The sequence below is a fragment of the Pseudophryne corroboree genome, chromosome 7, assembly GCF_028390025.1.
Source record: "Pseudophryne corroboree isolate aPseCor3 chromosome 7, aPseCor3.hap2, whole genome shotgun sequence".
Taxonomy (NCBI): domain Eukaryota; kingdom Metazoa; phylum Chordata; class Amphibia; order Anura; family Myobatrachidae; genus Pseudophryne; species Pseudophryne corroboree.
Window position 1 is genome coordinate 332691472 of NC_086450.1, and position 144179 is coordinate 332835650.

The window sequence follows — 144179 nt, forward strand, 5'->3', positions numbered from 1 at the left end:
CACTGATGTTTAAAATAGAGTCAGTGCATGGCGAAGGCTTGCAATAACAATATAGGTGCATGGCAGTATGGATAGTGTTATGGTTTGCATTACTTCCTCACAACACTGAGGTCATGGGTTCGATTTCCACCATGGTCTAACTTTGTGGAGTTTGATATTCTCCCCATGCATATGTGTGCACTATATAAATAACTGGTAATAATTAATAAACAATGGCTTCATTGGGAAGGTGCGTGGTCACAGAATAGTACCAATTCACATTGTACCACACAGTAGAGCCCCTTATACATGTTTGGCCACACAATAGATCATCTTATACACATTACACTATGATTGAGCCCCTTATACACATTACAACATGGTAGAGCCATTATGGAAGTAGCTGTATTTAACTATTTACTTGTTTAATTCAAATAAATTAAAAACACTATACAGCATATGCCCAAACTGACCTGAACTCACAACCCCCAATTCCTCAATGAAAATAAAGCCCCAAATGTGACCCCCCACAAACCTGATAAACGTCCTAATCGCTGAATAAAAATAATTCCCCCAAACTGCCCCCCCCCCCCGATCTGATAATCTCCCAATGCCTCAATGAAAATTATACCCTAAAACTGCCAGCCCAGACCTGATAATCCCACTATGTTCAATGAAAATAATGTCCCACAGTTGCCTGAGGGGCAGAGAAAGATGTGCCGCAGCAGCCTGAGGGGCAGAGAGAGCTGCATCACAGCAGCCTAACGGGCAGAAAGAGGTGCTGCAGCAGCCTGACAGAGTGTGGTGCTGCAGCTTCTAATGCAGAGAGAGGTGCTAGAGCAGAGAGAGGTGCTGCAGCATCAATTTGGATAAAAGTGCTGCAGTAGTCAGGACAGAGAGAGGTGCTACATCAGCCGTAGCAGAGAGAAGTTCTGCAGAAGCTGGGGCAGAAAGAGGTGTTGCAGCAGCTAAGGCAGAGAGAGCTGCTGCAGCATCTGAAGTAGAGACATGTGCTACAGCTTCCAGAAAAGAGAGGTGCCGCAGCAGCAGGGGCAGAGAGTGGTGCTGCAGGACAGAAGTAACCCGGCTGCACAGCTACAAGCAGACAGTGAGACATGTAAAGATAGCGAGCAGAGCTCCGGCATGTGCTGGCTGTCAGTGTCTCCTGTTGTCGCCTCTGGCCTGCCCTGTTACCTACATAACTCTGAGTCAGTGCACGCCTCCTCTACTACTCCTCCTCCTGCTCAGTGGCTCTCGGGAAGAGGCGTGGCAGGCGGCAGCACGCCCTCTATCTTGTTCAGCGCCCGGAGCTTGTGCTCCACCGGAACCACCCTCACTACACCCCTGCTGTCCTCACCTCATCCTTTCCTTGGTTCGTTCTCCTTTCCTCGTCTACTCCTCCTGTTGAAGACTCCCAGCCTCCTCCTGTTCCCAGCTCCCCTCCATCTCTATACATGGAATCCCACCTCCTCCTTCTGTTTCTACCTACTTCTCCTGTCCCCAGCTCCCCACCTCCTTATGTAAATGGCTCTACCTCTCACACATCAAGAAGATGAGTAGCCATAAGGAACTTCAGCCCCCATCCAGCTCACACAGAATATAGGGCAGAATAATTCACAGCTCAAAGCAAATAATTAATTGAGCATTTTTGATCAAAGATAAGAGAAAAAAAACATTTTGGTATATTTTTGAAATGCAATTTTTTTATTTACAGTTTATTACACTAAAATACTGTGATTTGGAGGCCTATTTATGAAGATGGGTTTCTGCATAATTTTATGTGTCTATGTAAGAACAGATTTCACAGAGATCTCCTGCAAAAGGCTAACTGACACCGCAGACCACAGCCCCTATCACTGTCAATGGGGACTACAGACTGACCCCTATGTACCAAACTCCAAAAAGTTTAGTCCCGTTTGCTTACATCATCCTGAGATAGCTTGAAGCTCTTTATGCCTACGGAGGCATTCTCACAGGAGAGGGTTCTTATGATCCCTTTCCCATAGCTTCCGCCTGGCTCCAGAAAGTAACACTGTGTGCATGTGCAGTGTCAGATTCTCAGGCAGAGTCTTTCAAAGATTCCAGGATGGTTAGGATGTAACTTGCAGGGACAGTGATTATTGTTACCACTGTCCCTATGAGGTATATTTACTTCAGGGAGACTCCCAGAAATAGTAGCAATCCGTCTCAGTGGCGGAAGTATGTCCCAGTCGCACAGAGGTAAGATAAAGGTTGGTCCCCCCATATATGTGTGTGTATATATATATATATATATATATATATATACACTGCTCAAAAAAATAAAGGGAGCACTAAAATAACACATCCTAGATCTGAATGAATGAAATATTCTTATTAAATACTTTGTTCTTTACATAGTTGAATGTGCTGACAACAAAATCACACAAAAATGATCAATGGAAATCAAATTTATTAACCCATAGAGGTCTGGATTTGGAGTCACACTCAAAATTAAAGTGGAAAAACACACTACAGGCTGATCCAACTTTGATGTAATGTCCTTAAAACAAGTCAAAATGAGGCTCAGTAGTGTGTGTGGCCTGTATGACCTCCCTACAACGCCTGGGCATGCTCCTGATGAGGTGGTGGATGGTCTCCTGAGGGATCTCCTCCCAGACCTGGACTAAAGCATCCGCCAACTCCTGGACAGTCTGTGGTGCAACGTGGCGTTGGTGGATGGAGCGAGACATGATGTCCCAGATGGGCTCAATTAGATTCAGGTCTGGGGAACGGGCGGGCCAGTCCATAGCATCAATGCCTTCGTCTTGCAGGAACTGCTGACACACTCCAGCCACATGAGGTCTAGCATTGTCTTGCATTAGGAGGAACCCAGGGCCAACCGCACCAGCATATGGTCTCACAAGGGGTCTGAGGATCTCATCTCGGTACCTAATGGCAGTCAGGCTGCCTCTGGTGAGCACATGGGGGGCTGTGCGGCCCCCCAAAGAAATGCCACCCCACACCATTACTGACCCACTGCCAAACCGGTCATGCTGGAGTATGTTGCAGGCAGCAGTACGTTCTCCTTGGCGTCTCCAGACTCTGTCACGTCTGTCACATGTGCTCAGTGAGAACCTGCTTTCATCTGTGAAGAGCACAGTGCGCCAGTGGCGAATTTGCCAATCTTGGTGTTCTCTGGCAAATGCCAAACGTCCTGCACGGTGTTGGGCTGTAAGCACAACCCCCACCTGTGGACGTCGGGCCCTCATACCACCCTCATTGAGGCTGTTTCTGATCGTTTGAGTAGACACATGCACATTTGTGGCTTGCTGGAGGTCATTTTGCAGGGCTCTGGCAGTGCTCCTCCTGTTCCTCCTTGCACAAAGGCGGAGGTAGCGGTCCTGCTGCTGGGTTGTTGCCCTCCTACGGCCTCCTCCATATCTCCTGATGTACTGGCCTGTCTCCTGGTAGCGCCTCCATGCTCTGGACACTACGCTGACAGACACAGCAAACCTTCTTGCCACAGCTCGCATTGATGTGCCATCCTGGATGAGCTGCACTACCTGAACCACTTGTGTGGGTTGTAGACTCCGTCTCATGCTACCACTAGAGTGAAAGCACCGCCAGCTTTCAAAAGTGACCAAAACATCAGCAAGAAAGCATAGGAGCTGAGAAGTGGTCTGTGGTCACCACCTGCAGAACAACTCCTTTATTGGGGGTGTCTTGCTAATTGCCTATAATTTCCACCTGTTGTCTATTCCATTTGCACAACAGCATGTGAAATTGATTGTCAATCAGTGCTGCTTCCTAAGTGGACAGTTTGATTTCACAGAAGTGGGATTGACTTGGAGTTACATTGTGTTCCCTTTATTTTTTTGAGCAGTGTACACACACACACACACACACACACACACACACACACACACACACACACACACACACACACATTATTTAGCAATAAATAAAAAGAAATGAGCCCTAGATTTACATTTTTAAAATAGTTTCACAAATATAACATACTTGTGACTGGCAGGCTGTGGTAAGGCTCCTTAGTTCTGCAGTAATCACACACTCAGTGCAGCTGCAATGCTCATGGCAGGCAGCCTCCAGTCACTCCTCACAGACAGCTCTATGTCCTCCACCTCCAGTCCCTCCTCCCACTTTCCAATCCCCCCCATTCAGTGCACAACTAACCAGAGTCTTGTCAGGCAGCTGCCGGCTGCAGCGGCACCGACTTGAAGGGTGACTAGTGATGTCATCATCACCCTTCTTTGTCCTGATAATGCTGCAGCGGCTCTCCTGCTAGCACAGATCTTTGTTCACTGCCGCTAGTTTCACCCCTCCCGGCAGCTCTATCTCTCCATGGCTGCAACTGCCTGCAGGGACTCCAGTCCCCAATGGCATCCATGAGGAGTAGTGCCTCCTTCAGGGCAGGACCCCGGCAGCAGCCGACTCCATTGCCTCCCAGAGTTCTGCCTCTGATCTGCCTGACTCCCAATATAGTCCAGCAATCTCCCTGATTGCACCTAACCCATTCTGTAGCTGTTATATTCTTGGGGAAAATAAGGAAATCAGAGATATATACATTCAAATGGGACCATCTGTGCCATGTCCCTGCATTGGTTACAAGGCATAATACTCCCTACGGCTACATGCATTTCAAATCAGATTTTACATGGCCACTATATGGAACCATCAACAAGCAGATCGTGCTTACTGCTTTGGGGCTCATTTATATTTGGATATACAGTAAGTCCTTTCTAACACGTCTCTCAGATGTAGCAGTACATGTCCACTTTAACATCACACTTATCTCCCTGAAATGCTTTTTCAAAAGTAGGCTAGTATGACATAAAGTAGCAGAGATAATCATGTAAATAATTGGGGAGGTAAGTATTTTACAGGTAAGATAGGTGTGCATCATTGAAAAAGTTGAGAATAGGATAGGTGGTGGTCAAGCATGTTAGAAGCATGTTAGAAGTGCTGGCCACAACAGGGTGGGTGGTAGGGTTCTGCATTAAACAAATGCTTTATTCCAAGAATGACTCATTAGAAAAAAAAAAAAAATAATAATAATAATAATAATAATAATAATAATTCTGGTAACATACTGTATCTGGGGATGGTGTTACCAGAAAAGGGAGTGCCTCTTAGGTACTCCCAAAGGGGTTACTTTAAGGATTGGCTGCCACTAATGGATCAGTGCTTTGTGCATGCCCCCAGGCTAAAATTTGCCAGCCAGTCCCTGGCCCTACCCATAGAGAGAAGTATATTGCATTGAATAATATGTCAGGGGTAAATGTATTATACTCAATGTATCGTGCGGGTATAACGATTCCTGCTTCGCCTTTTTACCGAGGAGTGCTGAGATGTATTAACATCTCGGATGCCGAAGTGGGGGAGTTAAAGCCCCCCCTCCGGCGATGACTGTATTACCCAACAGAGCGCATCAGCCTAGTATTGATGCGCCGTCTCTCTACCCCGGCCGGCTCACTGGGCATGCGCAAAATCTCACTACTATTATGAGCTCTCCTCTGCAGCCCAAAGCCAGCAACCTCCGCAGCCATGCGGCGGCTGCTGTCTTCGGGCTGCAGCCGACAGTGCTGTCCCTGTTGTGGTGAATGGGCAATGACACCTGCAGTTGTTGAAATTGATTGCTGCAGGTTTCGGAATGGTAAGTGCATCTGACCGTTCATACATTGCCCTGCATATCGACATGCTATCTTACACATAGAAGCGCCGATATAGACTACACTTTTTTGCAGTCACATAACGTGCGCTGATACCACTTCTCCCCTGTATCGGCAGTTCATACATCAACCCCAGAAATCTATACTGAAATACATTACTATATTCCAACTGCATTATAAAGTATTTTTGGACATAAAAGGGTTTATTTATGAAGCGTTGGGTTGCAAACCCTGGATTGTCTGATTGTGATTATGCATAACATTTACAAGGGCAATGATTTTACACGGCTAGGTCTTCCTAGGAAAAGCATTGGCCTTTTTAAATATTGGTCATAAACAAGATCAGAAGCTCTGGGTAACCCCAAGGTTTGTTTTCATTTCAAAAAGCTACAAAAATGGATACTTAATTCCATTTGAAAAGGCCATTGATGAAATTTAGCTGTTATTTTTGAGTTTAATAGACTGGACCAAAAAAGAGCATATACAGTAGGATCATAACTGATCAATACATTGTGCAGCACAATTCATAAGAATTGGAAGCTGAAAGAAATCCTGTAATGACCATGTGTCATGCTTTGTGGCATTACAGCCCAAATAGTCCATGCTGGGCATTTATATCTGTAAATATTAACAATTTAGTAACACAGTTCTTTACAAGTTGAGGTAATATATTGCAGGAAACAGGGTCGGACTGGCCCTCAGGGGCACAGGGGAAACCCCTGGTGGGCCCCACTGCCTATGGGCCCACCTTCTCCTCTACGCATCAACTTCCTGATTACCCACTTGAATTACACATAGACATATGTGTAATTCAAGTGGGTAATCAGGAAGCATGCATGCACTAGCAGTATTTACAATATATATTCATCAAGGGGCTCATGCACTCTGTAATGGCTAGCCAAAATCTCTGGGGTGGCTGACCACACCCCTAAACATGAGCCCCTACTACTGCATTTCCCCGATGGGCTCTTCATGCCCCAGTCCGACACTGGCAGGAACTGCTGTGCATCCTGGTGACTGTGATAAGGACTGTTGGGGAGAGGTATCTAATCTTCAAGAGAGATAAAGTGTTGATATTGCCCAAAGCATCCAATCTGCTTATAGATAACATTTATCTAGCACAGTCTATAAAATGACAGTTTGAAGCTGATTACTTGGAATGGGCAACTTAAACTTTTTTACTCTTGAATGTTTTATACATCTCCCCCGTGTCATGATTTTAACACATTGGCCCAGATTTATCAAGCCTTGGAGAGTGATTATTGCATGGTGATAAAGTACCAACCAATCAGCTCCTGTCATTATTCAAACACAGCCTGTAACATGGCAGTTAGGAGCTGATTGGTTGGTACTTTATCACTGTGCAATTTATCACACTCCAAGGCTTGATAAATCTGACCCATATATAACATGTAAACAAACATTGCTTTTCCACGTCTTTGGCAGGTGTCTTGATCCAAAAAAAGCACATAAAGATGTTATGTTTCCACAAAAGCATCGCCCCTCACATCTGGGCCAAGGTTCAGATAAGCAGGTGTTTTTGTGGTGACAAGAATGTCAGCTCCTTCCTCTACTGCCGGCAAAGGAAACAAGTAGTCAGATAAAGCCTGGTCAGAGATATTGTTATACATTGGAACTACATGTTCTTCATTTTCCGCCACTGGTATTTTTATTTCATCACACAAAGCTACATCTCCACCTTTTAAATTGTTTTCAGAGTTATTCTTAATCTTGTCACCGCCTTCACAAAAGGAATCTGGAAAGACAGTACACATGATAAGTTTAAGAAATCTTTATTCTAAAGATAAATAGTAATAACTCAAACCTACTCCCAAGTGTCAGCAAGGGGATTTGTAAGAAAGATAAGGTGGACAGAGACAAAGTACCAGCCAATCAGCTCCTAGCCGCAGTGTAACAGGCTGTTTTCCCTATGTACTAAACCTTGGAGAGTGATAAAGTGGACGGAGATAAAGTACCAACCAATCAGCTCCTAGCTGCCATGTTACAGATTGGGTTTGAAAAAAGACAACTAAGAGCTGGTTGGCTGGTACATAGGGGTCACAGCCTGTTACATGGTAGTTAGGAGCTGATTGGCTGCTACTTTATCTCCGTCCACTTTATCTCTCTCCAAGACTTTTTAAATAGACCCCATATATAGGGATGCCAGCACTTTCATTTTCACTGAACCGTTAGGAACTGGGTTTTTTTTTTCTTTTTTTTTCAGATATAAGTTTTAGTGAAAAAGGAAAACTGAACATGAGAATTTGGTGAAATGCTCTCTGCAAACTACCCACAGCCCATTCCCATAGAGTATATTGTAATGTTCTGCTCTTGATTCTCCTCACTTATCGAACAGTAACAGTGCCATATATGCCCCCAGTGCCAGATATTCCCCCCCAGTGCCATATATGCCCCCAGTGCCAGATATTCCCCCCCAGTGCCATATATGCCCCAGTGCCAGATATCCCCCCCCTCCAGTGCCAGATATTCCCCGCCAGTGCCATATATGCCCCCAGTGCCAGATATTCCCCCCCAGTGCCATATATGCCCCAGTGCCAGATATTCCCCCCCAGTGCCAGATATTCCCCCCAGTGCCATATATGCCCCAGTGCCAGATATCCCCCCCCCCCAGTGCCAGATATTCCCCCAGTGCCAGATATTCCCCCAGTGCCAGATATTCCCCCCCAGTGCCAGATATGCCCCCAGTGCCAGATATTCCCCCCCAGTGCCATATATGCCCCCAGTGCCAGATATTCCCCCCCAGTGCCATATATGCCCCAGTGCCAGATATCCCCCCCCCCCCAGTGCCAGATATTCCCCCCAGTGCCATATATGCCCCAGTGCCAGATATCCCCCCCCCCCAGTGCCATATATGCCCCCAGTGCCATATATGCCCCCAGTGCCAGATATTCCCCCCAGTGCCATATATGCCCCCCGTGCCATATATGCCCCCAGTGCCAGATATCCCCCCCCCCAGTGCCATATATGCCCCCAGTGCCAGATATTCCCCCCCAGTGCCATATATGCCGAAGTGCCAGATATCCCCCCCCCCAGTGCCAGATATGCCCCCAGTGCCAGATATTCCCCCCAGTGCCAGAAATGCCCCAGTGCCAGATATTCCCCCCCCGTGCCATATATGCCCCCAGTGCCAGATATTTACCCCCCCGTCGCTTTTTGGAGGGACACGGAGGGCACAGCTCGTCTCTCCTGTGTCCCTCCTGCTGCATCATCTCCGGCGGCCGCGGGTCTAATAGGGGGAAGTGCCGGTTCGTGAGCCAATTAGAGCTCACGGACGGCACTTCCCCCTATTAGACCCGCGGCCGCCGGAGATGATGCAGCAGGAGGGACACAGGGAGGCGCGCTGTGTGCCCTCCGTGTCCCTCCAACAAGCGGCGGAGGGAAGGAGACTGCAGACTGACATGCGGACGCTCGTCCGCATGTCAGTCTGCTGTAAATCAGTGGCGCCCCCGCAGCCCCTCGCCCCCAAGCCACCGCGAGGACTGCGGGGGCAGTAGTTACGCCACTGCCTCCATATTAAAATAGGCCCAACATCATGAATTCATGATGATTACCTGCCACCAGCTGGCCTAACGGTTGACAATGAACAATAAGTGTTAAAAGTTTTTTCTATCTCTAACATACTGTATTTAGGGAGGCATCCGGCAGAGGCCACACCCACACAGCACTGTCACACCCACATGGTACTGGCCACACCAACATACCGGCTGTCAAGATCCCGGCATTCAAGAAACCGACGCCATAATCCCGACAGCTGATATTTAATGAGGCCCGAAATCCCGACACCTGTCCGGTGTCACGATCCGGGTATCTGGACGCCATTTCTTACCCATCAGATGTCTCCTAAGGCTGGCTCAGCGCTCCAGGACCGGATCCCATCTGTTATCCTAATGTTCACATTCCTGCATCCTCTCCTGTCTCTCTGAGACGCTGTCACAGTAACGCCTTATTACATCTGGCATGGCGTCTCCCGCGGCCTCCGCCGCCGTCCCTGAGCTTCTGCATGCAGAGTGTCAGAGTGGCGATTACGTCAGCCGCGGCCTCCGCTGTGTCCGCGTGGTCGGATGTGCACTTGTCAGCCTGGCGTCTCCTGTCTCCAGTGGCCGGCGCCGCCATTACTGTTTTCATTACCACATGGATTACAAACCAAACTTCCCTCCAAGTGTCTGCATGGGCGCAGCCATCTTGGATTCTGTCAGCTGATCATTTCCTCCAATCTGTTGTCAGTATTGTTAATCTGCATAATTGCCTAGCCAATCCCTTCCTTGCTGCAGGTATAAATACACTGTGCCTGAGCAAGGAAGGCGTCAGTGCTTTGGTTGTCAAACCTAGTTCCTGTTTGTCTCTCTCCTGTGATTGTCTTCCAGGTTCCAGCTCCTGTCTCAAGACTTCCACCATAGAGACCCGCACCAGCATTCCACCTGCGGTGTAGCCTGACTCTCCAATCCATTGTGGATTCATCTGTTTCCAGCTACAACATTACCTGCTTCCAGCTCAGCTTCCAGCAGAGTACAGCTTTCCTTAAAGGGCCGGTGTCCTTTCTACACTTTACCACTCTCCACCGGTATTATTATTTCTCCGCTCTCAAGTTCTACATTTCAGTTCATATTTCATCGCTCCCAAGTTCATTTATTATTTAACTGGTTCCAGCCAGTATCCACTCCGTGCTAACAACAGTCTGGTTCCAGCCAGTATCCACAGCAGCTGTTTTATCTTCAGCAACCCAGCTTTTCCTGGAACACCAGCTGGCACAATCCTGGGTTATCTCCATTGCTACAGTCGGGCCTGGTAAGGACTTTCCATCTAGAAGATCATAAGAACTATCTCACACTACCAGTGCCCTGTGGCTCCTGCCATCCTGTAGTACCCAGGAACTGTATTTATTCTTTGCTGACTTTTACGTTTTCTTTTACTGCTGCTGTGTTGCGGAGTTGTCATAATAAACATCATTGACTTTTATCCAAGTTGTCGTGGTCACGCCTTCGGGCAGTTATTATTCATGTTACTTACATGTCCAGGGGTCTGATACAACCTCCCAGGTTCCGGTACATCTCAGCCCCTACAACTGAGGCTGCCTCCCGTCAGCTCAGGCCCTCAGTTGTGACAGTAAGCACTGACCTAATGAATCCAGCCGGAGACCAGGATCAAGCGGCCAGGCCTATGCAAGAACTGGCAGCCCGACTAGAACATCAGGAGGCTGCACAGGGCCACATCATCCGCTGTCTCCAGGATCTCTCTACTCGGCTGGATGGGATTCAGACAACTCTCCGTGGATCAGGCGCGTCTGGTGCGTCAACCACAGTGACTCCAGCTATAACCCCACCCACCTTACCCATTTCTGCTCCACGTCTTCATCTTCCAACGCCAGCAAAATTTGACGGATCTCCAAGATTCTGCAGGGGATTTCTCAACCAGTGTGAGATTCAGTTTGAGCTACAACCTGGCAATTTTCCCAGTGACCGTACAAAAATTACCTACATTATTTCTCTTCTCAGTGGCTCAGCCCTTGATTGGGCATCACCGTTATGGGAGAGGTCCGACACCCTGCTATCTTCCTACACTGCCTTCGTGTCAACATTCAGGCGCATCTTCGACGAGCCAGGCCGGGTAACCTCAGCTTCATCCGAGATTCTCCGTTTACGCCAGGGGTCACGTACTGTAGGACAATATCTGATACAGTTCCAGATCCTGGCATCCGAACTGGCATGGAACGACGAGGCCCTGTATGCTGCATTCTGGCATGGCTTATCTGAGCGTATTAAAGATGAGTTAGCTACCAGAGACTTACCTTCTAAGTTAGATGAGCTAATCTCACTCTGCACGAAAGTTGATTTACGTTTCAGAGAGAGAGCAACTGAGCGTGGAAGATCATCTGCTCCAAAATCTTCTGCTCCTCCTCCTCGTCAACTGTCACCATCTAAAGATGAGCCCATGCAACTTGGCCATTCCCGTTTAACTCCTGCTGAGCGCCGAAGACGTCTCTCCGAGTTTCTCTGTCTCTATTGTGCAGCTCCGTCTCACACCATTAATGCCTGTCCCAAACGTCCGGGAAACTCCAAATCCTAGCTCGCCAAGGAGAGGGCCGGCTAGGAGTAATGATCTCCTCTCCATCTCCTCAAGATTGTAATCTCCCAGTCTCGCTTCAAGTTGCTCAACGTTATCGGAACGTCATTGCCCTCCTTGATTCCGGAGCAGCTGGGAACTTTATTACCGAAGCCTATGTTAAACGGTGGTCCCTACCCACCGAGAGACTTTCTTCGTCCATTTCTTTAACTGCCGTGGATGGCAGCAAAATTTTTGATGCAGTTATTTCTTTAAGGACTCTACCAGTTCGTCTGAGAGTGGGAGTTCTTCATTCCGAACTTATTTCTTTTTTAGTGATTCCAAGAGCCACACATCCTGTGGTCCTGGGCCTTCCATGGCTCCGTCTTCACAATCCTACAATTGATTGGACGACTACGCAAATCCTGGCATGGGGTTCCTCCTGTGCTGAGACATGTTTGTTTAAAGTATTGCCTGTCTGTTCTTCCTCCCCCAGGTCGTCTGATGTTCCACCTCCTCCATATCAAGATTTCACGGATGTGTTCAGTAAAGCTTCTGCTGATATCCTTCCTCCTCATAGAGAATGGGACTGTCCGATTGATCTCGTTCCAGGGAAGGTTCCACCTCGAGGCCGAACTTATCCGTTGTCTCTGCCTGAGACGCATTCTATGGAGGAATATATTAAAGAGAACCTAGCAAAGGGGTTCATTCGACCTTCTTCTTCTCCAGCCGGCGCAGGCTTCTTTTTTGTAAAAAAGAAAGATGGTGGTCTGCGGCCGTGCATCGACTACAGAGGTTTGAACGACATTACCATCAAGAACCGTTATCCTTTACCCCTGATTACTGAGCTCTTTGACAGAGTTAGCGGAGCTACCATCTTTACAAAGCTGGACTTGCGAGGTGCATACAATCTCATCCGGATCCGTGAGGGTGACGAGTGGAAGACCGCCTTTAACACCCGTGACGGACATTATGAGTACCTCGTCATGCCCTTCGGATTGAGCAATGCTCCAGCTGTCTTCCAGCATTTTGTCAATGAGATCTTCAGAGACATTCTATACCGTCATGTCGTGGTCTATCTAGACGATATCCTCATTTTTGCCAACGATTTAGAGGAACATCGTTTTTGGGTTAAAGAGGTTCTGTCCCGTCTCCGTGTCAATCATCTCTATTGCAAATTAGAAAAATGCGTCTTTGAAGTCAAGTCCATTCCGTTTCTAGGGTACATTGTGTCCGGTTCCGGACTAGAGATGGATCCTGAGAAACTACAAGCAATCCAAAATTGGCCGGTACCCTTAACCCTCAAAGGGGTCCAGAGGTTCTTAGGGTTCGCCAACTATTACCGAAAGTTTATACGAGACTTTTCCACCATTGTGGCGCCTATTACTGCTTTCACTAAGAAGGGTGCTAACCCGTCCAAGTGGTCTGAAGAAGCCATGCGAGCATTTCATCTTTTAAAACAAAGGTTCATCTCTGCGCCTGTTCTGAAACAGCCTGACATCGACTCTCCTTTCATCTTAGAGGTGGATGCCTCCTCCGTTGGAGTAGGAGCGGTGTTATCTCAGAGGGCTAAAGATGGCCATTTACACCCTTGCAGTTTCTTCTCCCGGAAGTTCTCCCCAGCTGAGCGCAACTATGCCATTGGCGACCAGGAGTTGCTAGCCATCAAGCTCGCTCTAGAAGAGTGGAGGTATCTGTTGGAGGGAGCTTCTCATTCAATCACCATACTTACAGACCACAAGAACCTTTTATACCTGAAGGGCGCACAATGTCTCAACCCTCGTCAGGCCAGATGGGCACTTTTCTTTTCCAGGTTCGACTTTAAACTCCAGTTCTGTCCGGGCTCTCAGAATCGCAAGGCCGATGCCCTTTCCCGCTCATGGGAGCAAGAAAATGAGTCAGAGTCTTCAGACAAGCATCCTATTATAAATCCGTTGGCATTCTCCACGGTAGGGATGGACTCTACGCCCCCATCAGGGAAAAGTTTTGTGAAGCCGATGCTAAGGAAGAAGCTCATGCATTGGGCCCATGCTTCCCGTTTTGCCGGACATACAGGTATCCAAAAAACCCTGGAGTTTATCTCTAGGTCCTATTGGTGGCCAACTCTGAAAAAGGACGTCTTGGAGTTTATTGCATCTTGCCCAAAGTGTGCCCAACATAAAGTATCCCGCCAGTCGCCTGCGGGGCAACTGGTTCCACTATCCGTTCCCCGTCGACCATGGACCCACTTGTCGATGGATTTCATTACAGACTTACCCATGTGTAACAAGTTCAATACCATCTGGGTGGTAGTTGACCGGTTCACCAAGATGGCACACTTCATTCCTCTCACCGGTCTTCCGTCAGCTTCCAAGTTGGCTCAAGTATTCATACAAGAGATCTTCCGACTCCACGGTCTTCCTGAAGAAATTATCTCAGATCGAGGAGTTCAATTCACAGCCAAATTCTGGCGAAGTTTATGTCAAGTCCTCCAAGTCAAGCTAAAGTTTTCCACGGCTTACCATCCTCAGACCAATGGTCAAACCGAGAGGGTGAATCAGGACTTGGAGGCCTTCCTCCGCATCTATGTGTCCTCCTCTCAAGATGACTGGGTTCAATTACTTCCCTGGGCCGAGTTCTGTCATAACAACCAGTATCATTCTTCATCTGCTCTCAAGGTGGGTGAACGGGTATGGTTATCCACGAAGAATTTGAGGTTAAGAGTTCCCAGTATGAAGTTTGCACCTCGCTATATCGGTCCTTTCAAGATTGAACAAGTCATCAATCCTGTTGCTTACAGACTCCAGTTGCCTCCCTTCTTAAAAATACCCAGGACATTCCATGTTTCCCTGTTGAAACCGCTGATCTTGAATCGGTTTCATTCCTCACTTCCTCCAACTCCGAAAGTCCAAACTCAATGAGGCGTTGAGTATGAAGTGGCCAAGATCCTGGACTCACGTCACCGTTACGGTCAACTACAATATCTTATTGACTGGAAGGGTTATGGTCCTGAGGAACGTTCATGGACCAATGCTTCTGATGTCCATGCTCCTGCCTTGGTCCGGAGATTCCATTCCAAGTTTCCTCAAAAGCCAAAGAAGTGTCCTGGGGCCACTCCTAAAGGGGGGGGTGCTGTCACGATCCGGGTATCTGGACGCCATTTCTTACCCATCAGATGTCTCCTAAGGCTGGCTCAGCGCTCCAGGACCGGATCCCATCTGTTATCCTAATGTTCACATTCCTGCATCCTCTCCTGTCTCTCTGAGACGCTGTCACAGTAACGCCTTATTACATCTGGCATGGCGTCTCCCGCGGCCTCCGCCGCCGTCCCTGAGCTTCTGCATGCAGAGTGTCAGAGTGGCGATTACGTCAGCCGCGGCCTCCGCTGTGTCCGCGTGGTCGGATGTGCACTTGTCAGCCTGGCGTCTCCTGTCTCCAGTGGCCGGCGCCGCCATTACTGTTTTCATTACCACATGGATTACAAACCAAACTTCCCTCCAAGTGTCTGCATGGGCGCAGCCATCTTGGATTCTGTCAGCTGATCATTTCCTCCAATCTGTTGTCAGTATTGTTAATCTGCATAATTGCCTAGCCAATCCCTTCCTTGCTGCAGGTATAAATACACTGTGCCTGAGCAAGGAAGGCGTCAGTGCTTTGGTTGTCAAACCTAGTTCCTGTTTGTCTCTCTCCTGTGATTGTCTTCCAGGTTCCAGCTCCTGTCTCAAGACTTCCACCATAGAGACCCGCACCAGCATTCCACCTGCGGTGTAGCCTGACTCTCCAATCCATTGTGGATTCATCTGTTTCCAGCTACAACATTACCTGCTTCCAGCTCAGCTTCCAGCAGAGTACAGCTTTCCTTAAAGGGCCGGTGTCCTTTCTACACTTTACCACTCTCCACCGGTATTATTATTTCTCCGCTCTCAAGTTCTACATTTCAGTTCATATTTCATCGCTCCCAAGTTCATTTATTATTTAACTGGTTCCAGCCAGTATCCACTCCGTGATAACAACAGTCTGGTTCCAGCCAGTATCCACAGCAGCTGTTTTATCTTCAGCAACCCAGCTTTTCCTGGAACACCAGCTGGCACAATCCTGGGTTATCTCCATTGCTACAGTCGGGCCTGGTAAGGACTTTCCATCTAGAAGATCATAAGAACTATCTCACACTACCAGTGCCCTGTGGCTCCTGCCATCCTGTAGTACCCAGGAACTGTATTTATTCTTTGCTGACTTTTACGTTTTCTTTTACTGCTGCTGTGTTGCGGAGTTGTCATAATAAACATCATTGACTTTTATCCAAGTTGTCGTGGTCACGCCTTCGGGCAGTTATTATTCATGTTACTTACATGTCCAGGGGTCTGATACAACCTTCCAGGTTCCGGTACATCTCAGCCCCTACAACTGAGGCTGCCTCCCGTCAGCTCAGGCCCTCAGTTGTGACATCCGGTATTCCCACTCTGTTGTTGGGTCCATGCCCCCAACCGAGTGGGCACATAACCTGTCTCCGGGCCCGATGCCTGCGAGAGGACTCGCTGCCTCACTGCTGGGATTCCGGCAGCCGGGATGCCGCTGTTAGTATAGTGACAGCCAGCATCCAGTCTGCCAGGATATCATATGTATCCCGTTCAGTGGAACTGGAAACCAGTGCTGCTATATCCATCCAGATGTGGAAATAGCAATAGGAGAGCAGCTGCTGTTCTGCATAAGGAAGCCTTTACCAATGGCCACTGCTGGACATACTCAGCCATAAATAGGAAGAAAACGTAATTTCATCTGTCTTTCTAATAAATATTCATGAATACGCATGTTGTGTGCACAAGGCTTTAGAATGGACGGGCATACTCAGCAAGTAGAAATAGGTAAAGGTAACGAGAAGAGATAAAAACAATAGTATAAAAGATGGTAAAAACGAAAATACATTTTGGAATACAAAACCAGAAGTGCTTAGTGTTTGTTACCACACGTGTGTATCTCTACATAAGATATGGCATTTAGTGTGTTTTTCTTTCATTTATTTTAAACCATTAAAAGTAAAAGTACTTTATAATCCCATTACAGGGGATGTAGGAGTTCATGGATAATATTTCCCTGTAGACAATCGTCAAAAAAATAAAAAATTACTTGCCCAGCAAACCAGAAACAGTTGCCAAAAGTAATGTCTTCTTAAGTTATACAATAAACTCATTAATACATATATTCAATATATTGTCATTTTTTTAAGTTAATGTTCAGCTTGAGCAAATGTTACCCATGTTTGTGACAGAAGTAATAGATATGAAATACCTTGAGATGGCAACTCTGGAATGTACACCCCATATAATTAACATGTTACGGTAGTGTAATTATACATCACATATAATCGGTGGACTGTGAAAGGTAGTCTCTTGGGTTGTGTGTCTGCAGAACAGAAGTAATGCTTATGCAAATATTGACAGATTTATCATATGAGAAAATCCCAGAGCTTTCGTTTTGAGTTCCCTCAATATACATAGCACTGTTTTCTTTGCTTGCAAAATGTTCTGCCTAATTCTGTGGATTACCTCCTCAGACAAGAGCAATTAAACCTACTATATTTACTAATAAGAACTAACATGTTTTTTGCCCTGTGAAATGATGTGTATGCGTTTGTATTTTATTCTCACCAACACCTGACTGCTGGTATTAAGGCTGCATAGGAGGATGGTCGGCCTGATTCAGAGTTGTAGACTAAGTTGCACATGCATCTACTGTAAGTTGCACTGTGCATGCGTCAAGGTACATTACAGTAGTCGCACGCTGTGGATCTTTACTCACAGTGTGATTAACAGGGGACATTTGGGGGAGGTAAGCGGGAGTGGCAGCAAAACATAGGTGTGTTGCGACCATTTTTGGGGAATGTCTAAGCCTGCGCCTGTGATCTCGTGTGCAGTAACAATGGCTCCGGCGTCTCATTTCCTGCAGCCATGCAGCACGACCATAGGGCTAACAAGAACCAATCGACTGATCTGCAAGTGACGCATATATTTGGCACAATGCCTGAAACATGTTAGCCAAAGTAGCAACTGATATTCAACACCTGCTTTGCCTAGGAATTGCTAACAATGCCTAATGTACGAGAGGCAACGTGGGAAATTATGTCAGTCGCCCCCTTGTTTTGTCTTGTGAGATATTATTTAGTTTTTTGATCATTTACAGTTTTATTTTGTGGCAACAAATGGTCACTGAGTGCACTGGTGGGTTTGGGTGTTGGAGAGGGGGCGCAGCACTCTCTGGCCCGATATCTGTGTATGTCGTGCACGGCAACTAATCACCATTGCGCATTTCTGGGGGTGTTTCCACATCATAAAGGGTCATGGGCACAGCATAAGCGGGGAGTGACTACTCCTCCCTGAAATCCCAGTCCCTAACAGAGACCCGGGTAATTGCAATTTACCCCTCCCCGCTCAGCACCACTGGCAGCAATAAGGAGTGTTTGACATTTCTAAAACTCATTTTTTTCAGAGTTATAATCGTAGCCACTTAGTTTTGTAGGATAGGGGTGCTTTAAAAAAATTATCTTATTTAAAACGTAATTCACTTACAGTTAGATCTAAAACTCTAGTTAGTGTTTGGGGGAGGGGGGTTAAAAAAACAACATTCACATTGCATTTTTTTCCTTTTAGAATTGTAGGCAATTAGCCATTATACCTAGGCAACGTAGGTAAGTCTCAGTTACAAAAAAGCAAAAAAACTGAAGATTATGGGGCTAATTCAGAGTTGCACTTAATGTGGTCCTATGCATGCTTGAAAAGAAATGTCTTGTATCAGAGTTGGCTGTATCTATGCGGCTGCCCCACCCCATCCATCTGCTTATGCAATTAGCGGTGATCACTTAATCATGGTACAGCTGATATAAATACAACTCTGAATGACGGATACCTCGGCTATCTTTAAAACATATACTTATATATAATATACACGTTACCTCCATGTAGCTTCTGTTTTCTTTTCAGCATAATAGTTATAACTACTATAGTTGGTATTATTAGAGAAAACAAAGCAAACAGCATCCAATAAATGTAAGTTGTGTCATTAGTGGTCACCGGACTACTAGTACCTGAAAGAGAGAGAAAAACCTTTATTACATGAGTCAGTTGCTATTGTGTTACATGATTAAGTTTATATTTATCTAGTGCCATATTATGGCATAGTCGTCAAACTAAATAGCAACATGGAAAGTAAGTTGGCTATATGATTCAATCACACAGCAATGTTGGTTTGGAACTGTCGGGATCAGTGGATTGTTTAAGCGTTCAAAGAAAATAAATGTAAGTTTGATTGAATGGTAAAGAGCATAGGTGTATTTATAAAGGATGCATGATTTGTGGTGCACACTAGCCCATGGGTCCAGAGTGGCCCCACACCTTGCACCCTACACCCAGAGTATACATACCTTGTGCCGGCAAGCGAGTCCCTCCTCCTCTGTAGCGCCATTTTCCCAATGACATCTTCAGAAAGATGGTGCAGTGCAGTGAAAGCAGATATTCTATCACTGTACCAGAGCCATTGCTCTCTTGTGCGTATGAGCCATCTTTCTGAATGGAAGATGGCGCCGCGGAGGACTGGAGACCTGCTTGTCAACACACAGTAAGAAGCGGAGAGGCTAGGGGGCCCACTGCTCAGAGCATTAAAGTGCCCCTGGTGTAGAGGGGTGGTAATCAGAAGGAACGCACTATGGAAGTGGAGTAGTGGCCCAGGAATTTGTTATACATGTCTAATGAATTGGACGTTTGGGGAATGTGTGCTATCAGTATTCTGGAAGCTAGAGGGTAGAGGCAAACATGGTCCACTCTACTCCCATTTGCCTCTGGATTGGGAAAATAGTGTCATATGATGATTAAGAAGACACCATTGAGATTTTAGATGTTGCCCTTCATTAGGGGCTGCTCATTAAAGAGAACCAGTCACAAGATTGAATTATTAATGGGAATAGAACATTTGTATTTATCCATTGATTATACTGTCAATTTCAGGTAAATATCTACATCAACTACAGTTATAATTTCCTCGCCCTGTGTAACAGGTAAATATGAATGTACATGTGCTGAAAACCCCAATTAAAGACATTTTGGAATAATCCAAAATGCTTCAATGTTTCTAATTACCTTTTGTTTCATGTGTAATCAAAACACTTGTTGGCAGGACCTGTGAGTATTTTGGTGTCTCTAAAAAATGAAATAATAATAGTAAAGTAAAACTCTAACATACACTACTGTATTACACATGGCAGCAAGAGCTTTGCAGTCTGGACCCTACACAATGAGTTTTCAAAAGTCTATTACAGTATATATTATAGCCAGTGGCGGAACTAGCGAGCGGTGGGCCCAGGTGCGACAAAATGCTTTGGGCCCCCCCTCATCTAGTCCAAATCCACCCCCTCACCCCTGGAGAGGATCTGGTGAGGGGGACCTGCTCAGGGCCAGGGAAATGGATACCTAGCAACAGTGCCGTAACTAGACATTTTAGCACTGTGTGCAAGAAACGGCATCGGAGCCCCCCTATTTAAAACAGGGTCAGTGCGCGCCGTAGGTGAGCGCAAAAAATATAGGTGCGTGGCTTCATGGGGAAGGGGTGTGGCCACAAAATAAAACCAATTCATATAACGGTGCACAGTAGTCTCCATTATTCAAATTACGCCGCACAGTAACACCACTACACCAGGTAGAGCCCCTTTTACACATTACGGCGGACAGAGTGCCCTTTTTACACGTTACGGCAGACAGCATCCCCTTTTTACACATTACGGCAGACAGAGTCCACCTTTTACACATTACGGCAGACAGCGTCCCGTTTTTACACATTACGGCAAACACCGTCCCCTTTTTTACACATTACAGCAGATAGCGTCCCCTTTTTATACATTACGGCAGACAATGTCCCGTTTTTACACATTACGGCAGACAGCGTCCTCTTTTTACACATTATGGCAGACAACATCTCCTTTTTACACATTACGGCAGTCAGCGTCCAGTTTTTACACATTACGGCAGACAGCGTCCCCTTTTTACACATTACGGCAGACAGCATCCTGTTTTACACATTATGGCAGACAGCGTCCCCTTTTTACACATTACGGCAGACAGAGTCCCCTTTTTTACACATTACGGCAGGCAGCGTCCCTTTTTTACACATTACGGCAGACAGAGTCCACCTTTTACACATTACAGCAGACAGCATCCCGTTTTTACACATTACGGCAGACACTGTCCCCTTTTTTACACAATACGGCAGACAGCGTCCCCTTTTTACACATTACGGCAGACAGCGTCCCATTTTTACACATTACGGCAAACAGGGTCCCCTTTATACACATTACGGCAGACAGAGTCCCTTTTTTACACATTATGGCAGACAGCGCCCCCTTTTACACATTACGGCAGACAGTGATCCCATTTTACACATTACGGCAGATAGAGTACACCTTTTACACATTACGGCAGACAGTGTCCCTTTTTTACACATTACGACAGACACTGTCCCCTTTTAGACACATTACGGCAGACAGCGTCCCCTTTTTACACATTACGGCAGACAGCGTCCCCTTTTTACACATTACGGAAGACAGAGTTCCCTTTTTTACACATTACGGCAGACAGCGTCCCGTTTTTACACATTACGGCAGACAGCGTCCCCTTTTTACACATTACGGCAGACAGAGTCCACCTTTTACACATTACGGCAGACAGCATCCCGTTTTTACACATTACGTCAGACACTGTCCCCTTTTTTACACATTACAGTAGACAGCGTCCCCTTTTTACACATTACGGCAGACAGCGTCCCGTTTTTACACATTACGGCAGACAGTGTCCCCTTTTAACACATAACAGCAGACAGCATCCCCTTTTTACACTTTGTGGCAGACAGCGTCCCCTTTTTACACATTACGGCAGACAGAGTCCCCTTTTTACACATTATGGCAGACAGCGTCCCCTTTTTACACATTAAGGCAGACAGACAGAATAGATAGATAGATAGATAGATAGATAGATAGACAGAAAGATAGAAAGAATAGATTATACTTACTGTCTCCACTGGCAGTCAGGCTCCTCGGTGCAGTCAGTCACTGTCAGGCAGCCGCAGATCCCGGGCAGGGGAGAAGAAGAAGGAGGGAGGGGGAGGAGGGAGCCGCAGCAGCGCAATGTAATTGGTGGAGGCGCTGCTGCAGCTGTCCCCCTCCTTTCACATAGGCACTGCTTGCACTGGCGGTAGTTCCGCCACTGATTATAGCCATTGGCTTCCACCTTTTATTTTATGAAGCGTAAAGGACTTCCAAAATCCAATTTGCCTTTTAGAAGAATGACTGATACATTTATATGTAAAAGTTCCCACATCTTTATTGTACAGAAATGAAAATGTATGTAATGTGGAAGTTTTCATTTCTGCTATCATTTTAGACAGAAAGAGTTCCAGTGCCACCACCTGTGTTCTTCAGCAGTCTAAAGGAGAGTGCTGTTAAATGGCAAGCATTGTTTTGATTTTAAAGGAAGACACAGGTAATTAAGTGCTAGGTGAAATAAAATTAATTAATCTATCAAACCACAGCTGCTAAAATGGGGTACTACCTAACTACGGAATAACATACGGGACTGGAAAACTAGTAGTACTGATTGAATTGGTGTTATATATTATCTATTATTATCTATTTTATAATGTGCTGAAATGTCTGTCCCCAACCTGCGCAGTGAGCCAGAGGGAGGTGCACGCCCCCCCTCCTCACATGCTCACAGCTCATAGGGCCTGATTCATTAAGGATTGCAAATTCAAAGCTGCTTGCAGCAGCTTTGCATCTGCAGTCCTTAGCAATGCAAATGCAGGAGGATCGCATATAAGAGGAACATTGCAAACATCGGCACGATGTTCATTTGCGACAGCAGGCTGAGTAAGCATCAGTTTACTCAGCTTTGCCGTCGCTGAAGGGACTGCAAGGCCAAGGACACTGCGTACACGATGCAGCCTTTGGCCTCACCACGCACAGAAAATGGGGGCAACGCGCCCTCTTTTTCCCGAACGCCGGCCACCCCCGTCCCTCCACGTGAACACCTCTGCCTGTTAATTACACCATCGGGAAACTGCGCATTGGATTGCTGAAGCGATCCTTTATGAATAAGGCCCATAGTTCACTGGCATAAGGGCACCAGGGATATACAGTACCAACAGAAACCAGTGCTGGATAAAAGTGAACTCATTTAATATACTGCTTCATGTATCAGTTAAAAGATATGAAATAACACAATATAAAACATAAAATAATAATAATAATAATAATAATAATATTTATATAGCACTTTTCTCCTAATAGGACTCAAAGTGTTACATTTGCCTTTACAGCACAAAATACAAAACAAGCATTAACAGAAGATATTAGTGAAATGCTTGAGTAAATAGGTAAGTGCCGAGTCTGTTTTTGAAGAATTCTAGAGTGGGGGCCTCTCAAATTGTGTGGGGAAGAGAGTTCCATAGAGTCAGAGCCACAAAGCTGAAAGCTTGACTCCCAGATGAATTCAGGGAGATTCTAGGTACTGTTAATAGTCCTTCATCTACAGATCGCAGTAATCGAGTGGGATAGTAAAAGATCAGAAGCTGCTTCAAGTACCTTGGGCCCTGGTCACGTAGGGCTTTGAAAGTGAGCAAGCCAATCTTGAAAACGATTCACCATCTTACAGTCATCCAGTGAAATGAGAAGAGAATGGGTGTTAGGTGGCTGGTTTATAACTTAGCAGCAGCATTTTGTACCATCTGCAAGCTGTGCAATTCTTTTGCTGGGAGACCCAGGTAGAGGGCATTGCAGTAGTCTAGGCGTGATGATACAAGTGCATGCAGGGCTGCCAAAAGTAATCCTGGACCCCAGTACAACAACTTTCTGGGCCCCCGCAAACCCTCTCTCCCCCCCCCCAAAAAAAGGGGGGGGGTGACCACAGCATGCTGGGAGCATGGCCACACCTTTTTGGGGGGGTGTCTAGCACACATGATTCACCCGCTCACAGGAGCAAGGCATGCCTTCCAGCCAGGGCAGTGGAGAGCCTGGCTGGGCCCAGGTACATTTAAAGGGGCATGGCCTAATCACAGGAATGCACCCTTAGAAAAATACAGATTTTTTTTAGCAGCGTGTGCTAGGCTGGGAAGAAAACCTTCAACTACTGCTTACAGGTAAGGTGTGGGGGGACCTGGGCCCCCACTGGGCCCCTCCATCAGACTTGGGCCAAGGTAATTTGTACCCTCTCTCGGCTCCACTGAGTGCATGTATGACTTTAGGCAGACATTCTGAATGAATTAAGTGCTTGATTCTGGCTATGTTCTTCAGATGAAAGAATGAGGATGTGATTGTGGCTGATACCTGGGTGGAAATTTACTAAAGGTTGATTTTGGATGATTTGCAGGGGGTTTTATATGCTAATTTGCTAAGGATTCATTTGCATATTCCAAATTGCGGCAATTCACCATTGGGATCATTGGAAAATGAAAATTTGCTAAAAATTGTTTTAGTCAAATCCCTCTACTTCACACCAGAATGGCAGAATCATGATTAAAACACACCTTAATGCACTTTTGAGTGTGTTTACGTGGAACAACCATAAAAAGCACCACCCAAATCACACAAAAAATGCACCTCAGTGCAACAAGTGCATATTTGATAAAAGCATGCACAGATCAGTGAGGTCTGTGCATGCTTCATTCTGTGAAAGTAAAGAAAGTGAAAAAAAAATGTAACAAAATGATGTGGGGTCCCCCCCCCCATAAGCATAACCAGCACCATGCTTTCTGGAGCCGGCCCTGGTTTTGAAAATTCTTAGGGAAAAAAGCGTAGGGATCACCTGTATTTTTTCACAACCAGCACTGGACTCTTCAGCTGGTCCTGGTTCTGGAAATATGGTAAAAAAAAAAAAAAAATGAATGGGGTCCCCTGTATTTCTATCAACTAGCACCAGACTCTTTCTAGCGGGGATATAATGCCACAACCAGGGGACACGTTTATATTGATCCCCAAGGTCAAAGCATTCATTATTTCCAACTAGTCAGCCATAGCTGGGGATTTGGAGTGGGGATGCCCCCCAATAAATCCCTCCCAGGGCACCAAGGACAGGGCCGAAGCTCGGGGTTATGCTCGGCACCCGTGGGCTTTGGGTGTCGAGTTCATGGCTTTAAAGTGTAAAAATTAGAGTTAATATTGCCTTTTACAGTAGAACTACAGGCCCCAGCAAGCCTCTCCACATGCTGGTACTTGGAGAACCACAAGCATTGAAGGACCTGTTGGTACCTGTAGTCCCACCTGTAAAATAAATATTAAAATAAACACAGTACACATACTGTAGTAAGTACAACATTAATAAAGCATACATGCACACTCACATACATACTCACACATACTTACCTACATCCCCGTTGCCCTTCACGTCCTCTTCTCCAGTAGAAATCCTTGTAACCTGTAAAAAAAACCAAATGGTTTTCCTCAGAGGTTCACCTGAGCCCCTGAGGAAAACCAACGGTGATTGGTTGAAATGGCCGTTGGGCCACTACTGCTGACACAAGAAACATCGATGGCCTTCTGTTGCCAATAAATACTACTAAATGTGAGTGGGTGGGGTTTTTTTTAAGAAGTGAGTGTTATATTTCTGGGTATCCATTCAGATGGTCAACTCATTAGGTTGACCACTATTGGTCAACATTGACATGGTCGACATGGACATATGGTTGACACATGAAAATGGTCGACATATGAAAAGGTCGACATGGCTTTTTAAAAAAACTTAGATTTTTTACTTTTTCATACTTTACCGTCCACTTGGACTACGATTTGGAAGAAAGCCATGCAAGGGGACGCAGTACACTAATTGGGGTTACGGAAAAAAATTACACAAAAAACAGTTAAAAAATCCATGTTGACCTTTTCATGTGTCGACCATTTGTCCATGTTGACCGTGTCAGTGTCGACCAATAGTGGTCGACCTAATGACTGTCGACCTTAACATTGTCGATCATACATACCGGAACCATATTTCTGGACCTGGCATCACTATCTCATCACTATTTCACTATTTAATGTGTGCTGTCTCGTACTTTTCAAATACTGTGTGTGTGTATATATATATATATATATATATATATATATATAGTATCCAAATAATCCGGCACTCTTACTAATATCCAACTACCTGGGTGCCATTGTCTGATATTGTATACATGGTAGAGTCCGAACAATCAAATGCTCCAGACAGGCACGGCACTCCAGGACTAGATGTAAAGATATTTAATGTTCGTTTTGTTGCCAGCACCAGCATTACCTGATGAAGGGCCTTGCATGGCCCGAAATGCTGCATTGTAATATGCTTGTGCTTTGAAGCTGGACCATTAAATATCTTTACATCTAGTCCTGGAGTGCCGTGCCTGTCTGGAGCATTTGATTGTTCGGACTCTACCATATATATGTGTGTGTGTGTGTGTGTGTGTGTGTGTGTGTGTGTGTGTGTGTGTGTGTGTGTATAAAAATATGTGACCTGCTTACTTTCTTATTGCAAGGACACTATGACAGTACTTAACCTGATAGAACATCAAAAAGGGGTAGTAGCCTATAAGAAATACCTTGGGGAAGACATAACCATGCCAGTCACCCACAAAGAGTTCATCTGCGATCTTATGTTATTTATTCTCAAACATAACTATTTTATATTTTGAGAACATTTTTATCTTCAGACGTATGGAACAGCCATGGGGACTATGTTTGCACCAAGTTTCGCTAACCTTTTTATAGGCTGTTCGGAGAAGCCTCACATCTATACCCTTTAAGAATAACATTGTTTTTTATAAACGTTATATCGATTACATTTTAATTATCTGGGAAGGAACAACTGATTCTTTTAATTAATTTTTAATATACATTGTGGACAATGATATGAATCTTGTTTTTACATCAAATACCAGCACTGAATCCATAGAGTTCCTAGACTTGGTACTCACAAGTTCGGGAGGGGAGGTGATTACCAAGAATTTTATCAGAAAAGAGACAAGATAGCTACATGCATTACAAGATTAATCATTTAAAGAAATGAAAAAAATAACATTCCCTATTCACAATTCCACCGAATCAAGAAGAACTGCAGGGATCCAGAAGACTGTGATCAACAACTACAGGTGTACACAGATAGATTTGAAGAAAAAAAGATACCCCACCAAAGTTCTGAATGAAGCCCTTAACAAAACCAGACAACTGGATAGACGGGAGCTGCTGAACTATAGAGAAAAGAGGAAAAATGAAGAGCAAATCAAATTCATCACTACTTACAGCAGACATGACCACATCATTAGGAAGTCCCTTCAGGATCACTGGGAGATCCTATGAATGGACCCGGTGTTGATAGACCTTCTCCCAAAACAACCACATATACTGTAGTATTTAAGAATGCCACAAACCTCAAAGACCTTCTAGCCCCAAGCATGTCAAGGACCATCTCAGATCAGTCAGCTTCCTTACCAAGATGCTCAGGATGCTACAAATGTGGAAGATGTAATATCTGCAAGTTTCTGTACCCTTCCAGGAAGACTTTCTATAACACTGACCTAACCAAAGAATTAATGATCAAGCAATTCATAAACTCTAACATGCCATCAGTTATTTATCTTTTCGAATGTCCCTTTAAATTAAAGTATGTGGGTAAAACAAAGAGACCTCGGAGAACATGGAGGAGATCTTTCCAATCTACTATCCAGGAAAGAGATATCCTGGATATACGAACTACACCTCAATGGATTTAATGAAAGTTACGAAATTGCTCCATTTTTATAACTTCCACTTTACTATACACATTACCTGTAATGTTATTCCTATCATCCCTGATGATCACTCCAGATTGCACCATACAAGGCACTACGGCCTTACTACACTGGTTATGCCTAATCTCGTACGATCTTGGAAGCTAAGCAGTGCTGGGCCTGGTTAGTACTTGCATGGGAGACCTCCTGGGAATGCTGTAGAATACCTTGAGGAGACTTTTTGGAGTTTTTATCACATATACGTATATATTTATATATATATACATTTAATCGAAAAATATACTAGCGAGTATACTATATCTATATGTATATATATACTCCAACATAATAATATAAAATTGAATAGCTACTGCTATACACTTTAATATAATTATATACATACTACCTTTCATTATCTGTGACTTTTATTCTAATAGGGTTGCTAGACAATCCCTATCAAATAAACTCTGTATCTTGTCTTTAAAAAGCTGTGGCTATTGTTATTATTCTAACAATGTGCCACTTGTGTATTACATATATCATTGGAAGCCTGCTTTGCAACACAGATGACCGGTCCAGGATGTTTGGTGATGATCTGGAGTAATATGAACTAATTGCCCCCGCTGTGGACTCCACCAAAATGGCCACTAACACATGTACTTTAAAGCATTATTGGTGAACTGCACCCATTTTTTTTAAATGTATTTTATTTTTTTACAATATATCTTGGTCTACTTATATATTATACTGACCTGACCTTTTTAACACTCTGCCACTAGCCAAATTAACATTTTGAACACATGTGACATGCAGGAAGTGATGTTATAATTATCTTACTGATTGATCTGGGTATATATAAGGATTCTGTCCCTCTCACACCAACACACCCTTGATGAAGTCTATCTGACAAAACACGTTGGGCCTTCCCAGAATTAGAGATGAGCGGGTTCGGTTTTACTCGGTTTTACTCGGATTTACTCGGTTCTCAAAATGGCATCTTATTGGCTCACGGATGTCACGTGTTTTGGATAGCCAATAGGAAAAATCCGGATAAAACTGAACTGGCGTTAATTCTGGCGTTAAATCCGAACCCGCTCATCTCTACCCAGAATGCACCTCTCTAAAAAGATAAGCATCTTAATTTTCTTTAAAAACAAAGTGTTCTTCTTTTCTTTCTTTTTTTTTTTTTTTTTACAAAGGTTTTTTTTCTTCTTTCCGCCTTTTTTGCTATTACAATGTAATTAACTTTTAACTAACTTTAAAAGTGTCACCTTTTATTGATTGTTTGTCTAGGACAGGGGTGGGGCACCTTTTTCTACCAAGGAACATTTGGATATTTATTAAATCCTTCGGGGGTCATACAAAAATTATTAACTTACAAATTACCCTGCCCCCCAGTAGTTATACCCCTTAGTGGATGTGGCCAATTAAAATGGGATGTGATACACATATGCCCCCAATAGTGCAGTGCCAGATACACATATGCCAGTGCAGTGCCAGATACACAAATGCCCCCACAGTGCCAGATACACAAATGCCCCCACAGTGCCAGATACACAAATGCCCCCACAGTGCCAGATACACAAATGCCCCCAGCAGTGCCATATATGCCCCCACAGTGCCAGATACACAAATGCATCCACAGTGCCAGATACACAAATGCCCCCAGCAGTGCCATATATGCCCCCACAGTGCCAGATACACAAATGCATCCACAGTGCCAGATACACAAATGCCCCCAGCAGTGCCATATATGCCCCCACAGTGGCAGATACACAAATGCCCCCACAGTGCCAGATACACAAATGCCCCCCCACCCCACTGTGCTGCTCACCGCTGTCAGGGACCAGGCAGAGAAGAGAGCGCGGCTATGTCGGGCGACGGTGGCGGCGTGTAGGACCTCAAAACAGCTGCCGGTTTGTGAGCCAATCAGAGCTCGCAGACCGGCAGCGGCGGCTCCTGATTGGCTCATGAACTGACGGCTGGTTTGAGATCCTACCGCCCGCAGCCGCCGGACATAGCTGTGCTCTCCTCCCTGCCCTGACAGCTGAGACACGCCGCCTCCGGACCAGAGCCGGATTAAGAGGGGGGCCCCGGGGGTAAGTACCCCAGGCCCCCCTTTTTAAAAGGGCCCCCCGCTGCCGCCACAGATCCGATCTCTAGTCCGATCTGCGGTGCTGCGCTCCCGGGAGCTGGCGCGGCGGCTCCACATGCTGGGCACCTGAGCTATGGCTGTCCCACTCCCTCGGCGGCTCAATACTGCACTAAAATGGGCGCCGCACGCAGGGAGTTTGTACAGGAAGGACAGCTGAGCGATGGCTCAGCTGTCCAATTATCTGTGGAGCAGCAGCCTGTGGCTCAGCCATTGGCTGGGCAAGCAGGCTGCAGGGAGCAGGGAGGACAGCGTGTGGAGCCAGCCTGCGCCCAGCCAGCACCCCTATACATAGATGGTGACCTACCAGCATCAGAGCAATAGTAAGAGCTGTGTTAGGTTCTGGGTTATTATATATGTATATATATGTATATATATATATACATATATATATACATATATATACTGTATATATATATCTATATATATATATACACACACATATATATATATATATATACATATATATATATATATATATATATATACACACATATATATATATATATATATATATATATACATACATACATATTTATACACACAGTATCCGGAGGTGCGGCACTCCTGGTGGCTTGGAAAATGACTTTTATTCCGTCATTTTCATCAGGTATGGAAATGACGGAATAAAAGTCTTTGAAACATTGTCTTCACATGCTGCTATACAGACTTTTTTCTCCAAGCCTCACCTCCGGATACTGTATGTAATATATTGTGAGGGCACCCGATGCATTTGACTGTTTATTGGGAGAGCCGGGCAATATGGACACACATATATATATATATATATATATATATATATATATATATATATATACAGTGGTCGAAGTGGAAATTTTGAAGTGGGGGTATGCAAAAGTCAAGGATGTAATTATGCGCTCGCGCTCCAGAAAAGGGGGCGTGGTCACCCCAAAAGGGGGTGTGATCACAAAAAAGGGGGCGTACCCCGTGTAGTAGAACCCCTTATACTATCTAGTACTGGTGCCCCTTTCATTTTATAGCACGCTGTACGAGACGGAATTCACCTTGTAGCACACTGAATGAGCCGAAATTCACATTGTAGCACACTGAATGAAACGAAATTCACCTTGTAGCACACTGAATGAGCTGAAATTCACCTTGTAGCACACTGAATGAGCCGAAATTCACCTTGTAGCACACTGAATGAGCCGACATTCACATTGTAGCACACTGAATGAGCCAACATTCACCTTGTAGCACACTGAATGAGCCGAAATTCACATTATAGCACACTGAATGAGCCGAAATTCACATTGTAGCACACTGAATGAGCCGAAATTCACATTGTAGCACACTGAATGAGCCGAAATTCACATTGTAGCACACTGAATGAGCCGAAATTCACATTGTAGCACACTGAATGAGCCGAAATTCACATTGTAGCACACTGAATGAGCCGAAATTCACATTGTAGCACACTGAATGAGCTGAAATTGTGACAGCAGGGACAGCCAGAGTGACGACAGCGAGAGAGACAGTAACGACAGCGAGAGAGACAGTGACGACAGCGAGAGAGAGAGTGATGACAGTGAGAGAGTGACGACAGGGAGAGTGACGACAGGGAGAGAGAGAGTGATGACAGGGAGAGAGAAGGGGACGACAGGGAGAGAGACAGGGACGACAGAGAGTGTGACGACAGGGAGGAGAGTGACAACAGGGAGAGTGGCGACAGTGACGACGGGGAGAGTGGCGACAGTGACGACAGGGAGAGTGGCGACAGTGACGACAGGGAGAGTGGCGACAGTGACGACAGGGAGAGTGGCGACAGTGACGACAGGGAGAGTGGCGACAGTGACGACAGGGAGTGACAATAGGGAGAGACAGTGACGACAGGGAGAGGGAGGACAGGGAGAGTGACAACAGTGGCGACAGGGAGAGTGACGACAGGGAGAGTGACGACAGTGATGACAGGGAGAGTGATGACAGTGATGACAGGGAGAGTGACGACAGTGATGACAGGGAGAGTGACGACAGTGACGACAGGGAGAGTGACGACAGGGAGAGTGATGACAGTGACGACGGGGACTGTGACAACAGTAACAGCAGGGAGAGAGGTGACAGCAGGGGAACATTACCTAATTTGTTGCTGGCAGCAGTGATCGGTGGGGTGCTGGCGACGTCGGGCGGCTAGTGGCTGGCGTCAGGCGGCCGGTGGCTCGTGGCTGGCGGCGGCCGGCTGGTGAGCGGGGGCGGCTGGTGAGCGGCAGCAGCGGGTGGCTGGTGAGCGGGAGTGGCGGCCGGCTGATGAGCGGCTCTACACAGCCGCCGGCTGCCGCGCAGGGACAGGGAGCACCATGTGCAGCAGGATGGCCACTTCCCTCGCCTCCTGCTACACTTTCATGGGCTCATTTCCGGGTCAGTGGAAGAAGTGGCGGTATACCATACCGCCGTATACCGCCCCACTTCGACCACTGTATATATATATATATATATATATATATATATATATGTGTGTGCCCTCCAAATTGGTAGCAACATTTGCAAAGAGACAAGGCGGCACTCAGAGTCTTTGAAGCAATTCACAAAGGTGTATTAAACACTCATCTTATTCACCAACGTTTCCGGGCTTCCTGTGCTGCCCTGCCACCACCCTTATACCTTCTCTGCGCCTACGCCTCCTCCGCACCATGCCGGCCACAGCCTCCTCATCCACCGCACTGCAGACCACAGCATCCTCAGCACCGCCGCTGCTAAATACTGTAGGTAATCTTACCCTGCTGCCTTTCTATCTCCCTAGTCCCTACTGTATGCCCTTGCTGTCCCTCTCTCTGTCACTCTCTCTGTCCCTATGTCCCTGCTGTCACTTTCTCTGTCACTCTCCCTGTTTCTGCTGTCATTCTCTCTGTCCCTATGTCCCTGCTGTCACTCTCCCTGTCCCTCTGTCACTCTCCATGTCCCTATGTCCCTGCTGTCACTTTCCCTGATTTTTTCATCATTCTATGTGGCATAATGTGAATTTCGGCTCATACCGTGTGCTATTATGTGAATTTTGGTTCATACCGTGTGCTATAATGTGAATTTCGGCTCATACCGTGTGCTATTATGTGAATTTTGGTTCATACCGTGTGCTATAATGTGAATTTCGGCTCATTCTGTGTGCTATAATTGTGAATTTCGACTCATACCGTGTGGTATATTGTTCATTTTGTCTCATACTGTGTGCTATAATGTGAATTTCGGCTCATACCGTGTGCTAAAATGTGAATTTCGGCTCATTCTGTGTTCAACGTAACTTGTGTTACAGTGGTGATGATGATGATGATGATGATGATTATCATCACTAATGAACTGCTTGATATTGACTGATGGCAGATGCACCACTAATGCTGATAAATGATATATTAGTGTTTTACGTTTTATTAATGCCTAATAGGGAATGCATAGTTTGCAAGCAAAATAGATGGTTAAAAACATGGGCATAAATGTATGTGCGCATTATGAGAGGTGTATGGCTCAATGTACAATATGCACTATGTTTACATGAGTGTTTTGCATGAATTACACTCATCATAGGGTATATTTACTAAAGGTCACCGTATGGTCAATTTTGCAAATCGGAGATTTACTAGAGGCAAATATTGGCCAAAAATCATCTGAAAAGCGACTTGCGGTCTGAACTGATCATTGGAAAAATATTGATGCTTTCTCATTGAACACAATGCAAACTGGAGATTAATTTACAGCAAAATCGACCGAAAATCGACCAAACAACACACTAATAAATGATAGGTGTTTTTCACTTCTAAAACACATTCTGTTGCCTAAACCTTCAATGTGATGCCTATAAAAGTAGAAATGGATGTGGATGTGGATCACTGTGGCTGGAATGTGGATCACTGTGGCTGGAATGTGGATCACTGTGGCTTTAGGAATTATAGACCTCATTCAGAGATGGAAGCAATGCACATCGCTGCTGCGTCTTTGAATTTTCCACCTCCAAATGGTGACAGGCTACGGTTTAGGGGGCACTGTGGGCAACAATGCAGGGCCCATAATTTATTAATTATGAAAATAATACAAAGAAGATACTTATGACACATACTGTATTCTGTGTCATAAGTATCTTCTAAATATTATGGCAATCATAAATACCTTTGTAACTTAATGTCTGCGGCACCGAGAGCGGTGCCTCACGCTGGCCATTGTATATGGCCGGAAGCAGGGGGCGGGTAGGGGGCGGGACCAAGCAGAGGGCTGTAAAAGCCCATTAAAAAATCCACAGGAAGCGGCACCTGTACAATTGCCTCGCAGGGACGTGCTTTCAGATTCAGCACTGACAGTATCCGACTGTCACTGCCAGTGCTGCACTGGGGAACATCGGAAAGGAAGTGCATAGCAGTGTCAGCGTGCGGATGAGCCAGCGCCTGGTAGGTGGACGAGTCTCTCTCTCTCTCTCTCCTCCGGTGGATCACTTCAGTAGCAGAGTTTGTAAGTATAATTTCCATTTTAACAGATACCCCTATTGGAATCTACATGGACAAGTGGACGTGATCAGCGTGGGATATAGGTAAGTAATCTCTCTCTCATTTTTACAGGTACCTCTATTGGATTCTACATGGACAAGTGGACGTGATCGGCGTGGGATGTAGGTAAGTATGTGTGAGTGTGTAAGTGTGTTTTAATACATTTTTACTTTCAAGGTGTGTGTGTTGTGTTTTTATTTGGGTATTTTTTGTTGTTGTAGAACTACAGGTACCAGCGGGCCCGTATTTCCTCACATGCTGGTACTTGAGGTTCTCCAAGTACCAGCAAGCAGGGGAGGCTTGCTGGGCCTTGTAGTTCCACAACAAAATACAATATTCTTTTTTTTTTTTTACACACTTATCAGCCCGGCACCCACTGCCCAGGGGTGCTGGGGACAGCCTCGGGCTTCACCCCTGCCCTTGGGTGCCTAGAGGGGGGAACCCTTGATTTAAGGGGTCCCCACTCCTCCAGGGAACCCCGGCCAGGGGTGACTAGTTGGGGGGGTAATGCCACGGCCGCAGGGACCTACATAAATGTGTCCCCCAGCTGTGGCATTATCTCCCTGGCTAGTGGAGCCCGGTGCTGGTTTTAAAAATACGGGGGACCTCTACATCTTTTGTCCCCCATATTTTTGGAACCAAGACCAGAGTAAGAGCCCGGTGTTGGTTGTCTAAATATGGCGAACCCCTGTCCAATTTTTTCCCCAGTATTTAAACAACCAGGACCGGCTCAAAGAGCCTGAGGCTGGTTATACTTAGGAGGGGGGACCTCACCATTCAGAACCTTCTCCATTAAGATAATGGAAGTCCTGGACAACAAAATTGCACTCATGTCCTCCTCCCACTCCCTTCCCAGTCCCAAACTCTAATTTTTATTTTTATTTTCTATAAAAATGTACAATATATCAAAAGTATGATGAGCAGGCAGGCAGCGGGCATTGGCGGCAACGGACTGAGATGCAAATTAGTGGCGGAGGGCTGGGTCAGTTGATGATGGGGGAGATTGTAAGCCATTGGCGGTGGCAGCGGGCATTGGCTCAGAGGCAGTAGCGGGCATTGCCTCGGCGGCGGTAGGGGTCATCAGTAGGATTCGGCGGACATTATGGCTGTAGTGCCTCACCAGCCACTGCCCTCACCGCACACCACTGCTGCACATGCACAGAACGGATCATGCACATGCACAGAATGGGTCCTGCACATGCACAAAACGGGTTCTGCACATGTACAAAACGGATACCTGCAAATGCGCAGAACGGATCCGGCACATGCACAGAATGGATCCAGCACATGCATAGAACGGGTTCTGCACATGCACAGAATGGATCCTGCACATGCACAAAATAACGGGTCCCGCACATGCACGAAAGGGGTCTTGCATATTCACAGAACGGATCCGGCACATGCACAGAACGGGTCCTGCACAAGCACAGAACGGATTCGGTACATGCACAGAATGGGTCCTGCAGATGCACAGTATAGATCCTGTAAATGTGCAGATACCCCACCATCAGAGATGTATGCAAACCATTGCAGGTGCCCCACAATCAGAGATGTATGCAAACCATTGCAGGTGCCCCACAATCAGAGATGTATGCAAACCATTGCAGGTGCCCCACAATCAGAGATGTATGCAAACCATCGCAGGTGCCCCACAATCAGAGATGTATGCAAACCATTGCAGGTGCCCCACAATCAGAGATGTATGTAAACCGTCACAGGTGCCCCACCATCAGAAATGTATGCAAACCATCGCTGGTGCCCCACCATCAGAGATGTGTGTAAACCATCGCAGGTGGCCCACCATCAGAGATGTATGCAAACCATCGCAGGTGGCCCACCAACAGAGATGTATGCAAACCATCGCAGGTGGCCCACCATCAGAGACGTATGCAAACCAATGCAGGCTACTCACAATTTGATATGTACACAAACCAGAATTAGAGGAACCACGGAATCTTCTTGCATGTGGTATGTGTTGTCCAACAGAAAATCAGCAGGAAGTGGTAGTCAACTTTCGATCGATTTTTGACAAATTTTTATATATATATTTTCAGATGATTTGGAATGAAACTAACAAAAAATGACTGACTTTAGAATTAAAAAAGAAAAGTAAATCGGTCAACACCGACATCAGTTTTAAAATTAGAGATGTGCGGGTTCGGATTTATTCGGATTTACCTGGATCGCAAAATGGCATTTCATTGGCTCTCGGTTGCCACCATAGGCGTGCGCAGCTTATTTTATTAGGGGGTGCACCGCAGGAGGGGTGTGCCTAACACCGCCTTATGGGCATGTCTATCACTGCCCAGAGACATGTTTAGCACTATTTTACATTCTTTCAGTAAAATCACATGGCTTAATCTAATTTTTCCCTAGTTAGTTCCTAATAATAACGTAGATATAATACAGCAGCCGGTACTGACTGTCTGCTACGGCATAACCCTGAGTCCTAGCTGCACCCTATCGCTGCTTACACTTCCCCAACCTATCCCTGAACCAGTGACGGAACTAGAGAGTGGTGGGCCTAGGTGCATATGCATTCCCTCCTCACCCCTTGCACCCCCAAGCACCTACACCCTAATTTTGAGTGAGACATTCTGAAAAGTATGGGAGATGTAGGGAGCTGAACATTTAAGTTTTAATGTAACACAAGTACAGTTTAAAATATACACATGCCATCAGAGCCACATCTGCCTCTTTCTATGCCATCACACTCTTCCTCCGCAGGACACCAGTATTTGTCATACATGTCCCCATGCTCACAAGCTACTGACAGTAGTGCCCCTTACTCCCATGTATGAGACGAAATTCATATTATGACACATGGTATGAGCCAAAATTCACATTATGCCACACGATATGAGTCGAAATTCATATTATGCCACACGGTATAAGCCAAATTCACATTATGCCCAGAGCCAGCCCTAATCAATTTGATGCCCTAGGCAGATTTTGGCTGGTGCCCCTAGCACCGCCACTACAGATGTAGCCAGCCCCATCTTTGCCGCAGTGCGTAACCACGGGCATATGCATCGCGGCAAGCTGCACTGAACGCTGTGTTGCAAATAGTTGCAGCCAGCATTTGCTCCATAGAAGCCTATGGCATGTGCGTGAATATACACGCGTACATCATAGACTAAGGTACACTAGTCACGCCATCCATGCCGCAATGATGGATGAGCATGGCAACATCTGTAGTTCCACCTCTGACCCAGCATAGCACCCATCATCCAGCACGACCATGAAGCCTTACCCCGCTGGAGTAGACAGTGGTAGAAGTAAATGACTGCAGGTCAGGTGGCACCTCGACCACCGAGAGAGAAAGGGGGAGATAGAGAGATTCCCCCCAGAAGAGGGGGCGGGGGGGAGATCGGCAGAGAAAAGGAGGCAGAAAGAGAGGGGGTAAGATGCGGAGAAGGAGAGAGACAGAGGGGCCTATTTATCAAAAAATATTTGTGGCTATGTCCCCGAAAAACACGCGCTTTCAGAAATTAGCCCCAAATATAAGGTTTCCCTGGTATGTATAAAGAAGGGATTGCAGCAGGTATCAGAGATACCTGCTGCGATCCCTCCATTTCCGCCCGCAGCCGCATCAACCATAGGTTTCTATGGGGGGTGCAATGCTGCACAATGTATCCCGATATTGTTCCCCGCAGCTACTGCAATATTTGACTGCAATAGCCCATTGTATCCTATGGGCTACAGATCAGGGGAAAGTAGATCCGGCTGGGTTCCCCGAGAACCTTCCGCCAGAAATGCCTCAGTGCATCGCATATTGCAATAGGATCCTGGGTGGTAAGATCCCACCCAGATCACATTCAATATGTAATCCATGACAAATGGGCCCCATAGAGAGAGAGAGTAAGGGGGAGAGAGAGGAGAGAGACATATAGAGGGGGGGGGGGGGGTGGAGGGAGAGAGAGGGAAAGGTAGAGAGGGAGAAGGAGGAAAATATAGGGCGAGAGGGGGACGAGAGAGGGGGAGGGAAAGATAGGGAGAGAGAGAGAGAGGTTTCATGAGAATGGAAATATAGTAAAAATACACTGATACTTACCACACTGTGTTTCCGCATGGGTAGGGAGGGTGCCTGCGGCTGCTTTGTGCTTCTTCTGTCATGCTGCGGTTCTAGTCACACCTGTTCCAGCCAGGAATAGTGTTCCTACTGCTCCTCATGGATCATGGGGGTCATTCCGACCTGTTCGCACGCTGCACTTTTTCGCAGCCGCGCTAACGGGTCAGAACTGCACGCGTCGCTGCCTGGCGACGGCCGTCGCCGGGCAGCGATGAGAAAAACGAAGAAAGCGTTCACAGCGGCGAACGCAAGAAGATTGACAGGAAGAGGACGGCTGGAGGCGTCCACTGACCGTTTTCAGGGAGTGTCCGTCCGAACGCAGGCGTGCCCAGCCGTTTCCAGGGAGGGATCCTGACGTCAGCTCCGTCCTGGATGATCGCAGCGGGTGAGTAAGTCCAGAGCTGTGAAGAGACGGCAAAAACTTTTGTTTGTGCAGCTCACTGCACATGCGTTTGCAGCCCTGCACAGCGATTCCAACCCCCCCCCCCCCCCCCCCCCTATAGGCGGTGATTACCTGATCGCAGCAGTGCAAACAGTAGCCTGTTGCATTCAGGTCGGAATGACCCCCCATGTACGCTATAGCAGAGATAAAACAGGGGGTGGGGTCAGAACCTCGGGGCCCCTCAGAACCTTGGGTGTACTCTTTGCCCCATGTTGCCGAGTCTGCTGACACACACACCTACACAAACACCTCTTACCGGGCTCCATGGGATGGCTGCTGACAGAGATCCACCTGCACCAGCAAGAGAAGGCAGGGCTGCAAGTGCACATACTGTAGATAGCCGGGCCCAGGGAAAGTTGGGGGTGTGGCCTAATCGCGGACCCCCGTGGCCACGCCCACTTTTAGAAAACTCCATCCAAATCAGCAGGAACTGCCCGGCCGGTTGAGGAGGAGCATGGAACCTCAGCGCAGAAACTCACAGCTGAGATAAGCTGAGCTGGCCCTATGCTGGCCAACGGCTCAGCATGCTGTATATCCTCTTGCCCTGCCTGCTGCCGCCGCAGCAGAGGGGGGAAGTCACACAGCCACTCCAGGGCCGAAACTAGGATTTCTGTCACCCGGGGCAAGGTAGTCATTTGACACCCCCCCCCCCCCCGCAAAAAATAAATAAAATTATTTTACAATAAATAAATAAAAATAATAAAATAAAAAATAAATAAATAAATAAATGAATAAAAATATTATATATATATATATATATATATATATATATATATATATATCTTTCAGAACTTTTTAACCTGAAAAACTGCCTTTTCTAACATAAATTCCATATCCAGGAAAAAGTGTCCCCATTTTACACAGTACGCTGGCACAGGTCCCCATTTTACACAGTACGCTGGCACAGGTCCCCATTTTACACATTACGCTGGCACAGGTCCCCATTTTACACAGTACGCAGGCACAGGTCCCCATTTTAAACATTACGGCAGGTGGTGGGGAGAGGGAGGGAGAGAGAGAGAGAGAGAGAGGAAGGGAGAGGGGCTGACTTACATTTGAAGCGGTTCTCGCCGCTCTTCAGCCGCCTCTCCCTCCTCGTCTGCGCGGCTCCGGGCTCCCCCTTCAGTTCTCCCTCCTCCGGCGGGGTTTCATTGAATGACGCGTTTGCGCCGTGACGTCACGACGCAATCGCGTCATTCCGCGAAACCCCGCCCCCCGAGCTGGGCACTCGGGAGAAGGGGGTTTAAAAGTGCCGCGGCGGTGTTTGGGGGTCTCGGCGCCCCCTCCAATCCGGCGCCCAGGTCGCCTGCCCCCCTAGCCCCCCCCTAGTTTCGGCCCTGGCCACTCCACTGTGCTGCAGCTGGCGTGGCGTGTGCGGGTGCCGCACATTAGGGGGTGCCTGTGCGCACCAGGCACCTCCCGTGCGCACGCCTATGGTTGCCACATGTTTTAGTTAGCCAATAAGAAAAATCTGGATAAATCTGAACTCGCATTAATTCTGGCATTAAGAACCGAGTAAATCCGAAACCACACATCTCTATTTAAAAAACATCTTGAAATCAACTGTTTCGTAAATATGGAATTTTGACCCTGAACCATTCTGTCGACATTGATAAAATTTTAAATCGATAAAAAATTGACCTTTAGAAAATGTACCCTCTGCTGACCAACTCTGCATTAGCCCTTAGTTCTAATAAGGGGAAGATGTATCAAGCAATGATAGGCAACTTGATGCGCTTTGCAGGCCGCAATGGTTGGCCCTTTAACCTCCAAAAGGACTGCACATTACTCTTACTTTCAATAGCAACAGAGCCGGCCTTAGGTATAGGCAAACTAGGCAATTGCCTAGGGCATCTGGTATGCCTAGGGGCACAAGCAGCTTCTGCTGATTAAAATGATATGCGGCATGCCTATATTGTGTGTGTAGCATTTCGTATGCAGATACAGCCGCAGTCACACACAGAATATAGGCATGCCGCATATCATTTTAATCAGGAGAATCTGCTTGTGCATCCTAGCCACATAGCAATGCAAATAAGATGCATTTTCATCAAACACAGGCACCCGATGTTAGCAGAGCTACCAGTTGACTCGCGCCAGGCATCTCCTGCTGCATGGTGTAAGATTTAGGTATCCAAGCAGAGGCAGAGGTCCCAGTGTTAGCGGCTGTGTGAGTGCTGTGTGTGTGAGTGGGTTGGTTGTGCAATAGTGTTCAGCATATGTGTGAGGGTCATTATGCGTTTCATCTGTATAATGCATTAATAATGTGCAGCAAATGTGTATAGAAAGGGCACTACTGTGTGGTCTAATGTAAATAAAGAGCAATATGGTATGGTGTAATGTGAATAAGGAGCAATATGGTGTGGTGTAATGAGAATAAAGAGCAATATGGTGTGGTGTAATGTGAATAAGGAGCAATTCAGTATGATGTTATGTGAATCAGGGGAACTACTGTGATTAGTAGTGTATATAAGGTAAAGTGGTACTACTGTGTGATGTAATGTGAATAAGGGACACTATTGCATGATAAATTGTGAATAAAGTTGCAGTACTGTGTGGCATAATTTGAATTGGGGGTACTATTGTGTGGCCATGCCCCTTCCCAGCAAGAACACATACCTTTTTGGGCTGTGTGCTGAATGTGCGCACTGTTCTTATTTAAATGACAGGGGGTAGGGAAACCAAAATAAGGACTGGTATAGGTGAGGGGTGATTGTGCTGGGAAAGGGATGCAGGGTCAGAGGCGGAACTAGCGTTGGTGCTAGGGGGCACCAGCCAAAATCTTGCCTAGGGCATCATATTGGGTAGGGCCGGCTCTGAATAGCAATAACTATAGAAAGTGACATCTAACTGTAATAACATATCAACAGGCCTTTCATACAAGTTTTACAAGTTATAGCAAACAATGGGGGAGATCTATCAAAGTTTGGAGAGAGATAAAGTACCTAACAATCAGCTCATGGCTGTCATTTTTCAAATACCATCTGTAATATGACAGCAGCAGCTGATTGGCAAGTACGTTATCTCTTTCTCTACTTTATCTCTCTCCAAGTTTTGATAAATCAATCAGCTTTTAGCAAGCATTTATAAAGTATATGCTATTAAATGATAGTTACAAGCTGATTGGTTGCTATGGGTAACTTCTACACTTGTCCACATCTACGCTCTTTAAAAGACTTGATGCATGTCCCGCTAAGTCGTACATTTAACATTGCTGCCATGGATTCAGTAAATGATTCTTTAAGAAATCTTGTAGATCTAAGGCCATGATGACATAAAACAAGTAGAACAGAGTTCCAGCTTACTGTGTCACTTCTGTATGAGGGGAAATAAACTTGTAATATCACTATTTAACATTTTTTTTTATTTAAATAGAGTAATTTTTATTCAACAGCATATTAAAGATACAGACATTTCAGTATACACTGGTAAGCACAGTTGGAATAACACGATATTCTGAGTCATACTTTTTTTCCAATGGTATACATATATGAATGACATTCCCCGTATTACTATTCCCGTGCAGTCTTCCCGCAATATACATATTTTCTGAAGTCTGTAAACAGGTCATGATTCACATACTTAACATTTTAAATATTTTTTCCCCACACCTTTATTGTAATTACCCCGTCTAGTAGGCCGTATATAGCCCACAACCCCACTACCCCCGAACAGAACCCTCTGAAACAAACTCAAGCCTAGTCAAGCTAAGGTGTGTATGGTGTGGTGTGGCAGCTAGATAGTTAAACAACTGCGTTAAAGGGGAGATAAAGGCTCGGCCCAGCGCCCTAGGGCCCAAATAGCGTTCCGCAGCGAGAGTCGGTACCCTCTAAATTTGAAGGGCAAGGGAGGAGTATGTGGAAGTGATCCAGGGAGACCATATCTTCTCGTATTTGGTAAGGGCATTATATTTCATATATACATAACGTTCTTTTAATAGGGTATCGTTTACCAAACTGTTGAAAGCAGGTATCGTGGGAGGACGCGGGGCCATCCATGTCCGCGCGATACACACCTTTGCAAGAGCGCACACACTGCGGGCATACATGCTTTCCCATCGGGACCCAGAGGCAGAGTCGCCCACCCCCAAAATACAAAATCTCGGAGTCAGCAAACCTCTCGGTATCCCCGTATGTTCCAGAATCGACCCGACCCCAGCCCAGAACACCTGCAGCAACGGGCATTCCCATGTGAGGTGCCAGAATGTGCCTCCGGCAGCCCCGCACTTGGGACAAACATCAGCGCTATCAGACCTGAATCTGGCCAGCCTCATGTATGATCTATGCAGAATGAAAAGCTGTATCTGCTGAAACCGCAGCGATTTGGTGACCTGGCTCGGATTGCCCAGAGCGCCCTCCCAGTCTTCTCCGTCTATGGGACCCAAGTCACACTCCCAGTTCTCCCGAAGATTCGAGAGCGGGTCTGCATGTATTGTTTGAAGAAGGTACGAGTAGGTGAAGGAGATCACCTTGACTCGACCCAGTGAATGTAGAAATGTTTTTATGGGGAAGGGGAGGAGCGCCGGGGGGGAATCTCCGAACTGCGCCTGCAAGGCGTGCCTGAGCTGTAAAAATCTGTAAAAGTGAGAGTTCGGGAGTCCAAACTCCTCCTTTAATTGCTGAAATGATTTCAATGAACCGTCACTATATAACTGGGACAGTGAGACTATCGAATATGGAGCCCACACCTCCCCGCCCTCTAGAGACCTCAGTTCACTAAGCAATGTGGAGTGCCATAGGGGAGTATCCGGGTCCATACCCTCGTACCCAAGCAGGCCCTTCAATGCTAGCCATATCTTCATAGCCTGAAAGACAATAGGAGGTGAGAATCTAGAAGGGTTTCCCCACACCAGGACCTATGCCGGGGAAAGATCCGGGTAATAGCACCGAAGGAACGCCCGACCCAGTCCAGCCCCCTCCCTTCCTTGAAGCCACATACCGATATGTGATAGCTGAGCAGCATAGTAATACAGTTGGAAGTGGGGCAAGGCCAGGCCGCCGTCCCTTTTTTGTCTGGTGAGGGTGGTTAATTTTATTCTAGATCTTTTATTGGCCCATATCAAGGACGTCAGGACACTATTTAATTTCCTGAAGAAGGCTGGAAAGATGTATACAGGGGACTGCAAGAGAACATACAATAGTTTAGGCAAAACTACCATTTTAATGAGGCCGACCCTGCACGTCATTGTCAGTTGTAGCTTACACCAAGCTCTCGATTTGCGCACTACTGTCTGTACAAGAGGGTCAAGGTTTAAGGGCACAAAGTCTGATGGGTCGTTGGTAATTAGAATCCCGAGGTACTTAAACTGGACTGTCCAACACAGCGGCAGGGATATTTTCGGAACCTGGGGGAGGGAGCCTATGATGGGCATAATAAATGATTTGGACCAGTTTATGCGGAGACCCGAATACCCACCGAAGGTCTCAATGACCCGCAACACAGTGGGCATCTCCACCGCGTAGTCTCGAAGGAATAACAGCAAGTCATCCGCATAAAGGGCTATTTTATCGGTGCAGGAACCCGTATCCATTCCCCCAATGTCCGGGTGCGACCTGATCAAGCAAGCCAGGGGCTCTATGGCTATGGCAAACAGGGCAGGAGAGAGGGGCATCCCTGTCTGGTGCCCCGTGTCAAAGGGAAGGAGGAGGAAATGTAGCCATTCACCAGGACCCTGGCGCGTGGATTCTGGTATAGCAATTTGATCCATTGAATAAAGTTTGGGCCAAAGCCCATGTTCCTCATGACTCCCCACAGGTAAGGCCACTCAACGCTGTCAAATGCCTTGGCTGCATCCAGTGAGACCACAGCCGCGTCCGAGGGGAAGTCATGAGGAGCCTTCAAAATGGTGTACAGCCTGCGCAAATTAATGGATGTGGATTTCCCAGGCATGAAGCCGGTTTGATCCGGATGAATTATAGATTCAATTACTAGGTTGAGCCGGACCGCAAGAATTTTCGCCAGGATCTTGGCATCAGTGGGGATAAGGGAGATCGGCCTGTAGGACTCCAACAGCTTGGGGTCCTTACCAGGTTTTGGAAGCATTATGAGAATCGCCTCGGACATTGAGGGAGGAAGGCTGTTAGCGGCAAACATTTCAACGTACGTGTCAAGCAGCTGAGGACCAAAGAACTCAATGTAATGTTTATATAGTTCCGTGGGAATACCGTCACTACCCGGGGAGTTACCACTAGGAGACACCTCCACCGCCGACGTCACCTCCTCCAGGGTCAGAGGCGCGTCCAAGGCGTCCCTAGCCTCAGGGGAGAGTTTAGAAAGGGGAATATTTGTCAGGTACAGGTCTAAGTCCTCCATGGAACATGTCAGTCGACTATCATATACCTCCCTAAAGTAACTGAGGAACATCTGTGCGATGTCAGGGGTGGTATCTACCGTGGAGCCGTCGGAGTCAAGCAGCTGCGCTATCGTGGTCCCAGGTCGGTCATAATGCACTAAGTGGGCCAGCAAACTACCTGGTCTGTCCGCCTGCATATAGATGTTAGTGGCCCTAAACAAGAGGGAACGTGCATTTTTGTCTGAAAGGTGAGCCAGCCAGGCCTCCTGAGCCACCAGCCAGCGGGCTTTCAGCGCAGGGGTACCCTCAGTCAGGTATCGCATCTCCAGATCCCTACACTCAGTCTCAAGCTGTCTTTCCGTCGCCCTGCGAGCCACCTTGCAGGCAGCAATTTTGCCAATCAATGTACCTCGCAAATACGCTTTGAATGCATCCCAAACAACCGGGGCCGGGGCCGATCCCGCATTATCCGCAAAAAATCCCTCCCATGTGGGCGCTAAATCCGGGCAATCGCCCAGCTGGGCCAGCCAAGATGTCTGCAGCCGCCAATATGACTGTCCCCTCTGACAGTCCCCATCTATTGACAGCACCAGGGGCGAATGATCGGACACCCTCCGTGCTTCGTAACGGAGATCCGTCACACCAGGCAGAAGCCCAGGCGAGACCAGGGCCAGGTCGATTCTGGAAAAAGAGCCATGTGTACCCGAATAACAGGAGTATTGCCGAAGATTAGGATTCCGAATCCTCCAGGCGTCTACCCACTGCATACTATCTAGAAAATCTGCGAATTTAGATCCAGATGAAATTAAGCCGCCCCCCGTCCCTTGATCTCGAGGAGCCCTCCATCTGTCCAAAGAGGCATCCAACACAGTGTTGAAGTCCCCCAGGCAGATGACAGGGGTGTGGGGGGAGGAGGCAACAAATGAGGCGGCCTTTTGCAGGACAACATATGAAAACGGGGGGGGAACATACACAGACAATAGGAAAAAATTACGTGAGAACAGTTTACATTCTATGAACACGTATCTACCGTGTGGATCTGTATTTACCCTGATCATCTCAAACTGTACAGTCTTCTTTATCATTACCGACACCCCTCGGGAATAAGAGGAGTGTGAGGAATGATATGCCCACCCCACCCAAGGCCTGCGGAGCGACAACAGCCTATTTCCCTCCAAATGGGTTTCGCTTAGACAAATGATATCCGGGCCATATTTCTTGATCATTTTAAATACTAAGGATCGCTTTACTTTGTTGTTGATGCCCCGGACATTCCACGCCAAGATTTTTAAGGGAGGCATGTCGGCCAAGTCATCAACAGGGGCGCAACACTCCTAGCAACCGCCCATCCACCCGGCGCTCCGCTCACGTAATCATGTCGTCCGCAGGCCCCGGACCCCGAGCCGAACCCCTGAAAACAGTGCGACCCCACCACACTCTCTGAATAACAAGTATATAGGCTTCGTAAATTCAAAACATATAACAGAAAAACTTCTGAGAGGCCAACAGCGGCCCCCAAACATCCCCCCACCCCGTATACCTCCCCGAACTGTGGCATACCCATATCCCTAACCAAACTTTAGCCCTGGAGATCCCAAAGCCTACGGCAACACTGTACTAGGCGTACAGATCAAAACAACCCCAATACCAAAACCTTTATGCGTTTATACATTTATAACACTTCTCAGCAAAGTCCAGAACCACTAAACGAGAGGAAGCTCCCTGGACTTATACTTGCGGAATGTAGGCCCATAGAGGAGGGCGACCCGATGTCAGTCTGGAGCCAGCTGGCGGGCCCCCGGAGCATATCTGTCCAACCAGGAAGCCGCTTCCCTGGGCGAGCTGAAGAATTTGGTCTCCCCGTCCGCCACCACACGCAACCTGGAGGGAAACAGCATCGAGTAGGATAGGTTCAGGTCACGAAGGCGTCGCTTTATGGGAAGAAACTGGGCCCGGTCTTTTTGAACGTCCGCTGCAAAGTCCGGAAATGCCGACACCCGGATTCCATTCCGGATCAGGGGGCCCTTCACGCGTCCCAGGCGCAGGACAGAGTCCCGGTCCTTGTAGTGCAGGAATTTTGCTATAAAAGTTCGTGGTGGGGCGCCTGGGGGTAAAGGCCGGAAGGGCACGCGGTGAGCCCGCTCCACTGCAAACTGAGAGGTAAAGGATTCAGCACCGTATGCCTCTTTTAGCCAGGACTCCAAGAAATCTTCGGGGTGTGCCCCCTCTTCCTTTTCGGGGAGGCCCACGAACCTCACGTTATTTCTGCGGAGTCTGCCCTCCATGTCCAGGAGTTTGGTTTGCAACGTCGTGACTTGTTGTGTAACTGCAGACACCGATCGTTGTAAAGGACCGCTGAGGTCTTCCAAGTTGGAGACCCTTGTCTCAGTTTCGCCCACCCTCTCCCGCACTCGCTGGACGTCCTGTCGCAGCAGTGACAGATCACACTGCACCTTCTCCATCTTGTCCGACAGACGTTGTTCACTGGCCGCTATGGCCTCCAGGACCTGCTGGATGGAAGGAGCAGATGGCTGTGTATTCGCCCCCGAGTCGGCCCCAGCCGATGGATCCATTCTGGCAGGGGGGGAGAGCTTAGGAGATGACTGCGTCGACTGGGATGCAGGCTGTCGAGCAAACTTCTCCAGTTTAGCCGCGGCCGCACTCTGGCCGCCCCTCACCATCGTATTAAGGCCCAGCAATACTCAGAGTCCCGATATTCAGTGTCAAAAAGTATAACAGTGGGTGGTAAATGCAGTATCAGCAGCACGCCAGGCACTGGGATAGCCAGGTGTTATATTGAAGGGAGAAGGGGGACCAGGGGAGTCCAGTGGTATAAATAAATATGTCCAGTGTGTGATATTCCAACAGTATAAGCAATATGCAGGGCAGCTGGGACAAGATCCAATCCTCCAGCCCAGTACAATCTTCACCCACACTGCACCCTGCTGTGAGGAGAGACACAGGGAGCTGCAAGTAAAATGGCCGCCCAGCACACAGATTTCCCCTTCTTCCCTCCCTGCACCAGCCTTCAGGGGAGCAGGATAATTTATATGTGGAGCCCTGGGGGTGCAGGAGTGGGGTGCCGCTCTCCTCCGGTGCCGATGGCCGCTGTGGCCGCCTCAGGTGCGCGATCGTGTGCGCGCGCACACGCGCCTGGCGGAGCTCCAAAACCGAGGCCTGGGACTGAATTGCGGCCTAGGCCCGGAGTCCGGGCGGCCGCCGGCGCGAGCCGGGAGCGCTCGCACGGGTCCACAACGGTGCCTGCCGCTTCCCCAGTGCCGCCAGACAGGAGAGGAGTCCAGGGGAGACCACAAACAGAGCCCCAGGATTGATACAGGATTAATATCCAGGGAGCTCCTCGATCCTGCTGCCTAGTCCCTTGCCGCCGTGGCCACGCCCCCACTATTTAACATTTTTAATTTGACTTCATTTTAAAAGAAAATATACAATCAAATGCACATTAATATATGTGCGTTTTATATACATGGCAACCTAGTGTGGGCGACTACATAACTCCAGAGATCATGCTGGTATTTCACAAAACTTCTGCCATTATATACAAGGACATTAGTAAGTACCCTAGCTGAAGAAGAATGAATAACCAAGTGTTCCACTTGGTTTAGCCCTGGTCAGCAGCCATCCAAGTGTAGATAATGGGCCTAACTCAGACCTGATCGCACCTCTGTGAATTTGCGATCAGATAGTCGCCGCCCAGATAGAGTGAAACACCACACCGTGCAAGTCTGCGTACGATGTGCAAAAAGCTTTGCAAACGCAGGTCTGTTACAAATTCGCTTGCAACTAGTGATGTGCACCGGACATTTTTCGGGTTTTGTGTTTTGGTTTTGGATTCGGTTCCGCGGCCGTGTTTTGGATTCGGACGCATTTTGGCAAAACCTCCCTGAAAATTTTTTGTCGGATTCGGGTGTTTTTTTTACAAAAAACCCTCAAAAACTGCTTAAATCATAGAATTTGGGGGTGATTTTGATCCCATAGTATTATTAACCTCAATAACCATAATTTCCACTCATTTTCAGTCTATTCTGAACACCTCACAATATTATTTTTAGTCCTAAAATTTGCACCGAGGTCGCTGTGTGACTAAGCTAAGCGACCCAAGTGGCCGACACAAACACCTGGCCCATGTAGAAGTGGCACTGCAGTGTCAGACAGGATGGCAGATTTAAAATATAGTCCCCAAACAGCACATGATGCAAAGAAAAAAAGAGGTGCACCAAGGTCGCTGGATGGCTAAGATAAGCGACCCAAGTGGCCGACACAAACACCTGGCCCATCTAGGAGTGGCACTGCAGTGTCAGACAGGATGGCACTTAAAAAAAATAGTCCCCAAACAGCACATGATGCAAAGAAAAAAGAGGTGCAATGAGGTAGCTGTGTGACTAAGCTAAGCGACCCAAGTGGCCGACACAAACACCTGGCCCATCTAGGAGTGGCACTGCAGTGTCAGACAAAAAATAGTCCCCAAACAGCACATGATGCAAAGAAAAAAAAGAGGTGCATCAAGGTCGCTGGATGGCTAAGCTAAGCGACCTACTGTAAATGGCTGACACAAACACCTGGCCCATCTAGGAGTGGCACTGCAGTTTTCTAGCGAGAGGATGAGTGCTTCCATTCTCATGTGAATCTGAACCACTAGCCATGAACATAGGCCAGGGCCTCAGCCGTTCCTTGTCACTCCGTGTCGTAAATGGCATATTGGCAAGTTTACGCTTCTCATCAGACACTTTTAATTTTGATTTTTGGGTCATTTTACTAAACTTTTGTTTTTTGGATTTTACATGCTCTCTACTATGACATTGGGCATCGGCCTTGGCAGACGACGTTGATGGCATTTCATCGACTCGGCCATGACTAGTGGCAGCAGCTTCAGCACGAGGTGGAAGTGGATCTTGATCTTTCCCTATTTCACCCTCCACATTTTTGTTCTCCATTTTTTAATGTGTGGAATTATATGCCAGTAATATATCAATAGCAATGGCCTACTACTATATATACTGCGCACAACTTAAATGCACCACAGGTATGGATGAATAGTATACTTGACGACACAGAGGTAGGTAGAGCAGTGGACTACTGTACCGTACTGCTATATATTATATACTGGTGGTCAGCAAAATTATGCACTGTCCTCCTACTATATATATACTGCGCACAACTTAAATGCACCACAGGTATGGATGGATAGTATACTTGACGACACAGAGGTAGGTAGAGCAGTGGCCTTCTGTACCGTACTGCTATATATTATATACTGGTGGTCAGCAAACTGTGCAAAACTGAAATGCACCACAGGTATGGATGGATAGTATACTTGACGACACAGAGGTAGGTAGAGCAGTGACCTACTGTACCGTAATGCTATATATTATATACTGGTGGTCAGCAAAATTATGCACTGTACTCCTACTATATACTACAATGCAGCACAGATATGAAGCATTTTTCAGGCAGAGAACGTATAATACTGGTGGTCACTGGTCAGCAAAACTCTGCACTGTGCTCCTCCTATATAATACTGCTGGTCCCCAGTCCCCACAATAAAGCAGTGTGAGCACAGATATATGCAGCACACTGAGCACAGATATGGAGCGTTTTTCAGACAGAGAACGTATAATACTGGTGGTCACTGGTCAGTAAAACTCTGCACTGTACTCCTCCTATATAATATACTGGTGGTCCCCAGTCCCCACATTAAAGCAGTGTGAGCACAGATATATGCAGCACACTGAGCACAGATATGGAGCGTTTTTCAGGCAGAGAACGTATAATACTGGTGGTCACTGGTCACTGGTCAGCAAAACTCTGCACTGTACTCCTCCTATATAATACTGCTGGTCCCCAGTCCCCACAATAAAGCAGTGTGAGCACAGATATATGCAGCACACTGAGCACAGATATGGAGCGTTTTTCAGGCAGAGAACGTATAATACTGGTGGTCACTGGTCAGCAAAACTCTGCACTGTACTCCTCCTATATAATACTGCTGGTCCCCAGTCCCCACAATAAAGGAGTGTGAGCACAGATATTTGCAGCACACTGAGCACAGATATGGAGCGTTTTTCAGGCAGAAAGCGTATAATACTGGTGGTCACTGGTCAGCAAAACTCTGCACTGTACTCCTCCTATATAACACTGCTGGTCCCCAGTCCCCACAATAAAGCAGTGTGAGCACAGATATATGCAGCACACTGAGCACAGATATGGAGCGTTTTTCAGGCAGAGAACGTATAATACTGGTGGTCACTGGTCAGCAAAACTCTGCACTGTACTCCTCCTATATAATACTGCTGGTCCCCAGTCCCCACAATAAAACAGTGTGACTGAGCATAGATATATGCAGCACACTGATCACAGATATGGAGCGTTTTTCAGGCAGAGAACGTATAATACTGGTGGTCACTGGTCAGCAAAACTCTGCACTGTACTCCTCCTATAATACTGCTGGTCCCCAGAATAAAGATATTTGCAGCCCCATGAAACAAAGTGAGAGGACGCCAGCCACGTCCTCTCACTATCATTTCCAATGCACGAGTGAAAAATGGCGGCGATGCGCGGCTCCTTATATAGAATCCGAATCTCGCGAGAATCCGACAGCGGGATGATGACGTTTGGGCGCGCTCGGGTTAACCGAGCAAGGCGGGAGGATCCGAGTCGCTCGGACCCGTGAAAAAAAAGGTGAAGTTCGGGCGGGTTCGGTTCCCGAGGATCCAAACCCGCTCATCACTACTTGCAACTCACTCACCATTGAATGTTTTTTCTAGTCTGTGCGTAGCCCAGGACTTACTCCTACAGTGCGAAATAAACAGGATGATTGGGCCGGAGCTGACGTCACACACCCTCCCTGAAAACGCTTGGGAATGCCTGGGTTTTTCCTGACACTCCCAGAAAACGGCCAGTTACCACCCCCAAACATCCGCTGCGTTCGCCTAGTGATAAAAAAAGACACAGGATTTTTTGCAGTTTGGCCCTCGCGGCTGCACAGTACGGTTCAATAATCGGCCGCTGTGAGATTTTGCACAATAGCGATCAGGTCTGAATTAGGCCGAATGGGGGTAATTCCAAGTTGATCCCAGCAGGATTTTTGTTAGCAATTGGGCAAAACCATGTGCACTGCAGGGGGGGCAGATATAACATGTGCAGAGAGAGTTAGATTTGGGTGGGGTGTGTTTAATCTGCAATCTAATTTGCAGTGTAAAAATAAAGCAGCCAGTATTTACCCTGCACAGAAACAAAATAACCCACCCAAATCTTACTCTCTCTGCACATGTTATATCTGCCTCCCCTGCAGTGCACATGGGGGGTCATTCCGAGTTGTTCGCTCGCAAGCGGATTTTAGCAGATTTGCTCAAGCTAAGCCGCCGCCTACTGGGAGTGAATCTTAGCATCTTAAAATTGCGAACGAAGTATTCGCAATATTGCGATTACACACCTTGTAGCAGTTTCTGAGTAGCTCCAGACTTACTCGGCATCTGCGATCATTTCAGTGCTTGTCGTTCCTGGTTTGACGTCACAAACACACCCAGCGTTCGCCCAGACACTCCCCCGTTTCTCCGGCCACTCCTGCGTTTTTTCCGGAAACGGTAGCGTTTTTTCCCACACGCCCATAAAACGGCCTGTTTCCGCCCAGTAACACCCATTTCCTGTCAATCACATTACGATCGCCAGAACGATGAAAATGCCGTGAGTAAAATTCCTAAGTGCATAGCAAATTTACTTGGCGCAGTCGCAGTGCGGACATTGTGCATGCGTATTAAGCGGAAAATCGCTGCGATGCGAAGATTTTTACCGAGCGAACAACTCGGAATGACCCCCATGGTTTTGCTCAATTGCTATCAAAAATCCTGCTGCGATCAACTTGGAATTACCCCCAATGAGTAGTACTTTGGGGGTAATTCAGAGTTGATCGCAGCAGCAAGTTTGCTAGCAGTAGGGCAAAACCATGTGCACTGCAGGGGGGGCAGATATAACATGTGCAGAGAGAGTTAGATTTGGGTGGGTTATTTTGTTTCTGTGCAGGGTAAATACTGGCTGCTTTATGTTTACACTGCAATTTAGATTTCAGTTTGAACACACCCCACCCAAAACTAACTCTCTCTGGACATGTTACATCTCCCCCCCCCCCCCCCCCTGCACTGCACATGGGCCCTCATTCCGAGTTGATCGCTCGGTATTTTTCATCGCATCGCAGTGAAATTCCGCTTAGTACGCATGCGCAATATTCGCACTGCGACTGCGCCAAGTAATTTTACAATGGAGATAGTATTTTTACTCACGGCTTTTTCATCGCTCCGGCGATCGTAATGTGATTGACAGGAAATGGGTGTTACTGGGCGGAAACAGGCCGTTTTATGGGCGTGCGTGAAAAAACGCTACCGTTTCCGGAAAAAACGCAGGAGTGGCCGGGGAAACGGGGGAGTGTCTGGGCGAACGCTGGGTGTGTTTGTGACGTCAAAACAGGAACGACAAGCACTGAACTGATCGCACAGGCAGAGTAAGTGTGGAGTTACTCTGAAACTGCTAAGTAGTTAGTAATCGCAATATTGCGAATACATCGGTCGCAATTTTAAGAAGCTAAGATTCACTCCCAGTAGGCGGCGGCTTAGCGTGTGTAACTCTGCTAAAATCGCCTTGCGAGCGATCAACTCGGAATGAGGGCCATGGTTTTGCCCAACTGCTAACAAATTTGCTGCTAAGATCAACTCTGAATTAGGCCCTTTAGCAACTTACGAGATGCAATATGTTGCAGATATTACCTTAATACATAAGCATTATTGCAAGCAGAGCATAATGGTCCAGAGAAGGCACTGTACCATGCCTGCATAATTACAGACTGCCCTGCCCTGCATGATGAAATCCTAGGAATATTATTTATAATGTTGAAAAACCTGAAAATTTGTATTTTTAATAGCCTTTGAGAAAATGCAAATCCAGCCCCATTGGATGCTAGAGATAACACTAGAAAGAGAAATCTGGGGTTGGAGACTTACCAGGACAGGGGTCGCGGCACGTGGATGGTAGCTTTGGACAGAGAAGAAAACAAGGTTTACATTCCGACACCAAACGATCATAATATTGACTTGTGGAACAATCGGCTGCCATTTGTAATCTCATGCAGGATCATGAACACAGTCTACAGATGTTCAGTGAGGAGAATTTCTAGTCCTTGACATGCAAATGACAGCAGTAGGGGATGGCTGTCTCTAGGTTTGTTTCACAAGTTTCAGTGCAGCTGCCTGAGAGTAAGGGGAGGCATTTCCATAGTTTCTGCTGATGCATCATAGAGCGTACTCAAGGGACCCAAGCTATGTTACTATTGACTGTGTCTATCTTACTGATATAACATAAGATTTATGGAATAACTACACTTACAGCATCACAATAATACATAGGTGTTTCATCTGGAAGAAAAATAGACCAGACTTTTTCTATAGTCATAATTATTAGCACAAATATACACGAGGAACTTATTATGATAACAATAGATATATCTCCTCATTGCTGAGTTAAGATACTTTCATTTCTGTGATCCTTGGGAACAGTGGCGTAAGTTCATCCCAGTCGCCCAGAGGCAAGTTAGATTTTGGTGCCCCCCTGAAAAATGGGAAAATAAATATGGTGCTTACCTATCTATAGAATATGCATATATTGGGCCTATTCACGGGATACCCCTCCGGAAAGGTACTGGAAAAAGATGCCATATGGTGGATGGCACTTGTGGTGCCCTCTGTGTCCAATGTTACAGGCCATTGTGGGGACTGGACAGATCCGGATAAAGACTCACAGGGCCCTAATCAATATACTGCCACGGGGGCCCCATATTAATGTATATATAAATACATACAACTCTCACCCCGGTCTCATACAGACCCCCCTAATATAGCTCTCCCCTTCTCATACAAACCCCCCCACACACACAGCTATCCCCCCTCACATAGCTATCCCTTCCTCACACAGACCCCCTACACACATAGACCGCTCTCCCCACTCACTCAGTTCCCCTCAAACACATATAGCGAACCACCCTCACTCAGAGCCCACCCCCCCACACAAACACACACATATAGCTGTCCCTAACTCACACAGGACCCCCACCACCACAAACACAGCTGTCCTCCATCACTCAGTTCCCCTCCCATCAAACACACACACAGCAGACCACATTTACACAGATCCCTTCCCCCCCTCCGACAATCAGCTCCCCTTCCTCACACAGATTCCGCACACAGCCACCACCAGCAACAACAACCCCCCCCCCACACACACACACAGCACACCACCTTTACACAGATCCAGCCACAGCTCTCCTCTCTCACTCACAGATATTCTTTCCCACCTCCAAATTGGCTCCCTCACACAGACAGACAGCTCCTCTCCCTTCCTGAATTCCCCTCCCCTTAAACACACACAGTGTACAACACTCGCTCATATTCCCCGCACCCAGATCCCCAAACACAGCTCTCCGCAAACAGTTATCTGAACGCCCCTCCGCACTGGTATTCCCTCAGAGTACTTACTGCTGATGGTCGCACTTCCGCTGCGGGGAAGATCAGTGGATGAGCCCGAAGCACACAGGACCTAGGATCAGTGTCTCCATACCAGCGGCGTAGTGTGAGCGTAGCGGGAGCCGCGAGAGCCGCTCTGCCTACAACACACCCACTGTTTGGAGACACTGACCAGTGATCGCTCATCACTCTCCACAGGTGACTCCCCCCCTGCTTCCTCACCCCGGACGCTGACAGCCATGCAGGTGTGCGGCTGCGGGGCTCATCATGCTGTAGGACTCACTGCGGGTAATCTGACCCTGACACCGGAGCAATGGAGGAGGTGCCCCGTTAATACTGGAGCCCGGCGGAATCAATAGAGCAGTGTCACCAACCTTTACATAATGACAAACTGGAAAGATGCAAAAGATGGGAGCGCTAAGGAAGAGTATATACTGTATTTAATAAAAATGCATGAATAAAAAGCAAAGTAATTGCAACAATGTACAGACAATAAACATAGATTCACAAAAACCTCAATGGTGAATTCCGGAGCGGCAAATCACTGTTTTCTGGGAGTGGTGAGTCCAACGCAGGTGTGGCACTATCCTGTGGTGTTCCCACTACAGTACAGGCCCATGCCTAGCAACGCAGCACTGCATAGGTTAACTATCCCCTAACTTTTAGTGATGTCAGCAGGAGCTGACATGGGGGGCACTAGGACCCAGGGGAGTCAAGTCTAGAACCAGAGGAGCCCAACTGTCACAGCCAGAGAGCTGGGAGAAAAGTACCCTGCGATTGGCTGACCCCATGACCTTTACAGAGCGGGAAGCTGAGGAGGCAGGGTTACTGCTCTGAGGAGAGTGTGTGAGGCTGCAGTGTGGAGAGTTGTCGTCCAGAGAGCCCTAAAAGGGGTGACCAGCGGCGAAAGGAGAGCGGTCGCAAGTGGAGCCGTCTGCGCCCGACAACTGAGTGAGACGCTAGGGAAGGAAGCGTCACAGCTGCTGAGAGAGAAGTGCTGACAGGAATCATATCAGCGTGCGAGCCGCAAGTGAAGCAGCATGGAGTCTCTGTCATCACAGCTGGGAAGCACTGAAGAGGCTGCCTGACAGTGAGAGGATGGAGTGCAGCTGCGGGGAACAGTGAGTAACCTTGCCCCTTCACATTGTGTCTGTGACAGTGCCTCAGCACAGCCAGCCATACCTCAGTGACAGTGCCTCAGCACAGCCAGCCATACCCCAGTGACAGTCAGAACCCCTTTTTGTGTCATTCTCCAGTCAGCCCTGTTTAAGTCTGTCAGCACAGCCTAAGACCCCTGTCACCCATCACCTGAATCTGCCAGGGTCAGACAGACAGTTAGAGGTGTTGTCAGTCAGTGAGGCCATTTCAGCAGCAGCTCAGCTTGACAGCCAGCCAACCCTTGCCAACTCAGCCAGGCGCTTCCCTCATGCAGCAATATTCCCATTTGTTACTACAGACAGAGAGGGGAAGAGCCCTGAGATATATGACACCTGTCAGCCAACCAGTACCGCAGCAGCACAGCCGTGTCCGACAGGCAGAGCCCAGGGGGAGAATTTGATGCTTTTAATCTACGCAAGGTCACCCGGGGACAGCGACAGTGTTGTGTTCAAGGAATGAGAAAAAAAGGTTACTGCCTATTAGGAGTTACCTTAAAGAAGGTGATATTAGTTAGCATTAGTACCGACAGAACCAGCCCGTGCGAACAGTATTGATCCCCCCCTTACCCTAAATAGTGAGTGGCTATCTGACAGAATTGCATCCAGTTATTTTAGTCCGTATTTACCTCAGGATTTATACTGAAAGCCTTCCTATAAGATATCTGAGATAATATACAAAACTCAGTTACTAGTCACTGCCGGATTGTACTCCTACACCCTCTAGTGGACACTTGAGATACTGTAAGGAACACTACGGTTAATAGTAATTCTACAGCCACCGTGTGGACACTTGGGACACTAATTTGGACACCGTTCCTGGTTACTTGCTGCCAGTCAATTGGTAGACATTTAAGGTTATGGTTAATAGTGACGAAATAGTATACGATAAATAATTTGTGAGAAGTTCATTTACGAGTATATTGAAGAAATACTTGCAATTGTGAGTTCTCCTAAAAGCCGTGAATTTGTTATATGTAGCTAAAATGTTTAATGCTTGACTATATTACCTGTGATACCATATGATCTCGAACTGCTGATCTGCATATTGATCTGTTCCTATATATAGTGACATTGCTTAATTTCAATTCTACCCTACTAAACCGTTTAACACAATAGCAGTGACACCTTATTGGTGATAATAAAATACCAGTCACTGTCCAAAAGTGTGGTGACTTGTTTGTCTGGGGTCTGTTTGGGGGCCTCATCCTTCTGCTGGGTATCCAGAGGTGACAAGAAAGCAAAGTCCAAGAAGACTGGGACCGACATCATCAGGGGAAATTAAGGTACGAAACACCGCCACTTCACCACCCGGTGGCCTGTGACACAGGCGTGTCCAGGCATTTGCATGGCGGGTGTCTGACGTCAATTCCGGGACCGGACAGGCTGAAGATATCGCAGCGGGTGAGTAAGTTGAAAGCTACTCAGATACTGCACAAAATGTTTTTGCATAGCACGGCTGCATAAGCGTTCGCAGCCTTGCTATGCAAAAAAGCCCTCCCCCATAGGTGGCATCTAGTTGATCGCACAGGCAGCAAAAAGTTGCTACGTGCGATCAACTCGGAATGACCCCCATGGTAACTTCCGGGTGCGACCCGTCTGAGCCCCTTTCACACTGCTGTCCCCAGCTCGACATATTGCCAGGTTGGTGACATCAGCGCTTACACGTGCGGAGGCAGCGCTACTGTGTGAATGGGAAGAGGGTCGCATCAACCGTTTACACCGCACATCAACCTGGGTTGAAGCCATATTCAACCCTGGTCGCCACCAGGGTTGAAATACTGTGTTGCTAGACCCGAGATATTCCCCCTGGGCCCTTTCAGACCACACAGCAACCTGGGTTACTGCACATTCATGTGCTATAACCCAGGTTACAAGCTGGCGTCCTGAAAGGGGTATAATATTGTACGTGCAGAACAAATTATATCTATTATTATGTATTTAACATCCAATTTGTTAAATAGATTTGTTACTCCAGTGGTGGTGAGGAAATATGTTACTACATAAGTGATGGGGGGCAATAGGTAATGTGATAAAGATGCTGTGCAGTGGAAGCACACACTGACTCTGGATTTCTTCACCATAGTTCTGTTTCATCAGGATGACCACAGACCAACAAACATTACAGAGTAAATGTTCACAGCCCTGTCACTCACTAACAGAGACCTAGTCACTGGCCTGCTTTTTCAGCATCAGTCATATAGACAAATCTCCCAGACAGACCTTTTATACCCTAGACTCATCCTCCCCTCCCAGACACTCTCACCCTGCCTTCATAAGGAAGTGCCTCACAGTTGCTCTGTTTTGATCAGTCATATGCCTTCAGCTGTAGGGGAGAAATCCACTGAAATCAAAAAGCAAGTAGGACACACATTTTTTATCCACCAAATGCATGACTTCCCTGGGCTTAATAGCTAAACAGTGTAAACACCCCTGGTTCCTCTGTAGCACCCTGTTCTTATTGCAACATATCCTAGCGTCAACAAGTCAGGTGACGTGAATCTCATGAGGAGCACAAGCTTCTGAATCTGCATTTTTGTATAGAATCCCAGGCCTAAGCTCCGCTGTAAACCTAAAAGATTGTAGCTCCTTCTCTACAGTAGCATATATTTACTCCCTATGCAACAACTTGCTGCTCAAGTGCAATCTGGAAGAAGAATCTGCGGGCACAATTGGGTCACATGAAGATCTGTCCATGCTGTTCAGCAAGACTGGTCCACTCCAGCTGATCGAGACAAACTTTTTTTTAACAAGTCTGTTAATGGAGCCGTTCTAGTCGCAAATGGGCTGATAAACTGCCTATAGTAACTGTGACTTGGTATTAGGCTTCTACTAATTTTTGACTGCCTCAAGCTTTCCAATCTGTGGTTTCACCTGACCCTATCCAACTATGTAACCCTAATACTTAGCTTCTCGTAGGGACACTGCACATTTCTCAGGGTTATCTGTGAATCCTTGTGAATCTCAATGAGGCCAGTACTGCCTCAACCTTAGGAAGATGCAATTTCCAGTCTTGTGAGTGTATAACTATGTCATCTAGATAGGCAGCTGTATAGGCAGTATGGGGTTTCAGAACCTTGGTATCACCCTTTGAAAAGTGGCCGGAGCTTCATGCAAACCAAAGGGTAGGACTTTGTAATGGAAAATGCCTTCAGGAGTAGAAAAAACTGTATTTTCCTTGACTGCAGGCATAAGAGGAATCTGCCAGTAGCATTTTGTGAGATCAAGGGTGGTTAAATATTTGGTGCCAGACAAACTTTTCACCAGTTCGTCCACCCATGGCATCGGATAGGCATTAAACTGGCACACTGTTTAACTTTGTAAAGCTATTGCAGAACTGTAAGCTGCCATTGGGGTTTTGTAACCAGCTACACCACTCACTGCTAGACTCGATTACCCCCAGTTTGACCATTCTCTCCACCTCCCTTCTAAGAGGACTTTGTCTAGCCTCAGGGATATGATAGGGCTTTTGTTTCACTAGTACCCCGGAAGATGTAGCTATATCATGTTCAATCAAAGCCATGCACCCTGCTAAGGAAGAGAATATGTCCTTGTTCCATTGTACCATTTCCTCCACCTGCCGCTTTTGCTCTGAGGACAAGTTAGGTTCTATAGTAATCAAGGACTTTTCTACTATGATTTTAATAACCCTCTCACCGAATCCTCATCATGCCATGGTTTCAATAAATTGACATGATATATTTGATCTTCCTTCCTCCTCCTGGCCTGCCGAACCTTATAGTTCACACGACACAAAAGCAAATAGAAAAAGAGAGACTCTTTGTTGGGGCACACTTATGAAAAGTAAAAGGGTTTTAAATGCTAAAATATAACTTTTAATATATGTGTTAAAAGCAATTAATGTTGCACACAGAAAAGCAAAAGACTCAGTTACTCAATTAAAAAGTCACATATAACCAGTGGTGAAAGTATGCAGGTATGCTCTGGTACGGAGTACCCTTAAGAATTCGGCAGCAAGTACGTAGTACCACCCACTGCACACCTTGCATCTGTGACTGCCAGTACCCCAATTATAATGCTCTGCCGAGCAGGGCCATCTTAACAGTAGTGTAGGCCCCTGGGCAAAGCAATGCACTGGGGCTCCTACCCATCCTGCAGCGGTAGGGGTGGGGGGTGCTATCGGCAGCAGCTTTGATGTCCCGCGGGTGGTAGCAGTGGCAAACGCAGGATTTGCATGGGGGGGTTCCAGAACTGGGCGGAGCCAATCACGGGGGTGGGGACTGAGGTGACCCAGTATATGTTGGGGGTTCCAGAACTGGAACTGGGCGGAGCCAATCACGGGGGGGGGGGGGAACGGGGGTGACCCAGTATATGTAGTGTGTCTGTGTGTGTGTGTGTATATATATATATATATATATATATATACACATATATATATATACATATATATACACACACACACACACACACACATACATATACACATATACATAGCATATTAAACATGCATACATATATATATATATTTCTCTAATGTCCTAAGTGGATGCTGGGGACTCCGTAAGGACCATGGGGAATAGCGGCTCCGCAGGAGACTGGGCACATCTAAAGAAAGCTTTAGGACTATCTGGTGTGCACTGGCCCCTCCCCCTATGACCCTCCTCCAAGCCTCAGTTAGATCTCTGTGCCCGAACGAGAAGGGTGCACACTAGGGGCTCTCCTGAGCTTCTTAGTGAAAGTTTTAGTTTAGGTTTTTTATTTTCAGTGAGACCTGCTGGCAACAGGCTCACTGCATCGAGGGACTAAGGGGAGAAGAAGCGAACTCACCTGCGTGCAGAGTGGATTGGGCTTCTTAGGCTACTGGACATTAGCTCCAGAGGGACGATCACAGGCCCAGCTTGGATGGGTCCCAGAGCCGCGCCGCCGGCCCCCTTACAGAGCCAGAAGGCAGAAGAGGTCCGGAAAATCGGCGGCAGAAGACGTCCTGTCTTCAACAAGGTAGCGCACAGCACTGCAGCTGTGCGCCATTGCTCTCAGCACACTTCACACTCCGGTCACTGAGGGTGCAGGGCGCTGGGGGGGGGGGCGCCCTGAGACGCAATAAAAACACCTTGGATGGCAAAAAAATGCATCACATATAGCTCCTGGGCTATATGGATGCATTTAACCCCTGCCAGAATACATAGAAAAATGGGAGATAAGGCCGCCGATAAGGGGGCGGAGCCTATCTCCTCAGCACACTGGCGCCATTTTCCCTCACAGCTCCATTGGAGGGAAGCTCCCTGGCTCTCCCCTGCAGTCACTACACTACAGAAAGGGTTAAAAAAGAGAGGGGGGCACTAATTAGGCGCAGTATTAACTATACAGCAGCTATAAGGGGAAAAACACTTATATAAGGTTATCCCTGTATATATATAGCGCTCTGGTGTGTGCTGGCAAACTCTCCCTCTGTCTCCCCAAAAGGCTAGTGGGGTCCTGTCCTCTATCAGAGCATTCCCTGTGTGTGTGCTGTATGTCGGTACTTTTGTGTCGACATGTATGAGGAGAAAAATGATGTGGAGACGGAGCAGATTGCCTGTAATAGTGATGTCACCCCCTAGGGGGTCGACACCTGAGTGGATGAACTGTTGGAAGAAATTACGTGACAGTGTCAGCTCTGTATAAAAGACAGTGGTTGACATGAGACAGCCGGCTACTCAGCTTGTGCCTGTCCAGACGTCTCATAGGCCGTCAGGGGCTCTAAAGCGCCCGTTACCTCAGATGGCAGATATAGACGCCGACACGGATACTGACTCCAGTGTCGACGGTGAAGAGACAAATGTGACTTCCAGTAGGGCCACACGTTACATGATTGAGGCAATGAAAAATGTTTTACACATTTCTGATAATACGAGTACCACCAAAAAGGGGTATTATGTTCGGTGAGGAAAAACTACCTGTAGTTTTCCTGAATCTGAGAAATAAAATGAGGTGTGTGATGATGCGTGGGTTTCCCCCGATAACAACTGATAATTTCTAAAATGTTATTGGCATTATATCCTTTCCCGCCAGAGGTTAGGGTGCGTTGGGAAACACCCCCTAGGGTGGATAAAGCGCTCACACGCTTGTAAGGGCTCTACCCTCTCCTGAGATGGCCGCCCTTAAGGATCCTGCTGATAGAAAGCAGGAGGGTATCCTAAAATGTATTTACACACATACTGGTGTTATACTGCGACCAGCAATCGCCTCAGCCTGGATGTGCAGTGCTGGGTTGGCGTGGTCGGATTCCCTGACTGAAAATATTGATACCCTAGATAGGGACAATATATTTTTGCCTATAGAGCATTTAAAAGATGCATTTCTATATATGCGTGATGCACAGCGGAATATTTGCCGACTGGCATCAAGTCTAAGTGCGTTGTCCATTTCTACCAGTAGAGGGTTATGGACACGTCAGTGGTCAGGTGATGCGTATTCCAAACGGCATTTGGAAGTATTGCCTTATTAAGGGGAGGAGTTATTTGGGGTCGGTCTTTCAGACCTGGTGGCCACGGCAACAGCTGGGAAATCCACGTTTGTACCCCAGGTCGCCTCTCAACATGAGAAGACGCCGTATTATCAGGCGCAGTCTTTTCGTGGACAAGCGGGCAAAAGGTTCCTCATTTCTGCCCCGTGACAGAGGGAGAGGAAAAAGGCTGCAGAAATCAGCCAGTTCCCAGGAACAGAAACCCTCTCCCGCCTCTGCCAAGCCCTCAGTATACGCTGGGGCTTTACAAGCAGAATCAGGCACGGTGGGGAGCCCGTCTCAATGAATTTCAGCGCGCAGTGGGCTCACTCGCAAGTAGACCCCTGGATCCTTCAGGTGATATCTCAGGGGTACAAATTAGAATTCGAGACGTCTCCCCCTCGCCGTTTCCTAAAGTCGGCTTTACCAATGTCTCCTTCTGACAGGGAGACAGTTTTGGAAGCCATTCACAAGCTGTATTCCCAGCAGGTGATAATCAAGATACCCCTCCTGCAACAGGGAACGGGGTATTATTCCACACTGTTGTGGTACCGAAGCCGGACGGCTCGGTGAGACCGATTCTAAATCTAAAATCTTTGAACACTTACATACAGAGGTTCAAATTCAAGATTAAGTCACTCAGAGCAGTGATTGCGAACCTGGAAGAAGGGGACTACATGATGTCTCGGGACATCAAGGATGCTTACCTTCATGTCAAAATTTACCCTTCCCAACAAGGGTACCTCAGGTTTATGGTACAGAACTGTCACTATCAGTTCAGACGCTGCCGTATGGATGGTCCACGGCACCCCGGGTCTTTACCAAGGTAATGGCCGAAATGATGATATTCCTTCGAAGGAAGGGAATTTTAGTTATCCCTTACTTGGACAATTCCCTGATAAGGGTAAGATCCAGGGAACAGTTGGAGGTCGGTGTAGCACTATCTCAGGTAGTGTTGCGGCAGCACGATTGGATTCTCAATATTCCAAAATCGCAGCTGGTTCCGACGACTTGTCTTCTGTTCCTAGGGATGATCCTGGACACAGTCCAGAAAAAGGTGTTTCTCCCGGAGGAGAAAGCCAGGGAGTTATCCGACCTAGTCAGGAACCTCCTAAAACCGAGCCAAGTCTCAGTGCATCAATGCACAAGGGTTCTGGGTAAAATGGTGGCTTCCTACGAAGCAATCCCATTCGGCAGATTCCACGCAAGAACTTTCCAGTGGGACCTGCTGGACAAATGGTCCGGGTCGCATCTTCAGATGCATCAGCGGATAACCCTGTCACCAAGGACAAGGGTGTCCCTCCTGTGGTGGTTGCAGAGTGCTCATCTTCTAGAGGGCCGCAGATTCGGCATTCAGGACTGGGTCCTGGTGACCACGGATGCCAGCCTGCGAGGCTGGGGAGCAGTCACACAGGGAAGGAATATCCAGGGCTTATGGTCAAGCCTGGAGACATCACTTCACATAAATATCCTGAAGCTAACAATGCTCTAAGCTTAGCAAGACCTCTGCTTCAAGGTCAGCCGGTGTTGATCCAGTCGGACAACATCACGGCAGTCACCCACGTAAACAGACAGGGTGGCACAAGAAGCAGGAGGGCAATGGCAGAAGCTGCAAGGATTCTTCGCTGGGCGGAAAATCATGGGATAGCACTGTCGGCAGTATTCATTCCGGGAGTGGACAACTGGGAAGCAGACTTCCTCAGCACGACCTCCACCCGGGAGAGTGGGGACTTCACCCAGAAGTCTTCCACATGATTATAAACCGTTGGGAAAAACTCGACAGGTATTGCGCCAGGTCCAGGGACCCTCAGGCAATAGCTGTAGACGCTCTGATAACACCGTGGGTGTACCAGTCAGGGTATGTGTTCCCTCCTCTGCCTCTCATACCCAAGGTACTGAGATTGATAAGATGGAGAGGAGTAAGCACTATATTCGTGGCTCCGGATTGGCCAAGAAGGACTTGGTAACCGGAACTTCAAAAGATGCTCACGGAGGATCCGTGGCCTCTACCTCTAAGAAGGGACCTGCTCCAGCAAGGACCCTGTCTGTTCCAAGACTTACCGCGGCTGCGTTTGACGGCATGGCGGTTGAACGCCGGATCCTGAAGGAAAAAAGGCATTCCGGATGAAGTCATCCCTATCCTGATCAAAGCCAGGAAGGATGTAACCGCAAAAACATTATCACCGCAATTGGCGAAAATATGTTGCGTGGTGCGAGGCCAGTAAGGCCCGACGGAGGAAATTCAACTGGGTCGATTCCTACATTTCCTGCAAACAGGAGTGTCTATGGGCCTGAAATTGGGGTCCATTAAGGTTCAAATTTCGGCCCTGTCAATTTTCTTCCAAAAAGAACTAGCTTCAGTCCCTGAAGTTCAGACGTTTGTAAAAGGGGTACTGCATATACAGCATATACAGCCTCCTTTTGTGCCTCCAGTGGCACTTTGGGATCTCAATGTAGTTTTGGGTTCCAAAAGTCACATTGGTTTGAACCACTTAAATCTGTGGAGTTAAAATATCTCACATGGAAAGTGGTCATGCTGTTGGCCCTGGCCTGGGCCAGGCGCGTGTCAGAATTGGCGGCTTTATCCTGAAAAAGCCCTTATCTGATTTTCCATTCGGACAGGGCGGAATTGAGGACTCGTCCTCAGTTTCTCCCTAAGGTGGTTTCAGCGTTTCACCTGAACCAACCTATTTGTGGTGCCTGCGGCTACTAGGGACTTGGAGGACTCCAAGTTGCTAGACGTTGTCAGGGCCCTGAAAATATATGTTTCCAGGACGGCTGGAGTCAGGAAATCTGACTCGCTGTTTATCCTGTATGCACCCAACAAGCTGGGTGCTCCTGCTTCTAAGCAGACTATTGCTCGTTGGATTTGTAGTACAATTCAGCTTGCACATTCTGTGGCAGGCCTGCCACAGCCAAAAATCTGTAAATGCCCACTCCACAAGGAAGGTGGGCTCATCTTGGGCGGCTGCCCGAGGGGTCTCGGCTTTACAACTTTGCCGAGCAGCTACTTGGTCAGGAGCAAATACGTTTGTAAAATTCTACAAAATTGATATCCTGGCTAAGGAGGACCTGGAGTTCTCTCATTTGGTGCTGCAGAGTCATCCGCACTCTCCCGCCCGTTTGGGAGCTTTGGTATAATCCCCATGGTCCTTACGGAGTCCCCAGCATCCACTTAGGACGTTAGAGAAAATAAGAATTTACTTACCGATAATTCTATTTCTCATAGTCCGTAGTGGATGCTGGGCGCCCATCCCAAGTGCGGATTGTCTGCAATACTGGTACATAGTTATTGTTACCAAAAAATCGGGTTATTGCTGTAGTGAGCCATCTTTTCTAGAGGCTCCTCTGTTATCATGCTGTTAACTGGGTTCAGATCACAAGTTGTACGGTGTGATTGGTGTGGCTGGTATGAGTCTTACCCGGGATTCAAAATCCTTCCTTATTGTGTACGCTCGTCCGGGCACAGTATCCTAACTGAGGCTTGGAGGAGGGTCATAGGGGGAGGGGCCAGTGCACACCAGATAGTCCTAAAGCTTTCTTTAGATGTGCCCAGTCTCCTGCGGAGCCGCTATTCCCCATGGTCCTTACGGAGTCCCCAGCATCCACTACGGACTATGAGAAATAGAATTATCGGTAAGTAAATTCTTATTATATATATATATATATATATATATGTACACACACATACAGTACACATATATATACACATGTATATATATATATATCATGTGTGTGTGTGTGTGTGTGTGTGTGTGTGTGTGTGTGTGTGTGTGTGTGTGTGTGTGTGTTTATATGTATGTATGTATATACATGTGTATATATGTATGCACATGGATATATATGTACTATAATTAAAATAAAGTAAACTTTTATTGCACTTACAAGTGCCACCAGGAAGACAGCAGGCTGCAGAGGATGCTAGACAGCCATTAATAATACTCATGCAGCAAAAAAAAAAAATTTTTTTTTCTTTTTTAGTGGAGGGGGGTTTCTGGGTGCTCGGAAACCCCCCTGGGTGCGCCACTGGGTAGGGGGTGTTCTATCTTCCGCTCAGCATGTAGGACCTGGAGCAGTAATTTCTGCTAATTACTCCTTTACTGCACAGATGGTGGGAGATGGGGCGGGAGGGAGAACACTAAACTGTAGAAGCTGGCATTGGGCTGAATGAAGGGGCCCTGGTACATGACTTACAAGGTGGTAGGGCAGGGTTTAATACACAGGGGAGGGGTGGATAGTGGAGTGCCTTAATATTCATAATTTTCCAGTGGGAGGGCAGATTGTTTGACTGTAAATATCTCCAGTTCTCAGAAATAGATTTCTTAGCTTTTAATGTGATAAAAACTAGAGAGTACCACCTTTCAGGAGGTACTGGGGACTTGGGGATCAGAGTTCAGGAAACAGAGCAATCTGTCGACTAATATATAAAACTGCATATCAGACGTGTAGAGCTGGAGCAGGGAGCTGGTAGGCTGATATCTCTGGTTCTGGGCATAGTAGAAACAAGGTGCCAGTGTCCACCGAAAGGGGAGAGTCGCAGCTTTTGGAGTATACCCTCATAAAAACTCAAAGTTAGACAAAGCCCTAGATATCTGGCTGGGAAGAGCAATTAACATGCTCAGATAGGGACCACTGCTTAGAAGTCAGATATCTCAGTTCCCCAGGGCCAATTTTCAAAAATCTGGTACCCCTGGAAAAAGGGGACCCTCAGCTTTCTGCTTAGGGCCCTTAGTCTCCTGGGGCCCCTTGGTCAAGTGCCCATTGAGCCCATACAAATAGACGGCCATGCTGCCGAGCAGCAAGACCATGATGTTCAGCAGTATTATTATCGGGGCATTACTATATATTTATATTGTAATGTGGACACTACTATATATTTCTATTATTATGGGGCATTACTGTATATTTCTACTGTAATATGGGACACTACTATATATTTCTATTATTATGGGGCATTACCGTATATTTCTATTGTAATTTGGGACACTACTATATATTTCTATTATTACGGGTCATTACTATATATTTCTATTATAGTGTGGACGCTACTATATATTTCTATTATAATGGAGCATTACTACTGTATATATTTCTACTGTAATATGGGATACTACTATATAAGTCTATTATGGGGCATTAACTATATTTTTCTATTGTAATGTAGACACTACTATATATGTCTATTATTATGGGGCATTACTATATATTTCTATTGTAATGTGGTCACTACTATATATGTCTATTATTATGGGGCATTACTATATATTTCTATTGTAATATGGGACACTACTATATATTTCTATTATTATGGGGCATTACTGTATATTTCTATTGTAATATGGGACACTACTATATATTTCTATTATTATGGAGCATTACTACTGTATATATTTCTACTTTAATATGGGACACTACTATATAAGTCTATTATGGGGCATTAACTATATTTTTCTATTGTAATGTAGACACTACTATATATGTCTATTATTATGGGGCATTACTATTTCTATTGTAATGTGGTCACTACTATATATGTCTATTATTATGGGGCATTACTATATATTTCTATTGTAATATGGGACACTACTATATATTTCTATTATTATGGGGCATTACTGTATATTTCTATTGTAATATGGGACACTACTATATATTTCTATTATTACGGGTCATTACTATATATTTCTATTATAATGTGGACACTACTATATATTTCTATAATTATGGGGCATTATTATATATTTCTACTGTAATATAGGACACTAATATATAAGTCTATTATGAGGCATTAACTATATTTTTCTATTGTCATGTGGTCACTACTATATATGTCTATTATTATGGGGCATTACTGTATAGTTCTATTGCAATGTGGGATACTACTATATATTTCTATTATTAGGGGCATTACTATATATTTCTATTGTAATGTGTGACACTACTATATATTTCTATTATACCAGGGGCACTACTACATTATACATTCCTATTATAATGTGGGCATTACTATGTATTTTTATTACATTGTAGGCATTACAATATATTTCTATTATACTGGGGTTATTACTATATATTTCTAGCCTTGCCTCCAGAGTGCAAAGAAAAGGGACCGTGCTGTGTGGCCACGCCTCCTCATGACAAGTGACCATGCCCATTTTACAGCACACTCAGTACCATTAAGAAAATATTTCTTTTTGCACCACTGCACATAACAAAGCAAACAAAAAAGTACACCAAAGGGGAGCCTTTAGGTAATAGAGTACCTTACAATATCATTCAGCTAAGATACCATTCATTGTTCTCCACAGTGGCCCTCATTCCGAGTTGATCGCTCGCTGGCTACCTTTAGCAGCCGTGCAAACGTATTGTCGCCGCCCACTGGGGAGTGTATTTTCGCTTTGCAGAAGTGCAAACACTTGCAACAGAGCACCTGCAAAATCATTTTGTGCAAAACAAGACCAGCCCTGTAGTTATTCTTCATGTGCGCTGATTCTAATGACGGAGGGACGGCTCTTGATGTCACACACCCGCCCAGCGTTCGCCCAGCCACGCCTGCGTTTATCCAGACACGCCTGCATTTTTCTAAGCACTCCCTGAAAACGGTCGGTTCACACCCAGAAATGCCCACTTCATGTCAGTCTTCCTGCGTTCGGCCGTGCAACTGAAAGCTTCGCTAGAACCTGTGCAAAACCACGATGCTGTTTGTACCCGTACGTCGCACGTGCGCATTGCGGTGCATAAGCATGCGCAGATTAGCTGTTTTTTCCACTGATCGCTACACAGCGAACAACGGCAGCTAGCGATCAACTCGGAATGACCCCCAGTGTCCAGAGAGATGCAAAATTGGATGAACAATTGGTAAGAATATTATAGAAGTGGAAAGCACAATAATTTAGATAGAGATATCTATATCTAAATTGGTATCCGGTCTCTAGGTCGGCAACAATTAGGTCGACAATGTCTAGGTCGACCACTATTGGTCAACAGTAACTAAGTCAACAGGGTCTCTAGGTCGACATGTTCTAGGTCGACAGGTAAAAAGGTCGACATGAGTTTTTCACAATTTGTGTTTTTTTTTTTACTTTTTGATACTTAACGATTCACGTAGACTATGATTGGAAATAGTAACCTGAGCGCACTGAGGCACCTTCCCCAAAGCTGCGAGGGGACATGGTGCACTAATTGGGGTTCGCGGTCACTGTATGGAGAAAAATGCACCAAAAAAACCTCATGTCGACCTTTTGACCTGTTAACCTAGAACACGTCGACCTAGAATCTCTGTAAAACAATACTGGTCGACCTAGACACTGTTGACCTAAGTGTGGTCGACCTTCCATACGACACCCATCTACTATAATATTTTCATCAATTGTTCATCCAATTTTTTTCACTCTTTGGACACCATGGACACCATGCTATCTTAGCTGAATACTATTGTAAGGTACTCTATTACCTAAAGCAGGGATTCCCAAGCTTGGTCCTCAAGGCACACTAATGGTCCAGGTTTTAGTAATATCCAAACTTGAGCAAGGGTGACTTAATCAGTACCTCAGTTATTCTGATCTTACCATCTGTGCTAAAGCATGAATGTCACTAACACCTGCACTGTTGACGACCGATGTTGGGAATGCCTGACCTAAAGACTCCCCTTTTTTGTCCTTTTTGTTATATGTGACTTTTTAATTGAGTAATTGAGTATTTTGCTTTTCTGTGTGCAACATTAATTGCTTTTAACACATATATTTAAAGTTATATTTTAGCATTTAAAACCCCTTTTTTCATAAGTGTTCCCCAACAAAGAGTCTCTCTTTTTTTTTCCCTTCGCTCATTAGTACTATTGACTCTGGTAGCACCACCAACATGGCTTGTGTGCCCTGTAATAAACATTCACTGTTGGCATTTGGCAATTGATCTAACAAGTCACATTGCCATCTTAATCTGGTGTGGAACCAACTTAATTACTTTTATACTAAGTTCACAGGGCACCCCAGCCTCTCTCACCTCATAGGGCTTCTGCCAATGAGTGAAGAGCTTACTCTCTTGGGTTGGCACTAGAACTAAGACCTTATCCCTGGGGCAGAAAGACAGGGTTATTGCAGTAGTATAATTTTTCTTCTGTCGACTTTGCACTTCTTCTAAGTGCGCACCCCAACCTCTCATACATTTGAAAAACAAATTGTACCAGGTTTGGTTCTCTAGGCCCTGTTGTTCCCAACCCTCCTTTAGCATATCCAAAATGCCTTGGAGTTGTCTCCCATAAAGTAACTCAAAAGGGCTAATCCTCATTGAGGCTTGGGTAGCTCTCTGACAGTGAACACAGGTAAGGACGAAGGGTGTCCCAATCCTTCCTTTCCTGTGCCACTGCTTTTCTGATCATATACTTCAGAGTCCAATTGAACCTCTCCACTAGTCCATCTGTTTGTGGATGGTAAACAGAAGTGCAAAGGGTTTTCACCCCAGCAGCTGACACATACAGTATGTTGCATTAGCCTGGACACGAATTGCATACCCTGATCAATAAGAATTTCCTTAGGGATTCCCTATTGGAGGTACAATTTTACCAACTCCCTAGCCACCGTGCAAGGCTTTATATTTTGTAAGTGTGCTGCTTCCGGATAGTGTGTTGCATAATCTAGTATCATCAGAACATACCGGTGACCTCGAGTTGACTTTTCTAGGAGCCCAACCAAATCCATGCCAATTTGCTCAAAGGTTATCAATGAGAGTGGAATGAGAGGGGCTCAGTATGAGAGGTTAGGGCAGGTTCCCTGGCAGATGGAGCAAGATGGCTATACTTTTTCATGGCCATGTGCACACCTAAACAGGACCCTCTACCAGATTTTGAACCTTATTCAGAGATGTACGCAGATCCCTGCATATGCAGCCAGATCAGCGTCCATCTCCTCACATTCTGGGGGCCGCCCAGCACAGGGCAAGGCCACCCAGCATGTGTGAGGCTGCCTCCCGATGTGTCAGCAATTAGATTGCGGATGCATCAGAACTAAGGTTGACATCTGCCAGCGCAGCCTGGCTGTGCTTTCATGTGGTCCGCCGCTACATGATCGACTGCATGTGTCGTCACACAGCCACCCCGAAAATGGTCCCAGCATGCCCTCTGTTTGGCCCACCACGCCCCTGCACACCGCAACGATGCTCCCCTGATGGCTGCCGCTGTCAATTACATTGCAGTGGCATCCATTGGGGATGCAATCGCAAGGTGTGTGCCCGCACACACACAATGCGGCTGCTGCACGTGCACAGTTTGACAATTTTGGCAAACTGCGCTGCGGGCCGCATTAGTGGCCTGGTCTGAATGACTCCTTTTATCTTCTCCCAAGGGCCCCACCCCCTCAAAACATGGATATGTGCTGCTTTTAAAATTAGCAGAAAATGTAGTTGGGGTACTACTAGCTGCTCCACAACTCTCTCCTGTACAGTCCTGACTTTATACAGGAAATCATTCTTTGTCACAAAGTAGGGCCCTCCCCCTGACAGTGGGGCTACTCGAGGCACACCATTTACCTCCATCACCACTTTAAAGGCTTGTTCCAGGATAGCAATATTAACTTGGTCCTGTTCAAAGTCCTGTAGTCTAAATAGTCTCAGCACCAGTGATGAGCATGTATTGTCATTGGGCCCCAGGATGGGCTCATCTGTGGGTTCCCCCAGGAGGACCATAAATGGTCAGCCTGTATTCTTTAACAAGTGCAATTTCCATTTTGCCTTGCTTGTGCTCGCTGGAGCAGTTTCCTGCACCTGCAACTCTGCTATCCCAAGGTGTAGATCTTGTTCTCCTTTGGGCATAGCCTTTAAAACTCAAGATCCGGCCAGTGAATCAGTTGCAGGTATGTCCGGCCGGTCTTGCTTTAAGATCACCGTTTGGAATAACGGGAAGTCAAGTGACTGGATGAAGGGTCCTTGTTTTTCTCAGATGTCCCATGAATGCACAGGATCTTCACTTTATCAACGAGGTGCTGGATCCACTGGGATCAGTGAACCCGAAACCAAAGTAAGTTCACTACCAGTGTCCACCAAGGACAGGAACACAATCTGATTAACAAGGGCTGTTATCTGAAACAACCTATTGCTCTTTTGTGGTACACTAAATGGTACAGTAGCTTGGGTACATTGGCCCCGCCTCCTGGGCTAGGGAGCAGTCCATAGACTTCTGCAGTGTCGGGCACTCCATCCGGATGTGTCTGGGCTTCCTACATTCAAAACATGTTAATTTAGCCAGCTATGGGTTCACCTCCTTTACTATCGGCCCCAGGCAGTACTGGGCCCCGGGCAGTACTGGATAACCCTGTTTTTTGTCCTGACATGGGTTTTGGCACAAAACCAAGATGCTTTGCCATTTTCTGCAATGCCCCAAATCTCTCCACCAGCGTGGCTAGTTCTTCAGGGGGTTGGGGGTCTGCCTACATCAAAGTCCGGATGCAGTGATCAATTGCTAGCAGCTCCACCATCTGATTTTTCCTCCGGTTTCAACCACTTCCTCAGTATTTTCATTAAGGCGACCAACTGTATTCTGAAAGGTTTCTTTGGCGAAATGCCACTCATGGAAGCAATGTGCTTGGCCTGGCCTGGAAATGCAGACACGAGCCTGTATCTCCATTTTTAAGGTCAAGTATAGAGACACCCCCCTCTTCTCAAGGTCCATATAAACCTGCTGGGCCTCACTGGAAAAGTATGGTGCCAGCTTCTCCACCTAGACTCCCAGTGGCCATTTCGTTGCACAGTATTTGTTGTTCTATCAAAAATGGGAAGGTAGGCTTCTATGTCATTGTCAGCTGACATTTTCTGCAGCCTGGGCTCCTCTTCATGCAAATGGCTTAATAGCTGTGTTTATACCGTTTATTGTTTTTATAGTGAAACCTGGCATTATAACGGGTATGGGGGGTAATTCCAAGTTGATCGCAGCAGGAAATTTTTTTAGCAGTTGGGCAAAACCATGTGCACTGCAGGCGGGGCAGATATAACATTTGCAGAGAGAGTTAGATTTGGGTGGGGTGTGTTCAATCTGCAATCTAATTTGCAGTGTAAAAATAAAGCAGCCAGTATTTACCCTGAACAGAAACAAAATAACCCACCCAAATCTAACTCTCTCTGCACATGTTATATCTGCCTCCCCTGCAGTGCACATGGTTTTGCCCAACTGCTAAAAAATTTCCTGCTGCGATCAACTTGGAATTACCCCCCATGGATCATTACTTCAACCCTAATTAGGTTGACAGTCAATAGGCCGACCCCATATGGTCGACATGGAAAAGGTTGACATGGTCAAAAGGCCAACAGAGTCATTAGGTCAACATGTAAAAGGTCAACAGATACAAAAGGTTGACACGTGACAAGGTCGACGCGGAAATTGGTTGACACAACTTTTTTTATTTTTTGGGTGTCTCCGCTGTCAAAGCACAGGGAACCCCCAAATAGTGAACTGCATCCCCTTGCAGGTGCCTTGCTCCACTACCGCTGAGCTCAACGCAGGTTACTATTCCCAGTCATAGTCTACGTGGATGGTGAAGTATGAAAAAGTTTTTAAAAAATGCAAAAAACCCTTAAAAAATTGTGTCGACCATTGTCATCTCAACCATTTGAACCTGTTGACCTTTTACATGTCAACCTAATGATCATGTTGACTTTTTGACCATGTCGACCTAATACATGTTGACTATTAATGGTCGACCTATTGACTGTTGACCTTTTTACTGTTGACTGGTAGACCGGATACCATTATAACTGGTTGTATTCAATTTATTAAATATTTGTACCATCTATTATTGAGTAACATCCCACATTTTAATTGGTTGTATTTGATTTGTGAAATATTTGTACCATCCAGTAGCTTTACATTTTATGTATATCACCCTTTTATTAAAGATAATACCCCTGAACTAGTTCCCTTTAACCACTTAACTGACACTTTTAATTTAAATATTTATCTGTATATCTCCCCACCCCCACTGGTTGATATTTCCCCACGGGGAGTTAGGGGGTTACCCAACCCACCATGGGCTTTTACCCGCCCTTCCCCATGCAGAGCGCAGTAGAGTGTGTGCAGTGGGGACTGATGATCAGCTGAGTTTCTGTTTCCATATTCATCCGCCATTGCTGAAGACGCTGTCATTGAGCTAACACCCGGAAGGCTGTTGGCAGGAAGCGGCTCCAGCTCTTCTAAAGTGGCGAAAATATGACACCTTTTTTATATGAGATATAAGCAACTGGGCCTTCTTTTTGGGTGATTTTGGTGAGAGGGTATAATTTCAGAATACATTGGAATTCCAATTCAGATACCTTTGGCCTAAGAAAAAAGGACTAACATCATTGGAAGATCTCTGGGTTCACAGCTGTTTGTTTATAAAATGTATGGACACTATTATGGTTCATAGTGCCCTCTAGCTGTTTTATTGTACTTGCTATAATATTTCTAGTCTGGATTTTATATTGTTGACCTCAAGATGTATCCTAAATCCATCAAATCAGCTATACCTCAACTTTTTGCAGCTTTAAATGAATTTAATGGGCCAACAGGACAAGTGTAAGGTATGATCCAAAGAACATTTTTAGACTACACCAGCAAACGTTAGCAAATGTAGGATATTATTGCCGATTAAGGGGGTAATTCCAAGTTGATCGCAGCAGGATTTTTTTTAGCAGTTGGGCAAAACCATGTGCACTGCAGGGGAGGCAGATTTAACATGTGCAGAGAGAGTTAGATTTGGGTGTGGTGTGTTCAATCTGCAATCTAATTTGCAGTGTAAAAATAAAGCAGCCAGTATTTACCCTGCACAGAAATAAAATAACCCACCCAAATCTAACTCTTTCTGCACATGTTATATCTGCCTCCCCTGTAGTGCACATGGTTTTGCCCAACTGCTAAAAAGAATCCTGCTGCGATCAACTTGGAATTACCCCCTAAGTTTCAACAAATCGGTTTTACACAATATTTCTGTTTTTGCAAGTTCTCCAATTTTCAGTGAGTGTTCCTTGATAACGCTAACAGCCGGGATCACTGACTCTTCTGTAGAAAACAAAGTCCATGCACACAGAATGGAACGCATTCTCTGGGTGAAGCATACATAGGTCAGTTAAATATAACTGCAAGAAACACAGACTTCTTGTTTCATACTGTATTTCTTTCTTCTTAACTTGGAAGTGCTTACCCCTGGAACCTAAGAGATTCTGTACATTTTATTTTTTGCTTCAATAAAATTTTCATGTTCTAACTTAATACACTTATTTGCGAATGTATTTTTTTTTCCCATTTTTGTAAGAAAGGAACTAGGATAATGGTAACATTACATATAATTGCCAAAGTAATCTTTGAGTTACATAGATGCCAAATAGTAGTAAAGTGAAGCATGATGGCTAACTCAAAATCATATATTGAAAATAGATTTTTAAAATATACATGTCAAACATTTAGGGGGGAATTTAGTTGAGGGTGAATCCGTTTGCCCGGCCTAATATGTGCGCAGCTGTAGTTCATTATGGCAGTGGGATCTCGCTCAAAAAAGTTTGATGCCCCGTAAGGTAGTGAGCACTTTTGAGCAGAGGCGTAGCCAACATTTTATGGGCCCAATAGCAACATTTTGAAGGGGCCCCAGTCCCAGTGCTTCTAGAGAGATACTTCTCTTCAGCAATTGTTAATTTTATGCCCTATAATAGTGTCCTAGTTCATTTTCTGAGCCATAGTAGAGCCTTATTTAATGTTATGCCCCATAGAAGTTCCATAGTTTCTTTTATGAATTGCAGTAGTGCTGAAGTTCACCATATGTCACATTTCAGAGCTGCCAGTACACATTATGCTGCACAGTACCCCCAATTCACATTATGATATATAGTGCTCCCTGTTCATATTGTGACTCATTACAGTGCCCCGGTTCATATTATATAACATTCAAATGCCCTACAGTTAATTTTATTCCACACTACAATGAGCAGGTCCAGGGACATACCTAGATATATTAGAGACCTCAAGGAAAAAGTTTGAAAGGACCTCTACATACCACCCAATGGTGAAAAATGTATATAACACATGTAACTTTGACAGGGAAGGTGGGTCCCTCTGGGCTCTGGGCCCCATATCAGCTGCACTGCCTCCACCTATGGTAGCTATGCCCTTGCTTTTGAGTGAATTGAGGTGGAATTAGCCGAGCCAAGGGTGCAAGAAGGGCTGCTGTTGCCGGCATTTAAACGCTGTAGCAATGGGAATTCACACTCTTCACCGGCAATTGTACATACAACTATAGCATTTTGTTACAATGTTAACAAAACATTATACAAAATGATATTCAATAACAATTAGCCTAATAAAGCCCGAATAAAAAATAACAAAACAATCATAGAATAACACATTGCCATGTGCATTTGAAACAAAAGTAATAGATGGGTAAAGTGTAAACATTTCATATTCAAAAGTGTATTCTAATATGACTTAAGGTGGGTACACACTAGGCGATGTGCTCTATGAGGAACGTTGCCTTGTGTGTTCCCATCCCTGCCGTGGCGGTCGTCGGCAGTGCGTATACACTGAGCCATATGCAAAAAATATCGCTCAGTGATGTCACGCCGTGGCCAGGTCGTGCATGCAGTTTTTGGACGACAGTCCAAATTGAGCTGCATGCATGGCCGACAGCGAGGGTCAGTAACATCCCGCAGGGCCGCGCATCGCTCATCGTTGGGCAGCGTACACACTAGTTGGTATGGTAAATGACATCGCTCAGGAAGGGAAAAATGAGCGATGTTGTTTACTTTATCGGTAAGTGTGAACCCACCTTTACTTCATCCAAAACAAAAATACAAAAATAATACAGACTAACAAATTATTGTAGCAGAATTAGATCAGCCTGACCAGCTGACGACACATAGCTACATTGCATAGGACAAATAATTATTTGAGAAATACACAGTAAAGTACTGTAATCCATTTCCCCAATGTTTTGATATATATTGCTATATAGTAAATAAAGTTACTTAAGCTAGGTTATAAATACTTTCTGACAGCCCAACATATAATTGAGCTAATAATAGCATGAGAAACAAGCTCACCTGCTGGTCATACAAGCATAATAGTGACAGCATAGTATTTGCTCAGTGTTCCGATTATTAAAGGTGCATATGATCAGTCATCATTAGTATGCCTAATGCAAAAGTGTGTCTTTGTGTTAATGCATGTGTCTGTAAAATCTCTTCTTTATGATTCAATCCACTATCTGTTGGTTATCATTAATTAATTTTTCGTTAACTCAGCAGATTATACACTCCTGTCTAATCCGCTGCATTAAAATGCCTATGGTGACACTACCGTCAGACATTGATACAGAAGGTGGTTCAACACCATACTAGGCAACAAACCTTTCAATCCAATTGTGCTTAGATTAACTCACGGGATATCATCACAGGAGACTCCAGCTATCCACCTGTTGATAGTGGACATATGTTAAGCTACTCCTGCGATTATATAATACATTTTCATCTTTTGCGGTATTTACTGTTTATTAATTTGACATTACCTTGGTATTTATATTTGTGTTTGGAATACCCTTTCTTGTCTGTCACACTATATTTTAAATGATCCATAATGAAGGTTACATTTTACTGTCTCATTTTCTCAATAAGAGTGCCCCAGCATAGAGTCTTTCTTTTCACTGCTTGATTTTTTCATCATTAGTATGCCCTCAGCAGTGATTCGCCTAAGACGCAGACATATGTCATAGTGAGCGCAGCAACAATATGAATGTTCTTCCATACAAATGCCCATATTCCTCCCATGACACACCCACAGTCCTGACTTCTTGAGTGCACTTACAAATAAACCCCCATAATCCGCCATGTTCACCTTCTACTATGCGCGCCCAAAAGACAAGCAGGTGGAAAATCCATGAACAAGTCGTGCCACCATTTGATGCATGCCCACAAGACATTTGCTCACTATGGCGCATGCATACTGTGCCGATAAACAATTGTGTACAACTGAATCAGGCTCATAATATCCCTGTAACTAAGGGGTACATTTACTAAGCAGTGATAAGAGCGGAGAAGTGAGCCAGTGGAGAAATTTCCCCATCAACCAATCAGCAGCTCTGTATAATTTTATAGTATGCAAATTATAGATGTTACTTCAATGCTGATTGGTTGCCATGAGCAACTTCTCCACTGGCTCACTTCTCCGCTCTTATCACTGCTTAGTAACTGTACCCCTCAGACACTAAGGGGTCGATCCAATTATCTGCAATGATCCCGCTGGTGCGAGTCGTCGCAGAAAAGTGCTCACCACACCATAGGGCTCTGAATAATTTTGTGTGAGTTCGGGCTGAAACCGTGCAAGATCAGGTGTCGGCATTGAAACGCTGTGGCAACAGCACATCACACCCTTTGCACCTAATTGGATTGATCTCTTACAGTATAATATAGTGGAAAGACATAAGCAGTGGAAAGTGTACTATTGCAGTAAATATACTTGTTTATCAGAAATAATTCTTACTATAAATCAGCGTCTTTAGCCTATATAGATTTTGTATGGGAAAAAAAGAAAAAATGTAAAATTTTTTAGGCCTGTCTTATCTGAAATCTAAAGAAGAAACTTTCAAGTGAATGCAAACAGAGCGAAAATATGACATCTCATAATGCAAGATGTATGTAGGAGAGTGGATTTAATATCCATCACTGGTGTTGGCCCTAGCAATTTCACCATAACTCAATAATTCTTCTTTCCTTCTATCCAGCACGTAACGAATGACTGCAATACTTTTTTTTAAAGTCAACAGTTTAGTGATGACTTTTAGCAATATAGGATGGTAGGTAGGGTAGAAGAAAGTATATTACTATTAATGTAATAGAGTATATATCAATCATCTAGCATAGAAAAACAATGTCTTAATTTTAATTTTTAAAAGCTATTGACAACCAAAATGTATTTTTTATTATTTAAAAGAAAAGTTTAGGAGGAAATACATTTACAGTAAATTACAAGTTCATGGTCATTATCGCCTACAATGTATAACTTAACCCTAGTGTATATGCCTGTGTACATTATACATGCCTACTCCCCAGAGGGAAGATGCAGCTGACCAATGATGAGGTGAGGTGATTCACACTGATATGCTACGCCCCCTCATGGTGTAATGCTGCAATTGGCGAGTCTTTGAAGAGGAGTTGGGGAATATTGGTCCACTCCCTCCTCATGTATATTTATATTGCAGCATCAGGGCCGGCTCCAGGCATGTTCCAACAGAGCAGCCACGCAGGGCGCCACCCTTTATGGGCGCCACCATATTGAAGCGTGGAGCCTGGTCCTGTAGGCTGCAGCAGCGTCTGTCTGTCCCGGCCCGTACCCGGCACTGCCTCCGAATGCCTGTATGTGGGGGAGTGCTGTGGGTGGGATAATGCTAAATTACTCTGTGCGCGCTGTGTGGTGCTGGTGTCTGACATCAGATGCTGCCGCCGCACAGAGCGCATAGCGCGCACAGAGTAGTTTAGCTTTAGTCCGCCCGCGGCCCACAGCACTGTCTCCACCTCATCGCGTCGGCACAGGCAGCACAGCCACTTATATGACTGAGGTGGAGGGCCGCGGGGCGGGATGGACGCTGGCACGCTGCTGCAGAGCCGAACAACACACGTGATGTGGGGACATGTGTATCTGGCACTGGGGACATATCTGGCACTGTGTGGGTCATGTGTATCTGGCACTGCAGGGACATGTGTATCTGGCACTGTGGGCATATCTGGAACTGTAGGGACATGTGTATCTTGCACTGTGGGCATATCTGGAACTGTAGGGACATGTGTATCTTGCACTGTGGGCATATCTGGAACTGTGGGGACATGTGTATCTGGCACTGGAGGCATATCTGGCACTGTGTGGGTCATGTGTATCTGGCACTGGGGGCATATCTGGCACTGTGTGGGTCATGTGTATCTGGCACTGGGGGCATATCTGGCACTGTGTGGGTCATGTGTATCTGGCACTGTGGGGACATGTGTATCTGGCACTGGGGGCATATCTGGCACTGTGTGGGTCATGTGTATCTGGCACTGTGGGGACATGTGTATCTGGCACTGGGGACATATCTGGCACTGTGTGGGTCATGTGTATCTGGCACTGTAGGGACATGTGTATCTGGCACTGTGGGCATATCTGGAACTGTGGGGATATGTGTATCTTGCACTGTGGGCATATCTGGAACTGTGGGGATATGTGTATCTGGCACTGGAGACATATCTGGCACTGTGTGGGTCATGTGTATCTGGCACTGGGGGCATATCTGGCACTGTGTGGGTCATGTGTATCTGGCACTGGGGGCATATCTGGCACTGTGTGGGTCATGTGTATCTGGCACTGGGGGCATATCTGGCACTGTGTGGGGACATGTGTATCTGGCACTGCAGGGACATGTGTATCTGGCACTGCAGGGACATGTGTATCTGGCACTGGGGGCATATCTGGCACTGTAGGGACATGTGTATCTGGCACTGCAGGGACATGTGTATCTGGCACTGGGGGCATATCTGGAACTGTGGGGACATGTGTATCTGGCACTGGGGGCATATCTGGCACTGTGTGGGGACATGTGTATCTGGCACTGGGGGCATATCTGGCACTGTGGGGACATGTGTATGTTGCACTGGGGGCATATCTGGCACTGTGTGGGGACATGTGTATCTGGCACTGGGGACAAATCTGGCGCTGTGCGGGGACATGTGTATCTAGCACTGGGGGCATATCTGGCACAGTGTGGGTCATGTGTATCTGGCACTGGGGGCATATCTGGCAGTGTAGGGAAATGTGTATCTGGCACTGTAGGGACATGTGTATCTGGCACTGAGGGCATATCTGGAACTGTGGGGACATGTGTAGCTGGCACTGGGGGGCATATTAGGCACTGTGGGGACATATGTATCTGGCACTGCTGGGGGGCATATCATGTGTATTTTGCACTGTTGGGGGCATACCATGTGTATCCTGCACTGCTTGGGGGCATATCTTGTCTATCTGGCACTGCTGGGGGGCATATCATGTCTATCTGGCACTGCTGGGGGGCATATCATGTCTATCTGGCACTGCTGGGGAGCATATCATTTCATCTGGCACTGCACTACTGGGGTCATTACACTGTATGTGTATCTGGCACTATACTGGAGACATTGGTGGTCATTCCGAGTTGTTCGCTCGCTAGGGAGTGTATCTTAGCTTAGCAGAATAGCGAACGAAAGATTAGCAGAACTGCTACTAAATAATTCCTTGCAGTTTCTGAGTAGTTCCAGACCTACTCCTAGATTGCGATCACCTCAGTCCGTTTAGTTCCTGGTTTGATGTCACAAACACGCCCTGCGTGCGGCCAGCCACTCCCCCCGTTTCTCCAGCCACTCCTGCGTTTTTACCTGGAACGACTGCGTTTTTTAGCACACTCCCAGAAAACGACCAGTTTCCGCCCAGAAACACCCACTTCCTGTCAATCACACTACGATCACTCGAGCTTGTGCAAATCTCCAAAGTTTTGTGTTAAATTACTGAACGCATGCGCGCTGCGTACCATGCGCATGCGCATTTTCCACCTAATCACTCCGTTGCGAAAAACGTCAATGAGCGAACAACTCGGAATGACCACCTTTATGTGTATCTGGCACTATACTGGAGACATTATGTGTATCTGGCACTATACTGGAGACATTACTGTATCTGGCACTATACTGGAGACACAGTGGCGTATCTACAATGGGTGCAGTGTGTGCAGTGCACATGGGCCCCTGGGTCCAGAGGGGGCCCACACTGCACCCATTTCTTCTATATACTTACCTTTCTGGTGTCCGGGTGTGGGTCCCTCCTCTCTTGAGTCCCATAGCCGGCAGCCGCAGTAGCGCTGTTAGTGCTCTGTCTGAGCACTAGAGACTCTGGCACAGCGCCAGAAAAATGGCCGCCGCACCATTTCTTCGGAGACTTGCGCATGCACTGTAGACTCTGGCACTGTGCCAGAGTCTCTATCACTCAAACAGAGTGCTAACATCGCTGCTGCCGGCTATAGGACAGGAGAGGAGGGGGCCCACACCTGGAGACTGCACATGGGTCCCCTCCTCTCTAGATACGCCCCTGTGGAGACTTTATGTGTATCTGGTACTATACTGGAGACATTATGTGTATCTGGCACTGTACTGGAGACATTATGTGTATCGGACACTATACTGGAGACATCATGTGTAAGGAACACCACTGTGGCTGTTATGTGTAAGGCTGCTAATTGTGTGTGTACAGGGGGTGTGAAAATATATTTATTTATAGTTTGATAATATGAAGTTGTGAGGCCACGCCCACTTTTCCAGGAGCGAGCGCACCTTCTGCGTGCACATGGGGGGGAGGGGGGCGCTTTTACATTTTTATCGCTCAGGGTGCTAGTAGGCCTGGAGCCGGCCCTGTGCAGCATTATGCCTTCCGTCCTACCCAATTCAGTAGGAAGTTGGCAGGATGCAAGAGAGCCGCTTACTCTTCCACTGGTGTCTCTTGTATGTTCCTGGGAGAGTAGGTAAGTATGGTGTACTATACATGTGGTAAGGAATATAGATTATAGGTGGTCATTCCGAGTTGATCGCTCGCTGCCATTTTTTCGCAGCACAACTCTAAAATCGGTATTTCTGCGCATGCGCATTGGCCGCAGTGCGCACGCGCAAAGTAATTTCACAACAAACAAAGCAATTTTACACAGGTCAGATCGACGCTTTTCAGTCGCTCTGCTGATCGGTGAGTGATTGACAGGAAAGGGGCGTTTCTGGGAGGTACCTGAGCGTTTTCCAGGAGTGTGCTAAAAAAACGCAGGCGTGTCAGGTAAAAACACAGGCGTGCCAGGGGAAACGGGGGAGTGGCTGGACGAATGCAGGGCGTGTATGTGACGTCAAACCAGGAACCAAACAGTCTGCAGTGATCGCAATCTAGGAGTGGGTCTGGAGCTACTCAGAAACTGCAGGGAAATATTTAATAGCAGAACTGCTAACCTTTCGGTCGCAATTCTGCTAAGCTAAGATACACTCCCAGAGGGCGGCAGCCTAGTGTGTGCAATGCTGCTAAAACCAGCTAGCGAGCGATCAACTAGGAATGAGGGCCATAAACTGTAACTTCCATGTTCAAAGTAAACAAAGTAAACAGGCCTCTCATTACAAGAGTGTACCATTACATTAACCTAGAGTATGCTAAAGCCTTGGACACCTGGACGGATATGTATAACACTTTGGCAAAAACATAAGTATCAACCAATCACCTTCTAGCATTTTACAGGCTGTGTTTGAAAAATGACAGGAGCTGATTGGTCGGTGTCACGTCTAGCAAAGTTTGAGGATCCGGCAGCTGAGATTTGCCCGAGGAGGTAGCAGGCTGTGAATGAACCAGATGAGGGGGCTGGATATAGTTCCTTCGCATGGGACACTGAGCAATGAAGAACGTAGGCGGGGTTTGAGAGTCAATGGAAAGTATTTATTATGTACAGGGCTGAGGTAGAGGACCGAGGCTGGAGCACGATGGTTAAAGACGTGGCAGGGGGCGAAGAACTGTGGACTATGATTTGAAAGACGAGACTGTAGATGATGACTGTGGAATTGTGGATGGTGGTTTAAGACGTGGCTGGAGACAAAGACTGTGGACTGTGGTTTGTTAAACGAGGCTGAAGATAATAATCTGCAGGCTGTGGTCGGTGGTACAAAGGTGTGGCTGGTGAAGGAGATCTGTGGAGTGTGGCTTGAAAGACGAGGCAGAAGGCCCGGGGCCGGCTGTGCCCAAAGAGTCTTACTGGACCGGGTTTTCCAGGAGCGCTTCCACAGGCAGTAACAGGCTAGAAACGGCAGGGCTGCAGCAGCAACAGAGAACCGACCAAGTAGGATCAGGAGGAACCAGAATACAGCAGGACTCCTGGGAGCACAGGCTAAAGCACCTACAACAGGGTTGTAACTTGAAGCACTGGCATCCCTGTCCTAAACCAGCCCCCTTTTATAGGGAGAGCTTTCCCTGGATTGGCTGGAAGAAACAGGAAACAGGAACTATGCTTAAAACTTGGTCTCCAACATGGTGGCGCCCAGTAATGCAGACCATTTTGCAATGCCACATTGCTCACTGCCCCTGGTCTCCAAGCAACGGCTCAGCAAGAGCAACCCATAGTAGCGGCGTCCCGCCGCCACGAGCGGACCCCCTCACCGCCGCTACTGCTGCCCACGGATCCGGCGCAGCAGCCCACCTCCACCGCTACCCGCACATCGCCAAGGAAGACAGCCCCGCGGCCCCAGCATACCGGTAAGACTCCGGACGCTGACAGTACCCCCCTCCCCATCCTTTGCGGGTGGACTCCGGACACCTATGTGGTTTAGTTGGAAACTTGAAAAGAAAAAACTAAGCGCTCAGGTGAGAAGCACTGCACTTTGATTGTCAGCAGCCTCCTGATAAAGGGAATTGCCAGTCCCTTAAAACAAGAACTAACCAATAAATAACAAGTGGCGCTTGACAATCAGATAAATAAAAGACATTTATTTGTATGAAATGTATATAAGTTACAACAACCTCCCGGGAGTGTAAAACAATGATATAAATATCACAACAATAAAACTGTACGCTGTATTATAGCTTCTTTATCAATTGCTTGAAAACCATTAATAGTAAAATGATCTTATTTGCACATGACTATTTATTAGCAGCACCTGAGAGGTTTTCAACCGTGCTGGATTCACTTAGTACACACAAATAGTGATATGTGGAGAATGTGTGTAACTAATAGGTATTGAATCTACACATGAGTCACTCACGATTGTATATATCAGAAGGAATTGCGTGTATCACAAATCCGTAGCAGTGACTGGCTGGTTAAAAAGTTAATTGAAGAATTACCTCCGCTGGGCAGGAGCCTGTTCTGTCCTTGCTCCCTGGTGTCGTCTCACCGTCCCGTCAGAGACACATGCCAGAGCCTCAGCGGGTATGACTGATGCTGCGCCGTGCAGGGAGCCCCAACGAGCCGTCCCCGATGGTCCACGCCACCTCCGGTACCTCCGCACTTACAAAAAGGAGGCTGTTAAGCTGGTTAGCCGGAGTTTACCGGTCTGCGCCGGACTGGGAAGGAGCGGCACCCGCTGTTTTCACTTCCCCAGATTGTGTAAACGGCTGTGGCTCCAGGGATTAGGGCTGCAGTGTAGATGTTCTTGAATGCGGTAATTAAAAAACCGGGCTCCTGTGCACGGATGGATAATCAAAACGGCAGCTACTGGCAGTGTAGATCCTTGAAGGAAGAAAGCCTGTATCCTTAGGATACAGGCTTTCTTCCTTCAAGGATCTACACTGCCAGTAGCTGCCGTTTTGATTATCCATCCGTGCACAGGAGCCCGGTTTTTTAATTACCGCATTCAAGAACATCTACACTGCAGCCCTAATCCCTGGAGCCACAGCCGTTTACACAATCTGGGGAAGTGAAAACAGCGGGTGCCGCTCCTTCCCAGTCCGGCGCAGACCGGTAAACTCCGGCTAACCAGCTTAACAGCCTCCTTTTTGTAAGTGCGGAGGTACCGGAGGTGGCGTGGACCATCGGGGACGGCTCGTTGGGGCTCCCTGCACGGCGCAGCATCAGTCATACCCGCTGAGGCTCTGGCATGTGTCTCTGACGGGACGGTGAGACGACACCAGGGAGCAAGGACAGAACAGGCTCCTGCCCAGCGGAGGTAATTCTTCAATTAACTTTTTAACCAGCCAGTCACTGCTACGGATTTGTGATACACGCAATTCCTTCTGATATATACAATCGTGAGTGACTCATGTGTAGATTCAATACCTATTAGTTACACACATTCTCCACATATCACTATTTGTGTGTACTAAGTGAATCCAGCACGGTTGAAAACCTCTCAGGTGCTGCTAATAAATAGTCATGTGCAAATAAGATCATTTTACTATTAATGGTTTTCAAGCAATTGATAAAGAAGCTATAATACAGCGTACAGTTTTATTGTTGTGATATTTATATCATTGTTTTACACTCCCGGGAGGTTGTTGTAACTTATATACATTTCATACAAATAAATGTCTTTTATTTATCTGATTGTCAAGCGCCACTTGTTATTTATTGGTTAGTTGGAAACTTGGCATGAAATGTCCGAAGAAGTCTTGGAGCATGGACATCCTCTGCATCTACCCAAGATCTCTCCTCTGGCCGATACCCCTTCCAATCAACAAATTACTGGATGTGACCATAACGTCTGCGAGAATCGAGGATCTTGTGAATCTCAAATTCGTCTCCATGTGCTGATTGGATCTTGGGTGATTTAGGCAGAGCAGCTCTGAACTGATTATGTACCAATGGTTTTAAGAGAGAAATATGAAATGCATTAGGAATTCTTAACTGCGGAGGTAATTTCACTTTGTAAGCTACAGGATTCAACACTTTTTCGATTGGGTAAGGCCCAATAAATCTGGGAGCAAACTTTTTTGTAGGAACCTTTAATCTTAAGTTACGTGTGGAAACCCAAACCCGATCTCCTACCTTAAGGCTTGGTACAGCTTTTCGTTTCAGATCTGCATAGGTCTTTTATCTCTTGGATGTCTTGAGCAAAGTCTTGTGAACTTGTTTCCAAGCTTCAGTAAATTGTCGAAGAGTAGACTCTGCGGCAGGAACCTCGAGCGTAGGCAGAAGTTGGAAGTCAGGAACTCTTGGATGGTAACCATAATTAATGAAGAATGGAGAAGATTTTGTGGCAGAGTGATAAAGATTGTTATGGGCAAATTCTGCGAATGGGAGGAAGTCAAGCCAGTCATCCTGTGAGGAGGACATGAATAAACGCAGAAAAGTCTCCAGATCCTGGTTCACTCTCTCTGTTTGACCATCCGTTTGGGGATGATATCCTGAGGAGAAGTTTAATTTCACGCCAAGAGCAGAACATAGGGATCTCCAAAACTTGGCCACAAATTGAGGACCTCTATCAGACACAATTTCCTGTGGTAGACCATGGAGTCGAAAGATCTCTGCTATAAACAATTTTGCCAAATGGGATGCAAATGGAAGATTAGCCAGAGGAACAAAGTGTGGCATTTTAGAGAATCGGTCAACTATGACCCATACGGTGTTCCGCCCACCAGACGTAGGTAAATCTGTAATAAAGTCCATAGAAATATGCGTCCATGGTCTTAGTGCTACCGGCAAAGGATGGAGTAACCCGGCTGGTGGACCTTTGGGACTTTTATACTGGGCACATTTTGGACAGGCAGCTACGAATTCCTGAACGTCAGTCCTGAGATGAAGCCACCAGTAGGAGCGCTGAATGAATTTAAGTGTCTTATGACCGCCCGCATGGCCCATGAAGGAGGAGGAGTGAGCCCATGTAAGAAGTTTTTTGCGAAGATTTGGTGCAACGAAGATCTTCCCTGGAGGAGGAAGTGGAGAGGTATTAGTTGCAGAAAAAGAGGTGGATTCCAGGATAAATTGCTCTTTTGAACGGTCAGAGGGTTCTTCTGAACTTAGGGAGCGAGATAATGCGTCTGCCTTTTTGTTGAGGGAACCTGGTCGGTAACTGAGTTTAAAATTAAAACGGGTAAAGAAGAGTGCCCATCTTGCTTGGCGTGGGTTCAGACATCGGGCCGACTGTAAATACAGGAGGCTCTTGTGATCCGTGGTCACCGAAATTGGATGCTGAGCTCCCTCCAACAAATACATCCACTCCTCAAAGGCCAACCTAATTGCCAGTAATTCCTGTTCCGCAATAGCGTAATTCTGTTCAGCGGGGGAGAATCTTCGCGAGAAGAACGCACAAGGATGGACCTTCTTGTCCTCGAAAAGCTGGGATAATACTGCTCCTACTCCTACAGTAGAGGCATCAACCTCCACCAAGAACGGACGGCTGAGATCGGGTTGTTGAAGAACTGGAGCAGTCGTGAAGGCCTCCTTTAAAGATGAAAAAGCTTCCAAAGCCTCCGGAGACCACTTGGCAGGATCGGCTCCCTTCCTAGTTAATGCGGTTATAGGAGCTATGACAGAAGAATAATTTTGAATGAATCTTCGGTAGAAGTTAGCAAACCTCAGGAAACATTGAATTCCTTTAAGGGTAGCTGGAAGTGCCCAATCCTGAATTGCCTGGACTTTAGCGGGGTCCATCTGTAACCTCTGCCCTGAAAGAATGTAACCGAGGAATGGAATCGTGGGTACTTCAAAGGTGCACTTCTCTAACTTACAGAATAACTGATTCCTTCATAAATGAGTTAACACTTCTTTGACTTGTTCCCGATGGGTCTTCAAATCCCTAGAAAAAATGAGGATGTCACCCATATACACTACCAAGCAGTCATAGAGGAGATCTCTGAAGATTTAGTTAACGAACTCTTGAAAGACGGCTGGGGCGTTACATAGGCCAAAAGGCATTATTACCAGGTATTCGTAATGGCCGTCACGGGTATTAAATGCCGTCTTCCATTCGTCCCCTGGGCGAATACATATAAGATTGTAGCCCCCCCCCCCCCCCCTGTAAGTCCAACTTAGTAAATACAGTAGCTCCTTTAACAAGGTCGAACAGTTCTGGAATCAGAGGTAATGGATATCTGTTCTTAACTGTTATGTCATTGAGACCTCTATAGTCAATACAGGGCCGCAACCCCCCATCCTTCTTTTTGACGAAGAAAATCCCTGCTCCGGCCGGAGATGTAGAAGACCTGATGAACCCTTTCTCCAAGTTCTCCCGGATATACTCCGTCATGGCCTGTGTCTCGGGAAGTGAGAGAGGGTAAATTCGACCTCGGGGAGGAGTCTTACCGAGTACTAGCTCAATGGGACAATCCCAAGTACGATGCGGAGGCAAGGTGTCCGCCCCATGCTTACTGAAAACATCTTGAAAAGCTTGGTACTCCACAGGAAGGCTGGAAGAACAGAGAGGTCTAACTGAAGGTAAACAGTTCTGAAAGCAGTCTTGTCCCCAAGAGAGAACATCCATAGTTTGCCAATCTATGTGGGGATTGTGTCTGATTAACCATGGAAACCCTAGGATTAGTTCATGAGAGGCTTTAGGAATTACAAGGAAAGAGATTTCTTCTGAATGGAGAACTCCGACCTTCATCTTGAGAGGAATAGTACGAAAGGATATAATACCCTCAGGGATATAACTTCCATCTACTGTGGTAACAGAAATGGTGCGATCCAAAGGAACCATTTGTATTCCAGATCGTTTGACCAGAGCTGACGTAATGAAGCTTTCGGCGGCTCCAGAGTTGAGTAGTGCAGGGATGAGAAGAGAAGAAGAAGGGAGCTCCAATTGGGTTAACAGGACAGACTCTTTCTTGGTATGTAATTCTGAGAATTCTCCTAGCTTGACCTCTCCAGCACAAACTAGGAGCAGGCGTTTCCCGGACGTAGATTGCAAGTTTTAACAAAGTGATCAGATGCACCACAATACAGGCAGAGGTTCCCTTGTCGCCGTCTCTGACGTTCTTCATTGGAGAGGTGGGAGCGATTAATCTGCACGGTTTCTTCCGCAGTTGGTGATGATGGTGTTGGTGGAAGAACAACTCCAGGCTTAGGACGATCTGACCGCAACCTCTCCATACAGCGTGTTAGGGTCTCCTGCCTTGTGCTGCCACGTCGTCATGGCAACCGGGAGACAAGTGCTAGCGGAGTAACCTGAGCGCAGCTGATACTCCGGTTCGGGTCTTTTGCTGTGCAGTGGTTACAGGCATGGGATCCGGTGCTGGTTTTTGTGCTCACAGTCTGTGAGGTCTGAGGGGGGCGTGGACAGCACCTGCTTTATAAGGCCTCTTCTCAGGTTAAGCAGATGCTGCTGAATCTTTGTTGGTTAGTCAGTTCCTGAAAGTTAGCCAGTACTGTGTAGCTTTGTATTTTGTTGTTGCTTACTGCAAATAGGCCTGGGCATTTGGTACTACACTCTGCCAATCCAGACCTAGCAGTAAGACTGGAGTCAGTCGTTTAGCCTGCTGAGGTTCTTTTGCTATTCTGTGAACCCAGCAGGTTTGTGGCTGTACTTTCAGACCTGCCTGCATAATCCTCTCTCACTGTGCAGGGCGTCCATGTGTCAGTTTAGTGGCAGTAAGCTGAACCTGGGCCCTGCAAGTGAGAATTAGGATTGTGGAGACTCTCCTTGTGTCTATTATTCCATCTCTGACCAAGGAGTTTACTGCCACACCCGTTGGTAACCCTTTAGGGTTTTGCTGTTGCCCTTAGCAACAGCATTTCGGGTTCTCTACGTATTAAAACACAACATCTTGCTTTTTCCATCTGAGCATTTCTAATACTAGGGAGACACCCAGTTTCTTAGCCTCTGGGCTTCTCTGTTCACTCTGTGTTGGTTTTGTTACCCTATCACCTTCTGTGTACGTTATGTCATATTTCCCAGTCTGTCTGTGAGTTCATTTGTTTTGCATCCCTCTCTGTTCAGACACCAGTACATTCCTGCAGGCACTGGTGTGTATAACAGTTCAAACACCAGTACATTCCTGCAGGCACTGGTGTGCATAACACAGCGTTCTCTGTACCTCAGGTCTAACTTATTGCATAAAGAAATTAGTTCATCCAACTTATCAGGTACGTCCTGAGTAGCGAGGTCATCTTTGATCTTTTCGGAGAGACTGCTCCAGAAAGCTGCAATGAGAGCCTCCTCATTCCAGTTCAGTTCTGAGGAAAGGGTGCGAAACTGGATCACGTACTGACTGACCGTACGTACGTGTGCCCTGACGCAGGCGCAGGATCTCCAATGAAGCGGCAGAAGTCCTGCCTGGTTCGTCGAAGATTCTTCGAAAGGTGGCTACGAATTCTGGATAGTTAGATAAGATGTGATCCATCCTCTCCCACAAAGGTGAATCCCACTCCAACGCTTGCCCGGTAAGTAAAGAAATTATATAGGCTACTTTGGTTTGTGCTGATGGGAAGTTGTCCGACTGTAGTTCGAACTGGATTTCGCACTGGTTAAGAAACCCGCTGCATTGTTTTGGATTCCCATCGAATTTACTGGGAGGTAGCAAATGCAACCGTGGAAGTGGTACTGGTACAGGAGGAAGCGGGACCGGAGGTGCTAATGTGGGAGCAGCTGTAGATACTTGATGGGCCGTTATGGCAACACAGAGAGAACCGAGACGTTCGGACATACTCTGCATGAACTGCACGATTTGAGATTGTGTGGCCTCCTGCTTACTTAAGCGAGACCAGATATCTGCAGTTGAATCCCCTCCTGAGGCCTGATCACCCGTCGAATCCATTGGGCCAGTGCTTACTGTCACGTCTAGCAAAGTTTGAGGATCCGGCAGCTGAGATTTGCCCGAGGAGGTAGCAGGCTGTGAATGAACCAGATGAGGGGGCTGGATATAGTTCCTTCGCATGGGACACGGAGCAATGAAGAGCGTAGGCGGGGTTTGAGAGTCAATGGAAAGTATTTATTATGTACAGGGCTGAGGTAGAGGACCAAGGCTGGAGCACGATGGTTAAAGACGTGGCAGGGGGCGAAGAACTGTGGACTGTGATTTGAAAGACGAGACTGTAGATGATGAACTGTGGATGGTGGTTTAAGACGTGGCTGGAGACAAGGACTGTGGACTGTGGTTTGTTAAACGAGGCTGAAGATAATAATCTGCAGGTTGTGGTCGGTGGTACAAAGGCGTGGCTGGTGAAGGAGATCTGTGGAGTGTGGCTTGAAAGACGAGGCAGAAGACCCGGGGCCGACTGTGCCCAAAGAGTCTTACTGGACCGGGTTTTCCAGGAGCGCTTCCACAGGCAGTTACAGGCTAGAAACGGCAGGGCTACAGCAGCAACAGAGAACCGACCAAGCAGGATCAGGAGGAACCAGAATACAGCAGGAATCCTGGGAGCACAGGCTAAAGCACCTACAACAGGGTTGTAACTTGAAGCACTGGCATCCTTGTCCTAAACCAGCCCCCTTTTATAGGGAGAGCTTTCCCTGGATTGGCTAGAAGAAACAGGAAACAGGAACTATGCTTAAAACCTGGTCTCCAACATGGCGGCTCCCAGTAATGCAGACCTTTTTGCAAAGCCACATTGCTCACTGACCATGGTGTACAAGCAACGGCTCAGCAAGAGCAACCCGCTGTAGCGGCGTCCCGCTGTAGCGGCGTCCCATCGCCACGAGCGGACCCCCTCACCGCCGCTACTGCTGCCCATGGATCCGGCGCAGTAGCCCACCTCCGCCACTGCCCGCACATCGCCAAGGAAGCCAGCCCCGCGGCCCCAGCGTACCGGTAAGACTCTGGGCGCTGACAGTCGGTACTTTATCTTTCTCCACTTTAATTCTCTCCAAGGTTTCAGATAAGAGCAGAGGCAGAACTCTGGGAGGCAACGGAGTCAACTGCTGCCGGGCTCCTGCTTTGAAGGGGGGCACCTCTCCTCCTGTTCTATGTGTTCAGCGACATTAATCAGTTAAGTTAATTGACAGCAGCCAGTATCTCTTCCGTAGCCGACTTCCCCACTAGTCAATACACCTTACAAATCACACCCTCTTTATTATAGATACAATGGAAGCAGACACCTTACTGATGAAGCTATTTGCTTCTATAAAGGAAGCATGACAATTCTAACTATATGAAGTTATTTCTCTGACAATTACAAGTAACTTCATATAGTTAGAATTCTCACACTTCCTATACAGCAGCAAATATCTCTATCAGTAAGGTGCATGCTTCCAGTGTAATAGGTTGTGGGTTCTAAACCTGGATATGACACTTGCAAATTAATTGTCAGAGAAATAATCAGCATTGTGAGCAGGGCCGGACTGGGACTAAAAATAGGCCCTGGCATTTTTTAAGCACACAGGCCCACCTCTGTGACTCCTCCCCTTATTATTCCTGACTCCTCCCACTTATTAGTCTATGCTCTTACAAATATAATTAATATTCTACCAACATACAAGCGTACATCATTCTCTATTAAAATACACACAACCAGTGGTTGAAGTGGAAATTTTTAAGTGGGGGTACGGAAATGTGAAGTTTGTAATTAAAAGGGGCCGTGGCCACTCGAAAGGGGGCGTGGCCTTCAGTGTAGTTTACCACACCATACACCCCTTATACGCATTATGCACCACAATAGTAGGACCCCTTATACTATCTAGTACTGGTGCCTCTTTCACATTATACCACACAGTATGAGCCAAAATTCACATTATAGCACCCGGTATGAGCCGAAATTTACATTATAGCACCCGGTATGAGCCGAAATTTACATTATATGCCCCCAATAGTGCAGTGCCAGATCCACAATTGCCCCCACAGTGCCAGGTATACAAATGCCCCCACAGTGCCAGGTATACAAATGCCCCACAGTGCCAGCTATACAAATGCCCCCACAGTACCAGATCCACAAATGCCCCCACAGTGCCAGATCCACAAATGCCCCCACAGTGCCAGATCCACAAATGCCCCCACAGTGCCAGGTATACAAATGCCCCCACAGTGCCAGGTATACAAATGCCCCCACAGTGCCAGCCAATTGCCCCCACAATGCCAGGTATGCAAATGCCCCCACAGTGCCAGATCCACAAATGCCCCCACAGTGCCAGATCCACAAATGCCCCCCACAGTGCTAGGTATACAAATGCCCCCACAGTGCCAGCCAATTGCCCCCACAATGCCAGGTATACAAATGCCCCCACAGTGCCAGCCAATTGCCCCCACAATGCCAGGTATACAAATGCCCCCAGTGCCCCCCATAGTGCCAGCCAATTGCCCCCACAATGCCAGGTATACAAATGCCCCCACAGTGCCAGCCAATTGCCCCCCACAATGCCAGGTATACAAATGCCCTCAGTGCCCCCCACAGTGCCAGCCAATTGCCCCCACAATGCCAGGTATGCAAATGACCCCAGTGCCCCCCACAGTGCCAGCCAATTTCCCCCACAGCAGCTTACTTACCGCTGCTGCTCCTCTGGCTGTGATGTGAGGTGTCAGGAGCTCAGAGCGCACCAGCGCGGCTATGTCTGGCGGCGTGTAGCAGACTTCAAACCAGCCGCCGGTTCGTGAGCCAATCAGAGCTCGCGGACCGGCAGCGGCGGCTCCTGATTGGCTGCCGGTCCGCGAGCTCTGATTGGCTCACAAACCGGCGGCTGGTTTGAAGTCCGCTACACGCCGCCAGACATAGCCGCGCTGGCGCGCTCTGAGCTTCTGACAGCTGAGACACGCTGCCGCCGGACTGAGCGGCAGCGTGTCTCAGTGCCACAAGAGGGGGTCTGCTGTACCGGCCCACGTGGCCATCGGCCCTTCTGGCATTTGCCAGAAGTGCCAGATGGCCAGTCCGGCCCTGATTGTGAGTGACTAAGCAGATCTATGTAGTGTGTGGCTGGACCCCTACATAGATCTGCCTAGTTGCAACGGGTTTTATAGTAGCTTCATATAGTTAAAATCTGCAGGCTTGCTATGCAGGAGCAAATATATATAATGGGGGGGTCACCAATATTTTTCTTGCCTCCGGGCAACTGGGACAAACTTACGCCACTGGATAAGAGGATGTCCTGGTGAAATCTTTACATTATTGTGATAGCTCTCTCTATTACTACACTGTACTTCTGGTATCTTTAGATGTTGTTAGCTGATGAAGCACTTTGCTGTTTTTGAATCCATACTCCTTACTCCGGAGGGTAAGTATTAAAAATAATGGGTGCAGGGTGTGCATTGTGGGCCCCCCTAGACCACAGGGGCCCGTGTGCACCGCACACACTGCACCCATTCTAAATACGCCAGTGCATTCAGTTTATATTATCAGGTCGGCTCTTTGGGAACATGCTTCTAGTCTGGGGTTTAAAGTCTTTTAGTATTTTGTGTTTTCTATTTTATTTTAAAAGTTTACAGGTTTGTAAATGTAATGAATATGAAGGAACCTCACAGCTGCGCTTGCTTGGCATTAGATGAAAACCTAAGAAAGCAATGATATTTATTCTTTAGGTATCCTATGGTGATTGTCCCTGGAAGAAGTGTATCACATAACTATTTTTCTCTGTTTTCCAGTATTAAAATCACCAAACAGGTGACCGTGACTGCCCTGCGGATAACCAAAAAGACTTTCACACTTACTGAGAGGTAAGATTCCCAATCTGCAGAGCGTAATTCCTTCTGCACCAGTAGGACATTACACTTCTGTTTCCATCTGAGAGCAGGTGAGGACATATCAGCGACTGTGCTAGAAATATGAAGAATTTAGAGAGGAATAATCACTTTACAAAACTAATGATACAGTATGAATTGTAAGCCACCTGTGCCGCTTTTAATTGAGGGTATTCAGTCTACAAAGATGCATCATACAAAAAGGTTTAAACAAATATTTAAGCATATTATTTTTGGAAATCAAATGCATTCACATATCTTGCAGGAGTCAATGTTGCAATTGCTCTATGGGGGTCATTCCGAGTTGTTCGCTCGCAAGCTGCTTTTAGCAGCTTTGCACACGCTAAGCCGCCGCCTACTGGGAGTGAATCTTAGCATATTAAAATTGCGAACGAAAGATTAGCAGAATTGCGAATAGACACTTCTTAGCAGTTTCTGAATAGCTCCAGACTTACTCGGCATCTGCGATCAGTTCAGTCAGTTTTGTTCCTGGTTTGACGTCACAAACACACCCAGCGTTCGCCCAGACACTCCTCCGTTTCTCCAGCCACTCCCGCGTTTTTCCCAGAAACGGTAGCGTTTTTTCACACACTCCCATAAAACGGCCAGTTTCCGCCCAGAAACACCCACTTCCTGTCAATCACATTACGATCACCAGAATGAAGAAAAAACCTCGTAATGCCGTGAGTAAAATTCCTAATTGCATAGCAAATTTACTTGGCGCAGTCGCACTGCGGACATTGCGCATGCGCATTAGCGACTATTTGCTCCGTTGCGACAAAAATATAACGAGCGAACAACTCGGAATGACCCCCAATGTGGAGGGTTTTAAGTTAAAATAATTGTTTCCAGCAACCTTATAAAACAAGTATACCGTATGTATATAACATGTTTCTTGGGACATTGGTGGTCATTCCGAGTTGTTCGCTCACTAGCTGCTTTTAGCAGCAGTGCAAACGCTAGGCCACCGCCCTCTGGGAGTGTATCTTAGCTTAGCAGAAGTGCGAACGAAAGATTAGCAGAACTGCTACTAAAAATTTTCAAGCAGTTTCTGAGTAGCTCCAGACCTACTCCTAGCTAGCGATCACCTCAGTCCGTTTAGATCCTGGTTTGATGTCACAAACACGCCCTGCGTTCGTCCAGCCACTCCCCCGTTTCTCCAGTCACTCCTGCGTTTTTACCTGTCACGCCTGCGTTTTTTAGCACACTCCCTGAAAACGGCCAGTTTCCGCCCAGAAACACCCACTTCCTGTCAATCACACTACGATCACTCGAGCAAGGAAAATACGTAGCTGGAGCTTGTGCAAATCTCCAAAGTTTTGTGTTAAATTACTGAACGCATGCGCGCTGCGTACCATGTGCATGCGCATTTTCCACCTAATCGCTCCGTTGCGAAAAACGGCAACGGGCGAACAACTCGGAATGACCACCATTGTCCACTTAAACAGTTATAGAAACCTACTGGTGGTAAAACTGAAAGGGTCAGAGCTAGTGGTACAGCATACCTCCCAACTGTCCTGCATTCAGCGGGACAGTCCCGTTTATCTGGGACTGTCCTGTTGTCCCACCCACGGCCGGCAGTGTCCCATGGTGGGGGTTGTTGGGCGGAGCACACACATCGCTGCTATGCATGACAGAGCAGTAGGAAATGAGGAGAATAGATGCACGGCATCTATTCTATTCACAGTGTTGGGGAGAGCCTGGGGGCAGCCCAGCATCTCGGAGAGTGCTGGGCACGCCCCATGAGTGACACGATTGGGGGGTTCCATGAGGCTCTGCCCCTTTTCTGAAGCCCCACACCTTTTTCCGCCCTCTTTCGCCCTAGAGGTCCTAAATCTCACTTCTGCAAATTTGGGAGGTATGGTACAGTACAGTAGAGCTCTCTATTAACAACTAAATTCAGTGTGATGAGACATCTGCTCTGCCCGGAATCCCAGATGGGTGTCATAATTGAGTCACATTATTTCCCCAAGATACTGTAGTTATGTTTCAAAGTCAGCCAATGGACAACTTTTTAAAATGATAGTATAATGTGGCATCATTTTAATTGCACTGTACTGTATGTGTCACTATATAATTTTAATAGTATGGCCCGATATCACTTATTATTTTGTTTAAAGCAAAATATTTAAGAAGCAGCGGCTACCCTATCAAAGATTTCATATTGAAAATCATTTATATTAAATTGTCTGTGCTAAAAAGTAGAGATGAGCGGGTTCGGTTTCTCTGAAACCGAACCCGCACGAACTTCATGTTTTTTTCACGGGTCCGAGCAGACTCGGATCCTCCCGCCTTGCTCGGTTAACCCGAGCGCGCCCGAACGTCATCATGACGCTGTCGGATTCTCGCGAGACTCGGATTCTATATAAGGAGCCGCGCGTCGCCGCCATTTTCACACGTGCATTGAGATTGATAGGGAGAGGACGTGGCTGGCGTCCTCTCCATTAGAAATTAGATTAGAAGAGAGAGAGAGATTGTGCAGAGTCAGACAGAGTTTACCACAGTGACCAGTGCAGTTGTTGTTAGTTAACTTTTATTTATTTTAATATAATATATCCGTTCTCTGCTATATCCGTTCTCTGCCTGAAAAAAAACGATACACAGCAGCAGCCAGTCACACAGTGTGACTCAGTCTGTGTGCACTTAGCTCAGCCCAGTGTGCTGCACATCAATGTATAAAAGGCAAAGCTTATAATAATTGTGGGGGAGACTGGGGAGCACTGCAGGTTGTTATAGCAGGAGCCCCCAGGAGTACATAATATTATATTAATTTAAAATTAAACAGTGCACACTTTTGCTGCAGGAGTGCCACTGCCAGTGTGACTAGTGGTGACCAGTGCCTGACCACCAGTATAGTAGTATATTGTTGTATGTATTGTATACTATCTCTTTATCAACCAGTCTATATTAGCAGCAGACACAGTACAGTGCGGTAGTTCACGGCTGTGGCTACCTCTGTGTCGGCAGTCGGAACTCGGCAGGCAGTCCGTCCATCCATAATTGTATTACAATATATACCACCTAACCGTGGTATTTTTTTTTCTTTCTTTATACCGTCGTCATAGTGTCATACTAGTTGTTACGAGTATACTACTATCTCTTTATCAACCAGTGTACAGTGCGGTAGTTCACGGCTGTGGCTACCTCTGTGTCGGCAGTCGGCAGGCAGTCCGTCCATCCATAATTGTATTATTATTATAATATATACCACCTAACCGTGGTTTTTTTTTCATTCTTTATACCGTCATAGTGTCATACTAGTTGTTACGAGTATACTACTATCTCTTTATCAACCAGTGTACAGTGCGGTAGTTCACGGCTGTGGCTACCTCTGTGTCGGCAGTCGGCAGGCAGTCCGTCCATCCATAATTGTATTATTATTATAATATATACCACCTAACCGTGGTTTTTTTTTCATTCTTTATACCGTCGTCATAGTGTCATACTAGTTGTTACGAGTATACTACTATCTCTTTATCAACCAGTGTACAGTGCGGTAGTTCACGGCTGTGGCTACCTCTGTGTCGGCAGTCGGCAGGCAGTCCGTCCATCCATAATTGTATTATTATTATAATATATACCACCTAACCGTGGTTTTTTTTTCATTCTTTATACCGTCGTCATAGTGTCATACTAGTTGTTACGAGTATACTACTATCTCTTTATCAACCAGTGTACAGTGCGGTAGTTCACGGCTGTGGCTACCTCTGTGTCGGCAGTCGGCAGGCAGTCCGTCCATCCATAATTGTATTATAATATATACCACCTAACCGTGGTTTTTTTTTCATTCTTTATACCGTCATAGTCAGTCATACTAGTTGTTACGAGTATACTACTATCTCTTTATCAACCAGTGTACAGTGCGGTAGTTCACGGCTGTGGCTACCTCTGTGTCGGCACTCGGCAGGCAGTCCGTCCATCCATAATTGTATTATAATATATACCACCTAACCGTGGTTTTTTTTTCATTCTTTATACCGTCATAGTGTCATACTAGTTGTTACGAGTATACTACTATCTCTTTATCAACCAGTGTACAGTGCGGTAGTTCACGGCTGTGGCTACCTCTGTGTCGGCAGTCGGCAGGCAGTCCGTCCATCCATAATTGTATTATAATATATACCACCTAACCGTGGTTTTTTTTTCATTCTTTATACCGTCATAGTCAGTCATACTAGTTGTTACGAGTATACTACTATCTCTTTATCAACCAGTGTACAGTGCGGTAGTTCACGGCTGTGGCTACCTCTGTGTCGGCAGTCGGCAGGCAGTCCGTCCATCCATAATTGTATTATTATTATAATATATACCACCTAACCGTGTTTTTTTTTTCATTCTTTATACCGTCGTCATAGTGTCATACTAGTTGTTACGAGTATACTACTATCTCTTTATCAACCAGTGTACAGTGCGGTAGTTCACGGCTGTGGCTACCTCTGTGTCGGCAGTCGGCAGGCAGTCCGTCCATCCATAATTGTATTATAATATATACCACCTAACCGTGGTTTTTTTTTCATTCTTTATACCGTCATAGTCAGTCATACTAGTTGTTACGAGTATACTACTATCTCTTTATCAACCAGTGTACAGTGCGGTAGTTCACGGCTGTGGCTACCTCTGTGTCGGCACTCGGCAGGCAGTCCGTCCATCCATAATTGTATTATAATATATACCACCTAACCGTGGTTTTTTTTTCATTCTTTATACCGTCATAGTGTCATACTAGTTGTTACGAGTATACTACTATCTCTTTATCAACCAGTGTACAGTGCGGTAGTTCACGGCTGTGGCTACCTCTGTGTCGGCAGTCGGCAGGCAGTCCGTCCATCCATAATTGTATTATTATTATAATATATACCACCTAACCGTGGTTTTTTTTTCATTCTTTATACCGTCATAGTGTCATACTAGTTGTTACGAGTATACTACTATCTCTTTATCAACCAGTGTACAGTGCGGTAGTTCACGGCTGTGGCTACCTCTGTGTCGGCAGTCGGCAGGCAGTCCGTCCATCCATAATTGTATTATAATATATACCACCTAACCGTGGTTTTTTTTTCATTCTTTATACCGTCATAGTCAGTCATACTAGTTGTTACGAGTATACTACTATCTCTTTATCAACCAGTGTACAGTGCGGTAGTTCACGGCTGTGGCTACCTCTGTGTCGGCAGTCGGCAGGCAGTCCGTCCATCCATAATTGTATTATTATTATAATATATACCACCTAACCGTGGTTTTTTTTTCATTCTTTATACCGTCGTCATAGTGTCATACTAGTTGTTACGAGTATACTACTATCTCTTTATCAACCAGTGTACAGTGCGGTAGTTCACGGCTGTGGCTACCTCTGTGTCGGCAGTCGGCAGGCAGTCCGTCCATCCATAATTGTATTATAATATATACCACCTAACCGTGGTTTTTTTTTCATTCTTTATACCGTCATAGTCAGTCATACTAGTTGTTACGAGTATACTACTATCTCTTTATCAACCAGTGTACAGTGCGGTAGTTCACGGCTGTGGCTACCTCTGTGTCGGCACTCGGCAGGCAGTCCGTCCATCCATAATTGTATTATAATATATACCACCTAACCGTGGTTTTTTTTTCATTCTTTATACCGTCATAGTGTCATACTAGTTGTTACGAGTATACTACTATCTCTTTATCAACCAGTGTACAGTGCGGTAGTTCACGGCTGTGGCTACCTCTGTGTCGGCAGTCGGCAGGCAGTCCGTCCATCCATAATTGTATTATAATATATACCACCTAACCGTGGTTTTTTTTTCATTCTTTATACCGTCATAGTCAGTCATACTAGTTGTTACGAGTATACTACTATCTCTTTATCAACCAGTGTACAGTGCGGTAGTTCACGGCTGTGGCTACCTCTGTGTCGGCAGTCGGCAGGCAGTCCGTCCATCCATAATTGTATTATATACCACCTAACCGTGGTTTTTTTATACCACCTAACCGTGGCAGTCCGTCCATAATTGTATACTAGTATCCAATCCATCCATCTCCATTGTTTACCTGAGGTGCCTTTTAGTTCTGCCTATAAAATATGGAGAACAAAAAAGTTGAGGTTCCAAAATTAGGGAAAGATCAAGATCCACTTCCACCTCGTGCTGAAGCTGCTGCCACTAGTCATGGCCGAGACGATGAAATGCCAGCAACGTCGTCTGCCAAGGCCGATGCCCAATGTCATAGTACAGAGCATGTCAAATCCAAAACACCAAATATCAGAAAAAAAAGGACTCCAAAACCTAAAATAAAATTGTCGGAGGAGAAGCGTAAACTTGCCAATATGCCATTTACCACACGGAGTGGCAAGGAACGGCTGAGGCCCTGGCCTATGTTCATGGCTAGTGGTTCAGCTTCACATGAGGATGGAAGCACTCAGCCTCTCGCTAGAAAACTGAAAAGACTCAAGCTGGCAAAAGCACCGCAAAGAACTGTGCGTTCTTTGAAATCCCAAATCCACAAGGAGAGTCCAATTGTGTCGTTTGCGATGCCTGACCTTCCCAACACTGGACGTGAAGAGCATGCGCCTTCCACTATTTGCATGCCCCCTGCAAGTGCTGGAAGGAGCACCCGCAGTCCAGTTCCTGATAGTCAGATTGAAGATGTCAGTGTTGAAGTACACCAGGATGAGGAGGATATGGGTGTTGCTGGCGCTGGGGAGGAAATTGACCAGAAGGATTCTGATGGTGAGGTGGTTTGTTTAAGTCAGGCACCCGGGGAGACACCTGTTGTCCGTGGGAGGAATATGGCCGTTGACATGCCAGGTGAAAATACCAAAAAAATCAGCTCTTCGGTGTGGAGGTATTTCACCAGAAATGCGGACAACAGGTGTCAAGCCGTGTGTTCCCTTTGTCAAGCTGTAATAAGTAGGGGTAAGGACGTTAACCACCTCGGAACATCCTCCCTTATACGTCACCTGCAGCGCATTCATAATAAGTCAGTGACAAGTTCAAAAACTTTGGGTGACAGCGGAAGCAGTCCACTGACCAGTAAATCCCTTCCTCTTGTAACCAAGCTCACGCAAACCACCCCACCAACTCCCTCAGTGTCAATTTCCTCCTTCCCCAGGAATGCCAATAGTCCTGCAGGCCATGTCACTGGCAAGTCTGACGAGTCCTCTCCTGCCTGGGATTCCTCCGATGCATCCTTGCGTGTAACGCCTACTGCTGCTGGCGCTGCTGTTGTTGCCGCTGGGAGTCGATGGTCATCCCAGAGGGGAAGTCGTAAGCCCACTTGTACTACTTCCAGTAAGCAATTGACTGTTCAACAGTCCTTTGCGAGGAAGATGAAATATCACAGCAGTCATCCTACTGCAAAGCGGATAACTGAGTCCTTGACAACTATGTTGGTGTTAGACGTGCGTCCGGTATCCGCCGTTAGTTCACAGGGAACTAGACAATTTATTGAGGCAGTGTGCCCCCGTTACCAAATACCATCTAGGTTCCACTTCTCTAGGCAGGCGATACCGAGAATGTACACGGACGTCAGAAAAAGACTCACCAGTGTCCTAAAAAATGCAGTTGTACCCAATGTCCACTTAACCACGGACATGTGGACAAGTGGAGCAGGGCAGGGTCAGGACTATATGACTGTGACAGCCCACTGGGTAGATGTATGGACTCCCGCCGCAAGAACAGCAGCGGCGGCACCAGTAGCAGCATCTCGCAAACGCCAACTCTTTCCTAGGCAGGCTACGCTTTGTATCACCGCTTTCCAGAATACGCACACAGCTGAAAACCTCTTACGGCAACTGAGGAAGATCATCGCGGAATGGCTTACCCCAATTGGACTCTCCTGTGGATTTGTGGCATCGGACAACGCCAGCAATATTGTGTGTGCATTAAATATGGGCAAATTCCAGCACGTCCCATGTTTTGCACATACCTTGAATTTGGTGGTGCAGAATTTTTTAAAAAACGACAGGGGCGTGCAAGAGATGCTGTCGGTGGCCAGAAAAATTGCGGGACACTTTCGGCGTACAGGCACCACGTACAGAAGACTGGAGCACCACCAAAAACTACTGAACCTGCCCTGCCATCATCTGAAGCAAGAAGTGGTAACGAGGTGGAATTCAACCCTCTATATGCTTCAGAGGTTGGAGGAGCAGCAAAAGGCCATTCAAGCCTATACAATTGAGCACGATATAGGAGATGGAATGCACCTGTCTCAAGTGCAGTGGAGAATGATTTCAACGTTGTGCAAGGTTCTGATGCCCTTTGAACTTGCCACACGTGAAGTCAGTTCAGACACTGCCAGCCTGAGTCAGGTCATTCCCCTCATCAGGCTTTTGCAGAAGAAGCTGGAGGCATTGAAGAAGGAGCTAACACGGAGCGATTCCGCTAGGCATGTGGGACTTGTGGATGCAGCCCTTAATTCGCTTAACAAGGATTCACGGGTGGTCAATCTGTTGAAATCAGAGCACTACATTTTGGCCACCGTGCTCGATCCTAGATTTAAAGCCTACCTTGGATCTCTCTTTCCGGCAGACACAGGTCTGCTGGGGTTGAAAGACCTGCTGGTGACAAAATTGTCAAGTCAAGCGGAACGCGACCTGTCAACATCTCCTCCTTCACATTCTCCCGCAACTGGGGGTGCGAGGAAAAGGCTCAGAATTCCGAGCCCACCCGCTGGCGGTGATGCAGGGCAGTCTGGAGCGACTGCTGATGCTGACATCTGGTCCGGACTGAAGGACCTGACAACGATTACGGACATGTCGTCTACTGTCACTGCATATGATTCTCTCAACATTGATAGAATGGTGGAGGATTATATGAGTGACCGCATCCAAGTAGGCACGTCACACAGTCCGTACTTATACTGGCAGGAAAAAGAGGCAATTTGGAGGCCCTTGCACAAACTGGCTTTATTCTACCTAAGTTGCCCTCCCACAAGTGTGTACTCCGAAAGAGTGTTTAGTGCCGCCGCTCACCTTGTCAGCAATCGGCGTACGAGGTTACATCCAGAAAATGTGGAGAAGATGATGTTCATTAAAATGAATTATAATCAATTCCTCCGCGGAGACATTGACCAGCAGCAATTGCCTCCACAAAGTACACAGGGAGCTGAGATGGTGGATTCCAGTGGGGACGAATTGATAATCTGTGAGGAGGGGGATGTACACGGTGATATATCGGAGGGTGAAGATGAGGTGGACATCTTGCCTCTGTAGAGCCAGTTTGTGCAAGGAGAGATTAATTGCTTCTTTTTTGGGGGGGGTCCAAACCAACCCGTCATATCAGTCACAGTCGTGTGGCAGACCCTGTCACTGAAATGATGGGTTGGTTAAAGTGTGCATGTCCTGTTTTGTTTATACAACATAAGGGTGGGTGGGAGGGCCCAAGGATAATTCCATCTTGCACCTCTTTTTTCTTTTCTTTTTCTTTGCATCATGTGCTGATTGGGGAGGGTTTTTTGGAAGGGACATCCTGCGTGACACTGCAGTGCCACTCCTAGATGGGCCCGGTGTTTGTGTCGGCCACTAGGGTCGCTAATCTTACTCACACAGCTACCTCATTGCGCCTCTTTTTTTCTTTGCGTCATGTGCTGTTTGGGGAGGGTTTTTTGGAAGGGACATCCTGCGTGACACTGCAGTGCCACTCCTAGATGTGCCCGGTGTTTGTGTCGGCCACTAGGGTCGCTAATCTTACTCACACAGTCAGCTACCTCATTGCGCCTCTTTTTTTCTTTGCGTCATGTGCTGTTTGGGGAGGGTTTTTTGGAAGGGCCATCCTGCGTGACACTGCAGTGCCACTCCTAGATGGGCCCGGTGTTTGTGTCGGCCACTAGGGTCGCTAATCTTACTCACACAGCTACCTCATTGCGCCTCTTTTTTTCTTTGCGTCATGTGCTGTTTGGGGAGGGTTTTTTGGAAGGGACATCCTGCGTGACACTGCAGTGCCACTCCTAGATGGGCCCGGTGTTTGTGTCGGCAACTAGGGTCGCTTATCTTACTCACACAGCGACCTCGGTGCAAATTTTAGGACTAAAAATAATATTGTGAGGTGTGAGGTATTCAGAATAGACTGAAAATGAGTGTAAATTATGGTTTTTGAGGTTAATAATACTTTGGGATCAAAATGACCCCCAAATTCTATGATTTAAGCTGTTTTTTAGTGTTTTTGGAAAAAAACACCCGAATCCAAAACACACCCGAATCCGACAAAAATAATTCGGTGAGGTTTTGCCAAAACGCGTTCGAACCCAAAACACGGCCGCGGAACCGAACCCAAAACCAAAACACAAAACCCGAAAAATTTCAGGCGCTCATCTCTACTAAAAAGGTATGTAGGCTATTTGTATTGCCATGTCTGTAAAAAAAAACAAAAAAAAAAAAAAACCCTATCATGCCATTGATTTATTATTTTAAATTAATTGTTAAATGAATATGGTGAACCAGATTTAATATGCTGCCAGGTTTAAGGAAAACAGAAAATTAGACTAATTTAACAGGAGAGTAAGTTCATTCCAGTTGCCAGGAGGCACGAATGTTAACCCCCGCCGTAAACCGCACAGGTGCTGCTGTACATGCAGGTGCCCCTTCAGGGCTTGGAGCCCGGAGGCAGGCGTCTCCATTGCCTCTGGGTGTTACACCCCTGTAACCTGCTTACAATGAAAGATGCATATTGTCACAGCTAAGGATGTTTGTGAATCCGGACTAGGTTGAGCTGCTGGCTTTTGGCTTAAGATATTAGGACGCAATTGGGCAGGCTTAATATAGGATCTACTGATTCATAGACATGGCAGTTCGGCTATTCAGGAACACCTGACTGGAAGCTGTTTCAGGTGAGTAGAGTTGGAGATGTGATACCAGCAGTGCCATTTCTTGCGGCGGGCGAGCCGTGCAACCGCACGGGGCGCCCGCCGCAGCACTTCCTCAGCACTTTCAAACCCCCGTCCCCTCTCCTCCCGAGTGCCCAGCTCAGGGGGTGGGATTTCGCGGAATGACGCGTTTGCGTCGTGACATCACGACGCAATCGCGTCATTCCGCGAAACCCCGCCCTCCGAGCTGGGCACTCGGGAGGAGGGAGAAGGGGGAGCCAAGACGGCCAGCGCTGCGCAGACGAGGGAGAGGCGGCTGAAGAGCGGGAAGAACCGCTTCAAATGTAAGTCAGCCCCTCTCCCTCTCTCTCTCTCCCCCCCCCCCCCCCCCCACCTGCCGTACTGTGTAAAATGGGGACACTTGTCTGCCGGAATGTGTAAAATAGGGACAATTGTCTGCCGGAATGTGTAAAATGGGGACACCTGTCTGCCGGAATGTGTAAAATGGGGACAGTTGTCTGCCGGAATGTGTAAAATGGAGACACTTGCCTGCCGGAATGTGTAAAATGGGGACACTTGCCTGCCGGAATGTGTAAAATGGGGGCACGTGCCTGCTGCAATGTGTAAAATGGGGACACTTGCCTGAAATGCGGTGTAAAATGGGGGCACGTGCCTGCCGCAATGTGTAAAATGGGGACATTTCCTGCCGCAATGTGTAAAATGGGGACATTTCCTGCCGCAATGTGTAAAATGGGGACATTTCCTGCCGCAATGTGTAAAATGGGGACACTTTCCTGCCGCAATGTGTAAAATGGGGACACTTTCCTGCCGCAATGTGTAAAATGTGAACACTTGCCTGCCGTACTGTGTAAAATGGGGGCACGTGCCTGCCGCAATGTGTAAAATGGGGACACTTTCCTGCCGCAATGTGTAAAATGGGGACACTTTCCTGCCGCAATGTGTAAAATGGGGACACTTTCCTGCCGCAATGTGTAAAATGGGATAACTTTCCGCCCGCAATGTGTAAAATGTGAACACTTGCCTGCCGTACTGTGTAAAATGGAGGCACGTGCCTGCCGCAATGTGTAAAATGGGGACACTTTCCTGCCGCAATGTGTAAAATGGGGGCACGTGCCTGCCGCAATGTGTAAAATGGGGACACTTGCCTACCGTGCTGTGTAAAATGGGGACACTTGCCTACCGTGCTGTGTAAAATGGGGACACTTGCCTGCCGTGCTGTGTAAAATGGGGTCGCGTGCCTGCTGTAATGTGTAAAATGAGGACTTTTATTTCTTTTTTTATCGTGTGTTGGCCGTGATGATGAGATCAGATGAGGCCACACCCATCTTAACAAAGCCATGCCCATTTTAACGAGGTCACGTCCCCTTGCCGGGAGCTTCCTCTTTATATCTATGGGGGGGGGGGGCGCGCATTTTTTCTTATGTGAATGGGGGGGGGGGCATTTTTAAATCTCGCCAAATTGGCTAGAAACGGCCCTGGATACCAGCTATATGGGGAACTGGAACACTCAGGTATTGTATTACCAGTGTAGTAGAATAGCCAAGAAGTTCATAACCCTGAGGGTTCACTATCACTGGGATGAGATTAACCAGTGAATCTGAAAATGCTGCAACGGATTTCCAGGAGCAGCTTTTTAGGAATGCTGGTATAGGTTGTACCAGCAAATTGGGAAATGCTGCAATAGATTTGCATGAGCAGCCCTTCAGGAATGCTGGGATAGGCTGTACCAGCGAATTGCAAAATGCTGCAATGTAGATGTAGAAGCAGCCCTTCAGAAACGCTGGGATTGGCTGTACCAGCGAATTGCGAAATGCTGAAATGATGAACTGAGCAGCCCTTCAGGATCACTGGGATTGGCTGTATCGGTGAATCTCGATATGCTGCAATGATGAACTGAGCAGCCCTTCAGGATCACTGGGATTGGCTGTACCAGTGAATCTGGATATACGGCGAAGATAAACTGAGCAGCCCTTCAGGATCACTAGGATTGGCTGTACAGGTGAATCTGGATATGATATGATAATGAACTGAGCAGCCCTTTAGAATCACTGGGATTGGCTGTACTGGTGAATCTAGATATGCTGCGATGATGAAGCTGAGCAGCTATACAGGTTAGCTTAGGAAGCCAGGGAGTGCTAGAGATGGAAACTGCACTTGTCTAGAATCCAGCAGGAGAGTCAGGAGCTCACAACAGGTTGATACACAACAAAGCACTGGCGATTTGCCTGTGCTGGGATTCAGGATGTATACCCCTGGCTTGCTGCTGATTGGTTGTGATAATCACATGACTGTGAAATGGTTCCTGATTGGACTCAATAGCCAGCTGATCAGAACCGTCATATCGCCCTCCATTACTGATTCTGGAGAGAACTGTCGACGTGGAGTGGCCAGTGGAGACCGACAATGGCTGCGAGGTCTGGGAGCAGGACGTCAGATGAACCAGCGGATGACAGACAGCACCTCAGAGTGCGGCCAATGGTAAGAGAGAGTGCAGCTGGGGAGTGCTGAACATCTCCGTTTTGTGACACATATTTATGCTACAAGTGATAAACACATTCAGTTCCTCTGTGTACTTAGTTTATTTACACCTGTCGATCAATGCACTAACACTTTTTCCCAGCACAAAAAAAATGTCCAAACACATTTCAGACAGGTTTGCACTTCTAAAATTCAGTTAGTATTGGATGCAGGAAAGAGCAAAGGTTATCTCCCAAAGTGCAAAATGGCAGAGGTTTCTATTTCCTAAAATTTTCTTAATTGTCTGCCCAGTCTCTTCCCCAACCTTCTCTGCTGCAAGAGGCGCCTTATACCACAAAACTCGCATTTTAACCAGTCCCTCCCTTGCCTCCACCTGATGGAACCACTCTCCCAGTCAGCCCCTTTCTCACCATCTCCTCCTGTCTACCAGGGACGTGCAGTCGAGGGACGCAGTGCCTCCCCTGTCATTAATGATTAAAATAATACAAAGAAAATAGTTATGATACATATTCTGTGTCATAAATATCTCCTTTGTATTAATCTAATCATTACTACAGTTAAAACTAGTTTGGGAGGCACCAACAGTGGTGCCTCCCGTTGTCAATGGGAAAGGGGCTGGAGCGGGGGGCGGGCGGAGGCGGGGCCATGCTATGGGCTGTAAAAGCCCATTGAAAATCAAGTGCAAAGCAGCACCTACTAAAGTGCCGCCTTGATACAGGGACGTGCTTTCAACCCATGAAAGCAAGCCCCTGTCAGTCTGACGCGGCGGAGGTGCGGGCGGCGGTGGCAGCGGAATGCGGCGGAGGTGATAGTATTAGCGGCAGGCAGGGCCATTCTGCAGAGTTTGGCAGCAGAGTGGTACCCGTTTCAAAAATGGCGCCTCAGCGTCATCTTTGAAATTCAAGATGGCCACCACGAGCCAATCACGGCTCCCTGCGTCATTGCCCACCCCCTCTGGCTGACTTATATAAGTCAGCGCCAGGCAGCGGCGTCAGTAAGATGGCAGAGGAAGAGCAGTGAAGAGCTCCTGAAGATAGAAGACGCCGTGGAAGTCCTGGATGGGCGGCGGCTATGCAAAGGAGCTTAACAGCCGCCGCCCACCAGGTGAAAATGCTGGAAGCCTTGGGGAGGTGGGGGCCATGCAAAAGAGCTTAAAGGCCGCCGCCTCCAGGTGAAGATGCTGGAAGCTCTGGGAAGGCGGCGGCAGCATCCCAGGTTGAGACACTGGAGGAAGACGCTGGAAGCCCTGGGAAGGCGGCAGCCATGCAAAAGAGCTTAAAGGCTGCCACCCCCAGGTGAAGACCCTGACTAACAAAACTTTTTTTTTTTTTTTTTAAGTGTGGTGTTTTATTTTAATATTTTCTTTACAGGCGGACTACAGGTGCCAGCGGGCCCTTTATGTTTGGGCATGCTGGTACTTGTGGTTCCCCAAATGCCGGCATGCTGGGGCAGGCTTGCTGGGACCTGTAGGCCACCTGTAAAGTACAATATTATCATAGCATGAACCCTGCACCCACCGCCACCAGGGGTGTGGGACATAGCACTGGGCTATCAGCCCAGTGCTGGTTGTTGCTCAGGAGGGGGGACCCCATTTTTATTTTTTAGGGGCCCCACTCTCCGAGGAATTCTAGCCCGGGGCTGACTGGCTTGGGGGGCTTATTAATATTATGGCAGGGGGACCCCACACTGAGTGTCTCCCCTGCTATGGCATTATCCCCCCTGGCTGGTTTTGCCTGGTGCTGGTTTTAGAGAAGTATGGGGGACTACACTTCCCCCCCCCCCTCTATAGAGAGGGTGTGGGGGGGTTTGGTTAGCTGCCAGTGCCTCCCTAGCCACCGAGCTCACTGTACATCACTGCTGTCTACAGTACCTCTGCCCCTCCATCCATGCTGTAAGCTCTCATGAGGAGTGTCCTCTGACCCTTATGCCTCACATCAGCCCCCAGTGTCTTCTCATCTGCACACTGGGGGTCATTCAGAGTTGATCGCTCACTAGCAGTTTTTAGCAGCCGTGCAAACGCATTGTTGCCGCCCACTGGGAGTGTATTTTAGCTTTGCAGAAGTGCGAACTCTTGTGCAGCAGAGCGCCTGCAAAATATTTTTGTGCAAAACAAGATGAGCCCTCTTCGTGTGCGTTGATTCTAATGACGGAGGGACGGCTTTTGGCGTTACACACCCGCCCAGTGAACGCCCAGCCACGCCTGCGTTTTGCCAAACACTCCCTGAAAACGGTCAGTTGCCACCCAGAAACACCCACTTCATGTCAATCTTCCTGCGTTCGGCCGTGCAACAGGAATGTTCGTTAGACTCTGTGCAAACCGACAATGCTCATTGTACCTGTATGACGCGCCTGCGCATTGCGGTGCATACGCATGCGCAGAAATGCAGATTTTTAGCCTGATCGCTGCGCTGAGAACAATGGCAGCTAGCAATCAACTCGTAATGACCCCCACTGTCCATACTTTTTGCTGTCTCTTGCAGGTAGTATCCTTCTTTTGATATTGAGTCATTCGCCTTAGCTTAGTATGACTGATCTTAGCATAAAGCAGACCCTATAACAAATGAAGAATAATACCTGAAGTCCAATAAGAAATAAAATATTCACTAAGTTAAAATGTATTTGTAGTCCTATGAATAAAATATTAATTTCCAGTCTACAAAATACCTAAAATCTATATATACACACTAAACTCATAGGACAGATGTATTAAGCCTGGAGAAGGGATAAAGAAGTGATAAAGCAGTGATAAGTGGAAGGTGATAACGCACCAGCCAATCAGCTCCTAACTGTCCTTTTTCAAATCCGTATTGATTGGCTGGTGCATTATCACCTTGCACTTACAGTATCACTGCTTTATCACTTCTCTAGGCTTAATACATATGCCCCATAATATGTTATTACAAGGGACCTAAATTGTGGGGGGAAAAAAAACATTTAGGGGTCTACTCAATGCATGTCAGATACTCTCCGACGGAGAGGATCCGACAGTGCAGTATTCAATTGGCGGGCATTTCAGGTTTTGCCCATTTGCGACTATGCTGATACGACTTTTTAGAAGTCGGATGAGTATTGTCGAAAACGGGCCAAAAAACTGTCGGAATTGGCCACTAATTCGACAAAACATGTGGATCCTGCTCATGCTTCTGAGGAAAATGGGTGCTGCTCTGGCCAGAGAAACGCGTCAAGTTTTCTTTTACCACAGGTTCCAGTCACCACCATTTGGATCTATGAACATATTGCTTCATCTGGATCGATCTCACTACACTCCCTTTCAGTTTATGGATACCCATTGGATTTAGATGCGGAAACCCTGTTGCACGGCACAGCAGCACATCTGCCAAGGGACTGCTAAGAATTTATCCTGATTGGGTAACATCCTGTATGAATTAACTGATTGAGAACTTTTGAGAAATTTTGTTTGTCCTATTTCATTGCTTTAATACCAACAGTGGTGACACTAATAGTGAGACGGTGTGTTGGATCACCTTCTTATATATTTTATATTTTAAATAAAATTTGTGATTTTTTTCAGTCTACTTATAAACTTCTAATTTGTTTTTAACCTTTAATATTTTAACTTTTTGACTAAAATTAAGGATCTTGTATTTGCATATTAGGGTTTGACACCCCTTTACCAGCTGCTATTGGCAGCGCAGTGGATATTTTCTTCTTGATTTACTATATTGGAAAAAAGCTACCTGTATATAAAGAGTCAAGATGTGTGTAAGGGTCATCCCTGACATAGCCCCAGGCAGGTGAAACATGGATTTTCAGGGTTCGGGAAGTAGGCGGAGGTATTGTAACCTGCGGTCTCCTGACCGCCGGTCACATACTGTAATTACATCCCATAGGAGGAACCTTACAAAAGCATCTGTGGAAATACTGAATACCAGAAGTGAGCGCACACACAGCCAGAAGCAGCCACTGTGTGTTCCATGGTTGCGTTGCAGCAACTAGGAAACGCGTGTCAGCTCTTGACATCGGATGCAGAGGAACACAGAGCAGACACTGCTGTAAGCCATGCTACTGCACGTTATGTGGTGAAGGGGAACAGACACTGCAGGAGGGAACTACCATCACTGGAAAGTGGAACACCTAGGGGGAGTCTGCCAGCATTGCATGGACTGTACCCATATTGTATTGTATAACAGCAAATGCCAGTAAGGGTCCTCACATAAGGATTAGCAGGTCTCTGGACTTTCTGTAGCCCTATTCACACTGGGGTATGACAAGGACATTGTGACTAGTTCCCATACATCTTAGGTACTGTGCATTTTATACAGTATATGCCGCTTAGGCTTATTTCTAAGGAATATACAGATTTCTGGGCTTTCTCATTCCTTCTTATCACTATACGAAACAAGCAGGGCCGTAACTAGGTGTGTGTGGAAGGGGCACTGCACATAGCGCTGCAGGGTAGGGGGCGCTGTTGGCATCACTTCTCAATTACCTGTTTTAATTATTTTCACTTGCTGCTTCCCCCCTTTTTGAAGCCCAGCATCTCCTGACCGCCCTTGTCTCCTACCCCCACCACTTCTGTCACTAATACCTATACAACATTCATGAACTCCACTAAAGATTTCTTCTGAGTAGGGTGTTTGATTAGAATTCAATAGGTTATAGGATTGAATCCTGGGTGGGGCAGTATAACGAAATATGTCATGTAATAAAGGGTATTGTAACTGAATAACAACGAGCTATCAAGTAAAGTCTATGAATGTGGTATAAAGAGGATTTGTGTCCAAATCCATTTTCTTGCAGTGGTCTGTAACTGTGTGTGTATTTTATTATAGAAATATAAAAATGTGGGAAGGGGTATCATAGCATGGGCTTTCTCTGGGATTAGTCTTGTCATGCCCCTTCCCCATGAGGTATGCACCTTATGTCCCTATTGGAAAAATGGTGAGGGGGACCAATTCTCTCTCTGGCACAGGGCGCCAAAAAGTCTAGTTACGGCTCTGGAAACAAGTGTTTCAATCTAAAAACTGTACAGTTACTAATTGGTTTCATGCTGAAAGGAATCTATAAGACTTTCTAAACTCCTTTTTTTGTCATATTGGCTATAATGTAGAAATATTTGCATTTATCTACCCAATAAGTACATTCCCCTTGATATGTGCTAATTGAGCAGAAATGTAAATTTAGACTGTTTACAGGACATTTGTTTATATAAAATGAAAATATTTTTTATAAATGTGGTTTTACACTAATATATATTATAATGTCAGTTTTATTTTAGTGTGTTTTCAGTCATAAATAGAGTTGTAAGCTAGTACTAATTTATTGGGTTACCTTACCAATGGTAGTTGTTATAATTGATAACCAGGTCAAGATCTACCTCTTTGCCATCTATTTTTCCATTTCTGTCACTCACTATTCTTCTTCTCTAAAGTTCTGCACTAAAAACAACACATGTGTTATATTTCTTAATCTAGGAGAGGAACCTAGCTGCTCTAAGGCTGCAACTAATTCTAATCTATATCTCTATATTGAAATGTGCGTAGATAGTCACTATACTTTGTTATACATATAAATATTCTGTAGTTAGAGAAAAATTCCTTTGTACTAAGCAAAAAGTGTGTGATGGAATGGGATAGGATAAGTACAACAAACACACAGATGTCTCAGTGATGTCTACTGTCTGTCATCTTTTGTGTAGAGGATGACCGATAACAGAGCAACCAGAGACAGTGTCTTCTATCCATAGCAGAAGTTAGATTGTGCCTAATATCACTGACATTGGTGATACAGTATACCACATTAGTGGTCCTGCAATTGAAGATATCTCACATTTTGGAGCTATTACCAAATGCTATTACCAAATGTATTACCAAATGTATGAAGTATGAATTGCAGAAGTTTTAGGATGAAATTTTGAAAGTCACCCAGGCCTTTCATTTTTTAAGAAATATTCTACAGCTGTTAGTCCCAAGTAATGTCCAATACTGGTGTAAAGAGAGTCTCTTACGTATGAGGTAGTTTGAGTACGTAACATTTCAAATGTACATCTACTAATATATTGGCTTTTTCTAATAATTCTTCAATCCCAGACACAATAGGTCTTCTGGGAGGTTCCAACATATTTTTCTGAACCTTTGGAAGAAGATAGGAAATGGGTAGTTTAGGATTGTTAGTACGTAAAATCTCATAGATGTGTATACAGTATTTTGGGAACAGTTAAGGCTATGGCACCAGGCAGTGTAATACATGATAACACTATGCACAGTATATAAATTGTAAAACATCAAGAAGACACTGTAACACACATTTCCTTTAAGAACAAAATGTAATACAAAATGTAATACATTTACATAGCTTATATGTAAGCTACATTGACTCACTGGACTAGTTAAAGGAGATCAATTGTAACTCCTGTGTCAGTACACCTTGCCTGTACACTTTATAAAGGAGTCAGCTGTATGAAATCGCCACGTTTGCATGACAGATTTCAGTTTTAGAATATTAACTGTGCAGAAACTAAGATAGAATACATTTCACTTTTTGATGCAATTTCTGTTTCCTAAATGGCAGATGTGTACAACATACATCATGATGTTCACACGTCTGCCAAAGTTTGGTCGTTACAAAAGTGATTTCATGATTTTAGGCAGAACCAGACACTGTGCAACCCGTAAAGTTAATCTGATACTTTTAAAAGAGGAACTGTGAATGTATCTGGTTTCTAGGTCGCCTATTTTTATACGCTGTCCCAAGATACCTGTTTCAGAAAAAGGTGCAGGCCACTAGTATACAGGTTATGTGCTAAGAGTTCATTTAGTATAACACTAATATACATACACACATACAGAATAGGCATTTGGTTATCAGTCCCAAAATCTATACAAACAAAACTAATGCAAGGATAAATCCATGCTTCTGTCCAGATGGTTAAATCAAATTGATTGATGTGCTAATTAAGTCACCTGTGCTCAAGAATGGATAGCCTTAAAACCTGGACTGTAATGCTGGAGTTTGGGAAACGTTGTTATAGTGCTATACTGTAGTTTAATTCAGGTGTAACTGAATATTCCAGTTTGTTGGGCTACTGGTTGTTCTATCTCTGCAAACAGGGGACATACAGATCATTATATAACTGCCCTTATTAAACAACATGATTAAATAATTAACCAAATTATTTGCCTCTAACCCCAGAATGGGCAGTGGGGCAGATGTATTAACCTGGAGAAGTCATAAGGAAGTGATAAACCAGTGATAAATGCAAGGTGAAAAACGCACCAGCCAATCAGCTTCTAACTGTAATTTACATATTGGAGCTGATTGGCTGGTACGTTTATCACCTTGCATTTATCACTTCCTTATGCCTTGTCCAGGTTAATACTTCTGCCCCACTGTTTGGGATTTTTCCAAGGGGTCAAAATATGTCCAAAGGTAGCAAACGATTATTGCTTGCAATAGGTGCAGCGGTCCGTAAAGCCATATTACAAGTATGGTTACACCCAGAATCCATCCCTGTCCTTATTTACAGTTAAACTCTTCTATGTTTTTACCACGGAGTGGATAGGAGTAACACTTGAAAGAGACAAGAAAGTGGAACAACTTATTTATTTATTATTTATTACTAGTTATTTATATAGCACACACATATTCATTGGAATATGGGAGGGTTACATTACAACTTTATCTAATACCATTAGACCACAAATTCACAACTCATTATCCAACAGTGTGTGGTACATGTCCCGACTGATAGAAGGTGATCCTTCTATTGTCTTATAATAACACCTTTCTTGACTTAACGCAAGGTGTCAATTTTTTATTTTTATTTATCGTTTCCTCACTTAAGGGGGGAGGGATGTGGGGCAAGCACAAAAGATTTCCTTTTTGTTTTATTGTTTATGGTCATCGTGAATAATGTTAATTATATTTGGCACAAGTAATGTCATATGTCATGCTCTTTGTGTAAATCCATGGCTCAAGTGTTACAATTTGTCTACGAACTGTTTATCTTCTATGGACCAAGTTGTTAAGAAAAACTCCTGAGACATTGACATTGTATAATTTCCTTTATTGTATTACTCATTCAAAGTGTAAAACACATATTTACATTTAGTCAATTGTAAAAAGATACTATTGCTATTGCATTGCTTCAATAAAAATATTTACAAATAAATAATTAACCAGGGACTATCAAATATAGCACTTCATTTTTAGAGAATTATCCATGGACTCAGTCAACAGATATATTTCTATCTATCTATCTATCTATCTATCTATCTATCTATCTATCTATCTATCTATCTATCTATCTATCTATCTATCTATCTATCATAATAATAATAATATCATAATGTTTGCTTATAATTGGAATAAGAATAACACAGCATAAAACATCAGAAACATTAGGAAACATTTTTTTTATTTCTTTTTCTCTTCAAAACGTGTAGAACAGAGGCACAATAACAGCCGTTAACTCCTCTGAGAATTGGTGAGTAATGCGGGGTGGTCCCTCTAAAGAAAGAATATTTTGTTTCCTAAAGGAATGAAATTAGATAATGAGCTTCTGTAAATAATTTAAATTTACTCATGTTATGCCCGCAGTGTGATACACACATGATAAATAGATTTTTTTTATTCTATATTTTATTTTTTTTACAAGTTGTTCTATAGCCGTGTGTTAAGTACAAAGGAAATCCATTACTTCGCTTCATCACCATCACCTGTTTTGCAGTAATTGGAAGATGTACTAAGACCTAATAGTATAGGATTTTATCATAAGATGTTTATAGTGTAACTAGAATTATTTTGTGTCCTTGTATGAAGCCTGTGCTACAGTACTCTTTGCTGAAGTTTTTAATAGTGAAGACAGGAGTATTATTTCAACATGTATAAAGAATTAAACATACGAGTATCATACTATATAATGCACCAATCACATGCACCAATCATTTAGCAAGAGTATCAATTATCATATCTGTCAGGCAGGTGATGTATGTTAGGTCGACAAGCATCATGTCGACATGAGAATGTCAGCATGGTCGCAATGCTTAGCATGTCAACAGTTACATTTAGCTTAGACATATTGTAGTAAGGAGCCATTATCATGTGGCTCCTTGCTGGTTAATCATAGACCCAGATTGGGGTAATGGGGGTGTGAGGTGTGGTGCCCCTGGACTGGCTGAGCTGGATCGCTTTAGTGTGGCATACCTTTACATTCTATTAACACTTTTCACTTATTAATTTTTTACCACCATTTCTCTATTTTAATTACATTTCATTTTTGTATCACCTTCTCTATAGCTTCAGCTTCCTAAATACTAATTTATTAACACTATAGTTTTTTCACTGGTATGCTACCCTGGGCTTTCTGGCTTATGCTGGTGTTTTGGGGTGCCACACCCTGCACCTAGATATAGCGCTAGGGACCCCAAATATACAGAGACGCCTTGATGCAGCTTTGGGGCTTATTCACACATTTGCGCAAATATGTGTAACAAAGATCTCTGAATTCCAATATTATGTGGGATTTATATCTGGTTACTGTTATCATTCAGGGTGCTGGGGGAAACAATGTCTCTTTTTTTCTTGCTTAGAAATACCCCTCCCTTTCAAGCACCTGAATGATATCATTAAACTGATTGAGCATCTACCATTATATAGGTCAACAGTGACCGTGTATACATGGATTCTATGTCAACATGATAGGTCCCTGATAGCCTTGCGGTTACTTACCTGGTCTCAGTGCAGAGGCCCCCTCCTCTCCGGCAGCAAGTAGACTCTGGCATACTGCCAGAGTCTACTGTGCATGCGCAGGTCTCCGGGAACATGACACCCACGCCTTGTTCCTGGGGACATCTCCAGTGTGCATGCGCAAATCACTTGGAAATGGCCATGGCGGCCATTTTCCGAGTGATTTATGCCTGCACTAGAGGGCAGTCGCCGCGGGACTCCGGAATGATAAGTATATTAAATGGGTGCAGTGTGTGCGGTGTGGGCCCCCCTGGACCCAGGGGCCCGTGTACACCGCACACACTGCACCCATTATAGAAACGCCAATGTCTCAGTGGTTGCATCAGCTCCAGTCTTCTTCTGGGTCCCGGTATGTGACCAGCACTCCCACTCCAAGCGGCGGTTCAGGTGAGCTTTCTACACTATCCCTAATCCCTACCACTAGCCCTTCCTCTGTGCCTAACCCAAACACTTCCCCACCCCAACCAAACAACCTAACCCTTGCCTCCCCCAGCAGCCTAACCCTCCCGGTTGAGCCTAACCCTAACTTTCGGCACGCTAAGAATGTCGACATTTCAGATGTTGACATTATGAATATGTTAACATGTTGACTCATGTCGACATTCTAGTATCAAAATTGTGGTATTGACATGTTCACGGTCGACCATGTGACTGGAAGATTTCTCATGCCCGAGAGAGCGATAATTAATGCTGGTAATTGGCTGATCAGACCTATATATGCACAGTGTACTGACAGCTTAATTAAAGGTTTCTTGGTATTTTCACATTCATCACAGACAGGAAGATGAGTTTTATTTTTGTCGTTTTTACTAACCTCCATGTTTTGTTTCTTACAGGCAAATTAAACTTTCAGCGCAATTTAACTGTGCGCAGGTTTACTGTGCATAGGTAACATTTATATAACCTTGCAGGTAACCCTGTGTATTTGGACAGGAGTTTAGGTGAGATTTGACACATGGTGAGATTTTGGCTATCTGCGATATGGACGATGCGATATTGACTATGTGTGCTTGTGATATTGGCTATGTGTGCTTGTGATATTGGCTATGTGTGCTTGTGATATTGGCTATGTGCGATTTTGACTAAGTGAAAATTTTTACTATACTTTAGTACTAGATAGCCAAAATTGATTTGCCTGCACAGTCTAACTAATCTTGTGATACAGACCCCGCGCGAGTGCACATCGGGATCGAATCTGTATCTCAAGGTGGCTAACACCTTGCGATTTGCATTAACTTTCCTTGCGATTTTGACTATATAGTCAAAATTGCAAGGCAATATCTCACTGTGTGTACACACCTTATAACCAAGTGTTTTTTAGAAGGAGTCAGTTAACAGAATACATACAGTATTCATTCCTGGCAGACGGGATGCTGGCTGTCAGTTTCCCGACAGCGGCATCCCGCCAGAATGCCGACAGTGGGGCAAGTGCTACGAGTCCCCTTGAGGGCTCGCTGTTCTCGCCACGCTGCAGGCTCGGTGGCTCGCTACACTTGCCACAGGATCTTTTCCCACTCTGTGGGTATCGTGGACACCCACAAGTGGTAATAGCCCCTGTGTGCTGGTATTCCAGCTTTCAGCATTGTTGGCCGTCGGGATTATGGCATTGGTGTCCTGACCGTCAGGATCCCGACAGCTGGACAAATTGATTGCCTCCCCAGTTAAATTAGGTATTGTTGGCTTAACTGATACAATGAAATATAGTAGACATATTTCTACATGTGACCTCAATGTTAAATTAACGTGGACTTCTAGGGTAATAGAAGCCTGTCCTTTGCAGATCAAGGAGTCATTGCAATTATGTGCGAGGGGTGCGAGTTGCTTTTGCCACAACATTTCAAGGCTGGCAACGGCACACAAACTCACACCCCTCATGGCCCGATTTCTGCCCGAATTTGCACAAAAATTGCTCACAACCATTTGGGCAGCAAGCACTTTTGTGCAAGTTTGGGCTGCCATAAAGTAAAAAATAGGATTTTGGTACTTACCAGGTAAATCCTTTTCTTTGAATCCATAGGGGGCACTGGAGTACTCTTGGGATATGGACGGCTTCCACAGGAAGAAGGCAGTGAATAAATTAATTTTGGAACTACTCCTCCCCTCCATATCCCAGAGTACCTCAGTGTTTTTTACTGAGCCGAACAGGAGCTATAGAGAGGTTGACAATGGAGAATTACATATAACATAACGGACAACAATAAAGTTGACACAACATTACTGACAACTAAACAGTTGACACCATAACCGATTAGAACTTGTTAATTTGAACCAGTCGGTGAGAATGTGTTACCATAAGATCTACTGAACTTACCCCAAACCAGGTAAACTGCTCTGGGTGGGCGTCCAGTGCCCCCTATGGATTCAAAGAAAAGGATTTACCTGGTAAGTACTAAAATCCTATTTTCTTTTTCATCCACTAGGGGTCACAGAAGTACTCTTGGGACGTACCAAAGTTTCCCCCGTGGGCAGGAGAGCTGTTTGGCACCTGTAACACTAGGCGGCCAAAGCTAGATGCTGATGCCGCAAACGTATCAAACTTGTAAAAGCGCACAAACGTGTGCACTGAAGACCATGTAGCCGCCCGGAAAAGCTGTGTCGTAGAAGCTCCACGACTCGCTGCCCATGACGTTCCCACAGCACGTGTGGAATGAGCTGTTACTGATGTAGGCGGCTGTAACTTAGCATGAAGGTAAGCCTGACGTATGGTCAGTTTAATCCATCTGGATAAGGTCTGCTTAGAAGCTGGCCAACCCATCTTGGCAGCATCATAGAGAACAAACAACGTATCCGTCTTACGAACTGTCGACGTTCGGGATACATAAACGCGTAATGCGCGTACCACATCCAACGTTCCAGAATCTCCTGTTAACACAGGAACTACTATTGGTTGATTGATGTGAAAAGATTACACTACCTTTGGTAGGAAAGCGGGATTCGTCCGAAGTTCCGCTCTGTCATCATGAAACATCAAATACGGTGGCTTGCACGACAAGGCACCCAAATCTGAAACACGCCTTGCTGAAGCTAAGGCTAAGAGAAAAATTGTTTTCCAAGTGAGAAATGTAATATCCACTTGTTGTAAAGGTTCAAAGTATAAGGACTGTAAGAAATCTAAAACCAGATTCAAGTCCCATGGCGCTGTAGGTGGAATGAATGGAGGCTGTACTCTGAGGACACCCTGCAGAAACGTGTGTACCGACGGCAATAGAGCCAATTTTCTTTGAAAGCAAATTGACAACGCAGATATCTGCACTTTTAGTGTGGATAGACACAGTCCTCCATCTAACCCCATCTGTAGAAATAACAAAAGATGGGATAACGTGAAAGATGATGTCGGAAACTTTCGAGCTTCACACCAACCTATATAGGCACGCCAGATTCTGTAATAATGAGCTGCCGTAACCGGCTTCCTAGCTCGTAACATGGTTGGTATAACCGATTCTGGAATGCCCTCTCTTCTTAAGAGGGCGGTCTCAACAGCCACCCCGTCAAACGCAGCCGCGCTAAATCGGGGTAAAGGAATGGACCCTGTTGTAACAGGTCCGGACGTAGTGGGAGTGGCCAAGGATCATCTGCGAGTAGTCCGCGGAGATCCGAGAACCAAGCTCTCCAAGGCCAATTAGGCGCCACTAGTATGACTGTGACGGACTCTCTTTTGATCCGTTTTAGCAACAGAGGGAGCAGCGGAAACGGTGGAAACAGATACACAAGGCTGTACGGCCACGCGACTGTGAGAGCATCCACCGCCTTTGGATCTCTCGTTCTGGACACATACTGGGGCATTTGGTGATTGTGGCGAGATGCCATCAGATCCACCTGAGGGTAACCCCACCTCTGGACCAACATGTTAAACACTTCTGGATTTAATGCCCATTCTCCTGGATGAAAATCCCGACGACTGAGATAATCCGCCTCCCAGTTGTCCACTCCCGGAATGAACACTGCCGACAATATCACTTGGTGATACTCGGCACACCTGAGGATCCGAGCTACTTCCCGCATTGCCATGCAGCTTCTCGTTCCTCCTTGCTTGTTGATGTATGCGACCGCCGTCGCATTGTCTGACTGCACCTGAACAGTCTGAAACCGAAACATGTGCACTGCTTGTCGTAGCGCATTGTAAATTGCCCGGAGTTCCAGGACATTTATAGACAGCAATCTTTCGTGATCTGCCCAGAGACCCTGGAGCTGATAACTTTGAACTACAGCTCCCCAGCCTCTGAGACTCGCGTCTGTCGATAGAATTATCCAATTCCAGACGCCGAACCGTTTCCCTGCGGTTAGATTGTGTACTTTGAGCCACCAGAGAAGAGACACTCTGGCCTGTGGCGACAACTTCACCCTGTGGTGAATCTGCAGATGCGAGCCCGACCACTGTGCGAGCACATCTAGTTGAAAAGGATGTGAGTAAAATCTTCCGAACTGAAGCGCTTCGAAAACCGCCACCATTGTGCCTAAGAGGCGAATGCACAAATGTACCGAGACTGTGCGTGGCTTGAGTACTAATTGTACTAGATGACGAATGACCTGTACTTTCTGTTCTGGTAGGTAAATTCTTTGATTTACCGTATCGAGAATCATACCTAGGAATTGAAGTCGTTGAGACGGAATCAGATGTGATTTCTTGAAATTGACTATCCAACCGTGCCGAACTAGTACATTGTATGTTAGCAACGCCTGTTGGAGAAGCATCTGTTGAGACAGAGCCTTGATGAGCAAATCGTCCAAATACGGAACAATTATTACTCCCAGGGATCTGAGATGAGCTATCATCACCGACATCACCTCGGTGAATACCCGAGGCGCTGATGAAAGGCCAAACGGTAGAGCCTGAAACTGGTAATGGTCTTGCCGTATTGAAAACTGCAAGAACCTCTGATGAGGTGGCCAAATCGGAATGTGTAGGTACGCATCTTTGAGATCCAGTGCAATCATGAATTCCTGTGGCTCTAAACTTGCAATTACTGACCGCAGAGATTCCATCTTGAATCTGTAGTAAGTGACGTACTGATTGAGACCTTTTAAGTTCAATATTGGCCTGACCGAGCCATCCGGCTTTGGTACCACAAACAGACTGGAATAATAACCCTGCCCCTGTTGTTGTACAGGGACCGGAATCATAACTGCTGCATTCAGCAGAGACTGATTGGGCAATCCGCAGAACCGCCTTCTTGTCGTCCGACACAGGCAGACCTGTCTTGAAAAACCGCATTGACGGAAGACAATCGAACTCTATTTTGTAACCCTTTAACACTAAATTGCGGATCCACCCATCTGTGGACGTCTGAAGCCACGCCCCCTGGAACGTCTGAAGGCGTGCTCCCACAATTGGAGATCCGAGATGGGCTGGGAGCCCGTCATGCCACTGGCTTGTTGGCGACCTTAGCGTCCTGACGACTTGTGTTGGTTTGTTGGAAACCACGTCCCCGACTTCTTCTACCAAGTGTGGCCGCTCCTCTGCCGCGCCCACGAAAGGACTGAGGTCTAAAGGATTTGAACGCCGGACCAGAGTATTTGCGTCTAGGTACCGTTGGAGGCAATGGTAAGAAAACAGACTTTCCTCCCGTGGCCTCAGAAATCCATCTGTCCAATTCAGGACCGAACAGCTTCTCGCCACTGTAAGGTAACGCCTCTATACCTTTTTTGACCTCCGCCTCCGCTTGCCAAGAACGTAGCCAGAGTGCTTGTCGTGCTGTAACTAGCGATGATGAAAGGCGAGAAGTGAGCTGACAGACGTCAGCAGAAGCTGTACATAGATAGTCAGCAGCTTCCCAGATTTGATCAGCGAGAAGTATAAGATGATCGTCCTGTAGAGCAGACTTGAGCTCTTTTATCCATACCATTAGCGCCTTAGTTACCCAAATGCCAACCAACCCAGGTCTCAGCAGCACTCCTGCTGCTATATACATGGACTTTAGCATAGCTTCTATTTTACGGTCTGAAGGGTCTTTAAGCGTAGTAGCAGTTGGTACTGGTATGGTTAATTTCTTTGTAAGTTTAGATACGGACGAAGCCACCAATGGCGGATTCTCCCATGTAGCTGTCATGGACTCTGGAAATGGGTAACTCAACTTAAATCTGCGAGGTATAGAAAACCGTTTATCCGGATTCTTTCGTGTTTCTAGTAACATTTTATTAAGAGATTCCGAAACAGGAAAACACATCAGAGATCTCTGTCGTTTAGTAAAGACGACTTCATCATTTGTCAGAGGCTCCTCAGTTTCTGTAAACTTCAGAGACTGACGCACCGCTCTGATGAGATTATCAATGCCTGGGCTGTCAAAATCGTCACTATCTGACTGCTGGTCTATTTCGCCCTCCTCACCCTCATTCGCAGTGAGGTCTAGCATAGCAGAAACTGGCAAATCATAAGACAAAAGAAACTTATCCTTTCCACCCAAGGTGGACTTGGACTTTTGGTAAGATGGAGACCCCTCCGGTAACTCTAGCGGTCTCATCTTAGACTCAGATCTTGCCGCTTCCCGCTCTTGACGAGTGGCGGCCAATTCTGATTGCAATCCAACCAGGACATTTGCAAGCATAGCCCATGGAGGGTCCGGAGACGAAACTGGCTTTAAAACTGGAGTGGAAATTGTATTTGTAGCTGAATTCACAAAACATACTGTACATGTGGTAGATCCATCAGGCAACACACTTTTACAGACATGGCAAGGAAATTGCTTTTTAGTCTTTGCTGGTGCCTTACTCATTATGCAGACAGACAATACAAACTACAAACACAGACAATTTGCACGACTCAGTAAATAGCACTAAGGTTCTTGTATATATATATATATATCTGGCTAAGTGCAGTGCACGCCAGTAATATGAAAAACCTGATCCCAAATTCCCCTAACACCCCTGCACCTTTAGTGAAGTAGAGATGTAGTATAGGAACTCTGGAAACAGACAGGGAAAAAAAAACAGGAAGCATGGTTAAATATGCCAAGTTTCCAGTATAACACAAAATGCAGATTATCCCCACTAAACTGCATATATATATCCTGATACCAAGGCTTAATAGCCTACTAAAAACCCCTGCAGCGCTGCTGCTGCTACTAAGTGCATTTTCTATGAGCCCCCCCGTGCTCCGTGTACCGCTCTCTGTACATGTAGCCGGGCTTACATGCGGCTGAGAAGAGGCCGGAAGGCGGCTAGCGGGAGCCGGGGAGCGCACAGCATAGAGCCGTGGAGTGGCCTATGCACGCGCGGCTCCAGGTATCGGCAGGGACTTGTAAGCGGCGGCGGCGCTGGAAGCGGCGGCCGGGAGGCGGCTAGCGGGAGCCGGGGAGCGCACAGCATAGAGTCGTGGAGAGGCCTATGCACGCGCGGCTCCGGGTATCGGCGGGGATTTGTAAGCGGCGGCAGCGCTGGAAGCGGCGGCGGGCGGCTCTCCCCAATACAGTTCCCCACACAGCGGGCTGACCGCCCCAACCCAACATACCTGGACTCCCTGTAGTGAGGGCTATGACGGGGCTTCTTGTTCAAGCTCCGTCCAGCTTCCTGCAGGCAGTCCTTCACGTGGTGTGAGGGAGCTCTTTTTAGAGAGGCCCGACACCCACAGCTGCTAGTAGCAGCTTCCACTATCCCGGACCCAGGGATGTGGAAATTGTTGAAAAACTTAGAAAAAATTCCAATGAATGTGGACAAACTCCACAAGCCTTCTTGCTGTGTCGAGCACAGAAAAAACACTGAGGTACTCTGGGATATGGAGGGGAGGAGTAGTTCCAAAATTAATTTATTCAGTGCCTTCTTCCTGTGGAAGCCGTCCATATCCCAAGAGTACTCCAGTGACCCCTAGTGGATGAAAAAGAAAAAAAACATACATATGCTAAATGGATCGCTGCTCACCTTGAATGTTTGTCCTGTCGTTACCAAAGGCAGTGCCCAAAACCTGTTTCCGTGACATGATGTTATCACTGTACACATCAACAAGTTGGCAATGCATTTTAAGTGCTGATGTGCCCTTTAGATGCAGAATCTGATCATATTACTCACCTCAATGTGTGACCATTTTTCTGTCAGCCCTGTCATCTTACACCTGATGTTGGGACAGTATGACTGATATGAGGCGTAGTCTAATGCCCATGAGGGTAAGCAGTGATCTATCTGCTCTGGCCTGGTGGGAAATTTTACAGAAATAGAGAACATTACACATGTGAGAGGTTTTGTTACCTTTCCTATTGAACCACCCTTGTACATTTGGAAATGGGAGGACACATGAAAGTATAAGATAGTCAGTCGGCATGCATATTCAGCTGTTGGTGCCTAAATCATTGACTTTTGTGTATGTATAAATTTATGTAGCACCATTGTTTACCTGCAAGAGACAATATAGAGAAATATAGTATAGTATCATAAGTGTAAAGCGCAACAACATTTGTTGCACTATATAAGAAACTGTTAATTAATAAATAAGTGAAATGCAATAAATAATATTTGCTTACTCTCTGAATGTCAGGGAGACTCTCTGAAATAGTAGCAATCTCCTTGACTCCCTAAAGAGTCTTTCAATCTCCCTGATTACACCTTACCCTCAAGAAATCAGTGATATATACATTCAGACGAGACTATCAGTGCATTGGTTTGAAGGCCCAATAAACTCTATGGCCATATACATTTTCAAGTAAGTTTTTTTATGGCCAATCATGTGCCTAAAGTGGGGTACACACGGAGAGATCCGTGTTTAAAATCCAAGCAATCTGACTAGATTGGTTAGATTTTAAGCACGGATCTGTCGTGTGTATGCCCCCCAGAGATAGCGATGGTCGCGCATCGCTATCGCCGATGCTAGATTGAGCCTGCATGCAGGCTCAATCTAGCGGATTGCTCAGTTCAGCGCTGTGTGAAGTGAGCACCCTTTCCCCTCGCTGAGAACACATTGCGCTGTGCTGAGCGGGGGGGAGAGATGTGTGTTGAGCGGTCTGCGTTAAGATCGCTCAGCGCACATCTCTTCTGTCAGTACTGGCCTTAAGTTTGTATCTGCTTAGAGGCTCATTTACATTTGTATGCAGTGGTGGATTTTACCTATGGGCAGCATGACTGGAGAAAGGACTGGAGAGAGAGTTGAGTGGGAGGGGCAGATAGGGACAATGGAGAGATGCAGAATTTTTCAGTATAGTCACCTCTGTGTGACACAGACACACACAGACACACACCCTATGTACACTGCAACCCCCACCATATACTGCCCCTATATACACTGCACCCTCATCCTCTTCCATATTCTGCTCACCCACCATATACTTCCCCTATATACACACTGCACCCCAATACTCCATATAGTGCCCCCTATATACATGACACCCCCTCCTCCAAAGTGATCCTGCCATATACTGCATAAGCTGCACCCCCAGGTTACTTGCCATGCTGGGACTCGGCAACAAGTACCAGCAGTAACCAGGAACTGATGCAGAAGCCACCAGATGGTCCTGCAGCACTCAGAGCGGAGGCATTGGGTACACGTGTGGCCACTTACATGCATAGAGGAAAGGTGAATCAGTCTGTCAGGAAGAGATGAGACCCAGTGTCAGGTGGGCAGTCCGGTGACCAGGAGGAGGAGGGGTCGGTATTGGGGCTGCAGATGATGCGGGTGAGGAGGCGGCAGATAACGGGCTCAGCTGCTTTATATTTACTGTGCACCAGTGGAGGGGCGGGGCCTGTTCTTGCCCCTCCCACATCAGCCTTGCCCAGAACCCTGCAGCCAACTGCTGGTGGCTACTAGTGTCCTCTACCCCCACACTGGCCAGGAGCTACACACACACACACACACACACACACACACACACACACACACACACACACACACACACACACATTCAGCATGACAGAGCCTCGGCTCCCTGCAGCAGGACTTCCAGAAACCCGGCAGCTCCTATGTGAGTAGCGACCGCCCTCCTAATATGATCCAGTCCTGGTGTCCGTCATTTTGACGGGCTTTCAAACTAGTAAAAAACTGGACATGAAGTACACTTACTATACAAATGTAAGTTTATATGACCAGTGCCATTTTTCAGCATGAACAAGCTGGTGCTCAGTACCTGAATCTCTCATTAAAAATAACATAATCAGGAACCGAGTTTCAGAATCTGTCCTTGGGCAAATTTATCTGTATATACTCGAGTATAAGTCGACCCGAATATAAGCCGAGGCACCTAATTTTACCACAAAAACCTGGGAAAACTTATTGACTCGAGTATAAGCCTAGGGTGGGAAATGCAGCTCTAGCCGTACAGAGCCCTCAGTTCCAGATATGCCCTCATACTGCCAGATATGCCCCCACAGTGCCAGATATGCCCTCATACTGCCAGATATGCCCCCACAGTGCCAGATATGCCCCCACAGTGCCAGATATGCCCCACAGTGCCAGGTATGCCAGATATGCCCTCATGCTGCCAAATATGCCCCACAGTGCCAGATGTGCAAGATATGCCCTCATGCTGCCAGATATGCCCTCATGCTGCTGCCAGATGTGCCCCTCATGCTGCTGCCAGATATGCCCCTCTTGCTGCTGCCAGATATGCCCCTCATGCTGCTGCCAGATATGCCCCTCATGCTGCTGCCAGATATGCCCCTCATGTTGCTGCCAGATATGCCCCTCATGCTGCTCATGTTGCTGCCAGATATGCCCCTCATGCTGCTGCCAGATATGCCCCTCATGCTGCTGCCAGATATGCTCCCTCCCCAAGTGCCAAATATGCTCCCCCAGCGCTGTTACTTACCCCTCCGTCGATCCCGCGCTGTCTTCTGAAGGAGGGACACGGAGCGCACAGCGCGCGGCTCTTCTGTGTCCCTCCTGCATCTCCGGCGGCCACGGCGGGTCTATTAAAGGAAGTGCCGGTTCGTGATCAGAGGTCACGAATGGGTACTTCCTTTAATAGACCCGCCGCCGGAGATACAGGAGGGACACAGTAGAGCCGCGCGCTGTGCGCTCCGTGTCCCTCCTTCACACTGCACTCCCTGTTACTGTGCACTGACTCGAGTATAAGCGCTGAAAAAGTTGGCATATACTCGAGTATATACGGTACTTTCCATAACATAAGTTTTATTTTAAAGTTCCTTCTAAGTGCCTTGTTTTTTTAAATTATCTAAGTTTTTTTTAACAGCTCCACCCCCAGACCCGGAGTTCCTGAACTTATTTTTCCAGAAGAATAGTACTGTGTATAACAATGAGAGAGACAGAGAGAGAGAGGGTGGACCAGGGTCATAACTGTAGCGGGTTGCTATGCGGCACTGCCTTTCATGCCTGCACCCCATGTACCCAGCAGAGGTCAAATCTGCTGGTGGCTTCTCCATGAGTCTCTACACTGATGCTGTCATAATTACTACAGTGCCAGTGAAATGATGGAGGGAGAAGGCAACCGTCACTACTGGCAGAGCCGGCCCTAATCAATTTGATTCCCTAGGCAATATTTTGGCTGATGCCCCCTGGCACCATTGCTAGTTCCGCCTCTGACCCTGCATCCCTTTCCCATCACCATCACCCTCAGTCATAGCAGTCCTCATTTTGGTGCTCCTACCCCGTATATTTTAAATAAGAACAGTGCGCACATTTTGCGCTCAGCCCAAAAAGGGTGTGTTCTTTCAAATTACGCTACACAGTAGTGCAACTTTATTCACATAAATACCATGCAAAGTTGTCCTTTCTTCAAGATACATAACACAGTAGTATCACTAACATATACATTACTAATTGCAGTAGTGCTCCTTATTCACATTACATCACACTGAGTTGATCCTTATTCACATTACACCACACCATATTGCTCTTTATTCACATTAGACCACACAGTAGTGCCTTTTCTATATGTTACGCCACACAGTAGAGCACCTTATATACACCTTATATACATAATGCCACACATTAGTAAATGCCTTTATACATATAATACCACACAGTAACGCCCCTTACACATATGACATACATTACTAATGTCCTTACAAACATAATGCACCTTACACATGCCAACCTTTATTAATGCCCTTACAGTGTATCCGGAAAGTATTAATAACGTTTCACTTTTTCCACATATTGTTATGTTACAGCCTTATTCCAAAATGGAATAAATTCATTTTTCCCCTCAAAATTCTACATACAATACCCTATAATGACAACGTGAAAAAAAATAAGAATTTACTTACCGATAATTCTATTTCTCATAGTCCGTAGTGGATGCTGGGACTCCGTAAGGACCATGGAGAATAGCGGCTCCGCAGGAGACTGGGCACAAAAGTAAAAGCTTGAACTAGCTGGTGTGCACTGGCTCCTCCCCCTATGACCCTCCTCCAAGCCTCAGTTAGGATACTGTGCCCGGACGAGCGTACATAATAAGGAAGGATCTTGAATCCCGGGTAAGACTCATACCAGCCACACCAATCACACCGTACAACCTGTGATCTGAACCCAGTTAACAGTATGATAAACGAAGGAGCCTCTGAAAAGATGGCTCACAACAATAATAACCCGAATTTTGTAACAATAACTATATACAAGTATTGCAGACAATCCGCACTTGGGATGGGCGCCCAGCATCCACTACGGACTATGAGAAATAGAATTATCGGTAAGTAAATTCTTATTTTCTCTAACGTCCTAAGTGGATGCTGGGACTCCGTAAGGACCATGGGGATTATACCAAAGCTCCCAAACGGGCGGGAGAGTGCGGATGACTCTGCAGCACCGAATGAGAGAACTCCAGGTCCTCCTTAGCCAGGGTATCAAATTTGTAGAATTTAGCAAACGTGTTTGCCCCTGACCAAGTAGCTGCTCGGCAAAGTTGTAAAGCCGAGACCCCTCGGGCAGCCGCCCAAGATGAGCCCACCTTCCTTGTGGAATGGGCTTTTACAGATTTTGGCTGTGGCAGGCCTGCCACAGAATGCGCAAGCTGAATTGTACTACAAATCCAACGAGCAATCGTCTGCTTAGAAGCAGGAGCACCCAGCTTGTTGGGTGCATACAGGATAAACAGCGAGTCAGATTTCATGACTCCAGCCGTCCTGGAAATATATATTTTGAGGGCCCTGACTACGTCCAGTAACTTGGAGTCCTCCAAGTCCCTAGTAGCCGCAGGCACCACAATAGGCTGGTTCACGTGAAACGCTGAAACCACCTTTGGGAGAAATTGAGGACGAGTCCTCAATTCTGCCCTATCCGTGTGAAAAATCAGGTAAGGGCTTTTATAAGATAAAGCCGCCAATTCTGAGACACGCCTGGCTGAAGCCAGGGCTAACAGCATTACCACCTTCCATGTGAGATATTTTAATTCCACAGTGGTGAGTGGTTCAAACCAATGTGATTTTAGGAACCCCAAAACCACATTGAGATCCCAAGGTGCCACCGGGGGCACAAAAGGAGGCTGTATATGCAGTACCCCTTTGACAAACGTCTGGACTTCAGGCACTGAAGCCAGTTCTTTTTGGAAGAAAATCGACAGGGCCGAAATTTGAACCTTAATGGACCCTAATTTTAGGCCCATAGACAGTCCTGTTTGCAGGAAATGTAGGAAGCGACCCAGTTGAAATTCCTCTGTAGGGGCCTCTTTGGCCTCACACCACGCAACATATTTTCGCCAAATGCGGTGATAATGTTTTGCGGTTACATCCTTCCTGGCCTTTATCAGGGTAGGGATGACTTCTTCTGGAATGCCTTTTTCCTTCAGGATCCGGCATTCAACCGCCATGCCGTCAAACGCAGCCGCGGTAAGTCTTGGAACAGACAAGGTCCCTGCTGGAGCAGGTCCTTTCTTAGAGGTAGAGGCCACGGGTCCTCCGTGAGCATCTCTTGAAGTTCCGGGTACCAAGTCCTTCTTGGCCAATCCGGAACCACGAGTATAGTTCTTACTCCTCTCCTTTTTATGATTCTCAGTACTTTTGGTATGAGAGGCAGAGGAGGGAACACATACAGTGACTGGTACACCCATGGTGTTACCAGAGCGTCCACCGCTATTGCCTGAGGGTCCCTTGACCTGGCGCAATATCTGTCTAGTTTTTTGTTGAGACGGGACGCCATCATGTCCACCTTTGGTTTTTCCCAACGGTTTACCATCTCTTGGAAGACTTCTGGATGAAGTCCCCACTCCCCCGGGTGAAGGTCGTGTCTGCTGAGGAAGTCCGCTTCCCAGTTGTCCACTCCCGGAATGAACACTGCTGACAGTGCTATCACATGATTCTCCGCCCAGCGAAGAATCCTTGCAGCTTCTGCCATCGCCCTCCTGCTTCTCGTGCCGCCCTATCTGTTTACGTGGGCGACTGACGTGATGTTGTCCGATTGGATCAATACCGCCTGACCCTGAAGCAGGGGTTTTGCTTGACTTAGGGCATTGTAAATGGCCCTTAGTTCCAGAATGTTTATATGAAGAGATGTTTCCATGCTTGACCACAAGCCCTGGAAATTTTGTCCCTGTGTGACTGCTCCCCAGCCTCTCAGGCTGGCATCTGTGGTCACCAGGATCCAATCCTGAATGCCGAATCTGCGGCCCTCTAGTAGATGAGCACTCTGCAGCCACCACAGAAGAGACACCCTTGTCCTTGGCGACAGGGTTATCCGCTGATGCATCTGAAGATGCGATCCGGACCATTTGTCCAGAAGATCCCACTGAAACGTTCTTGCATGGAATCTTCCGAATGGAATCGCTTCGTAAGAAGCCACCATTTTTCCCAGGACCCTCGTGCACTGATGCACTGACACCTGGCCTGGTTTTAGGAGATTTATGACTAGCTCGGATAACTCCCTGGCCTTCTCCTCTGGGAGAAACACCTTTTTCTGGACTGTGTCCAGAATCATTCCTAGGAACAGGAGACGTGTCGTTGGAATCAGCTGCGATTTTGGAATATTTAGAATCCACCCGTGCTGACGTAACACTAACTGAGATAGTGCTACTCCGACTTCTAACTGTTCCCTGGACCTTGCCCTTATCAGGAGATCGTCCAAGTAAGGGATAATTAAAACGCCTTTTCTTCGAAGAAGAATCATCATTTCGGCCATTACCTTGGTAAAGACCCGAGGTGCCGTGGACAACCCAAACGGCAGCGTCTGAAACTGATAATGACAGTTTTGTACTACAAACCTGAGGTACCCTTGGTGAGAAGGGTAGATTGGGACGTGGAGATAAGCATCTCTGATGTCCAGAGACACCATATAGTCCCCTTCGTCCAGGTTTGCTATCACTGCTCTGAGTGACTCCATCTTGAATTTGAACCTCTTTATGTAAGTGTTCAAGGATTTTAGATTTAAAATTGGTCTCACCGAGCCGTCCGGCTTCGGTACCACAAACAGCGTGGAATAATACCCCTTTCCCTGTTGTAGGAGAGGTACCTTGATTATCACCTGCTGGGAATACAGCTTGTGAATGGCTTCCAAAACTGCCTCCCTGTCGGAGGGAGACTTTGGTAGAGCAGACTTCAGGAACCGGCGAGGGGGAGACGTCTCGAATTCCAGTTTGTACCCCTGTGATACTACCTGCAGAATCCAGGGGTCCACTTGCGAGTGAGCCCACTGCGCGTTGAAATTTTTGAGACGGGCCCCCACCGTGTCCGAGTCCGCTTGTAAAGCCCCAGCGTCATGCTGAAGACTTGGCAGAAGCAGAGGAGGGCTTCTGCTCCTGGGAAGAGGCTGCCTGGTGCAGTCTTTTTCCCCTTCCTCTGCCCCGGGGCAGAAATGAGTGGCCTTTTGCCCGCCTGTACTTATGGGAACGAAAGGACTGAGTTTGAAAAGACGGTGTCTTTTTCTGCTGAGAGGTGACCTGGGGTAAAAAGGTGGACTTTCCGGCCGTTGCCGTGGCCACCAGGTCCGATAGACCGGCCCCAAATAACTCCTCCCCTTTAAACGGCAATACTTCCATATGTCGTTTGGAATCCGCATCCCCTGACCACTGTCGCGTCCATAACGCTCTTCTGGCAGAAATGGACATAGCACTCACTCTTGATGCCAGGGTGCAAATATCCCTCTGTGCATCACGCATATATAGTAATGCATCCTTCAAATGCTCTATAGTTAGTAATATACTGTCCCTATCCAGGGTATCAATATTTTCAGTCAGGGAATCCGACCACGCCACTCCAGCACTGCACATCCAGGCTGATGCGATTGCTGGTCGCAGTATAACACCAGTATGTGTGTATATACCCTTCAGGATATTTTCCAGCCTTCTATCCGCTGGTTCTTTGAAGGCGGCCGTATCAGGAGACGGTAACGCTACTTGTTTAGATAAACGTGTGAGCGCTTTATCTACTCTAGGGGGTGTTTCCCAACGCGCCCTAACCTCTGGCGGGAAAGGGTATAGTGCCAATAATTTATTAGAAATTAGCACTTTTTTATCGGGGGAAACCCACGCTTTATCACACACCTCATTTAATTCATCTGACTCAGGAAAAGCTACTGGTAGTTTTTTCACTCCCCACATAATACCCTTCTTTGTGGTACTTGTAGTGTCAGAAATGTTCAATGCCTCCTTCATTGCCGTGATCATGTAACGTGTGGCCCTACTGGACATTACGTTTGTCTCCTCACCGTCGACACTGGACTCAGTATCCGTGTCTGGGTCTGTGTCGACCCACTGAGGTAACGGGCGTTTTATCGCCCCTGACGGTGTCTGAGACGCCTGGACAGGCACTAATTGATTTGTCGGCTGTCTCATGTCGTCAACAGTTTTTTGTAAAGTGCTGACATTGTCACGTAGTTCTTTAAATACAACCATCCAGTCAGGGGTCGACTCCCTATGGGGTGACATCACTAATACAGGCAATTGCTCTGCTTCCACATCATTTTCCTCCTCATACATGTCGACACAATCGTACCGACACCCAGCACACACACAGGGAATGCTCTGATAGAGGACAGGACCCCACTAGCCCTTTGGGGAGACAGAGGGAGAGTTTGCCAGCACACACCAGAGCGCTATATATATATATAGGGATAACCTTATATAAGTGTTACTCCCTTTTATAGCTGCTGTTTATAATTTAGCTGCCAATAGTGCCCCCCCTCTCTCGTTTTTACCCTGATTCTGTAGGGACTGCAGGGGAGAGTCAGGGAGCCGTCCTTCCAGCGGAACTGTGAGGGAAAATGGCGCTTGTGTGCTGAGGAGATAGGCTCCGCCCCTTCACGACGGCCTTATCTCCCGCTTTTTTCTGGAAAACTGGCAGGGGTTAAATACATCCATATAGCCCAGGAGCTATATGTGATGTATTTCTTTTGCCATCCTAAGGTATTTCTGTTTTTATTGCGTCTCAGGGCGCTCCCCCCCAGCGCCCTGCACCCTCAGTGACCGGAGTGTGAAGTGTGCTGAGAGCAATGGCGCACAGCTGCAGTGCTGTGCGCTACCTTAGTTGAAGACAGGAACGTCTTCTGCCGCCGATTTCACCGGACCTCTTCGTTCTTCTGGCTCTGTAAGGGGGCCGGCGGCGCGGCTCCGGGACCCATCCAGGCTGAACCTGTGATCGTCCCTCTGGAGCTAATGTCCAGTAGCCTAAGAAACCCAATCCACTCTGCACGCAGGTGAGTTCGTTTCTTCTCCCCTTAGTCCCACGATGCAGTGAGCCTGTTGCCAGCAGGACTCACTGAAAATAAAAAACCTAAGATAAACTTTTACTCTAAGCAGCTCAGGAGAGCCACCTAGCATGCACCCTTCTCGTTCGGGCACAAAAATCTAACTGAGGCTTGGAGGAGGGTCATAGGGGGAGGAGCCAGTGCACACCAGCTAGTTCAAGCTTTTACTTTTGTGCCCAGTCTCCTGCGGAGCCGCTATTCCCCATGGTCCTTACGGAGTCCCAGCATCCACTTAGGACGTTAGAGAAATAAGTTTAGTGATTTTTGCAAATTTATTTAGAATATAAAACTAAGAAATCACATGCCCATAAGTATTCACAGCCTTTTCTATGAAGCTCAAAATTGAGCTCAGGTGCATCCTGTTTCCACTGATCATCCTTGAGATGTTCCTACAGCTTAATTGGAGTCCACCTGTGGTAAATTCAGTTAATTGGACATGATTTGGAAAGGCACACACCTGTCTATATAAGGTCCCACACTTGACAGTGCATGTCTGAGCACAAACCAAGTCAAAGGAATTGTCTGTAGACCTCCGAGACAGGATTGTCTCGAGCCACAAATCTGGGGAAGGGTACAGAAAAATATCTGCTGCTTTGAAGGTCCCAATGAGCACATAAATAGAAGAAGTTCGGAACCACCAGGACTCTTCCCAGAGCTGGCTAGCCGTCTAAACTGAGCGATCGGAGGAGAAGGGCCCTAGTCAGGGCGGTGACCAAGAACCCGATGGTCACTCTGTCAGAGCTACAGCATTCCTCTATGGAGAAAAGAGAACCTTGCAGAAGGACAACAATCTCTGCAGCAATCCACCACTCAGGCCTGTATGATAGAGTGGCCAGACGGAAGCCACTCCTTAGTAAAAAGCACATGGCAGCTTGCCTGGAGTTTACCAAAATACACCTGAAGGACTCTCAGAGCGTGAGAATCAAAATTCTCTGGCCTGATGAGACAAATATTGAACTCTATGGAGTAAATGCCAGGTGTTATGTTTGGAGGAAACCAGGCACCGCACATCACCAGGCCAATACCATCCCTACAGTGAAGCATGGTGGTGGCAGCATCATGCTGTGGGCATATTTTTCAGCGGCAGGAACTGGTAGACTAGTCAGAATAGAGGGAAAGATGAATGCAGCAATGTACAGAGACATCCTGGATGAAAACCTGCTCCAGAGCACTCTTGACCTCAGACTGGGGTGACAGTTCATCTTTCAGCAGGACAACGACCCTAAGCACACAGCCAAAATATCAAAGGAGTGGCTTCAGGACAACTCTGTGAATGTTCTTGAGTGGCTCAGCCGGTGACGCCTCTTGGTATAACCACATCCCTGAAACCGTTCAGTCACAGTGATAGAAGTGGCAATTTAGGGAAATCTTTTTTATTTTTACATCAGTAAGGCACAGAGTGCTATTCATATGTGTGGCAGTAGTGGGGTACAGGTGTAAACCCCCGGTGGGCCCTGCCTCCTGAGGGCCCACCACCTCCTCTGGGGATCAGGGCTCCATCTGTGCACTTGAATTATACATTATACATATGTTACATTATACTGCACATGACTATGGAGTATTTTCTACAGTGCATTAATCTGGTGTGTTATCATGCATGTACTATATATATAAAAGGTCCCAGACCATGCACTCTCTAATGCAGGCATTCCCAACCGCGGTCCTCAAGGCACACCAACAGTGCAGGATTTAGTGATATCCAGGCTTCAGCACAGATGGTTAAACCAAAATAACTGAGGTACTAATTAAGTCACCTGTGTTCAAGCCTGGAAATCACTAAAACCAGGACTGTTAGTGTGCCTTGAGGACCGAGGTTGGGAAACACTGCTCTAATGGTTAACCAAGCCTATGTGCTGGCTGGCCACACCCCGTCTGGAGGCTGGCCACAAACTGAATCATGGGCCCCTAACACTGCATTCCCCCGATGTGCCCTTCATGCTCCAGAGTGACACTGGTTATAGGTTCATCATGATTAGACTATAAAGTTATATAAATTATATTGCTGCACAGTTATTTGTAAACGGTTCATTTAGTACTATTCCAAAAGGGAAACAAGAGTAATAAAGAGAGAGACTCTGCAGCTGTAATAAATTGTCAGTCACTTAAAATGAAAAAGTATACATTTAGCATACAGATCTGGGTCAATGGGCAATTAAGAATGCAGGGAAATCTGTAGGGTTTTTGTATCCTAAATCACCCAATGACCCAGCACTGTACTCTGAACCTTTTCTATAAATCTTCCTCTAACGCTAGCAGTATAAAGAAAGGCTGACATCTAGTGGGAACATTGTGAAGTAAAAGAAGTATTTGACATCAAGGGGCTGTTTTTTTGTTTGTTTGTTTTTTTCTTAAATAATGTGAAAAAGGGTGTTTTCAAACCCTTATCACATAATTTTAGTATCACATGAATGTATTAAAGGGATTTTGGGGCACTTTTTGTGAAAAACTGCTCCAAACCATTTAATAAAAAAAAAAAATGTTAGTAAATATATCGCATTTTCGCTTCCGGTTCCGGCATGGGAGAGTGAGCAGCCTCCCCTGACAGCTCCGTATCTCAACTCATCTGCTATAGCCGTAGCCCTGTTTACTAAGGGAAGACACCGCTCCCGGTCCCCGCGCAGTACAGAGGGGACGATGGATAAGTTTTTAAGTGCATCACCCGCTTCGAAGACATCCCCGCAGCCGCAACCGCCGAGACAAGAGAAGCGCCGGGGAGATCACAATATGGCGCCGAGCGGCGATAACACGCCGGGGACGCCGGTGCACAAGAAATCTATTGTGGAGCCTGCACTGGATTCTTCTCTGGCTACAGAATGTTCAGGTACTCTTTCCTCGTCATACGAAGATATGGTTCTTGCTATTAAGTCCACTATGACACCTTTATTGCAAAAGGCAGTTACAGATATTACGTCACAGCTGCAAGATTTATCCAGCCGTGTTTCAGACACAGAAAGGCACCTAGGTGAAACTATGGATGATGTCACTATTTTGCAGAAATCTGTTAGGGCTCTGGAAATTGATAATAAACGCTTGGCAGAGAAGCTTGATAGTTTTGAAAACAGAGCCAGAAGAAAAAACCTCAGAATTACAGGTCTCCCTGAATCACTTAAGGGAATCTCTTTGGAGCAATTTATCCATACTACTCTTCCTAAGTTGTTGCACGTGGAAACAGCATGCGCTGATATTTCCATAGAACGTGCTCATAGAATTGGAGATATTGCGAAAGCTACATCACAGAAACCGAGAGTAGTTGTTTTCAAGACCTTAAATTTTCTGCATAAACAAGTTATATGGAAAGCGTCTCGTAAACTTCACCCTATTCAATGGGAAGGACATAGCATTCGGATTTATCAAGACTTTTCGGTGGAACTCTCCAGACTGAGACGTTCCTTTTCTGATGTTTGCACTACCCTAGTTCGGGCAAATAGGAAATTCATCATGTTTTTCCCTGCGCGTCTCCGTATATTTACAGGCACATCATATTCTGATTTTACAACCCCAGAAGATGCGGCTGCATTTTTAAAGGAGGAATCCTCTGCGAAAGAAGATGGTGATATCGCTGATGATGTGGTTGACTGATATCGGGACTACCCGGAGTACCTATGTTGATACACATATATAAGTAGTATAATCTTCTTTTTTGGTTAAAGGGTGCTGTATTATATACTACATAGTTATGACACCTTTAACGGAATTCGGCCATAGTATTTTTGCATCCCTGCTTTTTATTAAAATTATAGATTTTAGGCTATTCGTAATTAATACCATTTGTTTGCGGTATAATGAGGGAGCGGAGCTGTGCCGTTTTGTATTTCTTTGTTGAATTAATATGTTATTATGCTTACTGTTTGTGACCTTAGTGTCACAGGTGGTAGAAACTTGCTGGAAGTCCAGTTTAGTTAAGCTTAGTACTGCTCATAGTATTCGGTTGTATATGTTTGTCTATTTTATATTTATTTTTCCCTTATGTGTTTTCCTTCCCCCTTTATCCTATTCTTGCCGATTTAAACAGTATCAGATTACTTTCGGACTTGTATGTGATAATGTCTCTTAGGATAGGTTCACTCAACATTAGAGGTATCCACACACCTGCAAAAAGACGTAGACTTCTTATATATCTCAATAAGTTATCTACTGATTTGATATGCCTTCAGGAAACCCATTTAAAAAATCCGGAAGCGAATAAATTAAAAATGTTAGGTTGGGATCTATTAGCTATAGCCTCTTATAATACTAAATCACGAGGTGTAATTGTTTCAGGGAAAAAATCACTGAATAGCCAAGTTTTATCTGTCTATCCTGATCCGGAAGGCAGATTTGTGGTGCTCACTGTAGAAATACAGGGAATTATATTCTCTATATGTAATGTGTATGCCCCAAATCAATATAGTAAATCTTTTTTTACTTCATTATTAGCTAAACTCCATACCTATGATCCAGCTTCTTTAATTGTTTGTGGAGATTTTAATTTAATTTCATCCTCTTTTCTCGACCGTTCCCCAGCACCAAAGTCTCCGATTGTTCTTCCAAAAATAGGGGTCCCATTTTTTGTTAAAACTCTCAACCTAGTTGATACATGGCGGGCAGTTTACCCGATTGAGAGGGAATCTAGAGATGAGCGCCTGAAATTTTTCGGGTTTTGTGTTTTGGTTTTGGGTTCGGTTCCGCGGCCGTGTTTTGGGTTCGAACGCGTTTTGGCAAAACCTCACCGAATTATTTTTGTCGGATTCGGGTGTGTTTTGGATTCGGGTGTTTTTTTCCAAAAACACTAAAAAACAGCTTAAATCATAGAATTTGGGGGTCATTTTGATCCCAAAGTATTATTAACCTCAAAAACCATAATTTACACTCATTTTCAGTCTATTCTGAATACCTCACACCTCACAATATTATTTTTAGTCCTAAAATTTGCACCGAGGTCGCTGTGTGAGTAAGATAAGCGACCCTAGTGGCCGACACAAACACCGGGCCCATCTAGGAGTGGCACTGCAGTGTCACGCAGGATGTCCCTTCCAAAAAACCCTCCCCAAACAGCACATGACGCAAAGAAAAAAAGAGGCGCAATGAGGTAGCTGTGTGAGTAAGATTAGCGACCCTAGTGGCCGACACAAACACCGGGCCCATCTAGGAGTGGCACTGCAGTGTCACGCAGGATGGCCCTTCCAAAAAACCCTCCCCAAACAGCACATGACGCAAAGAAAAAAAGAGGCGCAATGAGGTAGCTGACTGTGTGAGTAAGATTAGCGACCCTAGTGGCCGACACAAACACCGGGCACATCTAGGAGTGGCACTGCAGTGTCACGCAGGATGTCCCTTCCAAAAAACCCTCCCCAAACAGCACATGACGCAAAGAAAAAAAGAGGCGCAATGAGGTAGCTGTGTGAGTAAGATTAGCGACCCTAGTGGCCGACACAAACACCGGGCCCATCTAGGAGTGGCACTGCAGTGTCACGCAGGATGTCCCTTCCAAAAAACCCTCCCCAATCAGCACATGATGCAAAGAAAAAGAAAAGAAAAAAGAGGTGCAAGATGGAATTATCCTTGGGCCCTCCCACCCACCCTTATGTTGTATAAACAAAACAGGACATGCACACTTTAACCAACCCATCATTTCAGTGACAGGGTCTGCCACACGACTGTGACTGATATGACGGGTTGGTTTGGACCCCCCCCAAAAAAGAAGCAATTAATCTCTCCTTGCACAAACTGGCTCTACAGAGGCAAGATGTCCACCTCATCTTCACCCTCCGATATATCACCGTGTACATCCCCCTCCTCACAGATTATCAATTCGTCCCCACTGGAATCCACCATCTCAGCTCCCTGTGTACTTTGTGGAGGCAATTGCTGCTGGTCAATGTCTCCGCGGAGGAATTGATTATAATTCATTTTAATGAACATCATCTTCTCCACATTTTCTGGATGTAACCTCGTACGCCGATTGCTGACAAGGTGAGCGGCGGCACTAAACACTCTTTCGGAGTACACACTTGTGTGAGGGCAACTTAGGTAGAATAAAGCCAGTTTGTGCAAGGGCCTCCAAATTGCCTCTTTTTCCTGCCAGTATAAGTACGGACTGTGTGACGTGCCTACTTGGATGCGGTCACTCATATAATCCTCCACCATTCTATCAATGTTGAGAGAATCATATGCAGTGACAGTAGACGACATGTCCGTAATCGTTGTCAGGTCCTTCAGTCCGGACCAGATGTCAGCATCAGCAGTCGCTCCAGACTGCCCTGCATCACCGCCAGCGGGTGGGCTCGGAATTCTGAGCCTTTTCCTCGCACCCCCAGTTGCGGGAGAATGTGAAGGAGGAGATGTTGACAGGTCGCGTTCCGCTTGACTTGACAATTTTGTCACCAGCAGGTCTTTCAACCCCAGCAGACCTGTGTCTGCCGGAAAGAGAGATCCAAGGTAGGCTTTAAATCTAGGATCGAGCACGGTGGCCAAAATGTAGTGCTCTGATTTCAACAGATTGACCACCCGTGAATCCTTGTTAAGCGAATTAAGGGCTGCATCCACAAGTCCCACATGCCTAGCGGAATCGCTCCGTGTTAGCTCCTTCTTCAATGCCTCCAGCTTCTTCTGCAAAAGCCTGATGAGGGGAATGACCTGACTCAGGCTGGCAGTGTCTGAACTGACTTCACGTGTGGCAAGTTCAAAGGGCATCAGAACCTTGCACAACGTTGAAATCATTCTCCACTGCACTTGAGACAGGTGCATTCCATCTCCTATATCGTGCTCAATTGTATAGGCTTGAATGGCCTTTTGCTGCTCCTCCAACCTCTGAAGCATATAGAGGGTTGAATTCCACCTCGTTACCACTTCTTGCTTCAGATGATGGCAGGGCAGGTTCAGTAGTTTTTGGTGGTGCTCCAGTCTTCTGTACGTGGTGCCTGTACGCCGAAAGTGTCCCGCAATTTTTCTGGCCACCGACAGCATCTCTTGCACGCCCCTGTCGTTTTTTAAAAAATTCTGCACCACCAAATTCAAGGTATGTGCAAAACATGGGACGTGCTGGAATTTGCCCATATTTAATGCACACACAATATTGCTGGCGTTGTCCGATGCCACAAATCCACAGGAGAGTCCAATTGGGGTAAGCCATTCCGCGATGATCTTCCTCAGTTGCCGTAAGAGGTTTTCAGCTGTGTGCGTATTCTGGAAAGCGGTGATACAAAGCGTAGCCTGCCTAGGAAAGAGTTGGCGTTTGCGAGATGCTGCTACTGGTGCCGCCGCTGCTGTTCTTGCGGCGGGAGTCCATACATCTACCCAGTGGGCTGTCACAGTCATATAGTCCTGACCCTGCCCTGCTCCACTTGTCCACATGTCCGTGGTTAAGTGGACATTGGGTACAACTGCATTTTTTAGGACACTGGTGAGTCTTTTTCTGACGTCCGTGTACATTCTCGGTATCGCCTGCCTAGAGAAGTGGAACCTAGATGGTATTTGGTAACGGGGGCACACTGCCTCAATAAATTGTCTAGTTCCCTGTGAACTAACGGCGGATACCGGACGCACGTCTAACACCAACATAGTTGTCAAGGACTCAGTTATCCGCTTTGCAGTAGGATGACTGCTGTGATATTTCA

The 144179-nt window shown here is 46.3% G+C and overlaps 1 long non-coding RNA gene across 1 annotated transcript; it reads left to right on the forward strand.

The window, feature by feature from the left end:
- Positions 1-55983: 55983 nt before the first annotated feature.
- On the forward strand, positions 55984-117780 carry LOC134945209 (uncharacterized). Its single transcript, XR_010182074.1, has 3 exons — positions 55984-56523; positions 95955-96026; positions 117737-117780. It is a non-coding gene; the product is annotated as an uncharacterized LOC134945209 (long non-coding RNA).
- Positions 117781-144179: the final 26399 nt, after the last annotated feature.